This window comes from Colletotrichum lupini, chromosome 1, assembly GCF_023278565.1.
Source record: "Colletotrichum lupini chromosome 1, complete sequence".
Taxonomy (NCBI): Eukaryota; Fungi; Ascomycota; class Sordariomycetes; order Glomerellales; family Glomerellaceae; genus Colletotrichum; species Colletotrichum lupini.
In genome coordinates, this window is record NC_064672.1 from 6,174,235 (window position 1) to 6,315,764 (window position 141,530).

The 141,530-nt window shown below is 41.1% G+C and overlaps 32 protein-coding genes across 32 annotated transcripts, besides 1 other annotated feature; 19 read left to right on the forward strand and 13 right to left on the reverse strand.

Annotated features, from left to right (window-relative positions):
• Positions 1–13,756: 13,756 nt before the first annotated feature.
• CLUP02_01829 (uncharacterized protein) lies at positions 13,757–13,990 on the forward strand (the record flags this gene model as incomplete). The annotated part of the gene is made up of 1 exon (XM_049280866.1): positions 13,757–13,990. The coding sequence occupies one exon, from the start codon at positions 13,757–13,759 to the stop codon at positions 13,988–13,990; it is 234 nt and encodes a 77-aa protein (XP_049136823.1).
• Positions 13,991–18,674: 4,684 nt separating this feature from the next.
• Positions 18,675–19,578, forward strand: CLUP02_01830 (uncharacterized protein; the record flags this gene model as incomplete). The annotated part of the gene is made up of 5 exons (XM_049280867.1): positions 18,675–18,926; positions 18,981–19,078; positions 19,133–19,230; positions 19,293–19,456; positions 19,525–19,578. 5 exons carry the CDS (start codon positions 18,675–18,677, stop codon positions 19,576–19,578), a joined length of 666 nt encoding a protein of 221 aa, XP_049136824.1.
• A 52-nt stretch (positions 19,579–19,630) lies between these two features.
• Positions 19,631–21,446, reverse strand: CLUP02_01831 (uncharacterized protein; the record flags this gene model as incomplete). The annotated part of the gene is made up of 9 exons (XM_049280868.1): positions 19,631–19,814; positions 20,009–20,044; positions 20,117–20,166; positions 20,226–20,355; positions 20,410–20,711; positions 20,764–21,097; positions 21,175–21,242; positions 21,273–21,306; positions 21,391–21,446. 9 exons carry the CDS (start codon positions 21,444–21,446, stop codon positions 19,631–19,633), a joined length of 1,194 nt encoding a protein of 397 aa, XP_049136825.1.
• Positions 21,447–21,625: 179 nt separating this feature from the next.
• CLUP02_01832 (uncharacterized protein) lies at positions 21,626–21,955 on the reverse strand (the record flags this gene model as incomplete). Its single annotated transcript, XM_049280869.1, has 1 exon — positions 21,626–21,955. The coding sequence occupies one exon, from the start codon at positions 21,953–21,955 to the stop codon at positions 21,626–21,628; it is 330 nt and encodes a 109-aa protein (XP_049136826.1).
• Positions 21,956–23,346: 1,391 nt separating this feature from the next.
• Positions 23,347–23,472, forward strand: CLUP02_01833 (uncharacterized protein; the record flags this gene model as incomplete). Its single annotated transcript, XM_049280870.1, has 1 exon — positions 23,347–23,472. A coding segment is annotated over one exon (126 nt), but the record flags the coding sequence as incomplete, so codon positions are not given.
• A 2,459-nt stretch (positions 23,473–25,931) lies between these two features.
• Positions 25,932–26,718, forward strand: CLUP02_01834 (uncharacterized protein; the record flags this gene model as incomplete). Its single annotated transcript, XM_049280871.1, has 4 exons — positions 25,932–25,999; positions 26,138–26,377; positions 26,454–26,522; positions 26,589–26,718. 4 exons carry the CDS (start codon positions 25,932–25,934, stop codon positions 26,716–26,718), a joined length of 507 nt encoding a protein of 168 aa, XP_049136828.1.
• On the reverse strand, positions 26,368–27,181 carry CLUP02_01835 (uncharacterized protein; the record flags this gene model as incomplete). Its single annotated transcript, XM_049280872.1, has 3 exons — positions 26,368–26,694; positions 26,860–26,882; positions 27,016–27,181. The coding sequence occupies 3 exons, from the start codon at positions 27,179–27,181 to the stop codon at positions 26,368–26,370; spliced, it is 516 nt and encodes a 171-aa protein (XP_049136829.1).
• Positions 27,182–27,221: 40 nt separating this feature from the next.
• CLUP02_01836 (uncharacterized protein) lies at positions 27,222–28,032 on the forward strand (the record flags this gene model as incomplete). Its single annotated transcript, XM_049280873.1, has 4 exons — positions 27,222–27,317; positions 27,392–27,504; positions 27,745–27,888; positions 27,945–28,032. The coding sequence occupies 4 exons, from the start codon at positions 27,222–27,224 to the stop codon at positions 28,030–28,032; spliced, it is 441 nt and encodes a 146-aa protein (XP_049136830.1).
• Positions 28,033–30,904: 2,872 nt separating this feature from the next.
• On the reverse strand, positions 30,905–31,441 carry CLUP02_01837 (PHO85 cyclin-1; the record flags this gene model as incomplete). Its single annotated transcript, XM_049280874.1, has 1 exon — positions 30,905–31,441. One exon carries the CDS (start codon positions 31,439–31,441, stop codon positions 30,905–30,907), a length of 537 nt encoding a protein of 178 aa, XP_049136831.1.
• Positions 31,442–31,621: 180 nt separating this feature from the next.
• CLUP02_01838 (uncharacterized protein) lies at positions 31,622–31,990 on the forward strand (the record flags this gene model as incomplete). The annotated part of the gene is made up of 1 exon (XM_049280875.1): positions 31,622–31,990. The coding sequence occupies one exon, from the start codon at positions 31,622–31,624 to the stop codon at positions 31,988–31,990; it is 369 nt and encodes a 122-aa protein (XP_049136832.1).
• Positions 31,991–32,257: 267 nt separating this feature from the next.
• On the forward strand, positions 32,258–32,668 carry CLUP02_01839 (uncharacterized protein; the record flags this gene model as incomplete). Its single annotated transcript, XM_049280876.1, has 1 exon — positions 32,258–32,668. One exon carries the CDS (start codon positions 32,258–32,260, stop codon positions 32,666–32,668), a length of 411 nt encoding a protein of 136 aa, XP_049136833.1.
• Positions 32,669–32,779: 111 nt separating this feature from the next.
• Positions 32,780–32,857: a sequence feature (Short protein (CLUP02_01840, UQC75187.1) was converted to a misc_feature.).
• Positions 32,858–33,470: 613 nt separating this feature from the next.
• On the reverse strand, positions 33,471–34,304 carry CLUP02_01841 (uncharacterized protein; the record flags this gene model as incomplete). Its single annotated transcript, XM_049280877.1, has 2 exons — positions 33,471–33,875; positions 34,167–34,304. 2 exons carry the CDS (start codon positions 34,302–34,304, stop codon positions 33,471–33,473), a joined length of 543 nt encoding a protein of 180 aa, XP_049136834.1.
• A 367-nt stretch (positions 34,305–34,671) lies between these two features.
• Positions 34,672–37,311, forward strand: CLUP02_01842 (uncharacterized protein; the record flags this gene model as incomplete). The annotated part of the gene is made up of 3 exons (XM_049280878.1): positions 34,672–35,092; positions 35,142–35,449; positions 35,533–37,311. The coding sequence occupies 3 exons, from the start codon at positions 34,672–34,674 to the stop codon at positions 37,309–37,311; spliced, it is 2,508 nt and encodes an 835-aa protein (XP_049136835.1).
• Positions 37,312–37,740: 429 nt separating this feature from the next.
• On the reverse strand, positions 37,741–39,481 carry CLUP02_01843 (FAD-binding domain-containing protein; the record flags this gene model as incomplete). The annotated part of the gene is made up of 5 exons (XM_049280879.1): positions 37,741–37,844; positions 37,891–38,068; positions 38,116–38,183; positions 38,231–38,936; positions 38,999–39,481. 5 exons carry the CDS (start codon positions 39,479–39,481, stop codon positions 37,741–37,743), a joined length of 1,539 nt encoding a protein of 512 aa, XP_049136836.1.
• Positions 39,482–40,115: 634 nt separating this feature from the next.
• On the forward strand, positions 40,116–41,712 carry CLUP02_01844 (uncharacterized protein; the record flags this gene model as incomplete). The annotated part of the gene is made up of 4 exons (XM_049280880.1): positions 40,116–40,236; positions 40,321–40,548; positions 40,611–41,251; positions 41,320–41,712. The coding sequence occupies 4 exons, from the start codon at positions 40,116–40,118 to the stop codon at positions 41,710–41,712; spliced, it is 1,383 nt and encodes a 460-aa protein (XP_049136837.1).
• Positions 41,713–49,678: 7,966 nt separating this feature from the next.
• On the reverse strand, positions 49,679–50,429 carry CLUP02_01845 (uncharacterized protein; the record flags this gene model as incomplete). The annotated part of the gene is made up of 2 exons (XM_049280881.1): positions 49,679–50,266; positions 50,313–50,429. The coding sequence occupies 2 exons, from the start codon at positions 50,427–50,429 to the stop codon at positions 49,679–49,681; spliced, it is 705 nt and encodes a 234-aa protein (XP_049136838.1).
• A 6,396-nt stretch (positions 50,430–56,825) lies between these two features.
• CLUP02_01846 (ent-kaurene oxidase) lies at positions 56,826–59,964 on the reverse strand (the record flags this gene model as incomplete). The annotated part of the gene is made up of 10 exons (XM_049280882.1): positions 56,826–56,946; positions 57,151–57,577; positions 57,646–58,242; positions 58,299–58,367; positions 58,478–59,011; positions 59,077–59,176; positions 59,241–59,294; positions 59,575–59,633; positions 59,688–59,841; positions 59,905–59,964. The coding sequence occupies 10 exons, from the start codon at positions 59,962–59,964 to the stop codon at positions 56,826–56,828; spliced, it is 2,175 nt and encodes a 724-aa protein (XP_049136839.1).
• A 355-nt stretch (positions 59,965–60,319) lies between these two features.
• Positions 60,320–63,020, forward strand: CLUP02_01847 (uncharacterized protein; the record flags this gene model as incomplete). Its single annotated transcript, XM_049280883.1, has 10 exons — positions 60,320–60,497; positions 60,569–60,769; positions 60,850–60,880; positions 60,951–61,215; positions 61,297–61,423; positions 61,508–61,752; positions 61,808–62,021; positions 62,076–62,162; positions 62,240–62,919; positions 62,985–63,020. 10 exons carry the CDS (start codon positions 60,320–60,322, stop codon positions 63,018–63,020), a joined length of 2,064 nt encoding a protein of 687 aa, XP_049136840.1.
• A 664-nt stretch (positions 63,021–63,684) lies between these two features.
• On the reverse strand, positions 63,685–76,442 carry CLUP02_01848 (beta-ketoacyl synthase domain-containing protein; the record flags this gene model as incomplete). The annotated part of the gene is made up of 6 exons (XM_049280884.1): positions 63,685–68,768; positions 68,872–69,572; positions 69,649–71,959; positions 72,023–72,243; positions 72,335–75,242; positions 75,329–76,442. 6 exons carry the CDS (start codon positions 76,440–76,442, stop codon positions 63,685–63,687), a joined length of 12,339 nt encoding a protein of 4,112 aa, XP_049136841.1.
• Positions 76,443–85,997: 9,555 nt separating this feature from the next.
• On the forward strand, positions 85,998–86,706 carry CLUP02_01849 (zinc knuckle; the record flags this gene model as incomplete). The annotated part of the gene is made up of 2 exons (XM_049280885.1): positions 85,998–86,130; positions 86,189–86,706. 2 exons carry the CDS (start codon positions 85,998–86,000, stop codon positions 86,704–86,706), a joined length of 651 nt encoding a protein of 216 aa, XP_049136842.1.
• Positions 86,707–88,710: 2,004 nt separating this feature from the next.
• CLUP02_01850 (uncharacterized protein) lies at positions 88,711–90,129 on the forward strand (the record flags this gene model as incomplete). The annotated part of the gene is made up of 1 exon (XM_049280886.1): positions 88,711–90,129. One exon carries the CDS (start codon positions 88,711–88,713, stop codon positions 90,127–90,129), a length of 1,419 nt encoding a protein of 472 aa, XP_049136843.1.
• A 1,392-nt stretch (positions 90,130–91,521) lies between these two features.
• CLUP02_01851 (short-chain dehydrogenase/reductase) lies at positions 91,522–92,502 on the reverse strand (the record flags this gene model as incomplete). Its single annotated transcript, XM_049280887.1, has 1 exon — positions 91,522–92,502. One exon carries the CDS (start codon positions 92,500–92,502, stop codon positions 91,522–91,524), a length of 981 nt encoding a protein of 326 aa, XP_049136844.1.
• A 283-nt stretch (positions 92,503–92,785) lies between these two features.
• Positions 92,786–93,068, forward strand: CLUP02_01852 (uncharacterized protein; the record flags this gene model as incomplete). The annotated part of the gene is made up of 3 exons (XM_049280888.1): positions 92,786–92,892; positions 92,959–93,004; positions 93,039–93,068. 3 exons carry the CDS (start codon positions 92,786–92,788, stop codon positions 93,066–93,068), a joined length of 183 nt encoding a protein of 60 aa, XP_049136845.1.
• An 80-nt stretch (positions 93,069–93,148) lies between these two features.
• On the forward strand, positions 93,149–93,904 carry CLUP02_01853 (uncharacterized protein; the record flags this gene model as incomplete). Its single annotated transcript, XM_049280889.1, has 3 exons — positions 93,149–93,607; positions 93,681–93,783; positions 93,846–93,904. 3 exons carry the CDS (start codon positions 93,149–93,151, stop codon positions 93,902–93,904), a joined length of 621 nt encoding a protein of 206 aa, XP_049136846.1.
• A 416-nt stretch (positions 93,905–94,320) lies between these two features.
• Positions 94,321–95,046, reverse strand: CLUP02_01854 (uncharacterized protein; the record flags this gene model as incomplete). The annotated part of the gene is made up of 2 exons (XM_049280890.1): positions 94,321–94,799; positions 94,866–95,046. The coding sequence occupies 2 exons, from the start codon at positions 95,044–95,046 to the stop codon at positions 94,321–94,323; spliced, it is 660 nt and encodes a 219-aa protein (XP_049136847.1).
• A 784-nt stretch (positions 95,047–95,830) lies between these two features.
• On the forward strand, positions 95,831–97,225 carry CLUP02_01855 (uncharacterized protein; the record flags this gene model as incomplete). Its single annotated transcript, XM_049280891.1, has 4 exons — positions 95,831–95,922; positions 95,975–96,267; positions 96,322–96,542; positions 96,614–97,225. 4 exons carry the CDS (start codon positions 95,831–95,833, stop codon positions 97,223–97,225), a joined length of 1,218 nt encoding a protein of 405 aa, XP_049136848.1.
• A 7,425-nt stretch (positions 97,226–104,650) lies between these two features.
• On the reverse strand, positions 104,651–106,628 carry CLUP02_01856 (WSC domain-containing protein; the record flags this gene model as incomplete). The annotated part of the gene is made up of 3 exons (XM_049280892.1): positions 104,651–106,182; positions 106,243–106,371; positions 106,439–106,628. The coding sequence occupies 3 exons, from the start codon at positions 106,626–106,628 to the stop codon at positions 104,651–104,653; spliced, it is 1,851 nt and encodes a 616-aa protein (XP_049136849.1).
• Positions 106,629–107,260: 632 nt separating this feature from the next.
• On the forward strand, positions 107,261–109,212 carry CLUP02_01857 (cytochrome P450; the record flags this gene model as incomplete). Its single annotated transcript, XM_049280893.1, has 7 exons — positions 107,261–107,373; positions 107,447–107,496; positions 107,567–107,626; positions 107,696–107,949; positions 108,055–108,127; positions 108,189–108,739; positions 108,844–109,212. Coding segments are annotated over 7 exons (1,470 nt in total), but the record flags the coding sequence as incomplete, so codon positions are not given.
• Positions 109,213–110,508: 1,296 nt separating this feature from the next.
• Positions 110,509–112,172, forward strand: CLUP02_01858 (uncharacterized protein; the record flags this gene model as incomplete). Its single annotated transcript, XM_049280894.1, has 7 exons — positions 110,509–110,568; positions 110,631–110,904; positions 110,990–111,083; positions 111,151–111,300; positions 111,399–111,703; positions 111,785–112,052; positions 112,082–112,172. 7 exons carry the CDS (start codon positions 110,509–110,511, stop codon positions 112,170–112,172), a joined length of 1,242 nt encoding a protein of 413 aa, XP_049136851.1.
• Positions 112,173–116,082: 3,910 nt separating this feature from the next.
• CLUP02_01859 (uncharacterized protein) lies at positions 116,083–118,897 on the forward strand (the record flags this gene model as incomplete). The annotated part of the gene is made up of 4 exons (XM_049280895.1): positions 116,083–116,369; positions 116,451–117,497; positions 117,558–118,601; positions 118,849–118,897. 4 exons carry the CDS (start codon positions 116,083–116,085, stop codon positions 118,895–118,897), a joined length of 2,427 nt encoding a protein of 808 aa, XP_049136852.1.
• Positions 118,898–119,108: 211 nt separating this feature from the next.
• Positions 119,109–119,606, reverse strand: CLUP02_01860 (uncharacterized protein; the record flags this gene model as incomplete). Its single annotated transcript, XM_049280896.1, has 1 exon — positions 119,109–119,606. The coding sequence occupies one exon, from the start codon at positions 119,604–119,606 to the stop codon at positions 119,109–119,111; it is 498 nt and encodes a 165-aa protein (XP_049136853.1).
• Positions 119,607–120,459: 853 nt separating this feature from the next.
• CLUP02_01861 (uncharacterized protein) lies at positions 120,460–120,913 on the forward strand (the record flags this gene model as incomplete). Its single annotated transcript, XM_049280897.1, has 3 exons — positions 120,460–120,494; positions 120,603–120,711; positions 120,779–120,913. The coding sequence occupies 3 exons, from the start codon at positions 120,460–120,462 to the stop codon at positions 120,911–120,913; spliced, it is 279 nt and encodes a 92-aa protein (XP_049136854.1).
• Between the last annotated feature and the right edge of the window lie 20,617 nt (positions 120,914–141,530).

Below are 141,530 nucleotides of genomic sequence, written 5' to 3' on the forward strand. Positions count from 1 at the left end.
GCGTAATTAAAAGCTATTCTAAAGTATTTATAACCGGCTTTAATAGTAGTTATTCTCGTATATTTAATCGTAGTCGTATATATATAGTAAGAACGACTATAAGCATAGCCTATATAAGTTAAGTCTAAAAAAATAAAGTATATTACTAAGAGGAAGTAATATATAATTAAAACTATATATATATTATATAAAGAAGAGCTAGAAGTATAGAGGTTTAATAGGAAGTTACTTATAAATTATATTTTTATAATAGCTAACAATTCTTATATTATAAACTAAGTATTTAAAAAGAGCAATGCCTTTTTTAAAATACTACGGCATAAGAAAAATTATTAAACCCGTTAGGTCTATCGTTTAGAAAACCTCTTATCTCCTAATTAGAAAAGGGGCGTAAGGTAGATCGCCGAGTACCCGCAATTCCGTTATATATTTAAAAAATTAGCGGGTATCCTAAGCATTCGATCGGGTATATTAACGGGCACTTTTTATAAATTTACTAGTATTCGCTATAATAAGGTTTATATTCTTAGTATCTTCTTAACTAGACCGGATTAATAATACGTATAAGAAATTATTAATTATTTAGAACTGATTTATAATATTTAGTTATACGTTGTTAGGGGAATCGAGTCTAACTTAGTTAATATTGATAAGGATATAGTATAGCTCTTAGAGCTTAAGTACCTTAGCTTTTTTATTAGAGATAAACGAGATCTTTATAATATTATATCTAGTGGCTGGGCGTTTAGAAACTTTAATTAAACTAAATAAAATTTGTTTTAATAAAACCTTTGTAGCTTAGATATTATAATACTTTTGTTATTAACGTTTTTTAAATACTTTAAGTACTTTAAGGAATATGCGAACTATATAAAGTCCTTTATATCGCTTCTTCGATACGGTAGCTTATATAATATTCTCTTAGCTAGTTTTAGATTATATACGATATTAAATAACTGCTATCCTATTTAAACTTCCGATTTAACGCTCGAATTCCGTATCATCGAGCCAGGGGCTTAATTTAATACTAGCTAGTATTAGATATAGCTTTTCGCAATGCGACATTTCTAAAGTATAATAACGGATCCTATAATGCTCCCTAAATTTACAGTTTTAGTATCTTATTTATACTTCGAGACCAATAAAATCCGATCCTTTAAATTACTCTACCTAGGATAGAACGTAGTCTTATATACGAATTTAATTTTTAATATATAATGTTAGATATCTTAGTCTATTTAGGATATAGAGTACCTTACGAAACTTAGTGCGCTAGAACCGTTCGTTATTAATAATAGAGTACCTAAACTAAACGTACGTCCGTAGTTTACTCGAGAGGCTTATAAGAGAAATAAGGAGTTCCTCTTTTTTAATAATATAAATTAGTAACTAATTTTTAGGGGAGAGTTAATTACTAGCGTGTTTCCACTTAGAACTATTTATATAGCTTTTTTTTATAAGCGGCCTTTTAATTAGGCCTAGGACTCGATACTATTTACGATATTTTTATATCGTAGCTATAATAAACTAAACTTAGGTATAAATACGCTACTAAATAGCCCTAAAAATAATATAAAAGTTTAGTAACTAAATATAAGGGTGTCTCGAACTTAGGTAATAGTAGTAGAAAGTATAGATTTAGTAATGGATTAAAGAGGGAATCGACGCAGTATAACTTTTAAGGTCCTTAAAAGTAAATATTATAATAAGAAGAATATTTAATTTTCGATATAACTATTTATGGAAATAATTAAGTCTTAAGTTTTATTTTGTGCGAGGTATAGTATAATAATATTATATTATTAAACTTTTTAAATCTTATTTAAGAAATAAACGAATTTATTTAGCGAATAGTTTAATAAGGAGACTGTTAAAAAAAGGGAACGATTATATTTTTTAATAGATTTCAACTAGGTAGATAGGACGAATATATAATAATAGTAAGTTCTTAGCGTAACTTTTCTTATAACCCTCTGTTTAATAGTTTAATAAAGTACTTATTATATTGAGCACTATTTTACGGTTTTAATAGTTCGTTCGTATTTATAATAAAACCCGCGAAGTTATATATACTTAGAGTATTTATTTTAAAGAATATTCTCGTATTTTAGATATATACTTAGAAACGAGCTCGGAGGGTATATTATACCGTAGGTCGGTATCCTTAAGATCTCGTAGATTTTACTAGTACTTTTATTTTTAAGCTTAGTATAGTACTAGGCCGGCGGATATTAAAAATAAATAAGCCGAGAGAACTATAGAAACGACTATATATAGTAACTAAATGAATTTTATTAATCTAGCATTCTATAACTTGCTTATTAATTAGTTCTATTAAAGAGTTAACGAGAATTATAAGGTAAAAGGGTATTAAAACGAAAGACGTGGATATTAATTTAAGTAATAGACCTACGGCAAAAACGATGAAATTATTACCTAAATAGGATATCTTCCGCATAGTTATATTATATAGTCTACTAATAATTAATAAAGACTAGTTCTAAACTTTACTTTAAAATCTACTCTCTTCGTAATCCGTTAATAAGTCTCCTCTTTATTTTAAGTATAGTACTATACCCTGCTTTTTTAAACCCTATTAGAAGTTATAATCGGTAGGTGCTTTTTAATCTAAGTAAGGTCGTAGTAGATCTCTAAGCCTCGGTACTACGTCGTCTTAATAAGTATAGGTATAATCGTATTACTAAATATATCTTTCCCCTATTTCTAATTTAATAATAAAGTTAGCTTATAAAAGACCTAGATCTAGATCTTATAGATAGGGTATTAGCTTAGGTAGTAATATTATTATTACGTAGCTAGGAAGTAGGTTAGTTAGAACCTAGAACTAATACCCCTATTACTAAGAAGGACTAAAAGTAGATACGGAGGCTATTTAAGTAACGATTCGTAAAAATTAAATTTAATCTAGTCCGTAGGCCGGATCGTTAGTTAAGTAGGCGGTATATAGTTAAAAAGTCTAGTTAAAACTAACGTTTTATAAGGATTATAATAAATATAAAAAACGGGAGCCTAGTTATTAAGTAAGATCTTACCGGGATAGGGGTATTAGTTTACTATTTATTAAAAACGACTTATAAAAATAAAGAGGTAGTAGCTTCCTAGCTTAACTCCTAGATTTCGAACTCTAAGTAGGGGGGTTAGAGTTAGAAACGGACTTTACGAGAGGAAGGTATTTTGGAATAAAACTAGTCTTAATTTATATTATTAAAATATATACCTCCGGCTCTTAAGCGTTAATACGGGCTATTTAAAAGAGCCCGGCGCGAATCTTGCGTAAATAATATAATAATATATATAATTATATAATAGCTTACTAAAGGTACGGGTAATAAAAAGCTAGGTAAGTCCCTAAGTCTATATATAATAATTTCCGGGTATTAATACTATATAAGGTATAGTAAAAACTTCTTTAAGCTCCGTCGGTTTTATAGGGACTAAGCGTTTAAAGCTAACGTAAATACTACTTATATGCTTAATATCCTCGTCTACCTAAATTAAAATAATAAAATCTTATTAAATAGTTTAATATCCTAAAGCTATTTTTAGCTTATGTTTAGAAAACTAGAGACCGCTCGCGAAGAATACTACTACTTACTTAGAAAATAAATAAGATACCTTTTTTATAATTAAAAAACGTACCTTAGCGCCTATATAATAGAACTTAAGACGTTTCTTAAGTAAGATGGTTAACTCTAGCTTTATAATATATATATAAGATATTTTTAATATAAAGCGCTATTACTTAGGACGAAGTTTAATATCTTATATTAAATATAAAACTAGCAAGCTTATAATAACTACGTAACTACCTCGTATTCTTATTATATAGTATTTTTATTATAACTTACGTTATTTTACGAAATATAATAAACGCTACTTATTATAAAGTCTACTTATCTAGAGCCGATCTCCTTAAATATAGCGTAGTATATTTTTAATTATAACGAACCCTATATCTAATCCGTATTTATATAATACTCGCGCACTTAGTATTCGTTTTTTAACCCTAAAATTTATAAAAATAATATAAAAATAGGAAAATACTCCGCCGTTTTTAATACTATTACTAACTATAGAAATATACGGGTAGCCCTTATTACGGTTTAGTATACTTTCTAAGTTAGTACTAATTATAATAAAATAGCTATTATATATATAACTAAGAACTATTAATATAGCCTTTTCCTTATTACGGCCCTATATCTAGTAGCTTCTAAGGGCTATTTTAATATTATATCGTTTCTTTTTAATTATAATACCGATATTAATAGGGTCTTAGACTACTAACTACGTACTCCCGTCTTTCTATTTCTTTTTAATAAAAACGTTAAGACGTTTATAATTCTCTTTTAGCACGGCGCACGGCTTAAGTTTTTTAAGTTTAGTATTAATACTCTTTATTAAGCTACCGCTACTAAGGTTATTAAAATAATTACGTACCTTATTAATAAAAAAGGGATAAAAATAAACGAGGCTAATAATAACGGGAATATACTACTAATTTACTCCCTATTATTTTTATTATTAAAAATAGTTATAAACTAACTAGTATAGTTCGGTATTAACGTAAACTAGCTTATAATAATTAATATATAATATATAACGGCCCTTAACATAATATATAAGGATAGTATATTCTTTACTACCCTAGTATTATTAAAGGCTAGAGTAAACGCTATGGGCGAGCTAAATAGATTAGTTAAAGGGGCTAACCTAGTGCTCCGTATTTTTAATTAAAAGCCGCTCGAGCTAGCGCTCTTAGCTCGGGTTAAAAAAACGAATAGTAGGACGGTATTAGTAAAGTAACGGCTTATTAAACTCTTCCTTATATTAAGTACTAACTTAAACTAAGTAGTTTATATATCGGCACGCTATAACTAAATAGGACCTTTATTACTAAAGCTATTTTAAAAAAAGCGCTATTAAGAGGCTAAAATATTACTTTTTTTAAGTCTTATAAATATTAATAAGCGTAACTCGTATAGCGTAACGAGTCTTAATTAAGTACTTTTTATATATTATAGTAACCCCGTAATAGCGTCGATTTTATTATAACGTAATATTAAAATAAATAATACCGTATTATATAATATTATTAATGGGCTAGCGCGACTTACGGATATATAAAACTATTAAAATATAATTAGCTTATTAACGCAAGAGCCTAAGCTATTAAAAGTATTCTATATACTATATTTATATTATTTTTAAGTAGCGTCCCGAGGTAGCGACGCTACTATATTATAGTTTTTATAAGAATCGCTGAGCGTAATTATATATTTTATTACGGAAATATTAAAAAATAATATAAGTTTAACGAAAACGGGTATTTTAAATATATTATAAAATACGAAAAAGAGTAGGCTAGGGCCGGTTATTATAGGGGTTTTTTAATTAGAAAAAAAGAGCGCTATATAAAAGTAATATTAGTATAATAAAGTAAGATAATAAGAGGAGAGGTAGGATGCTAATATAAGAGAAACAGTATTAAGGAGGGAAGTAATTAATAAGCAAAGCTAGTAAAAAAGTAAATAATTATTAATAATAAACGTAATATTATACCCTTAATAAAAAGAGAAGTTATATTACTTAGTAAGGAGCTTATTATCTCGGGTAGTATTTAATATAATTAAGAATTAAGTGTTTGCTAGCTACGTAGAGGTATAAATTATAAAGCCCGCTATTTTTATTAAGTTATATATATATATTATTTTTATTATTTTTAAGAGTACGCTTATGGTCTAACTAACTTTTTTTATATAATATAAATTCCGCGCTTAATATAAGTATTTCGCTTTTAGACTATTTAATAATATAGCTCTTTAAGTAGTTTTTCTATAATAAAAATAAGCTTAAGAAACGATAAAAGGTTATTAAAGTCGTAAAATAGAAACGTAATAAGAAAAGGGCTCGTATTAATACTTATAGGTTCTTTTATAATATAGTAACGTACGTATTATTAATAGTATTTATTAATATAAAAAAGATAATATATACCCCGCTACGCCTAACGACTTATCTAAGGATAACTAAATAGTACTAAATATATTAAATATAAAAAGAGAGCTTAGTAACTTTAAGTAAAAAGCTAGCGATAAATATAATATAACCGTACCCGTTTTTATTATAGCTGCGCTAATACAAGAGATTACTAAAAATAAATAGATTATTATTATTTTAATAAAATTTAATAGTAGTAAAAAGGCGGTATTAAAAGTAAGTATTCTATTTTAAAATAAGTAAGTACGGAGAGAACTCCTAGAGCTTCTCGAGAGCGCTAGCTAAGATATTAATAGGGGATACTAATAATAAAGGGGATATATTAGCTTATATAAGGGTCGAGCTATTAAAAAGATATATCGGGATAATAAAGCTAGTTAAGGTGGCTTTTTTATTATATATTAAACTATTTATTTAATTATATTATTTAATATAACTTTATATATAAAAATATAAAATAGTATAATTATACTTTTACTAGGTTTATATAGTTATAATATTATAATATTATAAATAGATATTATTATTATAAACGCGAGCTTATTAGTAGTTTAGATTAGAGGCCTATATTAGAGCCTTTATTAGTAAAAAGAGTAGATATTTTTAACTACGAAAACTTATTATATATAGATACGGCTACGTATTATAATACTAGCGAGCGTATATTTACCTATATAGCTATATAAGTTTAAACTATTTAATAATAGCTAATACTTATAATATAGCCTTCTTATTATTAATCTCTAAGAAATTCGCTTTTTTAAAAAAAAACGCTATACGTATATAGCCCTAGCTTATTTAAATATATATTTATATTAAAATAATAATATAATAAAGTTTAATAGTCTATATAGCCTAGTCCTTATGCCTTAAAATAGTCGAAGTTATTTATACTACTATAAGTAGCGCTTATATATTTTATAATATAGTTATAGGGATCCGTAACTTCTTTAAGCAAAATTAGCTAGCTAATTATTAACTTTTATAAGTTTTTAAAAATAGAGATAATGTTAAGGTATAATAAGAATATGTCGAGCGGCCCCGATTATATAATACGACTTAAGCGCCCCGTTTTTAGTATATTATAAGCTATTATAAGATTAATAATAGCGTTAATTTATATGCCGTTAAGTAAAATAACTACGCTTATTTAACGTAAAAAGTAAAAGAGGACCTTTTTAATTATAGCTAATTAATAACCGAGTATAATAAGACTTATTAATACGCGCTAAGTCTTAGGAATAGTTATTAATATAATAAATAAACTAAATAAGGTTAGTAAAAAGCGGGTTTAATTACGCCGCTTATTAGTTTATAGCTAATAAATATAAACTTAACGGTATTAAACTAGGTTAGATAAGGGAGTAAACCTTTTAATATTCTAAGTTATTAATTAACTTATATCGTTATATAAAGTAACTAAATATAATATACTTTTTAAAGTAATTCTAAGGCCGCTAATCTAGCCTTAATACGACTAGGGGTGCGCTATTAAATCTTAAACGAGCTCCCTTTTAATTATAATATATATACTCTAAATCAAAGAGCGGCTTTTAAAGTATATAAAGATCTACTAATTTAGTAATAGCTTTACTACGAGGTTTTAAAAAAATATTTATAACTATATATATATATATAAACTAAAATATAATATTATAACGTCCTATCAAAATACTATTTAAAAAGAGCATTTTTATTTCCGAGGTATTACTAACTAACTAAAATATCCCTAAAGTCTTTATATTTATTTAATATTATAAATAAATAGGTTTCTTTTATATTACCCTATATAGAGCGACCGGCGCCTCTTAAGACTAGCCCTTAAATAACGTTCCGCCCCCTACTTATTTCGAAGGGATAAATAAAATAAATCTAACCCCGTACTACTAATAATAACTAACCGTTATTTCGTTAATTTATAATAGGGGCTTATTAAGTTTTAAACGCCGTATTTTATAATAAAAAACGTTAAATAAGGCGTCTTAAGAAACCTATTAAAATAAAGATTAAGTAGCACGGTTCTAGTTATAATATTAATATATATATTATAGTTAAAGCGGACGAAATAATAGAATAAGAAGGCTTTACTAAAACTAGTACGCTAGCTATAGAACCTCTTTAATTTATTTATTATATAGACTTAAATAGTATAGTAGCTAGTCGTTTTTTAATTAGAAGTATATTAAAAAAGTTCTAATTTATTAAAGGAGATAAGAGTACGGCTATAAGCATAAATAGAAAAAAGAACATTAATATAAATTATAATATTATATTATTATATTATTACAAGTTATAATAAGTATTAATAAATATAGGATATAAAATAAGAGGCTTATATTAAATTAAAAAAAATATAAAAAAGAACGAAAATTCTATAACTAGAACGAAAATAAGAACTACTTAATAATATATTTTATAAGCTAATTATAAAAAAGTAACCCTGTTCCCGATTCGTAATATATTTTAAATCTAAATACTATATATAAATAAAGAACGCTATGACTTACGGGCTTATAGCCTAGAGATTACGTTAATATAATTTAGTTAATAGCTCTAATATAGAATAAATAGGCTTTTTATATCCCCGCTTATATATAACTTAAGTCTTTTTTTATATTTATTTTATATTATATTTAAAATATTACTAATTATAATATAATACTACGTAAGACCGGATATAAAAAGAAATTAAATAAGAAAAATAAGGCCGTTTAATTTTTTTACGTAGTTACTTATTTAAGAAAGACTAATACTAAAAAAAGAGTAGGACTAACGTTCTCCTTAAAAATACCTCTATTATTAACGTTACTAAGAGTAAAGCCCTATTACAAAATAAGCTAGTTATTAAGATTATAAAACAATAAAAAGAGTAGCTTATTATAAATAGTAAGAGAAGAGTTAGCTATATTTAATAAGTATTTATTAACGAGCCCGGTTTAAAAATATAAGCTATTTATATAAAAGCCGCTTAGTATTTAATACTCTATTAACTTAAATATATAAGTTCCTTATTTAGTATACTATTTAAAATAATAATTATAAGACGTATAAAAAAAGGCTAAATCGTAAACTATTACGCTAAGAACCTCGAAATATTATTAACTATATATAAACTATAAAAAATAAATACTTAAGTTAATTAGTAACTATTTACTACTTTATAATATTTAAAAAGACTTACTTTATAAATATAATATATAAATAAATAGGATATATCTAGGCTAAAAAGCTAGTAGAGCCCGTATTATAATAACTACTAAATATCTATTTTTAAAGGTCTATACTTAAGGACGTTACGTTTAAAAACTACCATATATATATCGAAACTATATCGTCGAGGGTCGGTTCCCTAGAAGACGTTAGCTTTATAAGTAATAATAATAAATACGCTAACGTAGTATAGATTTTAGTATTAAAATACTAATCTATATTTACTTATTAGTATTAGAAATTTATTAATAGTAATATAGTATTTGCGGGCGGGGTATGCGGTCTAACTATATCTTCTTAAATAGCCTCTATCTCGTTATAAAGTATTAGTATAACCGCAGTAAGTATTAAAAAATATTATATTAAAATTCGAGAAAGTATTATTACTAGAGGGTTTACTAAGTATATTACTAAGTATTTAGTTATATTAGAGTAGAATATAAAATACGAGAATATAAAGTACGTAACTAAGGAGATTACTGCACTATATATTAATAGTTTAAACTTTATACTTATTAATCTTTACTAAATTAAGTATACTAAACTTATATATATAGTACTAAGTACTAGTCGTTAATAGCGTTATAACTATAAAAATAGTTATTAATTTTCGTACTAAATTATATAAGTCCGCGTATTATAAAAGGGCTCGGGTTAGTAAAGTAGAAGTGCCGTAAGTAATAAGAAGAATAATAATACTTAACTAATAATTAAAAAGGTATAAAGCTTTATTAATACGAAGACGAGCGTCGGAGTTAGGAAAGTAGTTAATGCGTACGTAAAAAACGATACTTACCTATATCTAGAGCGCGATTTAGGTTATAACTAGCTACGGGGCTTTTTAATAGTAATACTATATTATAGTTATTTTTAAATAAGCCGGCTATTTAGGATAATCCCGTATTATTAGCCCCTATTATAATAAGTAATTAATATATAATATTAAATAAATAGGCTTCGTTACTTAAATATTGCTTTTTATCTTAAGAAAAACGTAATTAATATACTATAACTTTATTTAAAATAATACGACTAATTAGGTACGTAATTAGGAAATAGTTTTAAGTCTCTGCGCGGGCTAGGCAGCCCTAAAGACCTTTTTAATAGTATTTATATTTACTAACTTAGAAATATAAGGGTATTTAATTTTTAATAATTACTATCGGGTCCTTACCGTTTACTACGTTAATAAATAACGCTAATAAGGACGTCCGAACGGTTTAGGGTGAATACGTAGCTAGTTAGTATTCTACTCTTAACTTTAGTCTTAATAAGCTTATATATATTATTAAGTTATTAGTTTATCTCGCTCGGTAGTAAATATAAAGTATAGTTATATAAGTTAAAATTAAATTTCTATAATTAAATTCTCTAGGATATATATTTTTATTAATTTATAGACCTTTTTACTCGTTTATATTTAATAACTCCGTATAAAGACTTAGTATAAGAACCTAATTAAATATTATAGGGCTAGTAGGAAATACCGTCCGTTACTAGTTCTAGTAAAAACTCGTATATTAGCTAGTATAGCGATAATATATCTTAATACTATTTTATATTTACGTTTTAAATATCACCTATTTAAGGGGCCTCGAGTTATACCCTAATAACGAGTATTATAAAAGTATTATATATTATTTTTTTTAAAGTAGCTAGTAGCGCAGAATATAAAAATACTCTAGAAACCCCTAGCCCTTATTATAATATAATACGTCAGTTATTAACTTATTACCTTTTTAGTAAAGTAGGCTACTATAAGCTCGAACTATAGTATAGTAGTCTATATTATTACTATCCTCTTGAATATTTAACGTAAATCGCTAGCTCGGGCCTTAGTAATATAAAAGGTCCCTAATACTTATAAACCGAGGCCGTTTTAGTAACTTAGCTACCTTAGCTTCGTATTAAAGATCTCTAACCTAATTTATAAATATAGTTCCGAAATAAAGCTCGTAATAGTCTTTACTAAGCATAAGTCGCTCGAAGTTAAATTTAAAAAAAATAAGATTAGCCTTAAGATTAGCGGCTATTTTATACTATATATTATTTTTAAAAACGATATTTATAATATAGTCGAGTACTTCCTTCGCTAACCTAGGTATTTAAGAAAATATAAAAAGCGTTAAGTCGAAACTAAGCTCTTACTAAACCGTAATTAGAGGTTGCCCTTATATATAATATATTAAAAAGGTATATACCGTATAATAGCGTATCTATCTCGTTATTATATCGCTATAAAGCCTATTTTAGCTAGTAATTAGTAATAATAGTATTAATCGCGCGCACTAGTTAAGAAGGGCATTTTTAGCTTATTAATAACGTATCTCTTTTAGTAAGTTAGTAACGATTTAAGATTAAAGAGGCTTAATTTCTAATATTAACGAGATATATTTATATAGCTTATTAAAAATAGAAGCGAGTTACGGAAAAGAAGTTTAAAATACTATTTAAGTATTAAAAACTAAATATTATTAAAAATAAATCGCTTATAATACCTCTAAATAGCGACGTTAAAAGGCTTAAGCTATACTTAATAATAACGTAGCACTTTTATAACTCTTAATAATAAAAGTAATTTACGTAAATAATAATAATAATATATATAATTATATATATAGGTATAAATTCTCTATTCCTTTTTATAATATTATAGGATAAAAATAGACCTAGCGAATCTTAATATAAGTTATATATACTTATTATTAGAGCTAACCTCTAGGATTATATAATAACTACTTCCGCTTTAACTCTAGCTTAACGGCCTTAAAGTTATAAGCTTTTTAAACTCGTTTAATAAGGGCTAAGAGTACGTTAAGGTTATTTTTTATTAATAGCAAGTCTAATCTATTATAAGTCTATACTTCTACGTCTTCCCTCTATTAAAATTCGGATAAATAGCTAGAACCTTATCTCTCCTCCGTTAATATAGTATTTATTTTATTTCTAATGCTCTTAAAATAGGTAAAAGTATTTCGAAGCTATACTATAACTTATTTAATATTAAAAATAAAAGCGGTTTTTATAAGAGCTAAGTATTTTTAATAGTTAAGTTCTTACTTAAGGCAGCCGGAGTCTTTTATAAGTTCTTTAAGACGTTATTCCTTATTAATTAGTACTTTTTAAGATTATATAGTATTATTTATAAAGTTAGTTACGTAGGTTCTCTTACCCTGGGCCGCAACTACGTTATTTATATTACTTAATAAGCGTAGTAAACTATTTAATTAGTAAAGGCGCTTTAAAAGTCTAGTTACTATATTAGATTATTATTAAAATAAAGTAAAGTATTAATAAGTTACTAAGCGAGGTACGTAATATAAATTATTATATTTAAGGGTAGACGCTGCGTTTACTAAACGCGAAATTAAAACTAAATATAAATAAAATATAATTTTTATAAGTCTTAGTAAGGTTAACCGACCTATATTAGGCTACTTCTATTATTAACTTAATATATAAAGAACTAGAGCTTTTACAAGTAGGTAAGTTAATAAACTATCTCGTTTCGATATAATATACTTATAAATAAATACCGTATATATATATTATATAGTATAATTATAAATTTAAAAACCCCTCTACGGCCCTATTATTATTATAAATACTATATAAAAACGGCTATTTATATAAAACGCTAATAGTTAAGCCGTTAATAGCTTTTATAAAATCCGGTTGTGTAGAACCTTATTTCTTAGAAAATAGTATTAGATATTAATACGAGCTTATATATACGGAGAGCATAATATACCTTATTTAAAAAGAAATTTAGTCTAGAGCCCTAGTACTAATAATATAAATCTCGTTATTAGTAATAATATAAGCTAGTCTACTGAATTACTATAAACGTATTAAAAAAGATTATAGATTTTATATAATAAGAGGCATATTATTATATTACTATAAGAGTTTCTTATTAATAAATATTAAGACTAACTTACTTAAATAAAATAAGTAATACTACCTCGCTATTTACTTAGTAATTAATTACCCTTATAACGGACTAATTAATAATATATAGTACTTACTACTAAATAGAGTTAAAAAAAATATAAATAGTACCGTAGGAGATTAGTTTATTACTTATATTATAAGCTATTTATATAAGCTACTATAAGGTAAAGAGTTTCTTATTAAAATCGCTGCGCTCTTAGTATATTTAAAAGTTTACGAAGTACCCGAGGAATATAATAATAGCTTATTAAGTAATAGGACTAACTTATTATTTAAGTTTAATAAGGTACTAAACTTTAAATTTAGAAATATACTTATTATTATTAAAGTATTTAAATAAGTTTTAATATTCTCTGCGCGGATTTAGGAAATCTATATATTAAAAAATACTATTTACCCTGGGATTTTATTAATAACTTTCGATCTTTATAATAATTTAGTATTAAAAAAGATACTATATATATATTACTACGTACGAATCTTATTCCTTAATACTTATAAGGTAACTATATACTAAATACGGGCCGTTTTCTAAATAAGTTCTATAAATACGGCCGAGCTACTTCTTAATATGCTTAGTAACGACGAGCTAGAAATAAGAAGGTACTTAATATATAACGTAAATAAGAACTTATTTAATAGCGAGGGTAATAAGTCTTATCGTTTTAATATATCTAACGTTAAATTTAGTAAAAACTTAGATTTATTGAAAAGAGGGAATGTAGATAACGATTATAGTAATTTAGACGTCTTAGATAAAAGTTACGGGCCTAGTATAGAAAAAGACGATAGTAATATAGAGTAATTACTAAGTTTATTACGCATAGAGGTATATTATTTAATAATTCTCTTATAACTATCTTTAAAAGTTTATATATTCCTTTATATTCCTTCTATATTATTTATTTATAAGGAGATAACTTGCCCCGGTATTTTCTAAACGTCTAGAGAGTATTTTATATCCTATGCTTTATATTTTATATTACGTAACGAAGATCCTACTCTTAAGGCCGTAATATGTATAATATATTAGTATTATTAATAATAACTCGCATAGAGTCCTAAATTACTTAGTTATTTTTAAGCTAGGTTATAAAGTACGAAATATTAAGAAACAAAGCCTAATAGTATTACGAAACTCGTAATAAAAGAACGGAGGTATAAAATAAGAAATAAGTCTATAAACTACTTATTAATAACGTAATTAGCTTTTTATTATTAGCGCCTTAGTATAGGAAATAAGTTACGTTAACTATATTATAATTAGAACTAAAAGTACTTTTTTAAACTATATATACCCCGTCTATTTTATTAAATTTCTCTTATAGCGGAGCGACCTCTAGTTATAAAATACTACTTTAGCTAGTATCGAAATATTAATAATACCGTTACTAACGTTTACGTAAGTATCTCCGAGCTTCTTATTAACGTTTTATATATAATATCTTATTAATTTTAAACTCTTAGAGTACTAATCCTTTAGTTTATTATTATTATTATAAATATAGCGTTAGCTATTAAGATTCTTTTATAAGTCCCGTTATATATTATAAGTAATTATAATATTAGCTAGGCTTTCGTTGCGCTAAAGTATTTACTATTTAATCCGAGTATATTAATAATATATTTATTACGTTAGCTTATAATTTAAAAAACGTAACTGCGTATATTTATTTCGATATTACTATTTAATTAGAGCTTTTAATATATATATAAACGAACTACTCGTTTAGTAATTAACTAAGTCTACCCTACCGTTTCCTTTTTAAAAGCCTATCTAACTTTTTAAAGCTATAGCGATAGTAAAGGGGGCCCTATATAAAAGGTACTCTAAAGTATTATAAAGGATAGAAGTCTAACGGATGCTTATTATTAACTATAGCCTTATATTATTTATTATAACGCTTTATTTATTTATAAATAAGTAATATACGGGTAGTTCATAAAAGGACGATTATATAACTATTTTTATAATAGTACTTAACCCTAACTTTCTAAAAAACCCTTTTTAATATTATTTATTAAATACTCCTTATTACCTTAGCCGCGGTCTATTTATATATTATAAGTATCGGTTTTGGTATATATTACTAAACGATACTAGTTAATAATAGGGTCGTTATTTAAAAAGTTTAGTAATATAAGCCCGCTAGGTATTTATAAATTTTAATATCCCGTCCTAATGCCGAGTTAAATACTATACGTTAGAACTTTAGTTTATACCGTTTTTTAAACTACCGTAAAGCTATTAATCGTACTCTTCCTCGGCCGTATTTTCTTATTTAAGACTTTTTAGAGGATTACTTAGGGCCTCTAAGTTATTCTATTACTATATAGCACGCTCTTTATCGTTCCGTTCGTAATATAATACGTACTTATATAGTTAATATAAAACCGTACTATTATTAACTACTAATATTTAAATTTATAAGCTATAAGCTATAGTAATAGCGGACTTACTATAATAAAAGATATTACTATTTTACTCTTACCGATCCCTTATATATAATAGCTTAAGATCTCTTTATAGCAACGTTTAGCTATTATTGCGCTATTTAATATTAATTTATTATAAATTAAGTCTTATATTTTAATAAAAAAGTAAAAAAAGAGGGCTTATATAGTAAATAGCGCGTACGTAACGTTAGTAGTCCGGGTTAAATACTTAGTAAAAAATAATACTACGTTTAATAAGATATAGGACTATATTAATATTATAGCGTAGTTATTTATTAAGTAATTAATAGTAATATTATATACGAGCTTACTTAGTCTACGTTTACTACTCGTTAGCGTCTAGCCCTAACGTTAGTTTATAACGTTAGAGAGCTTTTTTAATAAAAATAGTTTAAAAAAATAAACCCGGTTTATTAATAAATTAAGGTAATATAAAACGTAAATACGTAGAAATAGCAGCCCCGGACCGTAATATATAAGTAACGGCATACTTATAATAACTATAGTTAAGGTTAATTAGTAATCTTATATAGCTCTTAACGTACTACCCTTTTTACTACTTACCTATTCTAAATATAATAATAATATATAATAATAAGTTATAAAAAAAGAGAGAGTAGGATAGTATTTTTTAAAAATCTATAATAAGCTATAATAAGCTATAATAAGCTATAATAAAAGGTTATTACTAAGGTATATTACTATAAGTTTTCTATAAAAAGAAAGTAACGTAAAAGTAAAATATATAGTAATATTACTATTATTAAAGGGTTAGAGTTTAATAAGTATTTAGCTACTTAAAAAGTAGCGTAACGAGTTATAAAGTAATTTATATAGTAATAAGTTTAGTATATAAATCGAATATAATATTTTTTTATAAAAGTAGAAGCTATAATATATATCTTAAAAAATATATTAAAAAGTTTATTAATACTCTAATTATAGTTTTTTAAGCCGTATTACTACCGAGGCCTTATATCGTAATAATATTTTCTTTATATAAACCTCTAGGCCTTTTAGTAAGTAGTACTTTTAATAAGCCTTTTTAATATAATAAATACCTAAATTTCGCCCATCTCTCTTTTAATTACGTAGAGCTATAGCCCTACTTCCCTATTTATAAGTAGTTCGCTAAGTAGTCTCTTTATTATAATTTAATTCTAATACTAAACTAGTAATAAATAGCAAATTAACGGAATAAGGAGTTAAAAACGACCTAATACTAGCGACTATTAGTGCTCCTTAGGCACTATAAGAACGTACTTTATATATTATATAATAGGATAAATAGTAATTAACGAACTCTAAAGCCCGCTTTGTTCCGTAGTAATACGGGTAGAGCCCGTCCTGTATTATACCTAGCCGGTTTAAATACTTAGAGCTATAGCCGATTTTAGCTTTTTAGTTCGTTTATTAGTATAACAGAGGCCGTTTTTTTTAAGTACTATTAATAAGGGAAGTCGAATAGGCCCCTATAGCTTTATAAGAAATAAGCCTACCGAGGCCCGGTCTCGGTCCTAAGAAGGGGGTAGGTTTTTTTAGTATATATCTAATAATAGTATAAAAGTAATAATTAACTACTAGCTACGGCGTAGCCCGCGAGCCCCCTATATAATAATAATTAAAATCGGCTTTCCGCCCTAAATAGCCCCGACTCTCTTATTTAACGTAAGAATAAGTCTTTAGTAACGAGATATATACTTAGATCCTATTACTAACAGAATAGGACGTAGCGCTATATAGCGGTATAAATCCGTAATAACTCGTAATTTCTTATTAATAAATCTCTAATAATAACCGATTTATAATAAGCATATAGCAAAGAAAGTACGTCTATTTTTAGGGGGGATTTTATTTTTAGTATTAAATACTATATTACTAACGACTAGGAAATTATAAATAAGAAAAGTAATAAGCTATAGCTTATAAATAAGAGCGCGAAATAAGAGCGTTTATTAAATAAATAGATTCGTTAGATTTACTAACGCTTATAAGTATAGCTAAACGCCTCGACTATTTAATTTAAATATAGGGCTTATTTATTGTTAAGTGGTAAATAACTTAATTTAATAGACCCTATTCGTACGTCCCCCCTTTTTTCTAAGTATATATTTCCTCGACCCCCTTTATTATTATATAACTATATATTTTATAAGGACGAGAGCGTAGGTTAGAGTAGCGAGTAGTCCTAGTTATAACTAATATTAATATAATATAGCACGCTATATTATAGCTTTAGCTTAGACCCGGCCTTTTTATACCTAATTAAAATAGCTATTAAATTATTACCGTTCGTTAATAAGTAGTTAAATAAAAGCGAGTAGAAAATAATATACGCGTAACTTATTTATATCGTACTTTATAATATAAAAAAAAAAGTAATAGGACTAAGTAAACTTTATTATTAATTTAAATAAAATATTAAGAGGGCTAATAAAAGAGGTAAAAGATAGAAAAATAGCGTTCGTTCGAACTTAAGTATAAATAAAGTATGCTAACGAGTTACGCTAATATTATAATAGTTTAATTTTTCTTACTAAGTAATAATTTATATTATATAGGCTTTTAAATAAATAGAATAATAAGGCTCCTTTTAGTAGCTCGCGGAAGTAGGATTAATAAAATTCTAATTAATATATAAACCCCGAACGGATCGCTAGGTAAGTCATAAGATAAAAGTAAAGGGGTTATATAAATAGAAAATTAGCGTCGTATTACTTCCTCTATCTTACGCGCCCACTTTATAAGATCACTTAAAAAAAAATATTTAAAAGTAATTATAGTAACGATAGGTTTTAGTTATTTAACGGCGGCTTTACGTTACCTAAGAGTAGCTAGCTTAAAAACGGAACCTTTACTAATTATCTAACGCTAGTATTAATAACTTTAATATAAAATAGCTTAGAGTATATATATAATTTACTATAGGCTTAGAACCTAAATAGTAGGTACTATGTTTACTAGCCTTACTATAGCTACCTCTATAGCCGATAACAATTTTATTAAATAGACGTAAATAATATGTTATTATTATGCGCCCCGATAGCGTTTGCTCCTATATAGACGAGCATAGGTATGGGCTCCAGTCCGTCGTCGGAACCGTCTGTGCAATAGGAGGCCTGACAGCTGAGCCATGGACGTCCTGGCATCTCCAAGCACAGAACGATTCTAGCAAAAGTCAATCCGATTACTCCACGAGGGATGAAGCCACCTGTAGGATACCATTGTGTTACGGCCAGCACATTGATATAGTCGAGTTGGCTCCAGTCATATACAGTACACTAGTGTCCCACCTCTCCAAATTCAGAGGCATGTGATCTGTTGCATGTTTGACCTAGGTGTTCTACGACTTGTCATTCAGGGGCCATTTCCACCTAGACTTCCAATTTGAACGCCCAGCATCCTTCATCATGGTCAAATTTGGCCTTCTCTTCTCGTGACTTCTCGACAAAGCTAACAAAGCTGATGTATTCATCCAGACTACTGCAAGGCTCCGGAGAACCACACCTTTCTTCTTACACGTCCACCAGCCTGCAGTGAGCATGCGGTCTCCCAGTTTGACGCGAAATGATTCCGATCATTCTCAAGGTACCAAGCCTCAGCGGCTTTTCCCCTCCATAGTCATGCATAGACAGCTATCAATCAAACAGTGTTCAGGTGCGATGCCAGAGTTCACAAGACGGCTTACATCTGTTCCGGTTACCGAGGACTAGCTGCGCTGAGTGCGACAATGTACACAGCTACTCAGCCGCAGCGACGAATCATCGTAACATCGCAGATGCAATGGCGATCTTATCATCAGCAGGATGCTGAGGTATTCAAATGCTAGCTTCTGATCACGGTGTCTTCTATATGTCCGCGGCAAACGGAATCGGCAGATAGCTCCAGAAAGCTGCTGAACATGATAATAGTGACGACGCTTTCGCGATCCACTAACGTCGGTCCTCGCGGACTCTGCTGCCTGCCGCTGAGACGGATCTTGAGGAATCTACGGCCCAGGCACAGCGAACCCGATGCGCGGTTCCATCACAAGAAACCAAATTCTCCAGGGCTCATGATCGAAGTGGCTTGTTTGCAGAGTGGCAACACTTCTGGGAAGCTGGCCTGAGAATAAACACATGACCGAAACGGCGACCTTAAAGTTGTGATCGGGCCTGACTTGAAACATGATGCTCGACCATCGACAGGATCCGTGAAGGAAGGTTGCGATTTGGAAGATTTGTTAGATGAGCGATGTCAATTCAGTGCAATGCACCTAGGGTACGTTGATAAAAGAGTGATTGTTATGCTTGATTGAGGAATTCCTCCCTTCCCGGTAGAAGCGGGGTTATGCCTCATCTCACTACCCGTTCTCACCCGTTCTTACAATTTGGATTCATGCAGATAAGCAAAATTCAGATGCCTTTCATCCGAGTAGTGGTGTGCCAGGTATATAGTAATAAGTGACAAAACAGAGGCAGCTTACACTATTCACGCTTTTTCGAAGGCCGGACTTTGGTCTATGTGAACGGCTAAAAGCATGTCCTATTCCTCTACTCAAGTACTTCGTAACAAAACGTTTGTGTTATGTTTGATGTATCTACGGCGACGCTGAACCTGGGGTTTGGCAGAACGGCGGACCTTCTCGGCCAAGCAGAAGGATCACAGCTGGTCAGGGAAAAAGCGTTTGGGTGGTGACTTTGGACCTCAGCTGGTGACGAAAACAATAACGGTCTTTCATTGTCGCCAGCCTTTTTCTAAATCCTGCTACGTAGGAAATGAAGGAACTTTCCTAGTTGAGAGTGTCTTCCTAGGCCTATGTCGCAAGCATCGCTTTCTGCGTGCTGAAGAACGCCACTCATCCAAGTAAAGGGAACTTGACACTGAGGACAACAGTAGTCGAAATCAGCATCGGTCGAAATATAGTGTTGAGACTGTGTGCATTCCTTTGCGATGTCGTCGACGTCTTCGGAGTTAACTCCCGACGGGCATGACCCTGCTTCGAGGTGGAGCACCATAGCCGAATGTCGGTCGAACTTGCTTCGACACCCTGGGCACGGAATGTTCTTAGGCGCATGAATCCGTTCGTGCTGCTCGGACAGTAATTTAGCGAATGAAACCTAATGAATTGGTATCTCGTACGTTTCTCAGATTATCAGGCCAATCGAAACTCCTGCCGCAATCACGGCATACATTGTGTACAGAGTTCTCATGCTGTTCCAAGCTGATTCGAGCAGCGAATAACCTATTGCAGGGCGCGCAGTAATGGTGGCACTGCTTTCGATGGTCTAGCAATTGCTCTGCGGACGGAAAGTCAGGTTTCGAGAGGCACTCCTCGCATCTGTGATGACTAGATGAATTGGAAAGATGTTGTTCGAGACCCTTGGATTTGCTGAATACACGTTCGCACCGCCCGCAGTAGGCATTTCGGTGCTTAGCCTGATAATGTTTGATAAGACCGGTCGATTGTGCAAAGCTACGATCACAGATTGAGCAATCCATGACTAGTCAGATGGAGCTCGTCAATCGGGTAAAGGTGGGCAAATGGACCACAACTTTGGTAGGAAAAGTGCAGGGAAGGAACGGAAGAAGAATAGCTTGAAGTCGGCATGACGGAGAAACTAGGTCCCGGTCACATGTTCGAGGGGCACGGGGATGGAGAACACCGATTTTTCCTCATGATGCCTTGTATATCATTTGGGCATCGAGATAGGTAAAAGATGTCAGCTGTCGATTTGAAGTATTACTGTACATGAGAGCGGGACTCACTCGGAAGCGGAGAGTGCGAGCGCGTGTGGGTGTTTGTGGCATGCAACCAAGTTCATGTAGCGTACGGTGAGGCCACAGATGGGTGAGGCAATAGGTTAACTTGGAATGGGAAGAAAAATAAGCCGTGTCTCAGCAGCTCATGTGAAATTAACATTAACATGAGCCCTCAAGATGTGTGTCTTCCTATCGACTGGATGCTGTTCACTTCAGAGAACTGCTGCTGCTTGCATTCATGCTATTCGATATTCTTTGCTTTCTTGCGGTTGAGACTCGACTGTGGCCATGGATCCCACCCCTTTCTACCTCGAACAATAGAATGCCACTGCTTGCGCCGAGGACGGAACAAATACCTATCGTGCACGACACGGCGAAAAGCTGTACAGTTCATGCCGTACGAAAATGACGGGGTCTCCGCCGAAAGGCTCGGAGGAGTTTTCTCGCCATTGGAGTGTTTCGAGAAAGCTGTGTCAGCGTAATCCAGGAGCAGGCGTGGGACACAGAGTAAGGAGCCGCTGCCCGAGCGGACACTGTTGGCCCGCCTACTAAACCGGCTCCTGCACTCCATGTACACAACTCGCTCCCTCTATATAAGCTAGCTAGACCTAAGTTTGACTTTGAACGAATAATAGGACGAAAATGGCTTTAGAGCATTAAGAAGGGATCGCAGACGAGCATAGATTTATTCATGGTATCGCGCCTAGAGTCTACTTACCCCGCCCATTTTGGCTTTCAGGTTGCTCTCTGCCACTGCCTATAAGACAGACACGTACTTCGTCTACCCAGTATAGCTAACGACCCTTATTTAGTGCGTAATATAACCCGTTATAAACATACTAACTAGCTGCGCGTGGCTACTAAAGACTAGGCGTACTTTATTAAAAGCTCGGATTATACTTAGAGATTACTAAATAGTCTATTATACCTAGATAATTAATACCCAAGTATCCTCATAATAATTAAAAACGCGGCTAAGTAGGTTATTTTATAAAAACTTAATATAAATATTACTAAGCTTAATATAACCTGGGGCTATAGTAAGATCTATTTTAATAAGGCTTTTATTAGCGCGTCCGGTATAAGGCCGACGCTAATTATTAATACTAATGTTCCGCCCTATAGATGGCTCGGGAGGCTAAGAAAATCTACGTTCTATTATAAAGTTATAATAAGGCTATTATTAATTTCTTATAGTAAAAGTACTACGTTTATTATACCGTCCGCAATACTATCCGCAATACTATCCGCAATACTACTTATAATAATAAAAGCTAATAATTAAATTTATAATTATATACTTCTCCCGTTTACTAATACTATATATTTTTTTATTAATAATATCGGTAGCGTAGAGGTTATTACTTAGCGTTTTATATTATAACTAAACCTAAATACGCTATTTATATTATTAATACGGCCTTAGTTAATAATCGTTATAAACGGTAATAAAGAGGATTCTATACGTAGTTATTTATTATAATTAATCTATAAGAGGATAAACGCTTACGTATTCGAACGATTTTATAATATTTACGTTATTAGCCTAGTTAATAAAATACCTAAGTCTCTTTAACGCTACCTTAATTCCCTACGTTAAAATATACTTAATAATAAGCTATTTTATATAATAAAAATAAAACGGGTCGAGCGTATACTTATTAGCTACTTCTTTTTAATTACTTACCTTATTAGCCTTTTTTATTATACTATAGAATACGTTAATAATACTAACGCGCTACCCCTTAACTTCTTTACTATTTTTTAGCTTAATATTTTAGTAACGGCCGATTTATTAGCGTACCTCGCAGGGTTCTTTACGTACTATAACTCCGTTAATAACTTAAAAAAATTTATTATACTAATTATTATTTCTAACTTTATATTAAATTAATACTCTTTAAGTATATACCGTACGTTTATAAGTATACGTAACTTTTAGTCCTTATTAACAGCCCGTAGTTTTTAATCCGCGCGACGTTTTTTAAATATTTTATAAGGATATATATTATAATATATATAATATTACTATCCTCGCGCACGAAGGGTCTATTAACTTCCTCTTACTATCTTAGTTTATTAAAATAATCGAGGCCTAAATAGCTCGTATATTTTAATAACTAATAGCGGGCTAAGCTTTAGTATTATTATATTAATAACTTATTACCGCTTTTATAAAAGACTAGGTATAGCTTCGGTTTAATAATATATACTACTTTTATTTACGGCGCGCTCCGTAGGTCTTTTTTACGTATAGCTATAGTTATTATTAAAATTATATTAAAGTATTTAGCGTTATAAGCGCGGCTAACCCGTAGCTTATTAAAATAGCTAAGTATATTTTTATAAATAAAATATTAATATATAAACATATATAAAACTAAATACTATGTTAATACGGGTTTTATATATTAATAGCGGCGGGACGCAGGGTAAGTACCCTTTTAAAATATTAAAATAGCTTAAAAACGATATCGGGCTACTTAGCTATTTAGTATAATAAAACTTTAATATTGTTTTTAGGACGAGCTTAGGTACGTTGCGGAATACTATCGTTATTATAATATAAATAAAGGTAACTCCCCTAGCTAACCGATTACGTTAAGTATTATTAGTGCCGGCGCCCTTTATATTAATAAGTAAATAGTAAATAAGTATATTACCTACTTCGAGTCCTTTTTAAATAATACGTTTATACCTCGCTAGGTTCTATTTATTTTTATTATAAGCCCTCTTATATAACTAATAATACGGATCCCCTTTTTTATTATAATTATACGTACCGTAGCCTTAATTCTTTTTAATAATAAGTACCTATCGAAGTATATTAAAAAGGCTTTACGAGATATATTTAGCTTTAATAAAAGTATTACTAACTACTTAGTAGCTAATATAATAAGTACTATAGTTAATATAACGGTTATTATTATATAAAATATAAGCGCTTATATTTTTATTAATTATAACGGAATAAGCTAGCGGACTAGTAATTATAATAGCCTTCCCGTTTCCCTATTTTCGTCCCCGTCTCCGTTGAGGCTATTTAAAGCCTACGAGCTAATACTAACGGACTATATAAATTATAAACTCTTAAAAACGATTACTAATAAGGACTATATAGCTTTATAAAAAATATTTATAGTTTTTAATATAGTTTTATATAAGGCCTATAGCTTTTAATAACTAAATAACTAATCCGGTTTATAATATTTAATATATAACCGCTACTCCGTAATCCGTACTAATCTTTTTTATTTTCTTTTTATTATTGTTTCTCTTTTCTCTCTTTTATTTCTTTTTATTTTATTTTTTTCTTTTTTTTTATTTCTTTTTTTTCTTTTTTTTTTTTTTTTTTTTTTTTTTTTTTTTTTTTTTTTTTTTTTTTTTTTTTTTTTTTTTTTTTTTTTTTTTTTTTTTTTTTTTTTTTTTTTTTTTTTTTTTTTTTTTTTTTTTTTTTTTTTTTTCTTTTTTTTTTATATCTCGCTCTTTTTTTATTATATTATAATTAAATAGTATAAAAAGTAACTATAGCTAAGTATTACGAGATATTATTAATAATATTATAACTATTTTATACTTTAGTTTATTAACGGCCTCGGTACTTTTTAAAATAATAGCTTAGTAACTAATAACCCGTCCTTAATTATGTTATAAAAAGTAGCTTTTTTTTTTTAAAGCGCTATACTTAAGCTTTTTAACCTTATTAAATATTAGCTCCTCTTTAAGCTTATTTAGTAATAAGTAATAAGATTATTTCTTTTTTTACTTAGCGCGAGTATTTTAGAACTATAATAAGAACGATTAGTAGCGGGTCGTTATATAAAAAAAAATAGGTCGATTTAGTAAGTTTTTTTATTTTAATATCGAGTTTAACGGCTCTAAGCTGCTATTAAATAGCCTATTTAGCTTCGATAATAAAAAAAATAATAAGTATATTTTTAAAAGCCTCTTTACCCTAAGATATTTAGTATTATATACGAGGGTAGAGCTATTTATTTTTAAACTACGTATTTTATAACCGTACTTATTTTTTAATAAGGGGTACGATTATTATAAATAGATTTATTACTAGCTACGCGCTCGCTCCGAGAGCCTAACGGCGTTAATATAATAACTTGCGAGTAATAAGGCGTATTTTTATATTAGTAGTTATAAAATAGCTTATAATTTTATATTATACCTAGCGGCCTTCTTAGATAGTTATTTCTATTTAGATATAAAGTTTTATATAGCTAGTTTATAAAAGTCGCTCGCTATTTATTTATAAAAAACTACTAACGAGGGTTATAATATTAGTAACTCGCTGTTTATTATATAGTAGCTAGTGCGGAGCTAAAAGCTCGAGTAGTGCTTCGGTACCTCCGATTATCGTTAGAAACGGCAGCGGGACGACGGCAATGAAGAGGACGCAAGCCGTAAGCAACCGAGAGTGAAGCGGTAGGGGGTGTGTTCGGTAGGAGGGGCAAAGACGTACGACGGTGCCACTATAATCGCACTCGTAGTGTAACTGAGAAGAACGATTTCCTGGGCTGGGCTTCGTCTGTGTAATGCAAATACGGTCCCCTGAGTCACTGAACATGCTCTTTCCTAATGGTGGCCGGTACCCTGATTCTCCGTGAGACGATCCAACTAGCTAAGCCATCGAACTTTAACCAATTATTAGATGATTTGGGTGCCTTACGAGGAATCATCCATCTAGTAATAGCATGGGCTGGAATGTTTGACATACTGGCCTGGATTGCCACAAGAACAGACAGCGTGAGTACCTACTCCGTAGGGACAGTTTGATCCCACCCACCGTGATTGGTGCCAGACGGGACGGTCACGGTCCGAGCTTCTCTGACCGTCCCCACGTAAGGAATACCAGCACTCACTCGACTCGGGTGACACGCCCGTCGCGCCGCCATATCAGCGTGCATTACAGACCACAAACACCTAGTCGATGGATATGGTATCGACCACGAAAACTATGGCTTTGGATCATCACGATGATGTGATTTGTCTGGGCTCGAGACCTACTGCGTAGAGCACATCAGCATCTGCCACAAACACATTGCCAATATCTGTAGCATCGACAAGGACATCGCCACCGACCCAAGACTCCGACTCCGACGTGATCTTCCTATGCTCAAGGCCAGGTGCGTGTCGTGTACGCATAGGGAACGGGCGCTGACCAATTCGTACTCCCGACAGCAGCATCTCAGCTCGAGCAGCACCAACGTCCCCGGCGACACGCGAACGACAACAAGCAAGCCCCGCAATAATCGCCCAGAGGGAAGAAAGCGAAACGAAAACCGTCGCAAAGAGGACCTGTCAAAACCGCTCTGCGTTTAGAGTACGCACATGTCGGCTGGCTGGCATGTTCACACGACCAGCGGCAAGCTGTGTACGGATGCCGCAATGAAAGCGGGCTTGTGTGCTACTGGTCCGACTCGGCTCAGGTCGGCCATGGCTCCATTAAATACAAAGACATACGCTTTTGTCGGACTTTCGAAGGGCTGAGTTCGGACGAAATCCGCACGAAGTTGCCGAGGAAAATCCAGAGGGCGGCGAGAAGAAGCGGCCGAGATGAAAGATGAGATGCAGTCGTTCGAGAATCAGCTAGTCCTGCAACGCTTCCGGATCTCTCACCAGTCAAGAGCTCGGCGTTCAGGATAAAGTCCGCACAAGGATTGAGCACTATCACTGTCGTCTTGGTAACAGCAGCGAGGAATACGTCTACCTCGCCATACCACCAGGCTTCTATGTTCTCCTCGGACTCTATGTCCTCCTCGGATGGCAAGCTGGGCGATAGCATTCACAAATGCTCTTCTAGCCTGGTTGCGTCTCGGCGTCGGATGCGGCCTTGGCTTGCCGAACCCTCATCGGCAGTCTTGCCAGTCGTTAACATCGGCAAACCCCCGGCAGCTGCGCGTACGACATACTTTGGAATGGTATGCAGGATTTCGACTTTTTCACGACAACTCATTTTATACCTGCTGAGGATAAACTCGCCGACCTCAACTAGCTCGTACCGCGTGCCACGTATGTGATCCCTGATCGTGCTATTTCTGCCGTCGTGAGACATTTCCAGCGGCATTCAAAAGACAATCTCACTTCCATCAAGTCACAAGACTTGACGTAAACGACCGATTCCCGCTAGCATCACGGTGGGAAGGAACGGGGTAATCTACTATAGGCTGCCTTACCCATTCACTAAGTAGTCAACTGGGGTTAAAAGGCATGCGACCTTATTACATCGCTGGAGTAACTCGTAGACTGCTACGAGGAACAGGCTATTGTGAACACTACTGTAGCATGGAAAGCAGGTCCTTTCCCGGTACGAAAGGATAGATGGCGACCCAGACTTTGACCTCTGAGTATCTCTAATCAGTGGCTTCGGACCCAAAATACACATCACAGAGGCCTGTCTCTGACATCCACTGTAACAACAGTTCACATCCGTGATCTCTTCAGCGACTTATACTTCCCCACTGCGAAAGCCCGCAGAAGATGGGAGACCCAGTGAGTGACCAGTACGAGCGCTTTTTCGAGCCAAATAGCGTGTGATCTCATCTCAGCCTCCGCATCGACGACTACGGCGCCCATAAACCTCAATGCCTCCAAGCCGTTCCCGCTTCTCGAGCTGCCGCCGGAAATCATAGATAGTATATTCGGCTTCTTGAAGGACGACGATTATCGGAGCTTGTTGAATATTTCCTTGCCTAGCAAAAGTTTACGATCCTTGTCCATGCCGTGCCTCTTCAGATCAGTCAACGTCTGCATCAATAAACGTCAGATGAGTCCCTTTTTGAACACTATCAGGGAAAACAAACAAACCTTTTCGGCAGTCAGGTAATAACCATAGGCTTTTGTATTCGTGTAAGAAGGATTCTAAAGAACTAGTGCTAAGAATGTGCTCCAAGATTATTAGCTATCCGCATCCGACCGCTTCCGAAGGTAGTTAATAAACCGTTTAACGATACAGTACTAGTACTCTTTACTAAAGTTCTTTACTATATAAGCGGCTTAAGAGAGCTAGCGCTCGACTTCACTTATGGTAGAGAGTTTCTAAACTAGGTATTTAATACCGTTCTCTGTTAAAGTACTTTACCTTCGTTAGATATAGTTTTTTATTATATTAAAATAACGCACGACTTCCGTTTAGTAGTATTTCCTAACGCATAATCGTTTAGTTTTAATCTCCGAAATATAACTTAATTAGTATCTATTTTTCAAGACCTTTCTTCGTACCCTCGGATAGAGACCCTAGAAATCTATAAATACCATTAGTTTTTGAAAGATGTGTAAGAGGTAGTAGCCCGTGTTCTTAATATTCGGTTCCTCTTACTAAAGGGTAATCTAGATAGGGTAAGGATATCGGTATGGATTTTACTTTTAATTTTAGTAAAACACAGCCTCTAATATAGGGGTTAGCGAAAAAGGATTTATTTTATATATAATACACTTCTCTCTTTCCGCACGGACGTTTAATATCTTAATACTAATATAGTCTAGCTTAGTATGGGAGTACTTAGCTTAGAAAAACCTTAAGTTAATAAGGGTGCTCTATTTATAGTTTAGAGTAAATATTAGCTTTAGTATTATTACTAGTAGGGATTCTAAGTAGATTAAAAAGCTAGTTTTAGATTACTTAACCTCTATTATTAAAAATAGAGAGCGTGCCTAAGTATATAGGTCGGTCGTTAAATAATATATATTATATTTAGTATATATATTTATAAGTTAGGGTTTAATATATATTATATAAGTATTAAAAACGGCTTATATATTTATGCGGAAAAAGATTAGAGAGTTAAAGAAGGTAAAGGCCTTATCGCGAACTCCTGTACGTAGATACTAATTAAACACAGGAGCTTGTCCCAGCTATTCGCTAGCTTTCTAAACTTCGAAAGCTTACCCTTGCCACGGAGCAGAAAGTAGAGTACCCGCTAGGTCGCCTGAACATGTCTCAAATTGACGACATGATATCAAAGATCGATTATTATATACTTAACGAGCAATCTTATATTAACGCCTCAGACCTTTTTTAGAAGTGCCGGAGCCTACAAAGAGTATTTTTGCTACCCTACTAGTATTGTCCGGCCGGGGATTCTAGGGAGACAATTAGTATAGAGCAAATGGCTCCTTGTCCCCCAGATATAAAGAGTGAGGTCCGACGATGGCCAGCGGTTTCTGAAGTTACTAGGCGTCTGACTTGGGTACGATAGCTGCGAGCATGGCTGTTCCGATGTATACGATGATACAGCTACGTAGCGAATGCCGTATCGTGCGACCCTAGCATCGCCTCCGCTTTCTCATCAGTAACGCCACGCTCTACGTTGCGTAGTGTGAGATACTTCCACCCCACAGTTGGTCTACTACAATTCTCTCGCTGTGAACGAAGTGACTTTGTGATTAGATAAGATCAAAAGCGGTAGTCTTGACAAGTTCAGCTACCATGCTGCAAGATGGACAGGGGGCCATTACACTTCTTGTGAGCAATGTGGCGTTTCCAAAGCCGTTTGCCGTGGTTCCCCGCGCAACATTGCAGCATGAGTAAATGCCGAGTGGTACTGAGACACCACAGCTCAAAGCAGCTCCAGTTGCTTTTTGGGTTTCTGTAATGGATCTCATACTCAAAGTCGTCAGCCTCGAACTTTACTTGTCTGTCTGCTTTAGCTTGCTTCTGTCTCCTTGCCGATGCTTCTGCAAGTTTGCAATATGGAAAGAAGCAGGTTCGCTGATTGTGCAGTGACATCAAAGCCCCATTGTGAGCCGTTGGGAAAACAAACATACTTGCATCTTCGACAATCGCTGGGTGAGCGCTGTGGCGGGGGATTGGTGGAAAACGTCAAACTTACGGGTTCTAGACGAGCAAATGGCCGGCGATTGGCTTTTGACGGGCGGAATCTAGATCAGGACCAGATTGGGCGACGAGTTGTGGGACGACCGGGGTGCTGGATCTGGACTGCCAGATGGGGAGTATTAAAGGCCAGAAGTTGACGAAGGATGTACGTACACTAGGAGACGGAAGAGGCTCAGAAGGCGGCTTCCGGCCGGGGACGCATGGCGCGTGCGAGGGGTCTGTGCTTTTCCTGCCGCTCGATCTGGCGCCAACATCTGGCAGGACCACCCGGCAGAAGCACCTTTCGGATGTGACTACCCGCCTCACCTTTCCAAGTAGGTCCACCTTCGTCGTCTGAGACTTTTCTCGGCTACGACCAGATCTGGCGCTGGAGTACCCCAGAATTACTAATGTACCATTCCTATCCACTTCCTTCTTGGACGACCAGCTGCAGCATCGATCGGGCGTTTTGATGGCGTGTTTTCATTGTACATAGTTACTCACCTCGACCATCTTCATTTTCGCCTATTGGTCTTGAATCAGATAACCAACATTCAATCGCCACCATGTACCAAACCCAGGATGGGATAGCTAAATGCCAGTATGAATCACAGATGGAGCGAAAGGCCGCGGTGAAATTCGATTTATACGTTCCGACTTGATCTGTCAAGTCGCAGGGCGTTGCTCCTGCTTCTAGGATTGGGCAGAGATAGGCCCGTGATCTAGATGCGCCGGCACGGTCTTGGAACCACAGACCAACTTCACCATTCTGTGCATCTGCTGTCCGTCTATGCTCAAGTCCCAAGCCACATCTCCCAATAGTCTGCCCTCCGCGATGTTGATATCATGGTCTGTGAAGTAAAATGAACATACTTCAGCCGTGAGGCCGGTCCAGAACGGCGTTCTGTAAGTGTCATCTTCTAGGTATTTTCGAGCCAGAATAATCGCCGCCAAGACGCGCAAATGCCGATCCGCCTCCGTCATTAGAGAATGTTGTGGCCGCTGAAGACCCTGCTCCAGGTAAATCAGACCGCCACAAAGGACCGCTCCACTAATGTCGGCCCATAGCAGCAGATGGCGTAGGAAGACGGCCAAGTCTGAGGGGAAGCTCCATATGTCGCTGTTGATGGGCAGGATTCTTGCAAGGATGCGCTCAGCCACGCCGGTGACAAGTCGTAAAGAAGGAGGGTGTCGACAGAACAGTTCGAATCGGTGGGCGTCTGACGACATGTCCGTCGATGGGCGAAGACGGGTAACAGCCGATGGTAGCCGGAGTTGACGAGTATTTCTCGAAGAGCGATGTATTTGCATCCTGCCAACACAGTGGCCATCGAGTGTTTGCGATCGAATCACGAAGGGCTCCTCGACATCCACAAGCATGGCGGCTGACCCTACTTAATGCTGGTGGCAATGAAGCTGGAAGTAGACGCTCCTGAAGTACTTAAACAGGTCGTGGCCGGATCAGAAGAACGTTGCAGCAAGATGGAACCTCGCCGCACATCAAGCGTCTACTCCGACACCTTCGAGCTGGATGACCTGCTTCTGAGGCTTACGAAGCAAGCTGAAGAGGAGCAGGATATGGTCATCGACATCTTATGGCAGGAGGCTATGGCACTCTATTGCGAGCTCAGGACGACGCGGCAGCTTCGGGGAGTCATTGTCGGCTTCGTACATGAGCTCGTGGACCTGGTCGATCAGCTGGAAGATCTGCTCAGAAAGTCTCAGTCGCACATGGAGCAGAGAAGGGCGAAGTACTTGGCCAATTGCACCACATTCTAGGCCGCCGAAGCAAGCCGTTTCAACAGTCTGATCCGTGCCTCCCCCGCTACAGTAGAACCCATTAGCCACTTTGAGGTCTGATAATGCACGACTCTGTGGGCTCTGAGCATGCGAGCCTCCAACAGGCCATTCTAAACGTGAGCTCCAGCGCATTTCCTACGTCTCGGTCGGTTTTGGCTCTTGCTTTGGTCTTCTATCATTCGTCTCGACAGCGATGTGTTTTCTTCCTCCAATCTCCTAGGTAGACGCGCGGTGCGATCGGTGACCATGAAGGACGAAGACCCCCTCCCTTCCAAGTACGACGACACCGAGCAGGCCAAGACCTATGCCGTGTCTAGATATGACCAGATGGTGTTGGAAAACGACAAGGAGATAGACTGGTGGTGGTCTCTCCTGGCGAAGATCTTCTCGTGGCTCTTGTTGGCTGGCTACATCGTGTTTCCATCTACGTTCGCGTCGCTGCGGCGGTCACAAGTCCTTGAAAGCATGGGAAAGGTCGGGCACGCCGTCTCGGACTGGGTCAACGACTGCCTCATTGCTCTCGCCTCTATGCTTTCGGGCGTGGCATCCATCGGCCTGGCCTGGCTATGGTGTAAGCGGCGTGCCAACTACGTCTGGGTGTACCAGCATATTGTCATGTACCGGGCCTTGTTTGACTGGATTCTGCTCCTTCACTGACGAAGCTTCAGTTCTACGCTGGCAAACTCGTTGATTGGATTTCTGTCCACCATTCTGAACATCTACACGGTCCACGGAGGCCAGTGGTCGGCGACGTCGATAGCTACGACGTCAGTAACAGGCTGGTGGCTTCTCGTCTCGTGCGTTTTGTGTGGGGTGTACCAGTATTTGTTGGATGGTCTGCGCCATATGGCGGGGTGATTTGACCTCTTGTGCCATCTCCCTTGGAATAATGTATCGGGGCATCCGGATGGGGGATCCAGGAGCTGAGCCATAAAGGACTTGCATTAGGACGTAGTTAATGATCACCCCGTACGCGATAGCATAAGGCAGCTAGCAGCTAAAGTCAACTGTGCACCACATCACCCCGAATCATGGGCACGGACTAGTCAAGATCGGCCTTTGTTGTGAGATATTCGCCTTATAATGATGGGTTCTGAGGAGCTTGCGCTGGGGGCTGCTTCGGCATGTCTGCCCACGCACGAATGCCGCTCAAGCAAAGCCGCTTGCGCAGGAATCTGCACAAGCAAGGCCGCACACGCAGGAGTCTGCTTGAGCAGGTTCATATCGCACATCCGAAGAGATACGATGTAGTGGTCTGGACAGCTTGACCGGTTCTAGATGACTTCTGTCCGCGATCGGCCAGTCAGGAAGTGGGCCAAGCAGGAGATATCAAATGTATTACTTTGTGCTAGCTGCTTTCCTGCCACCCGAGATATTCATAGTCCTGCCGAGTCCATGTGATAACCAGAGATATCAACCCTTTTAACTTTTCCTTTTGCCACGAACGTAGGAAAGGATGCTATATGCCCATCAGCGGTTGGCTTGACAAGTTGATACGATGTTGGGGAAGGCCAACCTCGCTCAACTCGGCCGCAGATGATGCAGTTGTTGTCGCTGAAAGGAAGCCGACGACGTCCGAGTCCCACTGCTCCGGATCGTCCAGCCCTAGATTAGCACCCTCCTTCACGTATCCTTGCATCAGCTCCATCATTGTGTAGCCTAGGTCAACTAAGTCTTTCTTACGGCCCAGCGGGCGACAATCTTCCTGGCCACCTAGCATTCTGATCAGCGCCGCATTCGCCAGTGGGTGAGACCAAGCGTTACTCAGCTTCACCCTACCGCTGGGGTGGAGTAGAACACAGGAGCAGCTCAGGCGGCCGTGCTGCAGTCCCATCTTCTCGAGATGGGCCAGCGCCTCTACAACCTGTCTACTTGTGAGACCAAGTGTTCTGCCATGGGGGCGGATTACACAGACCTGCCCTATGATTACTGCCAGCCGTTGGTAATTGAGGTATAGGTTTCTAACCACCTCTTGCAGCGATCGTGGCATATATTCGTAGATAACGTGATGATTCGCCTTCTCGCTATAGATTTTATGCACTGTAATGATATTTAGGTACTAGATCGATTAGAGTATCTTTGTCTGCTGCGCGGATAAGTCCGGGAAGTGGTAAATGTCTACGACGTCGCTAGATATCCCTCTCTTCTCGGAAACAAGAACGAGATCGCCGTTACCTAGCACTTGGTAGTATATTCTCTCGTAGGCAGCCCAAGGTGATGTCGCTTTGACAAAAACAGTGGCTGCCCCAGAGCTTCCGTCTTGTCTTGCTTTGACGATCCTCAGGAGCTCCATTTGGCGAACGGTGTCGATATTGACGTTGAGGAGAGATGGGGGAAATATGCCTTTCTGGTCGCTTCCTGCCTTCTGCTCGGGAGGATAAATGCGAAGATAGATATACTCGTGGAAAAAAAGAGCAACAAAGAGGAACTCAGAAGAAATGTGGCGTTGTGGATGCGAAAGAGTCGAGAAGCGTCGTTTCCAACCCCTTCAAGAACATCATGCCAGGAGCCGAGTTTGGAGTTTGGTTCGCAACATGAATGATCTAATCATCTAATCATTTGAGAGCATCGGAGTCATCTCGTTCTGATCCCCATCAGTTCCCGGTCCATTCAATCACTTGCCCTCCCGAACCCTCGTCGTGTACACAAAAGATCCTGCAATGGTAGAAAGCAGTTTCACAACAACGAATCGGCGACTTGAAGACGAGCGTCGCGCCAAGTTCTGCGGTACTGCCAGTATCTGTATATCATCACTGAAGCCGGCGTTGAGGACGGCGAACCGCGTTCGTCGTCCCGTCCCCGAACCGCTCAAGAGCTTATACCGAGAAGAGCATGGCTGCCGACAAGAAGATCATCGACACCATGCCAAGGCTATAATCAGTCAGTCCGACCTGGAAGCCGCCCTGACGAAGGCAGGGATCACGGCTTCTCGGCTCCAGGGCGATGCGTTGCCCTATCCGGTCTTAGGGCTCCCGCCCGGCGTACAGCTCGAATGCCTTCAGGGCTCAGATCGTATCATGGCAGCCGACGAGGTGTTTGACGGGTCGAACAAACATTGGACAGTCGACCTGTATCTGGACGGTGCGTTCGCGAGGGAGGCGCCGGGGCGGGGTCCACTGACGTCACGCAGACCTGAGCGATGACCTGCGGGCGCTTTTCGTCGAAGAATACGAGTACCAGAAGGAACCTGACGATGGCGAGTTCTACTGCAAGATTCGGGGGTATCAGGGACATCATGGCGACGAAAACCCTTTCTTTGAAAGAATCTGGCTGGGACGGCTGGCTGCTCTCTCCAAGAACCGTCGACATCTTCTGGATCAACTATTCCGCCATAAGAAATACGCCGACGCCTTCGATGCGCTCTTGGCTGTCCCGGCCCTCTTTTGCGGGTTTCGACTCAGCGTAGTGCACCAGGTCATGTGCATGAGGTGCGAAGAGGTACGGCGACGTTCCATAACGATGGCAGTTCAACGTCTGACCAGAAGCAGCCTAACCTGCATTACTTGCAACACATCCTCAAGGTATGGAGCGAGATATGCGGCGGCGACGCCCAGGCTATGCGGCTCGTTGATCGACCGACGATAGAGCGTTTGCAGGGAAAAGCGCCCGGGGCGTTCAGCGCGGACCACGACGAGCTCCTGAGCGACCTCAGAAGTGGGCGCATTTTCGGAAACTTTTCCCAGCAACAACGGGAAGAAATCAGAGCACGGGTCTGTAACGTCTCGCAACAATGTCTGATACCGTCGCTCTTCACTTTCTTCGAGGACCGAAAGTTCCTTCACGCTGCCGCCGGCTGCATGAGACGGCTGACAGGTGTCAACTCCAAAGTCACAGTTTCGAGCCGCCTGGATGAGATGTTCCTGGACTCACATCAGCAGCCTGATCTGTGCATAGTGCAGCTATCTCCAACGGGCTATGTGACCGTGCCGGGAGATGCGGCAACCCGTTTCGACCTTGGCTGCCGGCAATTGTGGCTTGCCGCCTTCCGAGAGTTCCGGGAACTGCCGACGGACGTGAAGAAGAAGAAGGACATACTTGCGAAGGCTCGCGGGAGAGCTGACGAGACCACCCTTTTCCAGTTCGCTTCCCTTGCGAACAGACTGGGCTTCGAATCGAATGAGATAAGCAACATCGTGAGGGCGTCCTCGGATGTCGAAGTCGCCAAACGTGTTTTGCTCTCCGCGAGAAAGCCAGGGCAGTATCGATTTCCCGATCTGGAAAAATGCATACACCAGGTGACGGAGATATTGGCAACGGCGCAGCCCATGTCTGCTGCAGAGACGGCGCCCGACTCTGGCTTGAGCGAACTGTGCGCGGAGCTGCCGATCCGTTGTGGAGTTCCTCGCGACAACGATCACGACCGCGACCAAACGAAGCTGTATCTTCCCAGTGTACTGTCAGAGTTCAAGGGCGGGCAGATACGCGTCACCTCATTCTTTATACGAAGGTCAGTTTACTTGTCGTACTTCGGTGGCCCTCCATTCCTGGCTCACTTGGCTTTCGACCAACAGCCAACACATCATCTTGATCTGGGGATCCACGCAGTTAATCCCGCAGACGGGGCGACTCACGGCTCCGAAGCACACACGAATACGGCGGCACAGGCGGAAGCGCAGTCGAGGCTGGACCATCTCAATGAGCTTTCTCAAGCCGAGCAAGCCAAGCTTGACCACCTGCGAAAGCTGGTGCAGGAGCAACAAGGCCGCTTGAACGAGCTTAATGATAGTCTCGACCAAGCTGCTAGTGAACAAAACCCGCAGCGAGACGCATTGGCGGTCAGAGTGCAAGAGGTAGGCGACCAGCACTCAGCCGAAACGAGGATTGTATCGATCGAGACCGGAAACTTGATGCCAGAGACACCACCGCTTGCGGACTTGACAGGCCGTCGTCCTGAAGAAAGGAGCCCTAGACCCACAAAACGACCCCGCAGAGTTACTCGTTTCGACTTCGACAGAGTTCAAGAGGGAATTTCCTTAGATACGGACAACGGTCCTGGCGGAGACGCGTCATTGAGGCAGCAGACAATCACCATCAAGTTCTTCTGGGTAGATGACTCTGGTCAGTGGATCAGTTGCGGCGAGGTCTCCGCCAGCGCGTCCGATTCATTAGAAGTCCAACGGACGGCGGAAAAGTACGTGTGGAAGCAGTATTGTCTGGTCGATACCAGTTACAACTACTTGACTCCCAAAACATGCTTCAAGAGGGTGACGGCAAACGCAACAAATACGATTCTCGTTGTTCGGCCTTACCAAGTGGGTTCGATTATTCAAGGCAGGATAGTGTTGAAACAGAATAAATAAGCATTCAGATAGTTCATTTGTTTACGGTGCGAAAGATCATCAGTATCTGAGGAAAATGACAATGTCTCGACACAGTGCCAGTCATCGTACACGTCCGTTTCCTGCCATGTCGGTCTGTGTTCGCTGTCACGTTCGGGCCAGCGTCCTTATTTCATTGTCATGACTCGACGGTGCAGAGCTAATATGCCCTCAATACCCTGTGACAAGCATATGTTGGGCTTCGTTCACCGTTCAGTGTAGTAGGTGTCTACCATGTACAGTGATGCAAGCCAACGGAATGAGTAATGCTGCGTCAATTGGACAAAACCCCTCAAGCGCCACCACTGCAATACATTCGAATAGGTACAGATGAGAGGAAAGACCATGGCGTTCCAGAGACATAACCTGAATCTTGCTGTGCTGAGATGCACGGAAGAGAAACAGATCACTCTATCGCCTAGGTTGGTAGTCCAACTCTGTCATGTCGACTTTGCTTCCCAAATAACCCCTCACAAGCTTTCGCAAGGTACGTCTTACCTTAGGCGAGGCCGATGCTATGCGAATGAGAACAAGCCCGGGTAGGTTGGGGGGCTGGCTTACCCAAGACCATCATGCCTTCCCTTCCCTTCTCGTTGTCCTGGACTCTTCGAATGTACTTCCCTTCGACTTCCCCCCGAATGATCGCATCGAAATCAGGAGCGCCCTTGGCGATCGTAGCCCGAGGACTTATGTCACGACCTTGAGATATGTGCTGGACGAATATCGAAATCTTCAAGATCTAGCATCGGTCAGCCGCCGAACCATGTTTTCCGACGCCCAACTCACATATCCGTCATCTAGAGTGTCCTCCTTCAGTGCACCATCCAGCAAGTCCTTGATGGCAACGGCCAGTTCTAGTCATGTTAGTCAGGCGGACAACCCGCGCCGGAGAACGTCGTACCGATGGTGTCCAGTGTCCACACGAGGTGAATGCGGCGAGTGCGGGCCTTGCGACTGTTGAATTCGTAAATGAGCTTTTTCAGGTAAGGTAATTGCGCTGCGATCCCGTAACCGCTGGCAACCATGGGCACAACGTCGTAGTCGGTGACCGGGATGCTCATGCCGTGTGGGCCACCAAAAAGGGCGGGACAAGCCTTCTGCGACTTTTGCGATTTGCTGAAGTGGAGGAGTTTTTGGGTCAACCCCGAGCGGGGCTCGACCAACAAATGAAGCGTGTCGACGGGCGAGGCCGACCACGACGCGACCACAAATGGGTGGGTTTGCCACATGGACCGAAGCCTCGCTGAGGGAGTGAGCATCCACAGAGATATAGACTGTCCGGCGTCGATGAAGACAGGGCGTGACAGTCTCAATTCAATAATGACGACGTCGCCGGAGCTGCTGATTGATGCCCGAGGGAAGCCGTGAAAGGGGAAGTCGTTGCGATAGACGACCAAGCCCGAAAGCAGTAGCAGAGATAGACCGGATGCGCCAATCGAAACGTAGAGCAACAGGCGCGCAAAGACCGGTTGCGGAGCCAGATGCTCCCAAATCCCGTATATAGACAATACCGCCATGCCTTGGTGGAGGCGGATGAATATTTCGAAGAGGTTGTCTTTGAAGACTGGGATAGAGAGGAGGACAAGACCTCCGATGGCTGACGCCGCCTGTCAATCATGATCAATACTAGGCCCCTCGGAACGTAGGCCACCAGTCCCGGACAGCTTACCCTGACCGCCCCTCTATTGTCAGCCGCATCCAACGAGAACGATGTAGAAGACATCTGAGCAGTGATGGCGTGGAACAAGAGCAGCAACGAAGCCATCACGCCCGTCAAGCCGTGCAAACGACGGACCGAGCGCCATCGAAGACCAAGTAAGCTGGTGAGCGAGTCAAGATGCCACGCCGACAATGGGAAGACCATAGTGATGAGAGACAGATAACCCGCGCGTCGCCCAGCATCGGAGAGTGAGGGGCACTGGAACCAGAGACAGAGGATGTTCGACGCGAGGTAGGCTGCCGAGCCCAAGACATCCGCCCAGCTCCACTCGGCGTAGATGGTCGGGTAGACGAGGTATCTGAGAAGCGGAGCTCGGACGACGGATGCTAGTCGTGATAGCCAGGACCGGAATCGAAGACATAGGAAGAGGAAGCAAAGCCCGAGGGCGGAAACAGAGTAGATGATGACAAGACGAGAATCCGAGTCTTTCATGGTTCGGAGGAAAGCGTTGATCAAGGCAAGCTACCGCGTAGCCAGGTGAGTCGATTGAAATGTGTTTGCGCATCTCTTTTGGTTGGCCCCTGGCAGTCACTCGATCCTAAAGCAGCTGGATTCCATTCTTCCTCTTCAAGTCGGAAAGGTGGACAAGCGGAGCGCGGTACTGTTTCGGGACAATACTGACTGGACCGCGTCTCGACGGTTGGATATCGATGTCATTGCCTAGACAGTCGAGCACGAAAGCTGTATCTTGCTCTAGCCGTTTGAAGCTGCGGTTTCATGGGCCATGGTGAGTGGCTTCGGCTCGGCATTTGAAGCAGAGGTTATGGGTTCTAGCGTAGTATCTCGACAGAAGTGGACTCAAGTTCTGCCGTCCTGTCTGCTGTCGCCATCTCCATCTGAGGTCATTTTCGGCTCAATACAGTGTACAGCTCTACATGCTCCCTGAGCATCTCGTTGCACGGCAAATCCCAGAATGGCTGTCAACAGATGCGCCGTCTCGTGTTCAACGGAATCTCCAATACTTGCTGTGGTGCTAGACGCTCCCGAGGCATATATGACCACGAAGACATCGTCTCTTACAGCAATCCTCTTTTCCCGAAACCACATCGTACGCCGGCAGTCAATCATGTCCACAGAGAATCAAAACATTCCACCAAATACCGAGACTCCTGGAGCCACCAAAGGCGCCGCCGCCGCACCGACCTCGTCTCTGCTGACGCCAAACGCGACTCCGGAGGTCGAAGATGGTAGGGTCTAGGCCGAAAGAAGGAGAGCCGCTGCCGCAGCGCAGCAGGTCCCCGAGCCTACTGTAGATGGTTCTGGCAATGTAGATGTAGACAAAGCCACGACTCCCCAAAGCGACGCCGCCGCCACACATCGTAGAGAAGTTTCGGCCGAGATCCAGCGTATCCTTGGATGCGCCGATGATTCCTATGCAGAAATCATGGGGGTCAAGACGGACGCCACCGCCAAGGAGAAAGAGGCCGCCTGGAGACGCTTGGGGTGCCTGTTGCACGAAAAGTCTACTAACGAGAAGGATGCTGAGAAGGCTTTCAACAGTAGGCCTGGATCGGCTCACCCTATTGGTTGCGTGCTGACATGACTGTAAAAGAACTCCTAGTGGCTGCAAAGAGTCCGGAGATAGACGAGTTCGATATTGAGGAGATGCTCGACTGGGACGGCAAGGAGCCGCTTCCAGATCTTGAAGAGGATTCGATGGACGTTGATCCCATTCCCGTTCCACCGCAAACTGTGAGGGATATTTTCGACAAGGCAACACCTTCACTTGATCGTCTGAAAGAGAATTCTGATGATCCGGCCGCGCTGAAGGAGATAGCAACATTCAACATGCTGATCTCTGAATTCGCCTTAGCCCAGAAGGAAGTTTTAGGCGATGATGCTTCTGATGTGTCCTCGGACACCTGGAGCATCTCCGTACCGTTCTTTGGCCCTCATTACAGACTGGTCCGGGACAATTACCAGATTCTTGTCAACGAAAGAACGAACAAATCCGCCAGACGTGCCATTGCCAAGACAAAGAGGCTGATTGACGAATATATTGAATGGCATCACTTTCCGCAGAACTGGACAGTCGAGACGGCAGATACATATTTAGAAAGACAGGACAAGGGAGGTAAGGAGGCCGAAGGCGCCAGGCTTCCTGGAAGCCTGGCGGCTATACGCTACCCGTGGACCACAGCCCCGGCGGCCGACGGCTCCCTCATCATAGGGGTGCGGAAACAAGGGCGATTCGGGAACCAGGTATGCGTCGAGAAAAGAAAGACCCCACCGCAGACTGCTGCGTCAGGTTCCACCAAAGAGGCATTGAGATCCTTACCGTCAGCAGCTTCAGCAAGGTCCTCGGTCGTTCGAGTGCGAGGGCCGAGATCGAGAAGGTCTGTCGGAGAGACGACATCGCCCCGCCTTGGGACGCCGGTTACATCAGCGAGTACCATGACCCCTCGAGGCTGGAAAAGAACCCCGTTCATCGCAGAGCCCTGCAGAAGGCTCAGGCAGAGTCGTCCGCCAAAAAGCGTTTGGACGAGCGAAAGCAAGACCTGGATGAGGCGGCAGGCAAGACTGACCGTACGCCGAAGGAGCTGGACGACAGAGTCGGACTTCTCGAAGTCAGCATGACAGAGATGAAAACCTTGCTGTTGGTCTTACAAGAGAACATGAATATACTGGTGGCATCGATCCAAGCGCCTGTGCAGCCAAAGTAGAATTTACTATGGTTCAGGAAGGTCATGGCTGGGTTTGCTCCGTGTATTACTTATTCATTGAGGCGCATTTGTAGTCTTTGCTCTTTTATTTTCACGTCATGTTGCAAGGATACTAAGCTAGAATGATTAGAATATCTCGAGGTCCGAAATTGATTATCTGAAGAAGAGCGTTGAGAGAATCGTGAGCATTTCAAAAGCTACTTGCTGACGTGCGCTAGGAGTCTGGCTCCGAACACACCCAGGGAAGAACTTGACGATAGGATCGCACTTATCGTTAACCCCGTTAACCCCGTTAACCCAGTTAACCCAGAAGAGCGTTTACCACAGCGCCGGCTGAGTGCCGACATGATTCAGATCACTTGCTCGATATTTCGTTGCTATATAGCTTATCGTATGTGTTAGTATCCCTATTATAGGGTAGTTAGTTCGAACCGTAGTTGACGAAGAGATCAATTGAACTATATAAATATCTGCGTAGGTATAAAAAGGAGGTTCTAACCATAGGTTAGGCTGGCTATGATAATTATAAATAGGGCCCCTAATTAGCCCCTGCGTAGTCGGCTATATACCGCGGTCGAATTAGATTTTTAATCCGATACTAACTTTCTCTTTTTTTTATCGATTTAACCGCTACGGTTAGAGGTATAATTCGACCTCGGGCCCGTTTACTAGGTCGTCTCCTTTTTCCCCTTTTCTCTATTCTTTTTATATAACCTATCCCTCTATTCGTATAGTGACTTTTCTACTACTTACGAATTACTCTAATCCTTTATTTAGTACTACTTTTATAAAAGCGTTTACGAGGTTATCTTTATTATTAATCTAACGGATTTCGAGTATCTCGCGCCTTTTATACGATTACCTAAGGGCTATAATATCGATTATAAGCCTCTTTTCCTTCGTCGTTCCTAATTTAATAAGGTATTCGTATAGCGAGTAGGAATTAGTATAAATAACCGTTAGAATAGGTAGAAGGCTAATTCGATCGGTAATCTTTCTTAGCGTCGTTAAAATTGTATAAGAGAGGTTAACGCTATTAACTATACTATAAACCTCCGATACTAACACACTTCTCGTTACCCACTTACTTTTAGTTAACGAGTAATAGATTATATTACCGTATATAGTGAATTCGCTCTCGCCCATACTCTCGTTAGCTAGGATAATAATATACCCTAATTACGAAGTAAGGTCGTTATTATTTATAAATAACCTATCGACGAAAACGTAGAGCTTACTAGTCGTAAAGTCGATCGGGTAATAAACGAGACCTCGATCGAGATTCGTCTATTACTACTTAAGCCGCTTATTAAGTACCTCGACGTCTCGTTTAGTTAGATCTATAGCCTACGCTACTCTAACGTAATTAAAAGTTACCTCGGGCTAATAAATACTTATAATATATACCCCTCGCATAAGCTTAGCCTTATACCGCTTTTTAATATCGGTTACGTTCGGGTTAACGAAGTTAATCTTCTCGCCCTACCCCTTTTACTAAAAAATAACGGTTTCTCCTTTAATTATAAGAATCCCGCCGTTAAATACTAGGGGGGTATTTATTATAAGGACCTCTTTTAGCTTCGCTACGAAGCCCGCTTTCTAAAGCTCTTTATTTTCCTTTTTTATAAAGTTAATATCGGATAGGCCTAATATATCGTCGGTTTATATTCTAACGATCCTAAATTAGTCGCCTTCGTGCTCCGTAACTAATAAGCACGGGTCGTACGTAGAGGTAACTATTAATAGTTAATTAATATAAAAATCGTAGTAAGTGGCCTATTAATAGGTACCCGATTCTGCGAGCCTATATAGTGGCTTAAGCACTTTAATAATCGTGCTTTTTAGGTACTTACTAGCTATTTCCTTTGGTAGATAGGCTAGGATTTTCCTTATGAGCCCTGTGGCCGATTAGGTATATACCTAGGTAATATTACGGCTCTAAATTTCGTATCCCTTTTTCCGTAGCAATGCTATTAGTGCTATTATTAATCGTTAGCTATAGCGCTATATAGTAGGCGATTATATAAGTAGCGTCGCCTTTTCGACGTCGCCGTACCCCTAAATTATATATCTAGACTTCTCGTATAGTTAGGGTATTCCTTTTTTTTTAATTTTACGAACTATTTATAATTTGAATATGCGGAGGTTTATATGCTTTTCTAAATCGTAGAGGATAAATTAATAAACCCCTCGATCGCGTAGAGTATCTATTTTAATAAGATCTAATCCCTTATACGGCTTTTTAGTAGTTATAATTACGCCTTCCTTGCGTAGTTTAACTACTAGCTCGAAATTAGCTTTTTTTTTTACTATATAAAAGGTATTAATTACCTCGTCGCTAGTAATAAATTGCCGCGTTAGTACTTACCGTCGTAGTCTCCTACGACGTATTAGTACCCTTTTAGCAATTTCCTCTTCCTCGTCGTCTATTAGTATTATTACGACGATTTCGTCGAGGATAATTTCCTATACCTCTACCGCAGGTTATATAGCTTCCCTTAGCTTTTCTTCTTCTTATAAGTTAGAAATTACCTCGATAGGATCTATATAATATAATTTAACTACCGTAATTAATACTTCGAGTAACTAGTTACGATCTTTTACAACTACGTAAGAACGCTCGTTAACGGAAATTAATTTATATAGCCTAGCCTATTATTAAGTAATTTCGCGCTATACTCGTATATCCGAATTTAGGGGCATATCTAAATTAACCCCTATATTAGGCCTATTGTGCGTAGTAATTACCTTATTAACTTACCTTCTTACGCTTACCTCGCGTAGTACCCGCATTACTTTTTTAACTACTTAAGCTCGCTAGCTTATATTTAGCGACGGTAGCGAGGCTAAGGTCGTTTTTAAATATATTCTAAATACTAAAAGCGTCGGTATAAGCCCGTTAGGCCCTATAGTATCGTTATAGTATTTAAGTACTATCTAGAGGCATTCGTCGTCGTTAGAATCGGGATTTTCCTCTTTAATAATTTTAAACGCTCTTTTTAATTACTAGTGCGCCCTTTCTACCTTTTTAATACTATAGTACGCTTCGACGGGCACGACTTTTAACTATATACCGTAGGCCGTTATATTTTTTTTAAATTTTACTAACTTAAAACTAGTACTAGCGTCGGTTTTAATACCGTCTAGCGGTCCCTAGTATATGTCAATCTAGCTTTTTCGTAGAGCTACTTATATTATTTTTGCTTATAGATCCCGTAGGAATTGCCCTGCTTAGAATAATATAGCCTCGTCGATTATATATAGGACCGGTTGACTATTTAAGTAGAAGATATCGACGACGATCTCTTAATTAAAGTTAAGCTTATTACGTAATTTGAATTTGAATTTGCGTAGGCTCTGCGCATTTATTTAGCATTAGTAGCATACTTTCGTTAACTACTCTAGCGCCCCTATTTCGATATTATTATTACCCAAATGCTTTAGGAGGTTATATAGCCTCGCGACCGATGGGTAGCTAAATCTCTAGTATAGTTGTCTAAGCTTACTTTCCGTTAGGTAATTAATCGACTTTATATTATTAATAAGCCTTATAAACGCGTGCCCTTATTATCGTTTAACTATTTCGAAGTGCTTGCGGTTAGAGATTCTGTTTTTTATATTATCGAATATAATGCTTAGTCGATCTATGTCTTTTAGATATAGGAGAAATGGGGTATTAATGGGTAGGATATAGAAAGTTATCGTTCCGAAGTACGTCTCTACTTTTACCGTACTTAGGGTAACGATTTCCTTACCTAGGCCGAAGCTAATCCTCGCAATACCCGCTATTAACGTATTAAGCGTTACTAGCGCGATTTTTTATAACGCTTAGAATTGCCCTTTTCCTCTTATTAACTATTACGATGCCCTAGTATCTAGGATAATCCTATGGAAATTGTCTAGGCCGTACCTTTCGTTCGCATAGAATGCCTATACGAGCTTAATATTTAAGTAATCTAAGTAGTATAAAAAGGACCCCTCTAGCTGCCCCTAGAATTGCTTAGCACCTTATCTCTTTTTTTTAAATATTAAGAGAGTAGAATTCTGTGCTATTAGATTCGTCCTTTTGCCTACCTCTGTATTCGTCGTCTAAGGGACCTTCCCTTACTATCCGTAGATAAAAGCCTGCTTATTAAGGGCTTTTATTACTTTTTATTCGTTTAGCCTCGTATATCCTCCCGAGGCTAACGGGGCAAAGAAAGAGTAGTTAATATCGTCGACTTCGTCATAATTTAATTCGTCGGTATAGGGGGTAAGATCTTCTTTATTTTCCGAATCTCCTATAAGGTGCGGGTGCTTTAGGCTACTAAATTAGCTACTTTTACTAGGTTCCGTACCCCCGGATCTACCCTTATATATAACAAGGAATTAGTTAAATCGATAAGGGCTAGTTTTGCTATTTGCTACTCTCGATTTTCTATATTATTTATATAATTTAGTACGCTCTTCCTTAGAGTAGTTACTTAACTAATATCTATCCTTTTTATAAATAAAATACTACTTCTTCTATTACCCTGCTCGCGAGTTAAATCTCTACCTATTTAACGAATCTGGGATTCCCTACTAGCGATTGCCGTACCTAGCTTCCTTTCCTTTTTTATTATACGTTCGGTCGACCTAATACTATTAGTAAGGGCCGTTATACGCCTAGAAGTAGGTTTAGCACGGCATTCTCGCTTTAATATTAAAGCTAGATCTTAGCCTCGAGTAGAGCGTCTCGTAGTTTTTAAGTACTTAGTATAAAGTTATTTTCGCTTTTAAAACGCGCTAAACTGCGGTATAAAGATATCCGACTTTCCGCTCGTTAGTCCCCTTATTTAGCTAGGTTTTCGCTAGCTTATTAATTCGATTAATAAGCTTTTTAAGGATTTTTACTTACGATTTACCCTCTATTATCCTGGCTATAGATACGAAAGAAATCGCTCGTAGCTTAGATAGGAGCTCTAGGTTCTTATTATAGGTCTCGAAGCGGCTTCGGATTGCGTTAATTATGCTAAGAAAGTCGTTTTAATTAAGATTACGTACCGCTTTATAATAGTAATTAGAGGCTTTGCTTACGAGTATAATATTAACTACCGAATAATACTAGTATTCCCTAATTCCGACTTTTTCGTAGTAATTATAAAATATTATTAGGGTTTCTTATAAGACCTTATACTTCCCCCCAAAGTATAATTTCTTTTTTAGGAAGATCTTTTTAAGGTCTATAAACTGCCTCGTATTTACCGCTAGATTTTTAATATTTATATACGATCCCTGCGTCGCTACGTATTATTAGTAACTTCGGGTGGTCTGCCTCCTTTCTTACTAGCCGATTAGTACCGAATTTTATATTAGTAGCGGCGACGAGCTATAGATCGAAATAGGCGGAATTGTCGATTATCGTACTTTTAATACTATATTTTGCCTCTATATATCCTTTTGCGACGATAGATTGCTATTAGTAATTATAAGAAGGAAATTTGGGTCGTTTACCCTTTTTTTAAATTCGTTAAAGCGATTATACGCCCTATTGACTTATGCCTAGGTCTATATTACGAATTCTTCCTCCGTAATCGTTATTACTAAGATTTCGTAAGGTTCTTATAATTATAATTGCGCTAGTAGTACCCCTCGCCCATAAAGGAATTTATTAACTACTTTCGCAATTCTTAGGCTTGCGCTTGCGAACTATTCGTCTAGCTAATAGCTAAGGTCGTTTACGATCTCGTAAAATAGGGGTTACCCCTACAGCCCCTTTTTCTCGTAAACCTTAGTTAAATAGATTAATACTACGTTAATTTGCTCGCCGTTAGGCTAATCTGCAATTCTATATATCTACGTCCCCTAATAGTCCGGGTTAATATTTACTTACTTATAAGGGATGGGGATTCTATTTAGGATCGGGTTTCGCCCTCTCCTTTCTTACCCTAACTTACTAAGGGTCGTACCTTAGCTTATGCCCGTATTAGCGGTTACTAGCGTATTTAATCTTAACGGGGATATATTTAATCCGCGCGCCGGTCGTAATAAATTTATACTTTCGCTACTTAACGAATTTATTAAGGTCTAGGAGATTCCCGCTTCCTCTCGCCGTCTCGCTATTACTCTCGTTTCTACCCTCTTTAGTAATTATTACTACTCTTTTAAATCGCTAACTATCGTACCTATTAAGATCCTCCTTTTTATTTAGTATAAAAAGGTAAGTTTTAGTAGTTCCTTTTTCTAATAGTAGCGGTAGACGTTTATATTACCGTAGGACGATATAATAATTAGTCTCGGGATCTTTACTAGTTACCGATTTCCGCTTTTTTATATACTTCTAGCCTCCTAAGCCTCGTGCTCTCCGTAATCTCTAAATCCCCTCCTCTTTCGTTAGACCGTTCCCTATACTATATTCCTAAGTAATACTCGGGGGGTAGTTAAGGGAGCTACGGGGAGGTCGTTTAGATCGCGGGCTTAAAGTCGTACTCATAAGATCTTAGTAATAATAGACTTTTTTTATATATTATAAATCTCTTAGCTTAATAACTCCTATACGCTTCTTACTACGCTAACTAAGAATATTTATATTTAGAGATCCCTTTTTTTAATCGCGCGGTGCTTTTTTATACCGTATTATTAAGCTTACCTATTGCGCTAATTAACTAGGCGGGTAGTTACTACGTAAGTATTTCTTTCTACCGATTTAATTAGTTAATTTTTAATCGCGGGCCGGCTATGGAAAAGTTATTTAGTAAAAAGGCTACTTAAAGCGACGGCAAAAAACTAGTCGCTTAAGTAGTTCCGTTAATTAACGTAGTTTAACGTAATAAACGTCGACCTCTCGTAAGTAGTAAAGGGCTACGATTACTTAATTCCGTACGGTATTTAAGAATCGCCCCCTTTTTTATTTACTTCCGTAAGGTTAATTAGTACGAATCTTCTATCCCGTGCGGTATTAGGAGGTCGTCTCTTCTACGTAGCGAGATACCTTACTAATTTATAATAATAGAATTTAACTACTAATTAGTATTAGTATCCCTATTATAAGGTAGTTAGTTCGAACCGTAGTTAACGAAGAGATTAATTAAACTATATAAATATCTGCGTAGGTATAAAAAGGAGGTTCTAACCGTAGGTTAGGCTGGCTATGATAATCGTAAATAGGGCCCCTAATTGGCCCCTGCGCAGTCGGCTGTATGCCGCGGTCGAATTGGACTTCTAATCCGATAGTATGACGCCCCTGTGCAAACGCGTAACGATATAAAACCCGAGGCGGCTACGAATACTCCGCTGTGAATTTGGCACCGGGCGGGAGCATTGAGACTTTACCTGCGTACGGGTATTTCGTCCTAGGACTAGGTTGAGGCCGCCGTTTTTCTAGCAGAGAGTGTTTCGGCTCCGGTCTCAGAAGGCATCGTCTTCCTATGTCTGTGCAGTAGCGGCCGAAATCGGCTTCTTAATCAACGCCGTCGAAGGCCTGATACGACTGGACTACTTTCGACCTTTCTTGCCGACATGGCGTCAGGACCTTCGTGTTAATTACCCTCTCGAGACCGACCTTGTTTTCTTGTCATAGCATATGCCGATCCCAAAACATTCTGTATATCACAGGCCGTTTATACTTCATAGCTCTTGCACGGAACGCTATATCCCGTTTTTCTCCCTAAATCTTTCGAGTGTAAAATTAAAATTAAAGAAGCTAAGATTAGTAGCAAAGTCTCATTCAATATCCGATAAAGATCTTGTACGTATCAAGCTAGTAGTCGTTTTTAAATATAGTATATATAAGTCGATAATACGTATATTAATTCCCTCTCGTAAAGATAAGTAAGGAATTTATCAATCCTATACCAAGATCTTAAATTATCTCTATAGTTATAAGACTTCGATTTTTAAATCCTACTCTTTTGAAATATGACAAAGGTAAAGTACTTCGGCTGTACTTCTAGGGTTATGGCTACTATCCTACTTAGAGGAAAACCATAGCCTATTGAGCCCCTTCCTACAAAATGATCTCCGCGAGTGCTAGACTGGCCATAACCAAGCTTATCACGAAGTCTACAATGGACGTCTTAAAAACGTCTCCTCTACTCGCTTCGACACCCAGGAGGTCTGCCACAGCCTCAGATGTTTTGTACAGCGAGACCGCGAACACTGCCACCACAGCGAACAGAATGACAGCGACAAAACCAAGTCCAAGCGATACGAAGCGGAGCAACCGGAACTTGAGGCCGGCAAGCAGTAGTACAGTCGAAACCAATGCGCATCCCAGCCCGGCGGACAGAACGGTCTCCAGGTTCGGACACTTGTCTACCAGCTCCTGTAAGTTGTCGATCTCCTTGGGCGAAGGAAGGAACGAGGCCAGGTCTTGGAGCAGGCGAAACGCAGAACCAGGAATAGCGGAGCATTCGGAGTCCACGCATGCGTACCTCGTGCCCACCGACACGCGCGACGGCAGACTGGCGGCGACTAGAGACTCGCCCGACGCGACCGCGGCAGTGACGACGCTGGAGGCCGCGCTTTTCACCGCTGTGGCGATAGACCCAATCACGTCAGGGACTTGAACAAAGCGCCGCGCTTCTTCACGTAGCTTTTCCGTCGTTAGTCCCGCATCGTCCTCGTGATGGGTCACGTACCAGAATCTGCACTATGCCCCTCGTCTCGTTCTGCTCATTCTGCAAAATCCTGACGGTCAACGCGAGTATGACCAGCGTCAAAATGACGTGAAGCGACATGACGATCTTGGACATCATGCTGCTATATGGAGGGCGGTGTGAACGTGATTGCTGAGTGATCAGGGCTCGGCGGGAGGCCTGAAAGAGCATGTCCGCCTACATATCGTGGCAACATATCCGCCCCGCCATGCAACTGCAGCTGGAATCGTTTCTGGCCCCAAGGTCTCGAGAATTGACCGCTCCAGCCACTGCAGCCACTACAGCCGCTTCGAGATCTTTGCCAATGTTTTAAGACATCGAAGCGCAAGGAGCGTACTGTGTGGAGTCCGGCAAGCACTCTAGAAAGAGCCGTTGGGCGCAACGCTTTGAAAGCCGGTTTCTGCTTGCGTGGCGTAAGGGGCACTACTTACTTTTGTAGTCGCGGCGAAAAATGGCTCGGATGAGCAGGCACTACCATGCGATCTGGAGCTACAGTACGCGCTTCGAAGTGCAGCCCACTCCAGGCACAGAACTGCAAGCTTACGACCCCATTGAATCTCGGCACTGGGTCGGAAATGCGTGGCAGGATACTCCGTATATCGAAATGTGATCAACAAGAACAGAGCATGTCTTTCATCCGCATGGCCTTGTTCTTAACTAGGCCAGATATAAAGTGTTGCTAACTCATCGGTCTAGGCGAGAATCTTCCTCTTAGAATCAGGAACGCCTTTGTATACATATGCAAGTAGGGCAAGTAGGACAACTTCAATCTGAGAAGGATTTTTAATATTTGTATATTTAAAGAACCATTCGACGTTATTAAGTTAATCGCTATCGAGAAGCTCCGAAACGCGCTACGGGGCACTAGCACGATCCATCGCGTAGCGACTCTACGCACATCCCGACGCAATAGATTATAAGCTAGATTCGACGTCTATTACTATTACGAGGGAGGTTATAGTAACGAGTAACGAGGATCTACTATTACAAAGGGTATAAAAACTATTTACAAAAGTCCGACTAAACTAGACTCCCTAAGAGATAATTAATAATACGACTAATAAAATAACGGAGACTCTTAGTATTAGCTAGCGAATAGTAACTACGCGAGCCGTAACTTTAACTAAAGAACGCGCAAAACCTATAATAAATAATAATAAAAGACTACTCTTAACGGTAAGTAAATAAATTAAAAAGCTAAACATAGTAATTAAGATTATATTTAATATATAAAAAAAGTTAGAAATATAAAATAAGAACGTTAAGGTAAAGCTTTGCGTAGTTATTTTAGAGCTATAAATTATTAAAAACGAGCTATAAGCTATTAAAAAAGAGCTATAAATAATAAAAAAACGTATAGAGGATAAAAGTACTAAGACGAATAAAAGCCTCGAAATAATTATAATAATAACTACGACGCGGAATAGTTTAAATACGTCCTATACGGACGTTATATAAAGCGGCTTAGGTAAGTAAGGTTATAATTTATAAATAGCTATACTAAGTAACGCGACGCTACCGAGCCGTAGTAACCCTCTATTTTATATAATTAATATATTAAAAATTAAAAAAAATAGTAATAAGCCTAACGTAGGTTAGGTCCGGGCTATAGTAAAAAAAGAAATCCGTACTATAAATAAATAGAGTAGCTAGTACTATTAGGCCGTTATAATAAACCTAAAGAACGTAAATAAAATCCGGGTTATTTATTATAACGATACTAAGTATAAGCTTATTAAATAGATTATAAAAAAGAGCTTTGGTCCTAGTATACGAGTTTTATAAAACGAACTCTACTTTATAAAAATTAATAATATAAAGAGAACTGAGGTACTAAACGAGAATAGTAATATTAGGGCGGAAGCGGTAGAGGTACTTAGTTAAGAAAACGAGACTACTATTACTAAGATATTTTAGCTTAATAAAAAAGATATACTTAAGGTATATAGGTCTATAGTCGTATTTATAACTAAGGCTAGTAATATATATAAACTAATCTCTAAGAGCTTCTTTTATATTAAAAAAGAGTCCGGTACGACGATAGTGTTTAAATAGCGGCTACGTTTTTAATAATACTATAATTATTAATAAATTACTAAGCATAAGGCGTATCAGTACGCAAACCCCTAGGTATATAAATAATATACTAAGGTAGGCTATTATTATAGTAAATATAATAAAACGATCGTAATATATATACTTTATAATAAACCGTACGAGTTATTTAATAAAAACTATCCGAAGCTATATCCGCGCTTTTATAAATAAAAAGGTCTAGATTTTTTAGCTAAATATAAAAAAATAGGCTAAGGTCTATAAGAGTTTAATAAATAACGAGACGTTATGCGACTTTATAGTTATAGTAATATAAGAGCTATAGGTATAGAGGATAAAAAATAAGGTTATTATTATTTTAATAAGATATAGTAAGTAAATAAGAATAATATTAATAAAATAAAAAAAAGAAGGGAAATAAGGGATTAGGAGTCTACTTTAAGTAAATAGAGAAGTAGAGGCGGAATAAGTACTAATAGCGTCCTCGGATATTATTATAGCCGTTATTTAGCTTCTAAATTAAAGGTTATTAGTAGTATCGGTATACGTACTAATATAAAAGCCGGAGATACTATAGTAGGTATATAACTTATTATAATAAGCTATTATAAATATTTAAAAAGGAATAAGTAAGAGGGTAAATATAGTTCTAATAAGAGACTTTAATTACTACGACTACTTATAAAAAAGCGATAATGTATTAGAGGGCTAATAGGGCGAGGTAGACCTAATTATTAAGCTAATAAGCGAGTACTCGCTCCGTAGCCTCCTTCTGCGCAGTATAAAAATATAAAAAAAGAACGATATAATAATAACTATTAACCTATCCCTTGTATTTAAAAAACTAATAAAAACGGTAATACGATACGCCCTATATAAAATAAATTACGGGTCGGATTACTAAGTAATCGAAACGACCTTCGATATTATTATACTTAAAATAAAAAGCCGTCCGTAACTCCTCTTTAAAAACGCTTTATAAAAATAAATTAATAAGAAAGTAGAAGTAAACCTAGGACGAATTTTAATAGGGGGTATAATATAATAATAAATAGATTAACTAATATTTATAATATATAAAGTAGTAAAAGTACTAACCCCTAAGGCTAAGCTATCTCTATATATAAAATAATAGTAAATAATTAACCTTACTTAGCTTTAATAAATCTATACTTATTAAAAGAACTTAGTATAAATAAAAAAAAGGGTAAGTAATACTTAGCCCGAGCTAGAAAAACGCGCCCGCTTAGTAGCTAAGTAATATTACGACGCTATTTAATAATAAAAGAAATACTATTAGGATAATTTTTTAATAAACGATATTAATATTTAAAAGGCTACGAAGTACTTTAATACTAATAAAGGAGTATTTTTTAATAAAATACCTTAACTTAAAAGAGCGGATAGTTTTTAAATAGAAGATATTGTAAAATAAGTTAATAAGTTACTCTCTATATTCTTCTCTCCTCTTTTTAGTACGATTAAAGAAGAGGGCGAGCGGTTATAAAGAGCGCCCGTACTTTTCTTTAACTTAACGTTAAGAAAAGTAAAGAGACAGCTCTTTATAACGAAATTATAAAAAGCCCCCGGAAAGAACGGTTTATTAGTAGTAATATAGAAGTATATATAGTTAGTAATAAAAAAGAGGGTGCTTATAATTTTTTGAACCTTATTAAATAAAGGCTTATTATTAAAATAATAGTAATATACTAAGATTATCTTATTAAAAAAGCTAAATAAAAATAACTACGGCATAGTAAAGGCCTAGTAACCGATCTCGCTACTCTTAATACTTAAAAAAGTACTAAAGTCGGTCTTAATAAAACGTATCTCGTACGTACTTAAGTCGTTTAGCCTCCTCTTTACGAGCTACTTTAATACTTATAAATAAAAGTTAGTAAAATAGGCGCTAATATTATTATAAGAGTATATTTATAAAATATAAAAAAAAAGAAAAGTGGTTAGTCTAGTTAGCTTTAATATTAAAAAAGCTTATAATAGGGTATATAAAAAGAGACTAGTTTAACGACTTAGGGTACGGGGTATCCTTAAGAAGCTAGTAAAATAGGTTAATACCTTCTACTCTTATAGAACGGTAAGTATCCTAGTTAACGGTTATAATTCCGGGGCTCGTCTATTATTATAAATAAAATTACCTTAGGGCTTGCTATTATTACCCGTACTATTCTTTTTTTTTAATACTAACCTTATATAATACTAAATTAACGAGAATAGGGGTGCGCTAGCCTTTATTAATAACTATATAATATAAGTTACTAATTAATTATATAAAGTAAATTATAAAAATATTTAGAATATTATTAATAGAGTACTTAAATAGGAACGACGAAGCGGGGCAACTTTTAAAATAAATAAAACGGCTATTATTTATTTTATATATAACTAGAAACTACTACTAGACTTAATTAGCTTTGTTATTAAAAAGGATAGTATTTAACTAAAGGACTACGTTAAGGTACTAGGGGTAATAATAAATATAAAACTTCGCTTTAAGAAATATATTATAGACGTAACGATAAAAGGGCTAGAGGCCGTACTAAGGCTTAAGTAACTTAAAGGCCTATTTTTAGTAACGGCTAAATAGCTTTTTATTATAGCCGTAGTACTAACTATAAACTATATATTAAATATTTAAAAATATAAATATCGAGTAGCGTAAATAAGAGTAATTAACTAAGTATAAAAGATCGGTGCCTAAGTAATCGTAAGAACCTTTAATATAATAGTTACGGTAATTACTAAAGCGGAGGTAAATATATAATCGGTATAAAAAAAATATAATAAAAAATTAACGATATTCTAAGTATAAATACGAAGCCTTTTTAAGACCTATCCGCTTCGACGCTTACGGGCGGTAGCTTTTAAACGATTCTTATTACTTTTTTAATTAATAGTAGAGGCCTATCGTAACTAACCGCTTAATAAGCTAGAGACTATTAAAGGGTATTCGATTACCCCCTAAAAAGCCCGTATTAATATAATAGTTAATAATAACGCGATTAAAGCGGTTATTAAAATAATTTAGTCCGGGTAAGTAATAAGGATAGTAATAGGGAGCTTAGTAAAAAACGGAGTTATAAGCTATAAAATAACTATAATACTACTTACGTTACTTAGAGGGAGTAGTAACGTAATAACGGCCTTGCGCATACTTAGCTTAAGAATAGAATAAAACCCGTATATAATAAAACTAGTAGTACTAGTAAAAGCAATTAAGTCTCTCTTATAGAGGCTCGATTACCGGGCTATTTACGTATTTACTTATAATAAAGTAGCTATATTAACTATCTAGAACCCGTAGTAGTAATTAGGCTAATAAGAGGTCCGATAATTATACTTTAGTATATAAGCTCTATAAAAACGAGGTAATAAGTTTACGCTTTTCTAGCTCTTATTAATTATAGAGTTAGACCTAGCGCAAGCGGCTAAAGCTATAATAAAAAAAAGTACGAGACTAAATAAAATACTATAAAAACGACTAGCTAGAGCCTATTTAATAGTACTTAAGATCGCTTTATAAAGTATACGATAAAAATACGGAGCTTTACTTAATAACATAAGAGTATTTTTAAAAAAGATCGATATAGCTTTATTAAAAAGATATACGTACGAGCTATATAATAAGCTTTTTTTAAAAAAAAGCTAATATACTAGCATAACTACGTACCGGTATAATAAGATTAAATTAATACTTATATTAAATTAATATAACTACCTTAGCGCATTGCGCCTATAAGTATATAATAAAATTAGTAGAGTATTTTCTTTTTTATTATATATAATAAACGGCATAACAAACTCGGATATTTTAATAAATAGAAATATAAAAAGGAAACTTATCGTACTTTTTTAGAAAAAAGAGCGCGTCCGATCTTAATAACTAGTTACTAAATATAAATATTATTAAAAAGACGATTAAGTTTACTATAAGTACGGAGAGGCTAGATATATAAGTTAATTAGTAGCGAGACTATATACTACTTATATTAATATACTAACTGACGGTAACCCCTATATACCCTCGTATTATTAATAATAAAAGTAGCTTCGGCCGCCGACGATAGGATGCCGAATACTTTAAGAAATAACTTTAAAATAGCCTATTACTAATACTATAAATAACCGTAGTATTAGTATATAAAACTAAAAATAATATACATGGAGGTAGATAAAACTTATATAGGCTTCTAGGAGGTAAGGATATAAATGAAGGTGGAGATTACGTAGATAATTATCTAAGCCCTAATAGCTTAGCTGGGGCATAATAAACTATGTATATATGTATGTCGTGCTAGAACCTGGAACTGTACCACTGAGCCATGTGTATAAAAGACAGGACGCTTTATTCCTATAAAGCTATTCTAAGTACGTATATAGTTCCGTCAGCTAGCCTATAATTAAACAAGAGCGCACCACGAGTTACAAGCAACCGGATAGAACCTGCGAGTCATCATTAACCATGATTTCATACTGCCTCAATACTACAATAAGCTTAGGCCAGCATCGGTCCAGGCCACTCACTATGCCCAGAACGATGCAACTAAAAAGGCATGCCATGTGGCCACGTAGGCCTTTTCATTCACTTTTGAATTAAGATATCTTGAGGCATCCCAATACACTCACACTCACGTGTGCCTATATGACGTTCCCACTGTTTAGACTAACTAACCGTCAGTTGATTACCGCGTTCATCTTGTTTGAGGCTAACTCAGATTTTGCCAATGATAATTTATAAAGGTATTACAAAGAATCTATGTCAATGTAGGGTGTATGCTTGCGTAGAAGGATTCGTGACTCGGGGTCAGACGACACGTTGATGCCATAGCATCTTTTCTGTGGCGTGTATTCTTCTGGAAGCTTCAAGTCATATTTCATCAAAATATGAATCAATAGCAGCTTAACCTCGTTGGCAACAAAAAAACGACCTGGACATGCGTGCTTGCCGAGGCCCCAACTCAAATCAGTCGGGCTCGTGCTAGTTAACTGGAACTGTGATTCATTTCCAGGCTGTTGGCGCAGCCTTAGATATCTGTAACCATCAAATTCACTTGGATTTTGGTACAATTTGTCGTTGCGCATGACGTCCCCGGACACGGAGAGGCGCTGGCCTTTCAGAACGGTTGAACCATCTGGCAGCTTCACCCTTCCTGTGGCAATGCGGTTCATGAAGACTACACCAACCCCATTGTGTTAGCGAGTCGACTTTTTAAGAAGAAAAATGAAAATTTGATCATCCTACCTGGATCAACCTTGAGTCTTTGACTCTCCTTGATGACGCTATCCAGAAGCTTGAGGTTGTACAGGCCAACCTTGCTGAACCCATGGTGAGGAACAACTTTTGCAATCTCTTCCCGAACATCATCCACCAACTGAGGGTCACGCGCTAGGCATAAGAGCGCCTCATTGATTAAATCAGAGGTGGCGTGTATAGAGGCAAGTGATATGAGGACTTGGAAAACAGCTAGATCGTATGGTCTTCCATCCGCTTCTTCTTCAAACCAATCAACCAAGTTGGGAAGCTCAGAGGGCGGCAATTTGCCTCCATGTTTTTGATGCAGAGCTCGTCTCTTCTCTATGATTGGATGAATGATGCGACGCGCCTCGGCAATATGATTTCGCAGCTTTTTGCAAGAGCCCAGGTACTTTTGTGCCGTTCCGCGGAGAACTTTGGGCCATAGACGCAAAGCTTCGGACGCTCTGAGGCAGTCCAGTGTGTACATTTTCGTGATCTTCAGCCAAGCCTCGTCGCGACAATGATCAGGACCAATGAACATGCATGCTGAACACTGAGCAATAATGTCAACAAGAAGAGGTTTCAGTGCGAACTCGCACCACTCTGCCGACCGTTAGCTACAGCCTGTCAACTTTATGATCGAGTATGGCATGACTGACCATGTGGAGCACCAAAAGTCTTATCGATGATGAAGCTTGCCTCCGCAGAGAGGGGCTGGTTAAGAACGTCTGTCAGAAATCATGTTTCAGCACCAATCTCGCAGACAGCTTAAATGACCTTCTGACAAAAAGTGAGGCTTCTACAATGCGCACAGGAAGTCTTGCATCACTAAACTCACCTGCGTGCTTGGTTAGGTGCTTACGGGTGACGGCAAGGAGAAGCCCATCATCAGCGAACCCAACCTCAAATGGTTCAAAACCAGGGTACCCCACGTGGAAATCGGCTTTCAATACCTCGTTCAGGCTCAGATTGGGGTCGTTGCGTATTTCGTGAGCCCATGTGGCAGGTAAAATGAGGATCTCGCCCATGTCCGTAGCCATTCGGTACGGGCGACCCTGGAATAACTTGAGGCCAAGCTCAATGTACTTTGCACAGTTCGGAATGTACTCGATCTTGCGTTTCTTGCCAGAGATATCAAACCAGCGGCGAGGATTGATAAGGGGCCGTTTGCCGCGAGAAGCAGTGGTAATAGAAATCCACAAGAAAATGCTGAAAGTCAGAATAGCGAACATGTATTCTGGCTTACTTGCGCCAGGTTGGCGGGAGACATTTGAAAAGTATGCCAAGGCCCAACTGAGTGGGTTGCTTTGGTTACTGTGGTTCATGGTTGAACGCAGGTTGAAGGAGAATATGCAGGCTACTGTCCACCGTGCTGGCCCAGACCCGAATTCAAACACGTCAGCGATGAAGATTCATAGTCAATAAATATGCACAAACAAGCAAAATAAGCATCAAGTGTTTCGCGATGAGGTGGATCGGATTTGGCAATCAGTCGCCACCCAGACTTCAACCCGATTTTGGTGATTGGCTGGATCCCCTATGTTGCGGGCAATTTGGGATACCGATTCTACGGAGTCGCCGAACCTGTATATTGATGCTACGGAGTCGCCGAACCTGCATGCCGACCCTCCAGGAGCCTGCAGGTCTATGTCGGACTGTGTGAAGCCACTGGAGGGCCTGAACGCAGTTTAAAAGCTTGATTGTCGGGCCATTTCACAACCCGAGAGGTATCCGATTGAATGCTGTTTAACGCCTGACTTATGCCGCTTGGTCAATGGTCCTTGCCAATTCTGACAAAGTTTTTGTTACAAATTTTTTTTTTTGGGCATACGATTCTTCTGTGCGATCATTCCAACGCTAATTCTCAGTTGTAGCTAGAGAGATATAATAATTATGAAATGACTCCAGGTTTTGGCGTGTTTCCTATTGTCGTACCAACGGTTCGTGTATTACAGCATCGGGGGGACGGCGTGAGCCCCACTCCGATGTAACAACTGCCGCCGGTCAATCCTGGTATATTGAACGAAATCATCCGCAATCAACCGAACCTATGGTGCCCACCGCCCCTACGAATACTTCGCCAACTGCATGGTAGTAGGAAACCGTCTGAAATGGGCTGGGCAGGTGAGAGGGAGCGCTCAGTTCCTCCCCCGTGACACAAAACAAAACATGCTTCGTGTGAGGGTTTAAGCTCCCGTGGCTCTTCAATAGGTCAATTGGATGCTCGTAGGATCAGGTCTAGAAACAAGACGTAGCGCGCAGAACAGGAGGGAAAGATCGAGCTGCTTGCAGCAGCGCGTCACTACCAGAAAAGGGGCTCGCCATGACTCGCGATACCCTCGCACCCACCCTGGCACGAAGTCCCGTGCCTGGTCCCGTGACACACAGGAATAATTCGGTCTCAACCACAGGAGCATGTAGTCTTCGACCTAAAATCCCTAGAACAATTTTTGTATACAACGTTGTTTAACTTGGGCAGTATGGGGCTTCTGCGCCGCCAGACAGCAAGCGTTCTTTCATACCGCTGCGCATGGAAAGTGTCTTGTACAGGAAAATATATCTTCACCCTAACTGATAGAAATGTTTACTGCTGCTCGGCGCGTCTTACATCCAGGCCAGAAAGTCCTGAAATAAAGTTTCAATAGGTTGTCGGGCTTTCGGCCAGTAATCTCGGCTCGCTATGTCGACATGGGTCTATGGGGGTTTAATTACTACGTCCACGGCCTCGGAAGTCGGCCTCGACTGCGTTCCACATGATCGAGTTTCTCCTCCCATTGACATTTGGGTTATATTTGCGAAGCCTATTACCACCAGGCCTTTCTCGTCATACAATTTCTCTGATTCGAGCCGTATCTGGAGTGGCTTGCCCTTCAGCCAAGTATACTCCGATAATTACTTGTCTTTTACAGCTCGTGCGAAGTGTTCTCAGGGCAAATAGGCGCTATCACTCTTGATATCATGGGATTCCCCTATGTTCTCAAGGCTGTAGCGATACTCGCCTTCGTACGTACTGTTGCTTCAAGGACAACAAGCTCCGCATCAGATTTGAGAAATGACTACGACTTTGTTATCGTCGGCGGAGGAACTGCGGGGTTGACTATTGCAAACAGACTGACCGAGGATGAGACAAGTACGTCAAGAAGAAGCGCGCATTTTTTTTGTTGCGGTATCGTGTTTTACTGGGAGCTATGGTACTAAGACGTGTTGCAGCCACTGTTTTGGTGATCGAAGCCGGACCGATGTAAGGTCTCAAACTAGAGATTTTGGAGCACGTTGGCCGTTGACTGACTGAGGCTTAACCTCCACCTCAGCTATCCATACGAAAAGGAAGTCGTTGTTCCATACTTTTCAGCAGCTGGCTACATGAGGCCCCTGTACGAATGGAACATATCAACTGTCCCGCAGCCTGGCTTGAACTACCAGGAAATTTTGTGCAACCAAGCAAAAGTCTTGGGCGGTGCTTCAGCTAAGCACGCTTTGGTTTTCGACCGACCTTTACCTGGAGATCTTAACGCGTTTACTTCTCTTGGTATCGATGGTTGGGAATGGAAAGATGTTATTCCCTTTTTCAAGAAGGTAGGTGGTCCCATGTTCAAAACCGAACTCATCGTTAGTTCATGTTGTGGTTAATAGGAACCGAGGCCTGACATCTATCAGTTTGAAACCTTTGCAGAGCCTCCTCCGGAGAAGATAGAAAAGTTTGGTATCACGTTTGATCATCAGTGTCACGGATATTCCGGGCCACTTGGCGAAGGCTGGAATGAATATATCTTCCCTGACGATGGTGAGATCGATTCTTGTTTACCTTGCGCCGTATTAAAAACCTGTCCACATCGTATCCATGGATTCTAGGCTGACGATTCATCAGACAAATTTCTGTACGCACTTGACGCCATGGAGATACCTCGTGCTCACGATCCATCGTGTAACAAAATGGGCTCGTTCATCTGTCCGTCGTCACTGGACCAAGCCAATCAATCCCGCACAGATTCGAGAACTGCTTACTATGACCCGATTCGATTTCGGGCTAACCTTGATGTGTTGTACTTGAATCAGGCAACCAGGATCTTGACAGAGAATCATGGAGACCAGATCAGAGCCACAGGTGTTGAGGTATGAATTTCTCCGAGATTACACTTTTTCGACGTCCTGAGCTGATTAAGTATAGTTCGCCACAAGCCGCAACGCTACCCGTCACGTCGCTATAGCCACTAAAGAGGTTGTTGTATCGGCGGGAGCTTTGCGCTCACCCCATCTACTTCTCCTATCTGGGATTGGCGAGGCGAACAGACTTGCCCAACACAACATTACTCAGATCGTGGAGGTTCCAGGAGTAGGCTATAACCTTCAAGACCAGTTTACTGTTCCCCTTTTTTATGATGGTAAGTGGGCATAGCCTGTAGTCCTATCCGCGTACATGCTGACAACGTACGCAGCGAAAAAGGGGACGGAGACTTCGGACGACGAGAAAAACTCCACGTTCATGGCTGAACAAGAAAGTTTATACTATTACAACAGAACAGGTAGGTTCCTAGCGATGCATAGTCATTCGCTTTGACACATCAGGGGTGGATCAAATGCTGACATACAGGCCGAGTAGGACGTTGGACAAGAGGCTACGCCTCCGTGTTTTCTTATCTAACCGTCTCTAACCTCACAAACATCACTGGAGAACAGCCGTTTACCTCGCAGTATAATAGTACTTTCGATGAAGCTACTATCACGAGCGACACCCCAAGAACGGTTGCTGCGGGCTACCGTAAACAGTGGGATGTTCTTCGCGACACGCTTGAGAGAGGAGATATGGCGGCTTGGGAGATCACCTTTGTAGGAGGTGGCAAGATCCTTACCGCCACACACCTTCACCCTTTCAGTCGCGGCAACGTCTCGCTCGCGTCTTCGGATCCCTTTGATAATCCAGTGGTGGACCCTCGCTTTTTGGATCACCCCGGTGATTACGAGGCGCTTTTCGAAGGCGTCCGCCTTCTGCGCCGCATCGCCGCCACCGATAGTGTGCTGAACGTCTTACAGCTTGTTGAAAGCAAACCTGGTCTCCACGTTACCACTAATGACGACTTAAGACCCTGGATTGCGCAAGGAAGCGCAACTGGCAACCATTATACTGGGTCCTGCGCAATGTTGCGTCTGGAAGAGGGCGGCGTGGTCGATTCTTCTCTGAGGGTGTACGGAGTTTCCAACCTTCGCGTAGTCGATGCTAGCACAGTTACTGTTGTACCCTCCGGGCATAACCAGGGGATTGTCTACGCTTTTGCAGAGAAGGTATTTCCTGAGTCCCAATGCGTCGTCGAGTTTGGCTGTGTACATACTAATTGGGGATCTTGTAGGCCGCCGACATGATCAAACAGGATCATGAGAACTAGTCAGCGATGAGTCAGTGACATATCATTATTGTTAGATAAACGATGTTGATTTAATGCAATACCACTGAGGTCATCGATCAAAAGGGTGATTGTTGTGCTTGATTGAGGGATTCCGTCCCATCCCGCATCATCACCGGTTCGTACATATTATTCAACGCATTTCTAGCATCCCTTTATCCAGACACAGTCGTCAATCCAACAAAGTGTGGTTGTATTTCTTAGAGTAGTCTGCTGAGCCTGCAGCGGATCTATTTAACGATTGATACGTATCTTCTGTCTGATTTAATCTGACACTAAGTATCTTACAAGGGTAATGACTGTATGTGGTCAGTTTCACCTAAGCGAGGGTATCCCTGGTTCTGTCACTCCCTTACGCTGTACTTGGTTTTGTAAGAGTAGGTAGCAACTGTTCAAGTTGGCTACCTAGAACAGCTTGTTGTGTCGGTGAGATAAACGTAGTTCTTTGTGTTCAGGATTGCATTTCGTAATGCATTGTTGATGACCTTAACCTGAAGATCAGTGTTTCATGTCGAGTCGCGAGGCTGAAGGGCAATGATAACAACTAGAAGAGAGAGTGGCGAACTACAGTATACATTGCAGAAGAAATCTCATTCTTTGAACCATCTCTTGGGCATCTATTCATACTACATCTGCTGTTCGCAGTTCATCTAGACAAGATCTTGGGAAACACCAAGCCGCCCATCGACTCAACATGCGCGAAGAACTGCGCCAAAACCGGGTTCAAACCGGCCTCTTTGGCCCTAGCCGCCCACTCCCCCAACGAAATAGCCTCAACCTCGGCGCCAATCTGTTCTTCTAACCGTTTTTGCCACTCTTCAGTAGGCATCTCAACGCAGCCACCCAAGTTCACATAACGCGGTCGCTGCAGCGACTTGGTGTCATCCCCATCAAGACTGCGACCCATCACGCCGTCAAGTATGCCGCTGACAACGTTCTCGGCACCGACAAAATTGATCACGCCGCGGATCACGGAGCTCGTCGGCACGGCGCGGAGCCGGGCGGAGAAGTAGAAGAGCTCCTGCCACAGATCACGCGCCGGACTATCCCCGTCGTTGCCGTCACTACAGGCAGCGCCGAGAACGGCGTCGATATCGACGGCGGTGGCTCCCCGTACGATGCTGGTCGGGCGGTATATCGATACGCACAATTCGGGAACCACGCGGCATGACTTCTCGAGAAAGCGCTCGCTCGCCCACTTGCATGCGGTGTACCCATCCGCAGAACGGATGCCATCGCCGGAGTGCGGGGGAAAGGGGGCGGCAGACCTGGGAGGGAAATCGGCTTCGCCGCTGTAGATGGCGACTTCGGCGCTGGAGACGTAGTGGACGGGGATGCGGTGGGGGATGGCCAGGCGGACTATCTCCCGCGTAGAGTCATAATTAATCGGCTTCAGGCTGGTATAGGAGCGCATGTGCGAGACATCGCAGCCGTTGTGCAGGACGGCGTTCGCGGCGCCAAAGATGGTCTCAACGTCGGCGACGGAGAGGCCCAGTCGTCCTTGTGTCAGGTCGCCAGGGAAGATAGAGACCTTGGGGCTCTGGGCGGCCGCCGTCGCCGCGATGAGTTTCGCCGGGTTCCTGACGGCGACGCAGTAGACAGTCTCAACGTTCTGGTCGGCCACGAGTTTTTCGAGCAGTTTCGCCCCTAGGAATCCGGAGGCTCCGGTCATGACAACTCGCCGGACGACGGTCGCTTCATGCATTTTGCTCTTGCTCCTTTTTGCCTCTTTTGATGCCCATTCGACGGGCACTTCCGTCTCGGCCTCCCAGTCAACAAATGACGACGTCGTGTCGATGCTCTTCCCCCCCTGAGTTCGGAGGGCCATCTTCCTTAACGAACTGTGCTCAAAGAGCTCTACGAGAGGAATCTTGACGCCGTAGGTCTTGCGGATGGACGCTTGCAGCTTGATGAGGAGCAGCGAGTTGCCTCCCACGTGGAAGAAGTCGGTGCCAGGGAGAATGCTGACACGTCCGCTGCGGATGAGGTCGGAGGGAATAACCGTAGTCCAGAGGTCAAGCATCGTGGCCTCATCAGGGCTCAAAGCCGTCGGGATAACGTTGTCTCTCGACGGGTTCACAGCGTCATTCGGAAGGAAATCCGCCACGCCGCCGCTGTTGCCGGTTTTGTCGGCGGCCAGAGTCGTCATGTCCAGTTCCGCGATAGCACGACGATCGAGCTTACCTGAGACGGTGATCGGGAGGCGACCAACGCGGAAAATAGCGGCGGGCACCATGCGGAGAGGGAGCCTGGGTGCAATTTGGGCAGTGCGGAAGCGCTCCAGGTCTAAGGTCGCGTGCGGCTGCAACACGACATAGGCAACGAGGAAGCCACTCTGCTCGTCGGCGGCACTGCCAGACATACCGTTGCCGAGGCCCGAGGGGCAATGCAGCGTGACGGCGGTCTCTGCGATGAGTCCCTCGCCGGCGTGGGCGATGACGGCCTCAATGTCACCGAGATCGATACGTATACCGCCGAGCTTGACCCGGGTATCGTGGCCGGTGGTCCTGCCCTCAATCAAGAGGGTGCCGTCCGCCAGCCACCGGCCGCGGTCCCCGGTGCGATGGTGCATCATGCTCCATCCCTTGGCACGGCACACGTCTGAAAAGTACGTGCCTGGGACAAATCTGGCCTCTGTGAGGTCTCTACGGTTGAGATACCCCTGGACAACGCCGGCGCCGGCAACGACAATCTCTCCCGAGACCCCGGCGGGGACGGCCTGGAGACTTGCGGTCTTCTCGTCGACAAGATACACGAAGCTATTGGGTGCCGGTCTGCCGGCGGAGACCACCATGTCTGCGTAAAGCGAGCTTTTGGGGTTGAGGTAGTCAAGCTCCATCCTGGTAGCAGAGCAGGTAACCTCAGTTGGGCCGTACGCGTTGAACAAACGGAGGTGCTTATTATCTAGAGCCCGGAACCGCTCGAGCAGCGAGACCTTGATCGGCTCGCCACCGGCCACTGCAATGCGCCAGGGGCAGCGCGAGAGATGGAGATGGCCGTATGCCAGCCACATGGTGTACTCGGACGGGGTGGCGCCCGTGAAGGTGACGTTCTCGCGGACCATGACAGCCGTGATGCCGACGGCGTCGCCGCGCAGCGCCCGCGAGACCATGCACAGCGTGCCGCCGAACGCGACGGCGGAGAAAATCTGGGTTACCGACATGTCGAAGCTCAGAGCGCTCTGCTGGAGGATCACGTCGTCCGGGCCGAAGCCGTAGGTGCGGGCGGACTGCTCGACCTCATTGGCGATGTTGCCGTGCGTGAGGACGATACCCTTCGGGACCCCGGTCGAGCCGCTCGTATAGAGGATGGCGCAGGGCAAAGCGTAACCCTCCTCGATTTTGTTTTTTTGCGCGGCAATGGTGTTCATGTTTCTTCCTCCGCTCCATGACACCTTTGACGGAATGTCCTCCACGTTCAGTATGGCTGCCGTCTCTGGGCTGGATGGCATCAGCTCCGCCTTGGCGCTCTCGACTGTCTGGCTGCCTACCAGCAGAACTTCAGGCTTGCAATCCTCTACAATCTGGCTAAGTCGAGAGACAGGCGTGCCCATGTCGAGCGGCACGTATATGGCGCCAATTCTCATGATGGAGATCATGGAACAGACCCAGTCGGCGGACGGTTCTTGATACACCACTATCGTCGGCCGCGGCGACTTTACGAGGGGTTCAAGAGCCTCGGAGATGGCAATGACTCTCTCTGTCAGAGCCTTGTAGGACAGAACGCTTCCATTCCCGTCCTTGATGGCAATCTTGTGCGGGTACTTCCTGGCAATGCACATGATCCTCTCCGGGAGCGTTGTGTTCCACTCTGAGTCGCATAACTCGCCACTGCCGAACTCCAACGCCTTGCACAAGCTCGAGGGCGGGAAGTATTGAATATTCTCCAACGGGCGCGATGACTCTGTTGACAGCCCTTGGACCAGATGATAATAGCAAGAAGCCAGAAGATCTGTGGCCGCCTCGTCGTACAAAGACTTCTGGGCCATAACGGATACCAAACAGTCCCCCGCACCGCTGTTGCCGTTGTCGATGATGTCGAGGCTGATGTCGTAGGCCGACCTACCCGGCTCGAGGCGCAGCATCTCAAGCTCACAGTCATCGAAGGCGAGCTTCTCCTGAGTGCCCATCCGATAATCGACAAAGGCCTGGAAAAGCGGGCTGTGGTCGCGAGATCGGGGCACTTGTAATTCCTGCAGTAACAGCTCGAACGGGACGCCACCATTGAACAGTGCTTCGAGGGTTGTCTCCTTCGTATCACGGACGAGTTGAGCAAAGTTTGTCACGCCAGAGGAAGAATTGAACAGGAGAGGGAGGAGGCCCATCACGGGTCCCAGGCAGTCTGCGGTCTCGGAGCCGTTGCGGTTAGCCTCTGCAATGCCGACACACATGATGTCGTCATCATTGCCGCAGAGTCGTGTCAAGAGGAAGCGGAAGGCTGCAAGGTAGAAGTGGAAAGGGGTGCATCTCAGCCGGCGACACGAAGCCTTGACTATGGAGCAGGTCCGGGCATCAAGGCGTATGTCTCGACGGTGGTGATCGTACCTTTCAAGAGTACCGCGCGAAGCAACCCGAGCCATGGGAAGAAGGGGCAGGGCCGGAGGAAGACGGCTGAACTTCTGTTTCCAGAAAGACAACTTATCTTTCCATTTCCCCTCCTTCAAGTCCCTGACCTGCTGGCGGCCGAGGTCAGGGTACTGCAGGATGTCCCATGGCAAGGGCATTCCGGCGTACGCGAGCTGGTAGTGTCTCAAGAGAATAGTGGAGCTGAAGCCATCAAAGTTGATGTGGTGACTGCCGACGAGCAGGAAACTAGTCATCGGATCATCGGTGAGTTTCAATAGCTTGACATTCATAAGGTTTCCTCGCTCAAGGTCGTAGACGTGTGCCATCATTTGATTCAGAGCTGCCCAAGCTTCAGCCTGAGTCCCAATTTCCTCAACATGGAGTTCCATCAACGATTCTTCCATGATGCCCTGCAGCGGTTCCCCGTCTACGTCTTGGATGAAGCAGGTTCTGAGAGACTCGTGGCGGTTGGCCACGGCCCGGACGGCGCGGCTGAGGTCGTCAATGCGTAGAGGGCCGGTGATGCGACACAGCGCAGCGTGATTCAAGGTCGTGGGATCATCTAGAAACGTCTTAGTGAACCAAAACATGGCCTGGCCGTAGCAGAGAGGCTCGGACCTGATGACGTTGCTCAAGCTGGACTTTTGGGCTTCTCGGGCACCATCATGGTGAAACTGTTTCGAAGAGAGGTCTGGCTGGTCGGGCTCTCCGGATGTCGTTAGGGCCGGGGAGAAGGAAAGGTTGGACTTGGTGATGTCGTCTGTGGAGGACACGCCGGGAGAGTTCGAGCTCGATGTTTTGTCGGACGAGGTCTCGTCGTCGCTGCTGTCGCGATCTAGGCCCGAAGCAACATTGCAAATTCGCGTCGAGAATGCAGGAGACTGATGAACGGCATAGTCTCCGTCCTTGTCGGTATTGCTGCCCGTGAGCTTGGGTGTCAGGCCAGGGGGCCTTTCGGTCATTGCGAACCTGACCAGGTCCACCACGGTAACGCCCGACAGAATCTTGAGCACAGGGACATTGATGCCGAGGGTCTGTGAGAACCAAGCTCGGATCTCGACGGCGATGAGAGAGTCGACACCGGCCGAGTCCAGGTCCTGAGTACCGACCGCGTCACCCTCGATCACGAGCTGCAAGGACCCCTTGAGCTTTTGGACAAAGGCATCTATAAATATCGAGCTGCGTTAGTTCGTCTCCTATCTTGATCAAAATATGAGAGCAGAAGGACACCGTAAACATGTGCATATTGAATGAATAAAATGACTAACCTTGAATCACCCGATGCGCACTCGCGTTGGAAGTACATTCGAGAAGCTGCGACTTCACCGAAGCGTCCGACTTCGCATCCGTAGCTTGAGATGCAGTTGCTCTCTGGACGCCCAGATGGCTCATACGGGGGTTATCACACCATACGGGCTTCTCGACATCATCTTTGGAGAACGAGCGCACACACGTTGTAACCTCGATGTCGTTATCAGAGCCTGCCGGACTGGCTAAGACTGCCTCGGAAAAGGCAACGTGGAAGTCGGACTCGGACATGAAGTTGTACCCCGTCTTGATCAGTCCGTCTCGGACGGCCTGCCGGTCGATGCGCTCGACATAACCGACGCCCACGACGGGACCGAGGTGCAGCACCGAGCCCGCGAGACCCTTTCTGCGTCGTCGCCTCGCCACGCTGACCATGAAGGCATTAGCGGCCGTGTAGTTCGCCTGGCCCATACGGCCGGTGACGAAGGCGCCAGACGAGAAGAAGATGAAGAAGTCGAGAGGAGTATCGAGAAGCACCTCCTCGAGATGAATGCTGCCATCCACCTTGGGGCGTAGGGTACCCATGACGTTGTCGTACGTCATGTTTTGGATCACACCGTCATCCAACACCATGGCTCCTTGGGTCACGCCGGCGATGGGTGGCATGTCGGAGCGGATTTGGTTGTAGACATCTTTGACTGAAGCTTTCGAAGTGATATCGCTGTTTACTGGGTTAGCATCTAAATGCAAGGGAAGGGACCAAAGAGGCTGCGAGAGCAGAAGGATAATGAACTAACCATGAGAAGACAACAACAACTGCCCCGAGCCTCTTCATTCTCTGGAGCCATTTCTCGTCGATTTTGGGGTTTCTGCTGGACAGTACAATGTGCTTTGCGCCCTTCGTGATCATCCAATGGCAAAGGGAGAGTCCCAAGGATCCTGACAGACCTTGGAGCCAGTATGTTTTGTCACCGCGGAACTGCAGACGACTATCTGCCGGTAGCACAGGTACCTGCAGATAGCAGTCTTCTCCTGGCCTCCAGTCCAAGACGCTCAGTGGCTGGTCGAGGGGCGACCCTCCGTGCGTTTGCAACGATCTCAACGAAACTACAGGCTTCTCCGCAGATCGCGAGGTCTTTGATGCTGCAGACGAGTGCACCAGACCGGCGCGCAATAACGTGCCTAGATGATTGGATTGCTGAGTAGTCATCTTCAAGGAGACTGCTGGCTGTTCGCCGCCGGAAACGAAGCGAAAAGGCGATGGAATAATGGTTGCGCGCTTCCCAAGCAAGCGGAGGAGTTGCTCGAGAAGGGCATCGGACTCGAACTTGTGCGATAGATCGACAAAAAAATGGACACTCTCGGGAAGTAGTCGACGTACTGCTCTCGAGGTGGCATGTTGAGGGATTTCTATGCAGTCAACGGGAAGTGCTGCGAGACCTTGGGGTGCTGCAAAGGTAACCGTGACTGACTTCTGTTTGGCGTAGAAAGACAGGATATCGGCCTGCGTTGCGTCTGCGTGGTAAACCAAGAGCGACTGTCCACTCTTCAAGGGACCAAGGACGGTTGTCGCGACCAGACCACAGGCCACAGCCCTAAGGTCATCAGCCGAATTGGATAAGGGGCTGAAGGGAATCACCAGCGAGCGAGGTTGTCGCAGGTTTGACGCCAGTACCGGCGACAGAGTCGTTATTGTGGATGTCGGCTGATCTTGAATGTGACCAGACGCGACAAACAGAGATGCAAAATCTGGTGCAAGCTTGAGAGGCGTCGCAATCGAGAAGTCGACGCACAGCTCAACGTATTCTTCCTCATCCTCCGAGGCGTTGGCGGTCAACTCGACGGGTTGTACAGGGTCAGTTGCCGCCTCAGAAAACCCAATTGAACACCCGTCTTGGGTCCCCAAAGTAACCTTGGATGCAGGCACGTCTATTGATATTGGGCGTCGGCTGGAGTTGTAACGGTTATTGAGCCGAGGGCTGCGCTTGAGACGTGGCAACAGGATTGCACCATCTTTGAAGATAACTTCTTGCTCCATCGTCCACAGCAAGTTGCTATCATTTGCGATACCGTCTGCAGTCCATTGCGCGAAATAAGCCAACCGGCACAGCAACTCGCTCAGTAGGGTCGCATTTGACGACTGGACGCTGTCCAAATCGACGAACTGACAGGTCAAACCGATCGCTTCGAGCAGCTGAGTACGACCGAAGCCAAGGGAGATGTTGGCATGAGGATTCTCGGCCAGACGACCCTGCGTGACCCAGAGGACCTTTTTGCACTCCTCAAATATCCGTTTGAGAAAGTTCCAGCGTCCCTCGGTGAGGTCACTGAATACTGGGTTCTCAAGGTCAACGAGACTCAGAACAACTGTCTGGGGGCCGAGACTGTCGGGAGAGACGGTCTCCAGCGACTTCGCAATGGTTGTCCGACGACAGCGGCCTTTCATGGCGTCGGAGATGGACCTCGCGAGTCTAACGACAGCCAGGCTCTTGCCTCCGACGATCAATAGATCACAGCTGCACAAGGGGTCGCGAAGGGTTGAAGGAGCTGTGAGAGGCTCGCGGAGACACTGGACGCGGTCATCGACGGCCTGAGACACGATGAGAGAGACCGGGTGGGCAAGTGGGTCGAGCTCAGGGGTGACGGCGTCAACACCTCCGAAACCCGTCTTCCGCAGCAGCTGATCCCACTCAACGACGTTGATACAGGGCGAGTAGACACGCCCGTCATCGCGACCGAGCCACCAGCCGGGCAGGCAGCCAAAGACAGAACCCTCGCGGATGGGCTCGTTGTCAGTGACCTCGAGCATCATGATGTAACCGCCCGGTTTCAACAGACGACGGGCGTTGCGCATCGTCTGCTCGAGCTTCTCGGTGGCGTGAAGGACGAAAGAAGCCACGATGAGATCGTATGACTGTTCGGTGAAGCCTTGATCCTTTCCAGATTGTCCGATGTCGAGGGTTTTGAAGATTAACTTGTCGAGTTCGTCGGTGAAAACTTCTACGGCCGTGGGGAAAAAGCCCGAAGAGATGTCGGTGAAGGTGTAAGAACTGTACGCCCCCTTGAGATCCTTCAGGATAGTCTTCGTAGCACTACCAGTACCAGCACCTGCTCTAGTCAGTTGCAACTTTCTTTGATCAGCAGCTTCATGTCAACTCATTCAACACTCACCAACTTCAAGTATGTTCATGTTCGGAAACCGATGACTCAACTGCGCAACAGCACGGCCAGCGTACTTGTTGTACTGGGGAAAGGCAAGAGCCTTTTCGTAGTACCGATCAAGGAGACCGTCCTTGCGCATGTGCTCTAGCATTGTCGTCTTGCCCCAAACAACGTTGCGGAAGTTTTGACCTGCAGCATGTACCATACGGATGTCTACTGTGTCCTTGTACCTATGTTGCCATCGGCGTGATTAGTTCGATTCATTCAGATGTTGACTCTGGAGCATAATGCATTGTGTATAGCGAAGGTCTCAAAACTTACGGCTTACATATTCTCTCAATATCTTCCCAGGAGTCGGAGTCCCATTCCTTCTTGACATATAGATGGTCATCGGCGGCGACCCTGTCGAGAATATACCGGGTGTATTCGAACATCCCAACATAAGGCCCTTCAGTTCGCGCCGGATGGTCTCGTGGAATCTCGTGGTCCAGAAGCCGCAGGTAATAGTAACAGGCGCGTTCAGCCACAACAGCCAGTTCGTGTTCGTATTCCGTCGGTTGGCCGTCGTACACAACCTTGGCGACATCCGGCTTCTCGACATCCCAGACTGTCTCGGAGAAAAGCAAGGTGTCTTCCACCTCGGTAGCCCGGGCAAATGGTACACAGCGAATTCTCTCAACCTGAACAATGGCTTCGCCGGTTGAGCAAAGGTCGAGATCACCACAAATTGGAGCTTTGTCTTCCTTATCGAGCTCGGCCGTGACATCGATTCTTGAGGCTTCCTTCGCCAACTGCGCGTCAACAACAACCCTCTTGATCGAGGTTGGTACATGAAGAGACCATAATCCACCGTCATAGGGGGCGCTGAATGCCAGGATTGCGGTCTGGAACGCGCAGTCAAGCACGGCGGGATGGACGATATACGTCTTGTCGGAATCGTCGGCCACCAGCGTGCTTCGGGCAGAGTCCAAGCACCTCTCAATGTCTGAGAGAATACGGAACGGGCCAGAGTATCCATAACCCAATGAATCAAGGTACTCGTAGAACTCTGACGCGTCAAGACGTGTCAGTAACTTGCCATCATGATCCACACTAGGACAGAGGAGCCGGATGCTGCCATCTTCTTCATCCTCCTCCTTGAGCGTGGCTTTGACCCGTCCATCCGCCACTAGAGCCATTGAATCACTCTGATTGCCAGAACTAGTAAAGAGAGAAAAGACGGCGCTCATACTCCGGTCATCCACCTCCAACTCCGTCAAGGAGAGCAGCGTCTCGACATCACCGTTTTCGCCCACAGTCACGGCTTGGCGGATGGTTATATCTTCCACTTCGACGAGACGAAGCTGCTTTCCTCGTCGTTGAGCGATGGTGCGAGACGCTTCAATGGCCATGACAACGTAGCCAGCGGCAGGCAAGACACTCTGACCTTGAAGCTGGTGTCCGTCTAGCCAATGAATTTCCTTGGGATCTAGGAAGTTGCGCCAGCTGATCTGTCTTGCCGTTACTTCCGGGCACAGTCGGCCCAAAAGCTCGTGGTGAGATCCCCCCGAAAGACGAAGCAAGCGTGAGCGCCTAGACTCATGCCAATAAGATGCCTCGTGATCCCAAGCGTACGTCGGAAGTCCCGTAGACACCGTGGGTTTCTTATCGCCGGTCATCGTAGATTCAATGTAGTCGGCGAGGTTCACCAGAGGGCCCAAGTGCGACCACGCGCTCCCTAAACTGCAGGAAAGCGCAGCGATAGCATCATTTCCTCTGCTAAGGGTTCCTAAGTATGCGCCTGCACTTTTCCCCAGAATCTGGAGCGCCGGGGCCTTCAGAGCCGGATGAGGACCGACCTCCATAACGAGGTCAAAGGGACCGCTTTCGTGAGCAGCTGCCCGCACAGCCTGAGAGAAGAGGACAGTCTGCACCATGTTATCGACCCAGTATTGCCCCGTGCCTCTCTTTGAAATTGCGTCAGGCCCCAGCTCGCCGGCATGAACGCTAGAATACCAGGGACACTTGGCCTTACCGACAGTTGTAGATGTGTTCTTAGCCAAAGCAGACCCATAGGGTTCAGCACAGGGCTCCATGTGATACGAGTGATAGGCCTTGTCGACTTTGAGAAGGCGAGCGAAACACTTCTCGCCTTCTAGTCGACTTTTGATATCATTGATAGCCTCCTCGTCACCTGAAAGCGTGACACTGGAGTCCGAGTTAGACGCAGCAATTGAGATTCGCCCGTCGTAGCCGGCGATGAGCTCTTGTGCCTCTCGCAACGAGTTCGAAACAGCAAGCATCGAGCCCCTTGCGGCATTTCGGCCCTGGGCATGCTTGCTGTGGAGGCCGCGGTAGTACGCAATCGTGATGGCATCTTGTGCAGAGACAACACCACTTGCGTACGCGGCTCCAATTTCGCCGGATGAATGGCCGACGACGGCGGAAAACTCCAATCCGGCGGTTTTGAGGACTTCGACGAGCATGATTTGGATAGCAGCGCACAGCGGCTGCGATAAAGCAGCTTGCGAAATGCGTGATGCTTGCTCATCCACCAGAAGCTCCTGCCGAAGGGTCCAGGAGGGGCGATCGAAAGCAGGGAGTCGCGTGAGATGTCGGTCCAAAGAGTCAACGATCTGGCTGCAGAGGGGCGACCTAGTTACCAGTTCACGACCCATTCCAGCCCATTGCGCCCCTTGGCCGGTAAATACACCAAGCACTCTGAGAGGGGCACCATCGGAGTCTCTTATGCGCGCCTCCACGCCGAACTTCTCTGCCTCGAGCGACTTGCTGATTTCCTTGGCCAACTCGTCTGCATTGGCGGCCGCGTAAGTGATTCTGAATGCGTGGGTTGTCCGGCGGGAGGCAAGAGTCCAAGCAAGGTTAGGGATGTCGGTTGAAGGCTTGTCGGCCAAGTATTGAAGATATGAAGATGCTAACGATCGAAGTGACGATTGGGACGCAGCTGAAAGCACAATAGGTTGCGCGATGTTGTCCACATCGACCGCAACCTTCTTCCGTTCCAACACTGATGATTCATTGGGCTCATAGACCTCGAGAATGGCATGGGCGTTGGCACCGCCGAACCCAAAACTGTTGACACTAGCTCTCCTGGGCTCCCCAGGACGCAAAGCGGGCCATTCTGACAAAGCTGTTGGGATTTCGAGGTGACCATAGTAAGGCTGGACGCTGGGTGCCAAGTTGTTGAACAGTAAATTCGGGGCAATTTTCCCGGCCTGAAGACACAACGCTGAACCAATCCACGTCAACATACAATCAATAGAGTGGTGACTCTAACAAATCTTGAAACTTAATGTGAGAAGAGGGACAACTTACAAGCTTTTAAAAGAGCAGCAAGACCAGCAGTACCTTCGGTGTGACCAATAACTGTCTTGATAGATCCAACAAACAGCTTCTCGCTATCGTGAGAAAGAGTCTCGCCACCAAAGAAAGCATCATGAATAGCTTTGGCCTCAACTGGGTCACCAGCTGGGGTTCCGGTTCCATGGGCCTCGAAATATTGGGGCCGTGAAGTCAAAGGGTCCAGATCAATCTCACGGTAGGTGCTCCGGATGAGTTCGGTCTGCGATGTCGGACTAGGCATCGTAATGCCAGACGTCCTGCCATCCTGGTTGATCCCAGTGTTCCGCACGATACATTCGATAGGGTCGCCGTCGGCAAGAGCCTGGCTAAGCGTCTTCAAGACGACGGCCGCCACGCCTTCTCCACGGGCGTAACCATTGGCATCCACATCCCACATACGGCTTCGGCCATCGGGAGAAAGCATGTTGAGGTTACTCTCGGCGATGTAGTTCTCGGGTCCTAAGAGCAAGTTCGACCCCGCCGCAACAGCAACGTTGGACCGCCCACTTCTCAGGACTTGAACAGCCTCGTGCACAGCAACAAGACTAGAGGAACAGGCTGTATCGAGAGTGATGGACGGACCCTTCCAGTCGAAGAAGTAGGAAATTCGATTGGACATCAAACTTCGACCAATGCCGGTTGCGTGGTATCGTGCGAGGTTGTCTATGTCCCTAAGGAGTTGGTTCTCGTAATCACCGCACATGACGCCACAGTAAACCGCCGTATTCGTCCCCTTAAGTCTGGCGATATCGAGACCAGCAGCCTCGACTGCCTCGTAGACAGTCTCGAGGAGGAGGCGGTGTTGCGGATCCATGGTCTTGGCTTCCATTGGTTTCACATTGAAGAAAGGGGCGTCGAACTTGGTCACATCCTGATCAAGGAAGTAAGAGACCTTGACGTTGCTCGTGCCATGATGAGCCGCGTCGGAATGGTAGAAGCTGTTGACGTTGAATCTCTCGGGGGGGATCTGACGCGCAACGTCTCTTGGCTGGCTGAGCAGCTGCCATAGCTTGGAAGGCGTAGAACTTGATCCCGGAAAGCGACAGCCAGATCCTATGATGGCTATAGGCTCCAAGTTGTTCGCCATCCTAGCTCACGGTGTTCAAGTTGCCGTCGAAAAAGTGGCACGGAGAAGTCGTAACGTTGGGTTCTATTGCAATAATAGTTCCAAGAATGCTTGGAGACTGAAAATGTCTTAAGACAGTGCACAACATCTTTGTGCTCTCTTACAAACATTCGCTTTTATTTAATTTATTCTTTCCTTCATAGGTCAGTCCTCTGTCCGTTATTGTGTGCAAACACACATGCCGGGGTTGCAACTGTATCCGCGAGTGCTTTGTGGATCTAGCAGACAGCGATCAAAACTATCATTTCTTTAGGAAAGTAACGGTATTGCTTTTCGGCCCAACTCCAAGTTATCGGCAGTTCGGAAGCAAAAATTAAATCTTGTTCTCTTGAAATCTACTGTTCAACAGACAGTATGCGTCGGAGGGTGACGCATTAACATGGACTTCCACTGCCCAACGGATGTCACCAAATAGCTAAATGACACTCTGATCGGCCGGTTGGCTTTACTATAGTTTGCGAGGGGGAAAAGCAACCGACCGATTTCGGCTGACCGATGCGGGGCCGGCCGGTTGCGTGCGATTCTGCGATCATTACAGCGAACCCTCTGGCTCCGCCCCATCTGAGTCCGGTCCGTTATCGTATAATTCCGTATGCCAACACGGCAATACATATATATGCGCCGACATGTATGGCAGGCCGTAGAGGTCACTGTTGCAAAACCCTAAATTCCTTGCAGAATTCCTCAATTAGATTAGCGTCTTGTTGTGCAAGCCCCGCAACACATCGATCTTATGCTCAGTTTCCTTTGCTTGTGGGATAGTGAAACCTTGCTGGACAACAGCGAGTCTGCTGCAAATCAGAGATATTAATTCTAGTTCAATACGCAATCAGGTAATACAGCATCGAACGGCAGATGACGCATCGGGAAGCAATATGACTCCGTCATTCTAGTTCTCTGGGTCCACCTCTCTCTTGTCAGCTTCCTCCGCCTAGTTTAGCTACTGCTATTACAGCATCGTGCATATGTCGCTCCTTCTTTTGTAAGCATTGAGAATGTTTGAGCGGTCCAAAACTGTTGTGATGGGCCCCTGCAAATATCTGGTAATGGCTGCGGCGGCTGGTTTGCGAACAAAATGTGGAACCAGGTCAAGGAGAATTGTCCGAGCCGGAGCCCCCACAGCAACCCAGGAATCGTGTCACAAGAGTTTGTATGAGGCAGTCAACATAGAGGATATCTGAAAGAGTGTATGTATGTATTGATCAATCCATAATGATGATGATAATGATGATGATAGAAAGAAAAGTCGGTGTGTTCTTGCTGGAATCCGACATCGGAATATTCGGAGATACAGGTGTTATATGCATACCCTGGAAATGCAATCCTTGTGCCTGACATCTCCATATTCAGATAGGCTTATCTGACAAATCGGAAGAGACGATTAATGTAGCTGCAGAAAATACGCGTCCGAGACGCACACTCATCCGACCGCGGAGAGCGCCCGAAGCGCTCGACCCAAACACAGATAACAAACGACAGTACGGCGATGGAGATGATAGTTGACGACAGCGAGTGAACGAGCAACATGCGCTCAAAATACATACAGTACATACTAAAGTATAACGAAAGAAAATTCAAAGACACTATGGCAACGCTCCTCCGCGACCTGAGTATGACACGTACAACATCATCGCCATCTAGAAACCATGGAGGACCCCGTTCAACGCAACGACGCACCACCCAACTAAGGACCGCTTTCACCTCTGTTACCCATCCAGTGAGGAGAGAGGACCAGCCAGGGGGTGCTTCATCATCCATCAGAAGCTCGATCACTCTCCATGGCATTTTAGCAAGAGCAGTACAGAACTCTGCACCCCGATCATCGAGACAGGCGAGGGCACCGAACCACCCACAGTATTAAACAAAATTTACAATCCCTTACCTTGGGAGGACGATCGACCGCTGGTTCTTGTCAGGCCTCGCCGGTCAGGCCTCGTCGGTTAAGGGATAGCTCAGGGGGTATAAAGAGGGGGACTAAGTAATAAAGGAGTAGCTTAGGTATATATAGAGCGCTAATAATATACTTTAAAAAAAGGGTAAATTTTAGTAATTCTTTTTTTAAACCCTAATAATAATTAGTTTTTATAAGCTTTTTTTTTATATTATATATTTATTAATAATTTAAAACCTTTATTTATAAAAGGGACTAGGCTAGAAGCTTAAAATATTAATAAGAACGAGACATAGCGAGAGAGCGTAGTTAGTATTATAATAATAATAAAAATAACTCTTTTTTATTAAACCCCCTAAAATTACCTCTTTTTTAATAAATAATATAAAAACGAAGTATAATAAGACGAATAACGTAATAATAACGTAAAAGGACCGTATTATTAAAAATATTAACGAATTTTAAATAAAATAATAAACCTCTTACCCTTATTTATTAATACCTAAACCGAACGGTAAGTAATAAGCTAATAAAACTATAAAAATAAGAACGATAATTAGAAAAAGAAATCCTTATTATAACGTATAAAGAGCGCCTATATAAAAAATAAGTAGATTTAGAACGTTTATAGAGCTTTTTAAATAACCCGGCCCTTATACTAAGGGTTATAGTCTTAATTATAATAGCCTTAAATATTAGCTTTAATATGAATAAGAATATAAACCCCCGGACTAAGGATAGTTTAATAAATAAAACTATATTTAAAGCGCTACTTAAGTAATAATAAAATAATAAGTTCGTATTACTTAAACCCCTATTTACTAACTCCTTTTTAACTTAAATAAGCGCCGTAAGTAGAACGTTTATATTTAAACTACTATCCCTCTCTAACTTATTATATATTAATAAATCGGTACGAGATCTATAGAGCTTCCTTTTTAATTATTACTATTACTTTAATTTATAAGCTTAATAAATAAAAATAGACTATAATAAAATAGTATATACGGTTAGTTACTTAAGCGGTAATATAAAAACTTTTTAAATATATTATATTTTTAATTATTAAAAGACCCCCGGGTTTATAATAAACTAGGTTATATAAAAGGAACTAAAGACCTTTTTATAAAATAACCTATCTAACCCCGCTAGCTAAGGAATAGTAATGAGTATATAACTAAATAATACTTCGTAAAACTAAAAAAAGAAAGTTAACGAGTTCGTTAGCTATATTAATAAGCTCGAGATAAAACTAGAATATATTTTAATAAAGAAATAGAGGATTTTTATATTAATAAGTAAGCTACGGCCCGAACTATACTTCGTAATAATATTATAAATAGAACTTCTATAGACTTATTTATAATTAGTATTACTAATAAAACGTATTAAATAATCTTTGTTATTAGTAAGGAGCTTATAAACGTCCCCTAGGTAATATTTTAATTTAAATTTAAACGAGCTAGTAAGAAGATACCGGGGCGCTAATAAGTTAAATATATAAAGAATATGCCGTAACTTACTTAGTAAGGATACTACGTATTATAATTATAAAGAGACTAGCTATATTATAAAAAATTACTTATAACTATAGGAGTAGTATTAATAGTACTATAACTATAGTAAAACCGGGTACCTTATTAATAACTACCTAAGCGTTATATATTATAAATATAATTAAAAAGGGTATAAAGTTATTAGTTATTAATTAGACCTCGCCCTAGTTAAGTAGCGCGGACTAATAACGAGCTCGAATACTATTTTAATAAGGAGAGTAGTTAGTAATTAATAAGGGTAGCGCTTAGACGTCCTAACTTATATATATTTAAATTGCGTATAGGAGAAGCTAAGTACCCTTATTGATTTAGGAGTAAAAAGAAACGTAATTAGTATCGGTTTATTTAATAGTTTTAACGCTAATTTATAAATTTACTTATTATTATAACTAGTAAATATAGAGGGTAAATAAATAGAGATACTAAGAAGCTACTACTTACGGCTTCGAATTATTAATAATAATTATATAATAAAGATATAGCTATATCGCTTTATAATAGCTAATATTACGGCGCTTATACTTATCCTTAGTTTTCCTTAGCTAGAGGATATTAACTTACTAATTAGTTAGAAATAAAAAAAGTAGTAATATCTAATTTATAAACGATATATCTACTTAAATACCCTAAAAAAGGGGCTATTAGATAACTTAGTTTTAATAATACTCGCGTATATTATAATTAACTTAGCTATGAATAACGATATAATACTAGCGAGTATAGCCGAGGACTAAAAACTATATTACTAGGACTTTAATAACTTATTTTTAAAAAAGAAGGCTATTTTATTATTAAATAAAGCACTATACGACTACTATATCGAGCTAAATAACGTAGCGCCTATTCCCTAGGGACCTATTTACTTATTATTAAACTATAAGCTCGAGATCCTACGTAATTATTTAATAAAAGTAGAGGCTAGGGGCTAGATATACCCCTCTATAAGCTTAGTAAGAGTACTTATCTTTTTTATATTTAAAAAAAAAAAAGAGCTACGACTTTACGTTAATTATAGAGCGATTAATAAGATTATATAAAAAGATAGAACGCCGCTATTACTAATTAAAGAAGTACTAAATAGACTATTTAATACCTCTATTTTTATAAAGCTAAACTTTAAAAACGTATACTACTATATATATATAGCTAAGGATAATAAGTAAAAAACGGCTTTTTATATTAAATACGGGTAGTTTAAGTACCTAATTATACTTTTTAGATTAACTAACGTACCCGCAACTTTCTAAGCATATATTAATAACGTTCTAAGCGGCCTAGTTAATACCGTCTATATTATATACCTAAATAATATCTTAATATATAGTAATAACTACGTAGTATATAAAGAGCACGTACGTAGCGTACTATAAAAACTACGGTAATAAAACCTATATCTAAATAGTAATAAATACGAGTTTTATATATTACGTATAAGATTCCTAGGGTATATCGTATTTAATAAAAATATAAAAATAAAACCCGCGCATACCGAAGCTATAATAAATTAGCTACTTCTAAGGAGCGTTAAAAATATATAAACGTTCTTTAGATTTATAAAGTTCTATTATAAATTTATTAATAACTACGCTAAAATAATAGTATTTTTAATAAACTTATTAAAAAAGGTAAAACTAGGATAATTAGAGCTATTAATACTTACTATAGAGTTATTTAAAAAGCTATTAGTAATATTTACTAATACGCTAATATTATAATATTTTAACCCTACTCTATTTATATAGTTATAAATAGACGCTTTAGCTCGAGCTATTAACTTAGTAATTACGTAATTATTTAAAAGTAATTAGTACTTAATTATTTATAGGTTAAGGAAATTAACGGATATAGAGAGCCGCTATAGTATAGGAAATACAGAGCTACTAACTGTTATAAATATACTAAGGAACTAGCGATACTACCTCGCCTATAGCTAAAATTAGGTTATAATATTTATAAATTATTTTAACTTATAATTTTTAAATATAAAAAAGAGACTAAACGGAAAATAGCTATACTAACTAAATGAACTCGTAGTGTTTAATATTGAAATTAAGTTTAAGTTAGGTATAAAGAACTTAATAAATAGACTATTATAAAGACCTAATTATAATAAAAATAATAATAATAATAAAATAGAAAAGCTATTATTAAAAATAAAAAAAGACTTTTATAATATTAGAAATATATAAGAGCTTTTTAAAATCGTAGTAATTAAGTATATAAGGACGAGCTATAGGAGCGGCTCTTAAGTAAAAAGGATAATAAGTATTTTAAAAGCGGAACTAATAATAATATAAAGAAATAAGTAAAGGAAGTTAAGAGCTCTAGCTTAAGAGAACTCCGAGGAGTACTTCGAGAGGTATAATAAAGTTATAAGCTTAGGGTATTAAAGTTATAATATAATACTTAAAGAACTACTTAAGCTTATTATTAAAACTATAAATTATAAGCTACTCGTTTTATAAAATTTTAATATAATAAGAGTATTTAAAATAGTAATTAGTAAAAAGGGGTTATTAATAATAAGTTAATTATAGGCTACTTAATAAAAGGACGCTTTTATAAAAAATAAGTAATAAACTAAAAAAAACCGATAGCCTCGCTTAGTTAAAAAGAAGTAATAATAGAGCTAGGTATACGATTTAAGAGGGCTATTATATTATAATAGCCGTACTTACGTATTATTATATAAGGGGCTAAAAAGGGAGGTTATTAAAATATATTATAATATACTTACGACGGGATATTATAATATAAAGCGAATAATAGCGCTATTAAAACGCTACTATTATTAAAATAAAATAAGTAGGGATATAAAAAGTTATATTAATACTTATATAGTATATTAATGGACGAAGCCTTATTATTATAAGCTATATAACTTATTACGCCCCTTACTTACCCTAATTAGGCTATAGTAAGAAATATTATTAAACTTTATTACGGGCTTATTTATATTAACTATATTAATCGGGAGGCGCCCCTACGACGTAATACTCATTATAATAAACCGATTTACGAAATATAACGTTTATATTATTATAAGGACGACCTTTATAGCTTAAGGATTCGTAAACCTCCTATTTATAAAGATCTTTATTAAATTTAAAATATTTAAAAGGATCGTTTTTAATAGGGGGTTGTTATTTATAAGTAAGTTTTAGACTTATTTTTATTATTTTTTAATAATAAAGAGGCGTCTTAGTACTGCGTTCTATTTATAAACGAATAGTTAAATAAAATAATAAAACTAATACTTAGAGTAGTACCTTCGCTATTTTTATACTTAGGACTAATTAGATTAGGTATAGCGTCTTTACTTAGCTAAGTTTATATATAATAATACTTAGTACTTAGTAATTTATAAAGCGCTTACTAAGGCCTTATTTAGGTTTTTATTTACGTACCCTATATTAATCTTAACGGGGGCTCGAGACGGTATATAGAATATTTTAACTAAGGAGCGTACGGCCTAATTACGAGCTAACTAAGAAGCTTTATAACCCTTTATATAAAAAGTACGTAAAATATATAAATAATAAGTTAATAAAGCTAAGATAAATATATTATACAAAGTAAGTAACTAAGTATTATTATTAAGGAAGAATATTAATAAGTAGCGTCCTAATTAGAAATTAGTTAATAAGTATTTAGGCTTATTTAAAATTAAATTAATAATTAGAACGGTAGGGGTTACTTACTAACTAAATATATTAACGTAATATAAAATATACGATATATTTTATATATCTTTATTTGAGCTATATTAATACTATAAAAAAGCCCTTTAAAAGCCCTTACTTATTAGGGATATAAATAGGGAGCTACTTTACGAAATAAAAAATATTATATAATATAGAGGGCTAAAAAAGAGGTAATAATACCTAATTTAGTAAAAGGGATATAGTAGCGACGAAAATACGTAAGAGCTAGCTAAGTATATTAAGAACGTAGTAATAATTAATATATATAAAAAACGAGTTTTAATGAAGTAGCGCGCCCTAGCTCTTAATAAGCCTAATAACGTAGCGAACTAGTTATTAATAATAAAAAAAAGGGGGTTATATAGTTATAACTAAGTAGCGTAAACGCGCTAATTATAAACCGTTTTTTTAATCTTTATAATACGTAAAAAGACCGCCCTTATTTATAAAAAAACTACCCTTATATATAAAAGGGCTGCCCTAGCTATTATCCTAAGGGTCGTTATAAAAAAAATAATCCCCTTATTATTAATAAATTTATAAATAATTAATTATAAACACGGAGCGTAAGCGAAGTAATTATATACTAATTAGAATATTATTTAAATAGCGCACCTTATTATAAATAATATAAAATAGTATAATTATAGTATTATTATAAAACGAAGATATAGCGTAAGAAGAGCTTATAGCCGCCTTATTATTATTATTATTAATAATAAGAGTTAAGTAGGCCTCCTTACCGGCGCGCTTAAGCGCCCTCTACGTATTATTAATAATAATTTAGTAGGTCTATTAGAGCTATAAAGTAATATTAGCGACCCGAGTAATAATAATAATAAAATAATAATAGAGCGATAAACTTCCGAATTATAAATATTATCGTTCGAAATAAGAGCGGTATCCTATAGGGTTCGGACCGTAAATTTTATAAACTTAGGGACTTAAAATACTATTAATATAATATATAAAAGAAGTAACGGAGTAGTAACTATACTAAGCGCTTATTATATCCTTATAAAAATAGTTCTACGTAATATACTTAATATAACGTACGCTAAATCCTAAAAAAATATTAAATAAAAGAGCGAACTAGGGGCTATAAATTACCGACCTAGCTAATTATAATACTTAGTTTTTAGATTAAGCGCCTTATATATAACGTAAGTAAAGTAAAAGAATAGGTATACTTAGCTAACCCCGATCTTTTTAATATTCGCTTTTTTCTTTTTTTAATAAAAGTTTATAATAGTTAATATAAGTAGTATATAAGTAGTAATATATATACGAGGTTAGGGCGAATAAAGGGGATATTAGGCTTTTTAAATAGACTACTATTACTACTATTACTAAGTATACTTATAGTACTAATAACCGTTTTATTATTAATAATAATAACTCTATAATTAAGAGCTATATTTATATTAAAACGAGTTAGTAGCGAATATAAAATAACTCTATAAAAGACTTACTTAGGTACGGGAAGTATATAAAAATAAGGATTTAAAAAATATTCGTTAGTTATAATATCTACGTAACGAGGGAGTAATATAGACGTTAATAAAAATAAAAAACTATATATAAAAAAAATAACTATAAATAAAAAGGAAAAAAGGAATTCGGAATCGTAATAGCTTAGAAGGGGGTTAATATTAGTAAATAAAAATAAGGTAACGACTACTTAAGTACTAGTAGTTATAAAAATAGCTTATAAATAAGAGCGACTTAGGTATAAAATTATAAGGCTATTATTTAAAATAAGGGGTTTATACTCGGGCTAATAGGTACTATTTATACTTACTTTCGTACTATATATTTAAAAACTTCTTAAATAAAGGATTAATATAATATATATAAATTATAAATAAGCTTTAGGATAAAACCTAGGGGAGGGAGTACTTTATTAAGCCTTATTAATTAGGCCTTGTTAGTTAAAAAATAGCTTAGGGGGTATAAAGAGGGGGACTAAGTAATAAAGGAATAGCTTAGGTATATATAAAGCGCTAGTAGTATACCTCGAGGGAAGGGCAGATTTTAGTAATTCCTCTTTTAGACCCTAATAGCAGTTGGCCTCTGTGAGCTTCTTCCCTGTGTCACACACCTATTGACAGTTCTATAATAACTGTGGAAATCGCTGTAGACACATTGACATAGCGAGCAAATCGTTGTCGGCGACTTCAACCAACCACGGGCCATGGGGAGGCAGTGACATCCGGGCACTAGACTGCGAAGCAACGGAACTCTTAGACCTCATTGACGACATAAACCTTACAAGTTAACTGCAGCCGGGACCCATCACATACGAACAAGGAGCCCGCCGGACGACCATCGACCTTTGCCTCGTCACCGTGTGCCTCGTAAACAGATGATCCGATGCGAAGTAGACCACGACATCCATCACGACTCCGATCACCTGCCAATAGTGACGTCCCTGCACCTTGCGACTGCCGAGCTGCAGCGGGAGAAGAAGCGGAACTGCAAAGCCATTGATGACAGTGGTTATTGACACGCTCCGAGCCTCACTAGCACACCTTGGAAGACCTGGAATAAAGACAGCGCTCGATCGGTACGTGGAGGCAATTTTCGAAGCGGTCTCAACAGCCATCGAGGCATCAGTTCCGGCCGAGATCCCATCCCTGAGGTCCAGAACAGGCTGGTCCGAAGCATGCAAGAACGTTCTAGCGAAAACGAGACGACTTCGCAGGACATACAGCGACCAATATACCGAAGAAAGCTGGGAAGCGTACAGAGCGGCGAAAAACAGCAAGAGCCGTATCGTAAGGAAAGCGCTTCAACAAGCACACCGCGAGGCGGTGGAAATAGCAGTCGAATCCATCGCGTCGCCATGGCGGATCGCGAAATGGGCCCGGAACACACAGAACCAGTCACCGATTGCCACGCCAGAAATTCAAAACCACCACACGCCGCAGACTGCTACCGCCCCTGAAGAGAAAAGGGCACTGTTCAACGCGGTACACATCTACGTAGATGGCAGCGGCATCGACTGTCAAATCGGGGCCGCCGCATGCTGCACCGCCACAAAGGAAACTAGTAAATCGCACATAGGCGACTAAACGACATCCAGTCTACGCAGGCGAGCTGCAGCGCATTATTCTGGTCCTCGAGATGGCGCAGGCAGACAAGCAAAAGGGAAACTACCGAAGCAAAGTCTTTATATATACCGATAACCAGGCCGCCATCAGATCGTTAGCTAACCTAAGAGGAAATTAGGCGTGTGTATATTCTTAAGATTATTATAGATAAGACATAAGCTCGTTAAGAAAAAGGACTTAATGTTAAGCTTTAATACGGACCCGCCCACGTCGGTATCTAGGGTAATAAAGTAATAAATATTACCGCTAAGGAGGCCACGGGATGTAGGCTAAGTAGATAGCTAGGCGCTAGGGTAGACAAGCCGAGACCCTTATTTAAAGCTTAGGTCGATAGCTAAAACATAGTCCTATAAATAATCCTATTAAAAGTAGTAACCTAATTACGAAACCGAGACGAGAGGGAGAACATCGTTCTATTTTATATTAAAACTAATAAAAAAAGTCCTCGAACTCTACGAAGGCCTTAGTAAACGCTAGAGCGCACTCTTAATCTAAATATATATAAAAAAAATCGGGCTTTAGGACTTCCTTTTTAACTAAAGAGTACTAAGTATTACTAACGCTAATTACTTATACTAAGAGGGATAATAAATAGTATTATATATCCTATTATAATACTATAAGTTTTAATAACTCCGGCGCTAAGAATTTAGAACCCTCTTAGGACGATATAATTTTTAAATTATACTAAATAAGCACAAAGTAGCCGCTAAGGTAATCTAATATATAAAATAGACCGAGATCCTTAGGTAATATGGGATCGAGTCGTATATTAAACTAAGCTAAATATTAAGGGGAGACTATAAGTATGCTAAACCGTTATACGAGGAAAGAGACCCTAATAGAGCCTAGATATATATATATATTAGTAAAGAACTACGGTTTATATAAGGGGTTTAGCTAAATATAAATAGAAGTTAGAGAATAAAGTAAGAAATTTAGAGATAGCTAGTCAGTATTTTCCACTAGCAAAGTAGGGCGTTGCGGATTAACACCCGGAGCGCGTCGGCTATTAGCCATACTCCACTATCTGGGCATAGCTGCTGATTAAAGCGGCCAAAACCAAGTAAGAATCCATCACATATGGCGCGCTGTTGTCGCTGGGGGCAGGCCCTGGTCTTGACCATGCATGTTGGGTCGTAACATTAGTTGCCTTGACCTACTCGTAACATTAACCTTTCATATATCTTAAGCTTCCACAATGCAGTACGCTGATGTGGACAATTACAACGCGGTATAATCATCTGCTATTGTATTTAATAGATGTCGGGTTTTCCAAATTTCGCTAGGGGTGGCTTAATTACTCTTTCGGTGCCCAAGGGATCAGGGCTCCGCCCGTGTTTCTCATTTTGCTGAGTTCTCAAGGTCATTATCACTGGTCAGAGCACATGCGGCTTCTTTCGTAGGATCCAGAATACCGAAGGGCGGTGAGTTTCGTCCAGATAAAGTTTCTTTCATTCCAGAACGCTGTAAGTAGGCCTTTGTCTGCATTGGCGTCGCTCGACGCACCGTCTCTTCATATATAACTGTCCACGTAGTTATGCAGTACGCAAGTGCTTTCTCGGCAAGATTCAGAAGTCAAGCTCCCCATATCTCAATCATGAACCCCATCAAACTCTGTTGCAGTTAGATCAGTCCGCACGCTATTGACGACTCGATCTTCAAGTTACAATTAGACGTGCGTTTCCAAAATTTCAATTCAAAACAACACCGACAATAATGACAACACAAAACTATATGATTGAGAACGATGAGTCTGTCTTTCAACAATGGCAAGAACCCGGGAAACGACCAGCCTGTAGCCGATGCAGACAGCAGAAGCTTCGTTGTCTTCGGACCGGACCATCCTCGGATCCGTGCTTGAGGTGCCAAAGAGCCAACGTCCCATGCGTAATTGGTCCCATGGGTCGCGTAGGGCGGCCACCGCGCGACTCCGGGAGATTGGAACAGCACAGACATGAAAATATGCAGTCGGTTGTGCCTATGAACCTTGCAAATCTCGTAGGCATCGCCGAACAGCAACAGGACCAAACCGGGGTATGGAAGCGGATTCTCGGCGGTCATGAGACCGGCCCCTTGCCGCCTGAATGGGCAGGAACCTCGTCCTGTCAGTCCGATGTCCCATCTTCGGTAGTTCGCCGGCCGGGAGGAGATGTCAGTTACGACACATCCGCCGTTCCCCAAACCAATGGTGGCATCGCCAGCGAGGACAGCCGTGGAAACAAAGATATCACTTCGCACCATTATTCTATCAGCTCAATCGGAAATTCAGCATGTCACCAAACCTCTTTCATGTTGGGAGACGCCCCGAATGGGAGAATCGCTCCATCGGCAACGGGAACCAACGACGATCCTGTCCAGGCCAGCCTCCGGAGTTCCGGTGAAGGTCTGCCGGCAACTCGAATGCACCGTCTCTTGGTCCTACAAAGCAGGATCTTGCTGCAGGGGGAAAACTTGGAGCTTCCATCATTTTCTCAACCAGACTTGGGATACAGTACAAAAGGGAAGCTCAACCATCTGCTGCAGGACTGTTCGGATCTCACGGCCATTCTCACCGAAGTCGACAATCCAAAGGAAACACGGACGACGCCACCCAGCGATAGCGCTCTGTCGACGTGGCTCGGACTCACGCCGACAGACTCGGACGGAGTCTGGTCCGATTCTCATCTGAGCGACTCCTTTTTCTGCAGTGGTTCCAACCATAGGAACAGTACAAGGACAGACACAATCTTCAATCCACCGGCCAGTGCCACGAGGGGTGGCCGGTCTCGAGAGCATCTAGAGCCAAACCAGACGCGCGTGGAAGCCAGAGGCGAGCAGCATACATCGTCCACTCTTCAGTCTCCGACCGACAGTCAGGACTCGTCGGCACACGAAGACCTCGTAGTCGTCTTGATAGCGACTGCATGCTACATCCAGCTTATGCGGAGGCTTCACTGTGTGTTGAGTGGGATGTATGACGCCCTAGTTGCAGGTGATGACTTTGCTCTGAGCTCCTTGTGGTCTGCGGCAACATACAATGTCATGCTTCCCAAGGGACGGGTTAAAGATACGCTCCAAGCAAAAATAGCAATCGAAATCGTATTGCACGTTCTGGACTGTCTTGAGGAGCGGATGGGGTTACCTGTACCGAACGACGGAACAAGCAACGCAAAAACACAGGCAGAAGCCCGCGGACTTCCAAGGAACGAACCATTCTTGTCTGTAGTCAGCGCTGCCGTTGACGCGGAAGATGCCTGCCGCATCAGTCATAGATCTACCGCTGAAATGACTACGCAAGACATTGAGCCATTCAAAGGAGGCAGCAGACGGGCAGCGCAAAGCGTCGTCAGGGCACGAATTCAAAAAATCTCGGACTACATCAGCCGGAAACCGCTCTTCTAGCTTGTTCTAGCTACAAAGAATCAGGCAAAATGTGCAAACTTGTCAGTAGTGTGACGAAACGATAGTGCTTGGTTTTGTCGGGATCACAGGGTGAACCCGTACGGGAGGACACAGGCTCTAGTCAGAGTTGTTCACAGCTATACTATGCTTTGTTTGTTAAGTTGCAAAGCTGAAAAAACTAGACTACGGCAACTGGCTTAGCATATGTCCATCGTTTTCTAGACGATGGATAGATATTCTAGAATATTCTGTTGAATAGGAGGAGGTGTGGCACTGCGAATGGCACAGAGCCTACCTACTCGAACGATGTAGAAGCTTCCATGAACTAGAGGTATGACCTTAGTGTGGGGCGTAGCCCGTGACACGGGGGTGGTAAATCAAGCGTAAGCAACAAAAAGTCAAAACTGGTATTGTGTTCTACTGTCTGTATTTCTAGAAGAGAAAGTAGGTGGGTTGGCCGCAATAGTTGCTGTTGGTAGCCCGGAGGTTGGACATCCGGATTCCGCTGCCGGCTGTAGATGCTGGCCGGCTCACTGTATTCTGGCTGAATAATCCAACAGTTTTACTACCATAGAGCCAGAGGGCCAAAAGTGTGAAGGGTCTAGGACAAGGTCGATGCCTTTGGTCTAACCTACTACTACGAATGCAATGATTTTTCTTGAAGGAAGAGAGCTATGTCCTCCCTGTCTCCTGGGCTCGCATATAACCTTACAATTGACCTTGTCGATGTTTTTTGGAACCTTCTAGCAAATACGCGGTTGGGTGGCTGAGGGTCTTGCCGAAGGCCGAACATCGGTCCTTAGACCGTGACAAAAAGGCACAATGTTCAGTCATAAGACCGAACCACAAGCTACTATATGAACGGCCCGTGACATTCGGTCTTCCCATCAGGAAGTAGAACAAACGTACATCATTGTTCCATAATTGGGGGAGTTGTGTTGCCTGCTTCTTATAACTAAGTGGAAAAGTTTTTGGGCTTGAAGGGGAACCTGTTACAGGCCGACCCCTTCACATGTGGTGCTCTCGGCTATGCTCGGCACTGGAGTGAGACATCAAGGCAAAGACATCAAGGTCAAAGATACAGTAGATAAAAGCACACGTAGATGCAGCTGAGATGAACAAGAAACCTTCCTTTCTCATCTGAGGATTCTCATTTGAGAAAGGAAGTACGAGTTGCAACATTGCTCCTACCAAGCCTTTGCAGAACCCAACTTTGGATTGACTATAGCCTAGTTAACTCGTGTAGTCTTGTTTGATGATACCGGCGGGCTATAGGACGTAGCGATTCGGATGCGACTCCTTAGCGTTTGAATGGACGACGCGCTCTGCTGGATACATGATCGCAACTTCATGAACGAGACCCAACGTCCCTGAGGGTGGCTATTAATATTTTCAGAATCCATGTGCCTCAAGCTCGCTCTCCGTCCAGTCCCACATCTTCAGCGCCAACCTGTCGTCCATTGCGTATTTGCTGGCAAGACCTGGTTTACCAACAGGCTCGAAATACTCCCCACTGGGGTATTGGTCGTCTATTGATGCCCAGACCTGAGTCTTGACGCCATCTTCAAGACTGATCGTGATCCAGTGGCGTATGAACGATATGAGACATCGCAACACGAACGGGATGCCGGTCGCGGAGGCTTGTATGTCTGTTCCTCGCACGACACCCGGATGCACAGCCGCAACACGGAGCCAAGGACGTCGCTTGGCCAACTCCCGGGCGTACAGCGCGTTGGCTAGCTTGCTTTGCCCATAGCGCTTAAGGATGAAGACATCTGTACCTGAAGTCTTGAGTGAATCCCACTTGATACCACCCGGTGGCACATCTCGGTGGGATCTCGAGGAGAGAACGACAACTCGCGGGTTATCTTGTTTCGCCGCCAGTAGAGCAGGCTCAAGGAGCTTGGTCAGAAGGGCGTGGCCCACGTGATTTGTTCCGAATTGGATTTCATAGCCGTCCTGGGTCATACCTGCCGGGAGAGACATGACTCCGGCATTGAGCATGAGGACATCGAGACGTTGGCACTGGGATAGAAAGGTCTCGGCTGCGCTCCGTATGGACTTGAACGAGGCCAGATCGAGGGTCAATACATTAATTGGTGGTGCATCGTCGACTTGTTTGCGTATATCGGCAGCGGCGTCTCGAAGTCGAATTGCGTCGCGGCCTGTCAGCCATAACTGAGCTGGCTTGAGACGGGCAAGTTCAATAGCTGCTTGCTTTCCGAGACCAGTGTTACCGCCGGTGATTAGAATCACTTTTCCCGGCAAGTGTTTGACGTTGAGTGAACGTGACTGCTTGGCATTTTCGCGCAAGGACGCCATGAATAACCTGGCACCCAGCACGCCTGCGAAAGCCGCATAAGTCCAATCCATTTGAGATCAGGGTTTCTTCCAGTCTGCTAGCAGCTCGGACAACCTCAACCCAAAGAAAAAAGTAAAAGAAAACTGACCAGGGCGCCTTGAATGATGCAGCATAGTGATCCCTGGAACAGAACCAAGAAAGGTGCAAGAAGGTTTTTGTTATTGCCACATAAGCAGATGGCTTGCCTCCTCTCCTGCATAATGCCTAGTTGCCGAGCCCAATATCTTATCCCTAAAACAAGATTACCAGAATGCCACGTAATGCGTTATACGACAGCAGCAGGTAGGTAACACTATGTCTCCCCGGGACATTGGCATGCCCGCTCACATAGAGTTTGGACGGTTCGGTCGGGATCTACCACGCATCGGGGTGGGGCCTCTGCTGTTGAACTCGCCGAATTAGTGCACATTACGAAGCCGAAACGTATGTATCCGAGTCCTCAGGGATGCTGCATGAAATCGTTCCAGCCTTGATGCGATAGAAGGAATATGCTCACGCTTGTCGGATGCTCAGGTTCAACACTGATGTGTGATGCCCACTTGGACAGTCGCTGTCTAAATCATCCTGGGACTGTTAAGTCGTGTCACCCAGCCTTTTCAGCGTATTAGGCCCAGTATCACTGCCCATCTTGCCCATCTTCATGGATAATCCCGCAAAATGAAGCCCGTCCTTTTCTTTTCTTCATTGGTTGCCGTAACTGTACAGACTCTTGCCAAGCAAGAAGTGGTTAGGCAGATTCCCAAAACCAGAGATGACTTGCTCGACGATGTTGGAGCTATGAAGGCCCCCACAGACGACTTTGAATTCAGCCCTCTACAAGCAAGCAATGACGCCTCCAGCCCTCGCTCGAAATTTACAGAAGATGCTTCGGATTACAGATTCGAATTATTCCCCCTCGAAGGAGCAACCTGCTCCACAGCTACGGGAGGGGAGTCTACGTGGCCGATGGAGCTCTTGAGAGACGGCGGGCTCCAATACGTTCAGAAGTTCAAGCTCGGCGAGGTGCCATCTACGATGGTAGAGGCCTACGACCCCAGCTCCTCTAATATCGAGTCGTTCAACGCAGCGTTCGGGCTTCGCTGTACAAAGACGAAGAACATTCAGAGATTTTACATGGTAAGTGCCTTCAACGGGATTCTCGCGCATCCCAGCGCATAGAGAGGGAAACACGAAACTTACGTACTTTGAGTTCCATGATGATAACATTGGCCATCTGGGATACGGGGAGGACGAGATAAACAAAATCCTGTACATGTGTTTTATGATCGGTCAAGATAAGGATGGAGTCCCAGGTTCAGGCGGAGAGTGTGCCTACTTTTAACACATAGCGCAGGCACAGATGTTGTCAGATCAGGGAAGCCTCTGGGATTGGGGTTATCACATCAATTTTTATGCAGTGTCTACGAGACGTAAAATGATGATGGCAGGATATTTGCGACTGTAGAAAAGATGCGTGGGAAGGTCCCCCCCCCCCCCCAGTCTCTTCTTACTCCCAATAGTTAATGGTTCGAAACTGCCTAAAACGTGACGAGTTAAATTCTTTTGGCGGAGATCTTATGTGTACAAAAGACCACGATTGGATAGTAGCGTGCGTACGCGAGGATCAGGCCAAAATACTGCGTATAATCCCTCACTATTTTCATATTCCTTTAATGATAGATCAGGGGGATCTAAACGTCCACTCCTCTGGGACTTGGAAGTCATTATACAAATACTACATGCACTTAACACCGCGATTCTAAGATGGTTCAATTTCCCTATTCATCTATCTGAACCACCAAACCTCTTCTTAGTTGTTCTTGCGAAAAACCGCGGACTGCACAATATATTTACATCATCTTCGAGAAGCATGCATACTGTTGATCATACACCTGTGAGAACATCTCCAGTCGAGACAAAATCTGCTTATCCTTCGACGCGATAGCCTCGGCATCCTTCACATTCGCAGATGCATAAAAGGTCAAGAACCCATCCGTTTCTCCGATCAGAGGGTGCATGGAATCCGGCACCGACCACGCACTCACCGCGGAGGTGCCAAAGTTCTCAAGATCGACATCGTCGCCCAGTACTTCCATCCGATGTGCTTGGAAGGCTGTCTTGTCTGCGGCAGCAGGAAGCCAGATGCACGAAAGGAGCGTGACGTCACTAGCAAGGGCCCGAAATAGGTGGTCGCAAGATTCCGGAATAAACGACACACTGTTGGGCTGCCGCGATGGATCGGAAGCATCGATAATTTCCTTGGCTATTTCATATTCATAATCGTTGGGTGACTCGAAATAGGCGCGTTGAGCGTCTGCTGAAGACCAAACTATAGGGATGTGTCGGTTTATGTACGAATAATGCTGGGAGATATTGCCTTTGGATTGCTGCTTACTCTTCACAATGTTCATTCCCACGAAGCCTTGTGGTATCGTGGTACCAATGCCATAATACAGGGCCTCGAGCCCAAGTGTCGACAGCAATTTGCCTCTGATGCACTCGAGAACCTGACCGATCTTCTTCTCAGACTCATCCGGTTTCATATGAAACCAAACAAGTTCGACGACTTGTGGCATGGCGAGCTTTTTGCACTGAGGTCTGGACTGAAATCTACAGCGTAGCCTGAAGTTGAGATGAAAGCTATTGTTCGTCTTGAAGTAGGGGGGATTATTAAGGCTTTGGGGGACCAGCGGTTCACCTCACCTTACAGAGGCCAGCATACATACGGAAGCCAGCTGGAACGACTTTGCAAAACATTGTTGTCCATGCATCCGAAGCCGACCGTTCGAACTTTCTGGTCCAGCGGTAAGCTAACTAACGTGCAAGCCTATTGATACCTCCATTCATATTCTCTACACGCTCTTCCGATACGACTATGTGCCGAGGTGTCTATGTTGTGACGCTGAAAGGTTAATTAATCAACCGCAAGCGAAGAACAAACCTGGAAAACCCGCCGTACGGGGTTTACACCTGCCAACCTTAATCAAGTAATAGTATTGCGATGTCGACAAGTTATGATTTGCAGATCCACCGTCCGTCCAACCCAAGTGGAGTTGCGGAGTGTGGCGTAGTCTACATGTGTACTGCCTATAAGGATGAATTGACCGAAATGCCCCGAGTTGACAAGCCTGACCGATTATCATGTAGTGAGAAGTCGTGGCACTTGTTGCATCGATCGACGCTGCAATTATTCTACCGATGTAAAGAGCGCGACAAAAGAGAGGGACAAGTTACAAGACGACGTGATTGATTCTAAATGCGAGCCAGGATAAGATATAAGAACTTCGGCAGGTGCATTACGCTGATTAGGAAAGGCTTTCATTTTCGTCTACAACAATTAACATTGTATCGATAACCATTATGTATTCTCGCTCCATATATGTGGGCGCTGCCGCAGCCTCGCTGGTATCAGGCGTGAATGCCGGAATGAGATACATGTTCTATTTTGATAAGTCTGTCAATCCCCCATAGAATCCCACTGTGCATCATGTGCTGACAATACAGAAATCATTTAACGGCTCTCCCTGACCACAAGGCCACTCACTTATCGACCCATGCGATTCTTGGCCACGAGGATCCTAGTCTCTATTCCCGGGAGATATTCAAGCCACAACAGCCTTTCATCTCTCACGGGAAGGTTCGCGATCTATTCGAGGAACCCGTGAAAGTATGCCTCTCCATCGGCGGCCGGGACAGCGCCCAAATCTTCTGGGAATCTTCCAGTAGTGAACATAATCGCACGATCTTCGCGCAAAATGTTCAGACGGCAGTGGATACTTATGGATATGACTGCGTTGGTGAGTTCTGACTATGGAAGTTTGAATACATCAATACTGATTCATCTTCACTAGAAATTTCTTGGTCGCACCCAGGCGGCAATGGCGACGACTTCAACTTGCTGCCTATCGCTGGTAAAGAGTCTGCCCGTGATAATCTGCCCAACTTTCTGAAGGAAATCAAAAAGGCAACCAAGAAAGAGTTGTCTATCGTGGTGCCGGGAAAGGAAGGCGACATGGCCGCGTTTGACCACAAGACCATGAGCAAGATTGCAAAAATCGTTGACCACGTAACGGTAGGTTGACCAGGACTTGGCCATTGGAGTCCCTGAGGCTTGGTTGCCTCTACTGACCTTTCTCGTCTCAGGTCAAATCTTTCGACCTCGCCGACCTGCGCGACACGGCGACCAACCATAGTGCCGGTTTCAAAGCTGTCGGCGAGTCTCTCGGTCGTTACTTGGATTTGGGGGTTCCCTCAGTCAAGCTCAACATGGCATTCTCTTACTATGCCACATGGAGGCGGGTGGACCCAGGACCGTTATGTCTGACTCCTACTATCTGTCCCATCACCCAGAAGGGTAACTACGCAGATAACATGGGTTTCGTGACTTTCGAGAAACAGAATTTCGAACCGAACCCCACCGACATCGACCCCGTCATTGCCAGGTCATTCCAGAGGGCGATGAAAGAAGGCCACATCGACTTGGACCTTGGCGGCTGGTGGTGGTGGGATCAGGAGAACAGCCTGTTTTGGTCGTGGGACACGGCGGACATCATCTACAACAAGTGCTTGGAATACGTTCCGAAGCTGGGACTGGGAGGCTTGGCGTCGTACACGGCGCCCATGGACAGCAAAGACTGGCGAAGGATGATCAAAACGGCATCGGGCGTCGCGTGGATTCCTGGTGAGTTTTTCGACGACTTAGAGCAACAGCTGGCGGAAGCTGAAAAGTCCGAACGAGCTCGCGACGAGCTGTAATCGGCTCCGGATTATGAACATTGTTAGTATCCCTATTACAGGGTAGTTAGTTCGAACCGTAGTTGACAAAGAGATTAATTAAACTATATAAATATCTACGTAAGTATAAAAAGGAGGTTCTAACCGTAGGTTAGGCTAGCTATAATAATCGTAAATAAGGCCCCTAATTAGCCCCTACGTAGTTAGCTATATGCCGCGGTTAAATTAGATTTCTAATTTAATATTAACTTTCTCTTTTTTTTTATTAATTTAACTGCTATAGTTAGAGGTATAATTCGACCTCAGGCCTGTTTATTAAGTCGTCTCTTTTTCCCCCTTTTCTTTACTCTTTTTATATAACTTATCCCTCTATTTATATAATAACTTTTCTACTATTTACGAATTACTCTAATCCCTTATTTAGTATTATTTTTATAAAAGCGTTTACGAGGTTATTTTTATTATTAACTTAACAGATCTCGAGTATTTTATACCTTTCGTACGATTACTTAAGGGCTATAATATTAATTATAAGCCTCTTTTCCTTTATCGTTCTTAATTTAACAAAGTATTCATATAGTAAATAAGAATCGGTATAAATAACCGTTAGAATAAGTAAAAGGCTAATTTAATTAATAATCTTCTTTAGCGTTATTAAAATCGCGTAGGAGAGGTTAACGCCGTTAATTATACTATATATTTCTAACGCTAATATACTTCTTATTACCTACTTATTTTTAGTTAATAAGTAGTAGATTATATTACCGTATATAGTAAATTCGCTCTTGCCTATACTCTTATTAGCTAGGATAATAATATACCCTAATTACAAAGTAAGGTTATTATTATTTATAAATAACTTATTAACGAAGACGTAGAGCTTATTAGTTATAAGGTCGATTAGGTAGTAAACGAGACCTCGATCGAGATTCGTCTACTACTACTTAAGCCGCTTATTAAGTATTTTAATATCTTATTTAATTAGATTTATAGCCTGCGCTACCTTAGTATAGTTAAAAGTTACCTCGGGTTAATAAATACTTATAATATATACTCCTCGCGCGAGCTTAGCTTTATACTACTTTTTAATATTAGTTACGTTCGGATTAATAAGGTTAATTTTCTTATCCTACCCCTTTTACTAAAAGACGACGGTTTCCCTTTTAATTATAAAAATCCCGCCGTTAAATACTAAGGGGGTATTTATTATAAGGACCTCTTTTAGCTTCGCTATAAAGCCCGCTTTTTAAAGCTCCTTATTCTCTTTCTTTATAAAGTTAATATTAAATAGGCTTAATATATCGTTAGTTTATATTTTAACGATCCTAAATTAGTCGCTTTTATACTCCGCGATTAATAAGTACGGGTCGTACGTAAAGGTAACTATTAATAGTTAATTAATATAAAAATCGTGGTAGGTGGCTTATTAATAAGTACCCGATTTTACGAGCCCATATAGTAGCTTAAGCACTTTAATAATCGTACCTTCTAGGTACTTACTAGCTATTTCTTTTAGTAAATAGGCTAGGATTTTTTTTATAAGCCCTGTGGCCGATTAGGTATAGGCCTAGGTAATATTACGGCTTTAAATCTCGTATCCCTTTTTCCGTAGCGATGCTATTAGTACTATTATTAATCGTTAGCTATAGTACTATATAGTGGGCGATTATATAAGTAGCGTTGCTTTTTTAACGTCGCTATACCCCTAAATTACGTATTTAAACTTCTCGTATAGCTAGGGTGTTCCTTTCCCTTTAATTTTATAAACTATTCGTAATTTAAATATATAGAGGTTTATATATTTTTCGGGGTCGTATAAGATAAATCGATAGACCCCTCGAGTATAAAGAGTGTTTACTTCGATAAGATTTAATCCCTTATACGGTTTTTTAATAGTTATAATTACGCCTTCTTTGCGTAGTTTAACTACTAGCTTAAAATCGGCTTTCTCTTTTACTATATAAAAAGTATTAATTACCTCGTTACGAGTAATAAATTACTACGTTAGGGCTTACTATCGTAGTCTTTTGCGACGTCTCGCTAGTAGTATTAGTGCCCTTTTAATAATTTCCTCTTCCTCGTCGTCTATTAATACTATTACGACGATTTCGTTAAGGATAATTTCCTATGCCTCTACTACGGGTTATATAGTTTCCCCTAGCTCTTTTTCTTTTTATAAGTTAGAAATTACCTCGTTAGGATCTATATAGTACGGTCTAACTACCGTAATTAATATTTTAAGTAGCTAGTTATAATCTCTCGCAACTATATAAGAGCGCTCGTTAATAAAAATTAACTTATATAGCTTAGCTTACTATTAAGTAATTTCGTACTATACTCGTATATCCGAATTTAGTAATATATTTAGATTATCCCTTATATCGGGCTTATTATGCGTAGTAATTACCTCGTTAACTTACTTTTTTATACTTACCTCGCGCAGTGCTTATATTACTTTTTTAATTACTTAGGCTCGTTAGCTTATACTTAGTAATAGTAGCGAGGCTAAGGTCGTTCTTAAATATACTCTAAATATTAATAGCGTTAGTATAAGTCCGTTAGGCCCTATAATATCGTTATAGTATTTAAGTGCTATTTAGAGGTATTCGTTATCGGTAGAATCCGGATTTTCCTCTTTAATAATTCTAAACGCCCTTTTTAACTATTAGTATGCCCTCTCTACTTTTCTAATACTATAGTGCGCTTTAATAAGTACGACTTTTAGCTATATACTATAGGCCGTCGTATTATCCCTAAATTTTATTAACTTAAAGCTAGTACTAGCGTCGGTTCTAATACTATCTAGCGGTCCCTAGTATATATCGATCTAGCTTTTTTATAAAGCTACTTATACTATCTTTACTTATAAATTCTAAAGGAATTGCCCTACTTAAAAGGATATAGCTACGTCGATTATATATAGTACTAGCTAACTATTTAAGTAGAAAATATCAACGACGATTTCTTAGTTAAAGTTAAGCTTATTATATAATTTAAACTTAAATCTGCGTGGGCTTTGTGTATTTATTTAGTATTAGTAGTATACTTTTGTTAACTACTTTAGCGCCCCTATTTCGATATTATTATTACTTAATTATTTTAGGAGGTTATATAGCCTCGTAACTAACGGGTACCCGAATCTCTAGTATAGTTTTCTAAGCTTACTTTTCGTTAAGTAATTAATCGACTTCGTGTCGTTAGTAAGCTTTATAAACGCATGCCCCTATTATCGTTCGACTATCTCGAAGTGCTTATTACTAGAGATTTTATTCCTCGTGTTATCGAATATAATACCTAGTCGATTTATGTTTTTTAGATATAGGAGAAATGGGGTATTAATAAGTAAAATGTAAAAAGTTATTATTCCGAAGTACGTCTCTACTTTTATTATACCTAGGGCGACGATTTCCTTATCTAGGCCGAAACTAATCTTTATAATACTTATTATTAACGTATTAAGTATTATTAATACGATTTTCTATAGCGTTTAGAATTACCCTTTTCCTCTAGTTAATTATTACGATACTTTAGTATTTAAAATAATCCTATAGAAATCGTCTAGGCCGTACCTTTCGCTCGCGTAGAATACTTATATAAGCTTAGTATTTAAGGGATCTAAGTAATATAAAAAGGACCCCTCTAGTTACCCCTAGATATGCTTAGTACTATATTCCTTTTTTTTAAATATCGATAGAGAGAGCGTCTTTTTCTTAATTATTAAGAGAATAAGCTTCGGCCTTATTAAATTCGCCCTTTTAGCTACCTCTATATCTATTATTTAAGGGACCTTCTTTTATTATCCGTAGATAAAAGCCTACTTATTAAGAGCTTCTACTACTTTCTATTTATTTAGCCTCGTATATCCTCTAGAGGCTAACGGGGCGAAAAAAGAGTAATTAATATCGTCGATTTCGTTATAATCTAATTCGTTAGTATAGGGGGTGAGATTTTCCTTATTTTCCGAATCTCTTATAGGGGGTATATATTTTAGGCCGCTACTTTAGCTACCTTTATTAAGTTCCGTGCCCCCGGATTTACCTTTATATATAATAAGGAATTAGTTAAACTAACGAGGGCTAGTTTTACTATTTATTACCCTCGACTTTTTATATTGTTTATACTATTTAGTACGCTCTTTCTCGGAGTAGTTACTTAACTAATATCTATTTTTTTTATAAATATAGTATTGCTTTTTTTATTACCCTGCCCGTAAGTTAAATCTCTACTCGTTCGACGAATCTGGGCCTCTTTACTAGCGATTGCTATATCTAGCCTCTTTTCTTTTTTTATTATACGTTCGATCGACTTAATATTATTAATAAGGGCCGTCGTATATTTAGAAATAGGTTTAGCACGGTATTCTTATTTTAATATTAAAACTAGATTTTAGCCTCGAGTAGAGCGTCTCGTAGTCTTTAGGTACTTAGTATAGGGTTATTTTTATTTTTAGTATATACTAAATTATAATATAAAGATATCCGACTTTCCGCTCGTTTATCCCCTTATTTAGCTAGGTTTTTACTAGCTTATCGATTCGATCGATAAGCTTTTTAAGGATCTTTATTTACGATTTACCTTCTATTATCCTAGCTATAAATATAAAAAAAATCGCTCGTAGCTTAGATAGGAGCTCTAAGTTCTTATTATAAGTCTCGAAGTAGCTTCGGATTGCGTTAATTATACTAAGAAAGTCGTTTCGATCGAGATCACGTACCGCTTCGTAATAATAATTAAAGGCTTTGCTTATAAGTACGATATTAATTACTAAATAATATTAGTATTTCCTAATTCTAACTTTTTCGTAATAATTATAAAATATCGTTAGGGTTTTTTATTAAACCCTTATTTTTCCCCCTAGAGTATAATTTCTCTTTTAGGAAGATCTTTTTGAGGTCTGTAAATTACCTCGTATTTGCTACTAGATTTTTAATATTTATATACGATCCTTGCGTCGCTACGTATTATTAATAACTTCGGGTCGTTTACCTCTTTTTTTATTAGCTAATCGGCGCCGAATTTCGTATTAATAGTAGTAACGAGTTATAGATCGAAATAGGTAGAATTATTAATTATTATACTTCTAGTACTATATTTTGCCCCAGTATATCCTTTTGCGACGATAGATTTTTATTAGTAATTATAGGGAGGAAATCTGGGTCGTTTACTCTTTTTTTAAATTTATTAAAGCGATTATACGCTCTATCGACCTGTGCCTAGTTCTATAGTACGAATTCCTCTTTTATAATTATTACTATTAGTATTTTATATAGCTCTTGCGATTATAATTGCGCTAGTAATACCCCTCGCTCGTAAAAGAATTTATTAATTACTTTTACAATTTTTAAGCTTGCGCTCGCGAACTATTTATCTAGTTAATAACTAAGATTATTTACGATTTCGTAGAATAGGGGTTACTCCTATAGCCCCTTTTTCTCGTAGACTTTAGTTAAATAGATTAATGCCGCGTTAATTTACTTACCGTTAGGCTAATCCGCAATTTTATATATCTACGTCCCCTAATAATCCGGGTTAATATTTACTTACTTATAAGGGATTAGGATTCTATTTAGGATCGGGTTTCGTCCTCTTCTTCTTTACTCTAACTTACTAAGGGTCGTGCTCTAGCTTATACTTATATTAGCAGTTACTAGCGTATTTAATTTTAATAGGGATATATTTAATCCGCGCGCTAGTTATAGCAAATCCGTACTTTTACTACTTAACGAATTTATCGGGGTTTAAGAAATTCCCGCTTCCTCTTGCTATCTTGCTATTACTCTCGTTTTTATTATTTTTAGCGATTACTATTACCTTTTTAAATCGCTAGTTATTATACCTATTATAATTCTCTTTTTTATTTAGTATAAAAAGAAGCCCTTAAGCGGCCCTCTAGAGGATTCTTTTCTTTTCTTCTTAAATCCTCGTTTTTTTAGCCTTTTTTTAGGCTGATAGTAATTTTAGCAGGAGGTCGTAGGACTACTTTAGGGTAGCCGCCTTCTTCTTAAGTTAATTTCCGAGATCCGTAATACTCTTAGCTTAATACTATTAAGACCTCTAAATCCCCTCCTCTTTCGTTAAACCGTCCTTTATACTATATTCCTAAGTAATACCTAGGGGGTAATTAAGGGAGCTACGAAGAGGTCGTTTAGATTGTGGGCTTAAGGTCGTACTTATAAGATCTTCGTAATAATAGACTTTTTTATATACTATAAATCTTTTAGCTTAATAACTCTTATAGGGTTACCTTCGTTACTAAGTAAAAATATCTGCGTTTAGAGATCCCTTTTTTTAATCGCGCAGTGCTCTTTTATACCGTACTTTTACTAATTTAATTAGTTAATTTCTAATCGCGGGCCGGCTATAGAAAAGTCGTTTAATAAAAAAGCTATTCGGGGCGATAGTAAAAGGCTAGTTATTTAAGTAGTTCTATTAATTAACGTAGTTTAATATAGTAAACGTCGACTTTTCGTAAGTAATAAAGGGCTACGATTACTTAATTCCGTGCGGCATTCGAGAATCGCCTCTTTTTTTATTTATTTCCGTAAGGTTAATTAGTACGAATCTCTTATTTTATATAGTATTAAGAAGTCGTCTTTTTTACGTAGCGAGATACCTTACCGATTTATAATAATAGAATTTAATTACTAATTAGTATTAGTATCCCTATTATAGGGTAGTTAGTTCGAACTATAATTAACGAAGAGATTAATTAAACTATATAAATATTTGCGTAAGTATAAAAAGGAGGTTCTAACTATAGGTTAGGCTAGCTATAATAATCGTAAATAGGGCCCCTAATTGGCCCCTGCGCAGTCGGCTATATCCCGCGGTTAAATTAGACTTCTAATCCGATAAACATATCGTATTCGTCTTTAGTTAAGAAAAACGGTATAGGCAATACGTTAAACCAAAACCTTACTAAAAGGTAGCCATTTTTGATACTATAAGGATATAAAGCAAAGTAGAAGTTAATAGCCAGAATCAGCAAAGAACTATGGGGCCGACACATCAATGACTCTTTTCACAATTTTTGAGAGCGTTTCATTCTGTGATCCTTGGGAAAAGAAAAGTCTCATTTCGATCCCCACTTTCCAGGAGAACAATACGATCTCAAACTCTCTTGACTGTGCATTATAGAGGTCAAGAAAGTTACGTCGGCGTCATCGCAAAATGAGCCCTCCAAATCCAAGAGGAAAGCCGCTGGTCTCCATTGGACCAGTCTTCAACCTCTGTTCCTCCTCAGCAACACCGTCAAGGCGCATCAGCATGAAATATGATCAGCATGAAAAGTCTTCACTTGTCGGAACTGTGTAAACAAATTAATTACCCTAGCGATAACTGAGGCCACCCACCAGTCTTGGGTGATGAGCCAGACAGAGGAGCAAGCCCTAGGCTTTCGATACTCCAAATGAGAACATGATAGCGAGAACTTAACAGAGGTCATCCTCATAGAGGTTTGCAATTGCTAGCTGATCTCAAGACATTGGTTGGTAGAAATTCGACTTTGATCTCCGAATTGAGAACGACGTCAAATCGCGTATTCCACGATGCCAAGTCAAGAGCTGTGTCTGCTTGAAATATTCTGTAGGCCCCATACGTCACAGCCGTCAATTTAAATGAGATGATTGTAGCCTCGAAAGCCGGAACAACAACGTCTTCCCTCGGAACTTTACGGAAAAGTTTCAACGTGGGAGCCCCCGCTGGGCCAGTCTCATGAATCGCAGCCACGACTCTAAGGTTTATTTTCCCATCTTTTACAACTGAGTCCAAGCATGATTGCCGTGGCTGATACAGCAGTACGTCAGACACCGGAAATCCGCGTCCCAAGTTGTCATGCACTTCAACGTCGCCCGTCGACGGCTGGATCAGGAAAACGTTGAAGGACTTGATACCGACGCTGCTCGGCACGGTAGTGCTGAACTCGAACCACGCGAAGGCATCTCCAAAGTGGCCTGAGGATACTCCACCCGACCTTCTGCCGCGAACAGCCCTGATGAGGATAGTCCCAGTAGCATTTCGGTTCACTATCGACAGCTCGACTTCAAGGTCGTCGGCGTTCCTCGCCGTCGCGGGACCGACTCGCACGCGGATACGGCCCGAGAAGCGGATCGATCCCCTTGAGTCTATCGACTGCTCTCGGATGTACGGCTTGACGTCGATCGGCTTGACTGGTGCAGTGAGTTCGATGCCTTTATCACGTGGTACAAGATTCAGCATACGGCCGAAGACGTCTTTGCATTTCTCCAGGAAATTCGACTGGTTTGAGAGGGTTCTGATTGTCTCGTTCTGGTCGGAGCTGAAGATTCTCTTATCTGAACGGAAAGTCTCGTTGTGGCTGTGGACTAACGGATTCGACCCGGTCCCAGATAAATACTCCAGAACGATGGTGTTGTCGAAACTCGCGGAGGATCCTGGACCTTCCTCAAAATGCACGACATCGAGCTTAGTTGACGGTTCTTTAGCTCCGTCTATGGGGAACTCGTCGATGCCCAAAATGTGTGGGAAGTAAGCTGTGTGGACTCCGCCCAGAGTGTGTCCACACGCAACCAAAGAGATCATGTCTGTATCCGAAAACCCTGCCCTGGAGAAGATAGACTTGTGGCTCTCTAGGTCTTGGTGTGGTTGCGGGGTGAGAACACCGCTGGCATCAGCTTCGGTTGCGTCTAACCGGCCTGCGCGAAAGGGAAGCTGCGGGCCACCGCAATTGGCAAGACTGGTATAGACTCCAAGTGCAAGTAAGTCGGCTATCGATGACCTCGGGGTGTGGAAGAGACTCATGAAGTGAAGTGTCGTTTCGAAGACAGGCCGGGTGTCGACGTTGTCCTCCCGATTGAGTTCAAACATGATGGAGGCATCTAGCCCCCCTTCCCCCGAAAAAGTATTATGAGTAATAAGGTCATGGAAAGCTGTGCGGATCCATTCTGCTGCATTCTGACGACCTAGGGAACTTTCGCCGAAAGAACATGGATGCGTTTCTACTTTACGTGTTGGTATGTGCATACACAAATAGACCACCTGGCGATCAGGAAACAACTTACCGTCTGAGAAAACGTTCGCAAAATAGCCGCTCTTGAGAACCATTAAATCTTCAATGTAGTCATATTTCCATGGCCAAATATACCCATTTTCTTTTGTTCGCAGAGCTTCATTGAAAGAGAAAAATTGGCCTATGAGGGTCCAGCCAGGACGTAATGAAATAGCCTGCCTGATCACCCATGATGCGATGATGGTGACCAAAACATACTTCGAACGAAGCCTCAGAGTGTTGAGCAAACACATTGCCACGAGAATTTTGAGAAGTTAACGCCAGCATAAAGTCATCTAGTACATTTTCGACCATTAAACTGTTGGTTCGCGTCCGACGAGCTACGGCGAACCGGGAGAATCGAAGGACTGCTCTATCCTTGATTTGGTCCGTGGACATCCATCTGACTCATGAAAGCATCGACCTTGAAAGACAATTTTTTCAATATCTCGCATGTCACGTAGGCCACGGGTAGAAAATTAAGGTACCGAAAGCATTCGTAGGATTTCGGCAATTTCGGCCGATTCGGTTTGACCCACCCTATTGCCGAGCGGCGGCTTTGAAGATATCACCCGACTCTCGGTTCCAAACCTTACGAAACTCAACTGTGCATGATTGTTGCCACGCATCGGGCGATGAGACCAGTCGTAGTAAGCCCTCGTGCATCTGGCCGTGATCGTCGTATCGTAGCACGAGGCTGTATTTACATGTCTTTCCTAAACGTATATGAAGGAATCTCGGTTCTCAAACTGATATCTGCCCCCCTGATGGTTCTTCAAACATCTGAGCGTTATTGTGCAAAAGCCTAGCCTGTTACTAGTTCCTGTCAATAAAATGAGTCTAGCACTGAAGTTTACAGACTGGACGGGCTCTCCTGAACGTCTGACAGCCACCTGGTCTCAACTTGCAAGCAACCGAGTCCAGGTGGGGAAATGGATCTTGGCATTGGTACGTTGTGACATTGTCGACATCCTCAAACTAGAAATCGACACAAGCTTCCGAGTGAGCTGATCCAGGATTTTTACAACTAGCTCATTATCTATGCATTTTTCACGATCATATACAGACTCTACTTTCACCCTCTGGCAAACTTCCCCGGCCCGCGTCTGGCAGCTGTGTCTAATCTTTGGTACGCACGTGCCTGGTAAGTTGCCATTGATAACTTCCGAGGAGTATTTGATGCTTGAAATCGAAGGCATAGCTAATCTTGTTGAAAGGTTCACTGGAAGATACCCGGAAAGGGTCGAACAAGCGTTTCAAAAGTATGGTTAGTATTTGCTGCCTCGTTGTCTCGCGGGAAAAAAATTCCTTCAAATTTCTAATACCCCTTGGTACAGGAGATGTTGTACGCATCGCACCTAATGAACTCGCATTCGTAACTCCCGAGGCTATCAAAAGTAATGAAAGCCTAGCAAATATCTTGAGTCTTTGAGAATCGAGACTGATCATGGTTATAATGGACAAAGCTATCTACGGCACAGCTAAGCAGAATCGCGAAGTCTTCGTCAAGACGCCTTTTCAAGACTTTGGCCTCAAGTCCCCGGGCATCACAGCGGAGAGAGACCCCAATGTTCACCGTCAAATGGCGAAGATGCTGGCGCCGGCCCTGAGCATTCAAGCGATCCGGAACCAGGAGCCTGTGGTGCACGAGCATGTTGATCTGTTGGTTCGTCGTATCAGGCAAGAGACAAAAGAACGCCCCGCTGTTGAGATGAAGCAGGTGCGTCTCTTCTGGTTTTTTATTTTATTTTATTTTGATTTTCTTCTTGCCAGCTTTTATTGTTAGGGAGACTTGGTGAAGGGACGCTGATGACCTTCTGAATAGTGGATTGATTGGCATGTTTGGGATGTCGCTAGCGACATGGCATACAACCTCAAGTGCAACCAAGTCAAGGATAGTGAGTCGATTTCTTGGAGTCATCCGTGCTGCGAGGTTGGTTCTGACCCCATTCCCATTAGAAAAAGATGAGCTCTTCTTCCATATGTTCGTCAGGGTCGGCCTCTGGGCAACGATCCAGCAGGTTTCCAAGCGCTTTCCCTGGCTCAGTCCTCTCATCTGGTTCTGCGTGCCGCCCAAGGTCGCCCTCACGTTCCCCACCGGCATCAAGGTTCAGAGACAGAACATCAAACACCGCCTCCAAAATGCCGAAAAGCTGGGACACGCGGACTACATGGAACAGTTCATCTCGCAGGACAAGATGGATCCCAACGAGGAGTGGCTCCTGGCGCAGGCCAACGTCATGATCGTGGCCAACTTTGATCCCATGACGAACGTTGTATCGACGGCGCTCTACTACCTTCTCACGGTCCCGAGAGCATACCATCGGTTGCGCGAGGAGCTCAACGGCACGTTCAATAGCTACGATGCAATCGTCCACGACAATCTGCAAGGGCTCAAATACCTGCACGCTGTCATTTTCGAATCCCTCCGCATCCATTCCAACGCCGCCTTCGGCATGCCGAGATTCAGCCCTGGTGCGGTTGTCGACCGGTGGTATGTCCCGAAAGGTGTAAGTTTAACATTGTTCACTCCTCTCCAGCGTAACCTTGCCTTGATTTTATACGCACCTTAAAGCCAATAACAGCTTGCAACAAAGTTCACTAAGGAAATTAGACGACTGTCCAAACTTGCCACTTCGCAATGACACGATCGGAGAGATGGTGGAAGGAAGCCCGATCTTTCTACCCGGAGCGCTTCTTGCCGAACGACCACCAGTATCACGATGCACGCTTCGACAAGGATGCCACGAGCTCCTTCGCCCCCTTTTCTCTGGGCCCCCGTGGTTGCCCCGGCGTGAACCCCGCTATGCAACGTCTGAGGATCGTCATCGCGAAGCTCGTGTGGAGCTTCGACATGGAGCTGACCAACAAGAACCGAATAGATTGGCAGAGGGACTCCTATCTGTACGGCATTTGGGAAAGACCACAGCTCTGGGTGAAGGCGACCCCGAGGCCCGACGAGCAAAAAACGTTGCCCACTTGAAGAGCCCCGGGAGGGAACCTCAGAAGATTGTCGCTGCTTTGTGGAATTATCTGTGGCTGCTGTTGTTGTATTCAACGTCGTGGCGGAAGGACCGGAGCCCTTACCGCAGACCTCCCGAAGGGTATGTGGCGTGGAGGGCCGTGAGTCAAGGCTACTGTCGGATTGGAAGTCCAATTCGACCGCGACATACAGCCGACTGCGCAGGGGCCAATTGGGGGCCCTATTTACGATTATCGTAGCCAGCCCAACCTACGGTTGGAACCTCCTTTTTACACCTACTACGCAGATATTCATATAGTTCAATTGATCTCTTCGTCAACTACGGTTCGAACCAACTACCCTGTAATAGGGATACCAACAGCTACCCACTCTACAGTATGTCGTCTCTTCACATCGTCCTCCAAATCATGCCTTGTGGCCACTACGCGTTCTATCTGTCCCCAGTTCCCGCTTATGGCCCCAGTTCCATTCTTATCTAACCCGTCCCTTGATATCGGAAGGTGTTTTATGGTTCGCTGAGTTGTTGTAGGCTGTAACTAAGTGCGAGGAGAAATCTTGCAGGCGGTGATGAGAATCGTTAGGTGCGATGGATGATTGGCATAATCTGAGATGGTGCAAAGAAGATTCATGACTATCAAGACGAAGTCGATCTGGTTTCTTGTGTTTATGTTTGGTGCTGGTCAGAGTAAGGTGACAAGACCCCAAGGGCTTCTCTGTAGCGATTCTACTGAGCAAAACAAAGAGACTGTTGTAATGTCGCAAGCGATCTGAGTCGTTTCTTGGGCCGCCCAGTTGGTCTTGTCAGTCTTGCCAAACCACGCGTCAAGTTCTTGCAACCGATATACTCTACCGCCGAAGGACAATCGCGGACATGGACCCTAATGGCCGTGCAGGGTTTCACTGGCTGAGTGGAAGAGGACAAATCATGTTGCTTGGTAATGCTTTCGTTAGCGAGATGCCCGGGGGCATTCACACAGACGTTCTGCTGTACTGTTAGAGTCCAGTGGCAACAGTTCGAACCGAAGTCGCCGCAGTGTTGGACAGGTCCTTCGAAGGTGTCAGACTGCCCTAGCACATTCGTTACGGGAATTGTTTCACCTCGAGCGACCTGACTTGTGCTGAACCAGAGGTATAAGTAAGGCTAGCAAGGGTATCCTTATATAAGGGGAGCGTATACTTATTATATAGATATAGGATTTCTTCCCATAGCCATTCTTTCTTTATACTTATTAATATATACATAATAGCCCCTGCCTGTCTAACTGCCGCTCGATACATTCCATCTGAATATTCATCATGAGGGTTAGAATTTGTCGTTGGCTCTACTTCCGGGACACTGGCCATCATAACCTGAGAGTAAAACTCTGAAAGGAAGACTTAGTGCTGCCCTATTGGGCCAGTGAGTAGGTCGATGATAGCATCCTGCAGACTTAAGGGGAAACTCGGGAGTAGCAAACGCTGTTCGTGTCTTTAATCTAATCATCTGCATAGCAACTGCTTCACAAACATGGATCGGGCTCCATTTGGCGTCACTTGATGACGACATCACCTTTCATCTCGTACTGTCTAGCTTCTTCTATCAGGGCTGTCAAGACGGACCCTGTGTCGGACCCAGTCGGAGCAGCTGCTGTAGAGATCGCAGGCCCCTCGGCCGAGGGAGAGGCGTCATTGGTGGCATCAAGCTGGCTTCCCGTTAGGCTAGGCCGAGTTAGCTGAGCCTTAGTGTCGCGGCGTCGCTTAGCTCTTGTAGTAGGGTTCGGCTCTGGAGATGTCCTAGAGCCTAGTCTAGGGTCGGCTAGGTCGGCCGACGTCAGTCCGGTACCCGGCGGCGGCTATAAGGCCATTGTGGATGCGGGCTCCGGCGAGGAGAGGTGAAGAGTTTTCAGCTATTAATACTTTAGTAACAGGCTCAAGCACGCACTAACAGCAGATGCCAAGAAAAATTAGGCGAGAGGGCAGTTGTAGAACTTGGTGTCCATGTTATCCGATGACCCGACTGATTGAGACGAGCGGGTTGGTTCGTGTCAAGGGCCAGCGTGAGAAGTCATCCTTTCGAGATCGTCAGGCGTGGATAAGCCAATGCGGCAGGTCAACTTGGGAAGAAAGAGGGAGATTTGAGCGACATTGAAAAAAGGAAACCATGGACGATCACACCTCTAGGGTATAAGATCATTGGATTATCCCAGGGCGAATAGGACAATCGCGCCTCTACAACAAGCCTCTAACTTCCCAAGTTTCCTGGTCGCTTTGGGAAACAAGATGGCTTCTTGCTTAATCACCGTCTGCCTCGTCGCGATCGTCGCCGCTTCTCCAGCTTTTGTACCTCGAACCACCAATGCCACCAAGTTCGACCCCGAGCGTGGTATCTCCCCCGGAGAAGTTCTCCTTGTAGGCCACGACCGTAGTAAGTGGAGGGATCAACCGTCATCTACCTTTCCTCCGATATTTCTCGTCTCCATGAGATGCAAATCCTTGGCACAGAACGCGTCCTGTCGCTTTCAAGGAGCTACTCAGAGCAAAAGACAGATTTCTCACTGATCCTGTACATGATAGGCTAATTCCATGGTTGCAGTGGAGGTTTTGAACCAATATGACTACTCGGCTATGGTTACAGCCAGCGGCATTTTATCCTCGCCCCCTGATATTGACCACTCCCTTCTGGACTTTGATGAGCCCACAGGAGAAACGAAGCATTTCGATTCCCGCCAAGCAAGCTGCGATATGACCACTGCCGTCGTTATCACCAGAACCGATAGATTCTACGATTGGGACCTCCAGATGAGCCCTGTATCGATTGCTGGCGGCAACCCCGTTGATATCAGTCTGACATCGACCTTACAGTCACTGATACTCTTACTACCACTGGCAGCTTCAGCCCGACTATTATCAAGGGATTCTTGGCGGCTAACTTCGGCTTTCGGGCTCCAAGTCTTGGGCTACGGCCCAAGCCATCATGGTGAAAGGGACTGTTTCTGCTCATCACACCGGCGTCATGGTCAACAATCCCTTCAAAACGAGAGGATACGGCCGCGTCCTGCGTGGCTGTCTCGGAGGGCAAACACAGATCGGGACATTCATGAGTGACGCCTATGTTAGTATCTACCTCATTGGACTTTTGCCTCTGTAAACTAACTTGGGAACTAGGAGGAGGGAAGCTACGGTGGCGTCAAGTGGATCGGAGGGGCCATTACCCTTTGCGAGAAGCGCGGTGTACATCGCCCTCTTTCTCGCTGTCATGGACGCGGAAACTTTGTTTAAGCCAGAAGTCTCCATGCAGAGGAACGGTGCTATGATCTCTTGATAGCAATCACTGGGGGTTTCATCACGGAAAGAACGGGTGCAAGAAAATGTTTCTGTCGCTCGAATGTTGAGCGTTGTCACTTCAAACGCACACGAGGGGGTGCCAAGGCAGGTCTTTTGGATTACACTTCAGTCTGACTGTCCTGTACCTCACCCTACTATACAAATGACATGCTGAATCACGACATTATTTCCATGGCACGCACCTCCGAGCCGCGGGTGTCACCCTGGCTGTGCTGTGATGTCTGGACGTCCGTGAATCTGGTCGTGATTGGCTTTTGTACTTGCCCATGGAAGACCAGTTCATTTCGCTACATCAGGTCTCGATTCAGCTTTCCGGGATTCTTGGCCTAAGTAACACGTCGTCTGGTACGCGACAAGCCAGGCTTTAATGCCCTGCGTATACGATTCTCGGGATCTTGACCAGTTCCGGTCGCTGCGTGGTTTTCCATTAATCGTACGCCCGGCTCGCACGGATCTTTGAGGCAAGAAAAAGGTACAACATCCAAAAATTGGTCGTCCCATACAAAAAGTGGCCGACACTCCTCATATTTTGGTCTTGAGGTACTTCCCTCCTTCAAAATGGTCGACTGTACTTCGACAACTTTTCGGCAGTAGGGATGCCGTTTCGTGACTTCGACACCGCCGAGCTCTAAAAGTGTCGTAGATTTCGAGTCACCATTCTGCGTGATCCTCAGTCACATCTGCTTCCCAAGCGAACTCAATCATTTCAGGCCCGGACGACATGCACTCTTTTTCTCCTGCCTTAAGCTCCACTTTGCAGTATATCTGTGTCTCTGTATTTCCCAGTTTGTTGCTGATTGTAAATGCATCCTACTGCTCTCTAGTAGCTCCTTAATAAGTATCGAGCAACAGTTAGACAGGCAGGGGTTATTTTATGTATATTAATAAGTATAACAAATGAATGGCTATGGGAAGAAACCCTATATCTATATAATAAGTATATAACCCCCTTATATAAGGATACCCTTACTAGCCTTCCTCATACTTCTGGTTAAGCATGAGTCAGGTCGCTTGAGGCGAAACAAGTACCGTAACGAATGTCCTGGGGCAGTCTGACATATACATAGTTTATTACGCCCCGGTTAAGCTATTCAGGGCTCGTGTGATTATCTACATGATCTCCACTTTCGTTCATATCCTTGCCTCCCAGAAGCCCATACAAGTCTTGTCCGCCTCCGTATGTGTCATCTTCAGTTTACCTGCCAATGCTGCGGTTGCTCGTGGTGTTAGTAACAGGCCGTCTTGAGGTCGCTCCCAAAGTGTTCGGCGTCCTATTGTCGGCGGCCGAAGCCAGAGATTTGGTAAGACATCTAGCACGTCTACTGGCAGCAGTAGGGGGAGTGAACATGACCTCCGCAAGTTTCCCAAGTTTTGTCCGCGGAGACCGTGCGCCGTCTCCGACATGCCACGTATGCGCAGAAAGGCATCGATCGACACGATTCAGACCCTAATCCACTTAGAAAAGGTTACACAAGTTCGGATACATAATAATGAGTTTCTCGGAGTTTCCGAAGGAGAAACTTCCCTAGACTGAGCCCAGAATGGGACGTGCTATCCGGATATAGATCATTCCACCGTACTAGAGCCGCGTCGGAGCACGCCTTTGAGAGGTAGGGTTTCCAGGACGGTGGATCCGAGACTGTAAACCTTCGGCGCCAAGCTACGTGTTTGTGGCCCCGTCCAATCCGTACAACGTCGTCTGCATACCCTTGCAACATACCTCTGGGCATCCCCTTCATCCTAATTACGCGCGCCTCGAATTGGGGAAATCTTCACGGATGTGCTTAATGAATTAGCATTTAGGTCCCCCTAAAATTATCACTCGAGAAATGACGGATAGGTCAGCGGGAGGCATAAAGACTGAACCTTTAGAGATCGATACTCGTCTTTTTACCCGGCGAAAAGAGAACAAAGTTTCGTAACTTTCCTATTGCGGACAGGCTCGTGCAGTCACTGATCTGCCACAGAACTTGCCGCACGTCGTTGCCAAAACAAAGCATTCCCTGGAATTGAAGTGTTCCAGCGCTCAAACTTGGGTTTTCAGCCTTTGACGCTGCGTTAATGAGACCTCACGTTGTCAAACGGAAACTTCCATAGGCTCTGAGCTGAATTGGTCGACTACCCATTGTCTGCAATACCACGATGGGTTCCGTCGGCTGCTAGAGATGCCGCGAAATCATCAATTACTTCGGAATCTAGCCAGTCCTGGATCACTCAAGCTTGGTGGCAAAGATTTATTTGATGGTCGTGCGCGTAGCGCTTAATGCACTGAGCGAGAGGCTTCGATAGATACTAGTACGGTGGATACGTTGGGCTGATAGCTAAACTTGTGTGTGCAGCAAGGTCAAATGCATGCCCGACTACTTTCCCAAATCCACGAATTCAAGTCTCTCCAGCGGGCGTCGCAGGGCACGCTCGAAGAAGGCAGGGGTGACTGATGGAATTCAGTGAGCTCAACGCGATTAAGCTTTCTTTGCAGACAAAAGTGCTATGAATCTAAGTAAGGAGCCTCATTGCCCATACTACCTTGCCCGTACATTAGAGTAGTTAAAGCTTGCTTCAAAAGTGTCCGCAGGCCCTTTTACAAGGCTGCATGGCTATGAAGACATATCCGGTCTAAAATCCAAGACACAGCCAAGCCAAAGGATGTCACTGGATCGGCAACCCTACCCACATCCTTGCCTGCGACAAAACTAACGTCTGATTAGGCCAATTCGTTATCCTGCAAACGGCCTGAGGCTAAATCGGCAAGGTTGTGCGCGCGAGGCTTTCCTTCATGACTTTAAAAGTATGTTAACTTATCCGTAGTTGTTATTCTACATCAGACACTAAGCTAAGCTGGCAGATCAAGATGCCCTAACCAGTAAGGCAAGGTGGTTAACCTCCCGCGCAAACGCAGCAATCGGATGGTCAGTTTGCCGTCTCTAGTCTGGTACGTTATTGCGTCGCAGCCAGCAAATGAGCAACTTCCCAATATAGACACCCTGTCATCTTCACCTGGTCCTGGCTTTACTATGTCCTTTTAGTATTGTCACTCCTTGTCGCCCAATAATCGTTAATCTTTGTCTCATACACACTTTGATTTCTTCTCCTTGGCCTCCAGCATACACCCTAACGCTCATACAGATGCAGCAAGATCTCCAACTCCAAGTCGGTAGAAATCACTCATACCAGACGACTGGGTGTGCCAAATCACGTTCTATTCGAGTAGCCTCGACGCGTCAGGAACCGACAACTGCTTGGCGTAAGTTGGACAAGAGCAGTGTTAGCTGAGCAAAGCTACAACTCTAGTCGCGGTGCTTTCAGTTCAATCCTTACATAAGCCTCAATAGGCAGTATCTCATCCGCCTGCATGGCACAGTCGTCAACAGATACACCCCCTAACACACTGCTTTTGATAGGAAAACCTGGTCAACGAGGCTTGCAGCGTGGGTCATTGTTTCTCATCCGAGTTTTTTTTTTTTAATTTTCCTCCTTTCCAGGTTCTCTGCACACTTGCTAGCCAACTTAGTCGTTCATTTTATGGCATCACACCCGCTCCTCACTATGGCGAGTGAAACCTCACGTCGTCCAAACGTGCCGCGAGCCCAGTCGAGCCTGGATCGAAACCGCAAACGCTGGTTCATTGAATTTGAGCAATTGCAAACCCACTCCCGAAGAGAAAAAGAGCAAATTGCCGCCAGATTCTCTCAGGAGCACCGCGATGTGTGCCACGACCTCGATGAGGAGGCTCATTTTGCCGTCAACCAAAGCCTTCCTCTCAAGGCTCGCGAGCTTCTCGAAAACTATCAGCTGGAATTACGGCGCCACCGCTGGGCGTACTGTAAACAGAGGTATGAAGCAGCTGAGAAAGCTCGGGCGAAACGAGAGGAAGACGCCCTTCGAAATCACCACATGACTTTCCCCATCCCTAGTTTTTCGTCCGTTGCTATGCACGATTCTTGTAATGGCATGCTCGGATGGTCCTCAGCACGTTTGCCAGGCCAGGATTCCAGCGACCGTACCAGCCCTGGCGCAGATGCTCTCGGACGCGCGACACCCTCGCTATCAGCAGGAGCTACTCCAGATCAGTCCCAGAAGAATTTGCTGCCTCGAATCAGCGCGGGCGACCTGTTCAGTGTACCGAACACATTGCTGGCACACACCAGCCCAGCCACAATGCCGTCGCAGCTTGAGTGGCGAACTCGTCAAGCGCAGCAGCTGGCTGATCAGATTCCGCACAACCAAGGGCGAACTTCCTTTCAGCATGATCATGTTGGTGACTTGCAGCTGGACTCGCTTCGTATGCCGATCATGTATAAGCCAAGCGGGCCAGCGTGCAATCCTGCTGCGAACGCCATGCAGATGCTTCCATCGCATTCTCATGGGCTCATTTCGGGTCCCCATCATCGGTCTATGCGACCTGTAGATTCGGACATCGACGGCCCTCATCACCGCGCGCTCGGTTGCGGCGATTGTGTGCCATTGCCAGCTCTCCATCCAAAGTCAATGAGCTCTCGTGAAGAGCAGCCACGCCCGAACTCAGCTAGACCTCCGCCACAAGGATCAATGTCGCGGGTATATCAGTTCGTAACAGATGCTACGCATGGTCTCCCCGGATGTCAAAGTATGGCTAAACGGAAGCCTGACGCTGGCGACGTGCCAAATCAGCGCACGGCCACGAAACGAATGAGGAACAGAGCACTCAAGTCCATAGCGCCGCGAAGCATCACTTTCGGAGAAGTTTTCCAGAGCGGGAAAGCGGAGTACAAGCACAACATTGTCAAGTTTGAGGGCGTCTTCTACATCCTCCGCTGCGATGAGCACGGCGTGCATTTCAAGCAGAACGCCCTTGCTGCCGGCGCGAAACACTTGCACGGCGCATCACATGGCTACCTAAGGAAGGAGCACAAGTTGGCCGTCGAAACGATAGGTTTCCATGTAGTGGACTGCACCGAGGAGCTCGCTGCTATGAACAATGAGTGCGTTCGTCAGGCATTTTTGAATGGCCATAAACCCCTAAACCGACTTCACGGACTTAGATCCGTAGACAAGCGAGAATTGAGCGTCCGTACTGAAACTCCTGTTCGAGACCTGTCAGCATCTGACTTGACGTTCCAGACGCCATCCTCTGGCGACAGATCGTATGAGGCTCAGTCGACGACCAAAAATACGGAGAGCAAGCAGCACGATGTGTCGTCAATGATTACCAACCCCAAGGCGGGAGAGCTTTACTATGCAAGGTGGCAGGGAAGCAATAAGGCGTACATTGTCTTGATTCTTGGCTGGACATCATTGGACATGTGCGGGTGGAAGAGAATGCTGGGCGATACGCAGCTTTGCAATTTGAGGAACAGACCCAGCTGCTACACGTACAACGATGAAGGCATTAGTGGTTGGGCGTCAGGATATGGCGACAACGAGCCGCGCACCATGGATAGGGATGTGCCCGTTCTGTGGTTTGAGAACAAGAGTAAAACGTTCCTCGGATGGCTTGGCGTCAAGTACATATTGGAACCTGTAGATCTCGAGGATCTAAACCGCTCGCATGATCCTTTGGATGCCTGTAATCAGGCAAGAAAGAAGTACGCGGAGGTCAGGGGATACAACTCATTTGAAGCCCTGCTTACCGACAGGAAGTCGCAACGTGTCGCATCCGGCGATGCTAAGGCGAAGGAGACGATTGCTGTCGCGTCAATAAAGCTACCTCCATCATCCGCTTCCGTGTCCGAATCGGATATTGCCTCGGATGTTGACATGCATGAGCCAGGCGACATCCCACCCCTCGTCGAAGTCTCGAACCACGAAGATTATATCGATCTGAAGTCTAGTAGGGACGGAAACGTGAGGGAATCAGATGACGAAATGAACGGGAACGATGATCATCCTGCTGGGCCACCTCAAAGCGACAGGCGGAGCATTCAGGTGATGCGGCCCCCGTATCCAGATGGCGAGAGTAGCAGAAGTTCGGGCGGATCAGCAACGGCAGCCGGAAGGAGCCAATCGACCATTGAAGAGAAGCGCACTGCTGACCTGGTAGATACAATGATGCATGACGCCGTCCAGATCTCGTCATTAAGCGGTCAGTAAGGACGCTGCTGGCTGTCTCGATACCAGCGCCGATGGAAGCCGAAGTAGCACCTTGAACAGTGCCGGCGGATCTGATGCAATATGTCGCCATGGTGTTCTGCATATCGCATGCAAGGCACTTGCGTCTATCTCTGATACGACTCCTCAGACAGAGGAGAGTGCTTCTATGCGGAGGAGAGTTCTGCATTCGGCAAACGAGGAAGTTGACAAGCGCACCGCCCATGCTGTGACTATGTCTTGCAGTACGCCCCAGAAAGACGTGCCCGAAAGGGACAGGCTGCTGGCAGAATAGGACTGGGAAGCTTCCGAGGAAATCCACCTGTCAACCCGTATACATGACGACTCATCGGCGAGCGTAGCGCAGAGCGCTGTGATGATGACTTCACGGTCGCTTGATCCGAGTCACGAGATACAGCGGAGCGATCTTGTTATGGGCTCGAGCCAAACAGGAAAAGCAACTCGTCGGCCGCTGCCCTCTAAGCCCTTTATAATAACGTATCCACTCAGTGCTGCACTGGCGCAACCAAATCCACCGACAGCCTACGCGTCTTCTCTACTAAGAAACTGCCAATTCCCTCAATAATGCATCGTTTCTCCTCGAATCGACTCGAATCGAGCCGACTGTGGTTCAACTTAATGAGTCGCCTTTCTGTCGAGGTCGCGCTCTGCAGGCCAGATGCAGTCTTCCTAACGATGAAACGAAGTAGAGGTTCTGTATGGTCTTGAAACACCAACAAAAGCGAGAACGATACTCTTGAAACCAGCACCAAATTGATCGAACCACGCCCGCTCGCGTCTGCAGAGGTCACCTTGGGCACAATGTCATCCTCGGCATTGAATCTGCATCCAAAGGGCCTGCTCGTGGCCGCGAGTGGGCTCTGACCACGAAAAACTAGAGAGCAAGCCACAAAGCACGACGTGTCATTAGACAATATCATCGCCACCTCTGCTGGCCGGTCACGGGTCATCACGAGGAGCACAACGACCGCGCCCAAACACATCAGCACTATGAACACCGATAGGTCATGGGTCGCCTATCACGCCCGACAAAGTTTGCAACGTCCCGCGACAGCAACGACGACGAGCCCGACAGAAAGGTATCACCTACTGCACAGAGCAAGCACCAGACATCAGGCATGCTACGATCGGTGCCGCACAATACTACAGGTTACAGACAGATTGGTCACCTGTCCCCCCCTCCCCCCCTCTCCTCCTGCGAAGAAGGAGTGTCGTCCCTTCGACGCACGACAATGTCTGCGGAATCTGTGCACGAGCTCTCATACTCAGTAATCGGACGAATCGATGCGACTAGAGCATTGTGCCTCGCGGGTCGAGCCGGACCCCAGGCGGCGGGCGGCAGTGGTGGTCGAAAGATGGAAAACATAGAGCCACATAAGAACCCGGCAGGAAGCAGCAAAAACATTTAGAGTTCGACTGAGAGACGGTATATGCGAGTCTGAGAGGATGCGGACAAGAGAAACAAGCGAAGCCGAGCGCTGGGGGGAGACTGTAGGTACGCTGAACTAGACATGGTGGTAAGCACCAACAGAGCCGAAGCAGAAAGACGCGAAAGAGGGAATCCAGAGACGAGGAAAACAATCGTGATGAGAGAAAAGCAATGCAGCAGGAAGAGAGTCTTCAACAGAGGGAATCAACATATTAATCAAGCAAACCCTCCGTCTGACACAATCTAGATTGTAATCCCGCTCGTCTGCATTCCCAAGAGCCACTGTTACCACTGTCAAGTATATATACCTGACATCTCATTCGTTACAACACAAGCATCTGTCAGTAATATTTCAAACGTCCCAACTTACACTCAATCTTCCAGTAGCACAGTTGCCCTCAACGAAAATGAAGGTTTCCGCTCTTTCCTCAGCTCTATTCTGGTAAGCATCAGGTCAATCCCGGAATCGAAAGTTGCTTATTCCGTCAAGTACTTGGATCGCTGCAGTCAATGCAGACTTCTTTCACTGCGTCTGCAAGTCTGGCAGTAGCTTCCAGGCCAAGGAAGCTTGCGATGGAGTCAAGGCACGAGCCCCTAGCAGTGAGGGCGTCAGCTACAGCCTTGTGTCCGATTCAGGCCCATACGCAGGCATGATAACGGTATGAGATACTGCCAATGATTCTTGTGATCACACCTCAAGGAGCACCTGCTAAAAACGTGTCACAGTGTCGGATGCAGCACCCTCTGGGATTCTGGTCTAGGGCTATCTGTGAGGGACAATACGGAAGCGACTGGCATGCAGAATGCAAGCTGGAGTGCAAGAACAATGGGAAGGATGTGGTGGACTGCGTGAGAGGTTGATATTGTAGTTCGTGTAATACTGAGCATCATCCACAGGGCATTTGGCTGTAGTTATGCGACAACGATTTCGTTTCTACGAAGCTCACCGACAATGGTCATTATTCTTATTACAAACCTTTGCGAGGTTCCTACCATACGTGGCACTGAGAACCTTGCCACCCTATGCAGCAACACCAAACCGTTGAGAGTTCAGAGTTGGACGAGCTGACGCACAACCATTTTGCTTTCGGGATCCCGGGATAGTGGGGAGCCCCTATGTCGGCCGGACTTGAAGGCAATCTGCAGTTAGGGAACGTGGACTCCACCCCGGCCCGGATGCGTGAAAGTCAAATGGCTTGGTGATCAACGGATGGTCGCGCCCGGGTTGCAACATCCTGGTATGAGAAACCCAAGAAAAGATGTCCATTACTGCACAAATTGCATCATCAGCCGCAAGACATTCGTTCAGTCAGTCGACGTATCTATACTCTCTATTCCACCTCTGTAAACTGAACCCATCCTTCAGTTTGCGTGCCTCCACCTTCGCTGCTGCCCTCCTCGTTGAGGGAGCTCAGGATGCCCCCGCCCTTGGGACCCGCCGGGACTTCGTCTACGGATGGCATGGACACTAGCAGACCCAAAGGCCTTCTCTTTGAGGTCCTTCGTTCATTCATTAAGCCCAACTGCCGAGATCAGAGACGTTGGTCGGCATCTTTAGAGTTTACGGGTCACGTTACTACCGGTGCATCCACTTCCCACTTAGTGGATATGAGTAATCACTCCCGTCCTAGCGGCCTCGATACGCCGTCCGACACGGCAGACGACCTCGACCAACCTCCTCCTTCCCGACAGACCCACCACGCAAGCGGGTCTCGTGAGCAAGAAAGACACGGACACGGCTCATCAACTTTCCCTCGCCCGCTTCTCTAACGACTTTTGGCAAGTCGCCGGCCACAAATTAATGATGTGCAGCAAGAGAAAGGCTGCTTCGCTGGTGTCAGTGCATACAACTATCCGGGCCAGTCAATAGCTGTATCCCTTGAAAAACGTGACGTAGCCGGCGCTGAGTCGACTGTTCTATATATATATATATAGTATGTCGGAGCCGCCGTAGGTTTACGGGGCGGGCCCTTATCCCAGCTATATATATTGAGTTTTAACGAATGATTGCTTTCTTGAGGTAATATTCAAGAGGTATATTACGAGAGTAAAATATTAATCAAAAGTTGTTTTAATAAAGGTAGTTAAGGTAATTGAAGTTGAGTTAAGTAAGTCGATTTGAGTGCGGCGCTGGTTTGAGTTTGGACACATGATTCAAGGAAGCCCAGATGCAGGCTCAATGGCACAATTATGGTGCAAAATCTTGTAATGGACGTCTCGGTCAATTATCGGATACAATAGCAGAGCATAGGTGGAGAACGATACAATTCTCAAAGTTGAACATAAATGTCTTAGCAGAGCGAATGTCGGCCAGACGCACGGATTTCGCAGCGAGCATACAAGAACGAGGCCTAGGGCTAGAACTTTCGGGTAATTTAGGGAATTTGTAATGGGGAGTCGTCCGTTGTGGTGATCACCGCATCAAAAAACCACATTGATCCCGGCAGTAATATGAAAAGATCGGCGGTCATTATGTCCACGTTTTGACTGCCCGATGTGACTACCAACGCAGCAGGACAACGTTGCTGTCTCTGCTGAGGGTTAGCTTTTTGCCTTTCACAATCTCACTTCCATTTGTATTATTGTATGATAAGATGTTAGTCGATATTAGGTTTGACCGAAAGTCACTATTAGCTACTTTCATACGGCCGCATAGGCATATCGAGGTAATTTAGTATTTAGAAACGGCCGGGTCTCTTAGGCGGTTATACTTAAGGCTATACGTTATAAACATCTGCGTATTATCTAAAATCCCAGTTTAAACTTCTTTATAATCTATTTTACTACTATAGTACAATAGATCGCAATCCGACTATTATAACAAGTCCTATCCGTAATAAGTAGTAACGGGCGCTTTCCTAGATACTTTTATGCCCAGTTATAGAGGTTCTTAATATAATAAGCTCTTATTACGGAACGATGAGCGGTGGTAAGTAATATACGAGACTAGTTACTTACGGCCCTTAGCCTGTTCAAGCTCTAACTCGAGAGCTTGTCCTTAGCTAAGACCTCGAAAAGATCTTATGCCTTTATAAAATTCTATATTAACTTTAGTATAACCTTTTTAAGCGCTACGACTTAATAAACGAGTCGGGCTATTAAAGTAGGATCGGAACTCGGGCCGAAGAGCTCGAAAAGGAGAAGGCCGACGTTACGTATTAGACTTTATAAGAGAACCCTCGCGGATAGGCTAAATAGCGACAGCAAATAGTTTTTTTAGTACTTCTTCGGATCGTCCTTGCTTTCGGAACTAATTAACGTTAGCGAGTGCCTTAGAAAAACTATAGGGGCTGTCCTATACTACTTTATTCTTATTTAATTTTATTTTTTATACTATTCTTATTACTTTAAAAAAGATCGAGTACTAAGTCGCGGTAACGAGAATATAAACGAGAATTAACGTCGTTATTTTCGGGATAACTAAAAGTAACGTAATACTAACCGACAGAAGTTTAACTACGAATACTCTAATAACTATAATTAATATATCGGCTTTTATAACTAGCTTTATAAAATCGATTTCGTCGTCGGATACGATATCGAAGATAAATTATTATAATACTAGCTTAAGTTTATAAACGAGCTATTTTTAAGAGTCGTTAATATATTATAATAGTATCGCTTTAAGCACGATCGAGCTCTATACCTACCTAGATATAAAAAACGGTAGCCTATTTAGACTAATAAAAAGTAGAAAAGCGAGTTTATAAAAAAAAGATATTTAGGCTAACTGCCGCGTGCTACCTCTTAGCTAGTTTACTTATTAATAATATCGTATTTAATTTTTAGCGGCCGAGTAATTACTCCCTATACTTATAAAACGACTCGTAAAGTATTAACCGCGTAGCTTTATTAATGTTTTACTAAGTAAAAGGTAGTGGGGCTAATATACTAAAAAATCGCTCGGGCTAGGCCTTTTATCTTAGGTAGGATATGCATAGTAAATAGAAGGGTAGAATGCTATGCTCATATAAGGGCCTTTATCATAAGTCGCCGCGCAGGTAAGTAATAGGGTAATATAACGGCCCTTAAACGACCGTGGGGCCGTTTAAAGAGGCCCCGGTATAGTTAGGCGATCTACTCCTGGGCCCGTTACGGGGCTCGGCGGGTTGGGCCCAAAAGCCCCCTATTAAAAAGTATATAGGACTTTTTATTATAAAACGGGGATTTGTTTTATATTTAAATCTTAAAAAACCGCCGTAGTCCTTAACGCGAGTAGTATAATTAATAGAACTTATACTATGAACGTGGGAATATAAAGGTATAATTAAATTATACGGCTTTGCTATTTAATCGTATATCGGTACGGAATCGTACTACTTCTAGGATTAATTCTAGCACGTATAGCTTTAACGAGGTAATGCGGGATATTCTTATAAAGAATATAAAAAGTAAATATTCATATAGAAGCAAGAATATATGAATATAGGGGATATAAGCGTATATAAAAGAGGTTTTTGTAGTAAAGAGAGTAATATAGTTAAATTACTATATGAGAAGTTGCTTGCTTAACGAAAGGTCTAGGTAGGCAAATATACGCCTATATATAGGCATAAAAACCTCCTACTAGAATATTCCATTGCTTATTAATTATGATATAATTAATAAGCGTATACGTAAGTGAATGCGTAATCGTAGTACGTAATTCCGCCTCGAGTAAATTCCAGATTATTTAGTTACCTTCCAGTACTTTCCATTGCTCACGTAAGCTTATATAAGCAGTATTGCTTACATAATCAATACCTATAATAATCTATAGAAATCGTAGATTAATATGGTATATAGTTTGCTTACGTAATATTGATAATAAGGCGAATAATAAGGTAAACAAAGTTACCTTCGTAACATTAATTGTATTCTGGGCGAGAGCGTTTCTTGCGCGAAATCTTAATTCGTTCTTATATAGCTTTACTTTATTAACTCTATTAATTAGATAGAAGAATAGCGCGGTATAGTAACGTATACTAATATAAAAATAACTAAGGAGGGAGGTTTCTCTTCCTAGCAGATCCTTACTAACGATAGGACTAAGGGTCCGAAACGTTAATAAACGATATACCGTAAGAGGTTAAAAAAAGGTATTAAGAAGGATTAGGATACGCTAGCTACCTACTGCGAATAGTAATATATAAGTAAGCACGGTCTACTACCCCGGATCTCGATAGTAGCGCCTCCGTCCTTACTAGTTAGGGGTGTGCGTAGAATGCGTTACGGAGTTCTCTAATATATACATAGTATAGAGCACGTTTATAAGCGTAGACGTAGAAATAGGGTGTTACTAATACCGCCCCGAACCGGTAGTCCGACCTATCCCTAGGGGTAAATATTATAGAGTAAGGCGTGAGTATAGGAGGAGGAGTAAGCATATTTATAATATATAAATATATACTCCGTACCCTAAGATCCCTTTTATAAGAGTGGGGGTGCGTTAGAGCTAATATTAATCCCTACTATTAAGCAATATAACGGCGCTTATTCTAAGTACACGCCTACCGCGGTATGCGCCCTAAATTAGCTAGTAAACTTTTAGGTACTAGTTAGCGACCTGCTACTACTATCCCTAATCCTAGAAAAATTAGACTGGGCTATAGCTAGGGCGTAGCTAAATATTATAGAGCTTCTTATTCGAGGTTAATTAACCGTAAATACGATAGATAGTAGTAGACGGACTATAGTTTTATAAGTTAATAACTACTACTACGTAGCTCTTTACGTAGTCTTAGAAGCCGGCGCGAATCTTAACCCTAATATCCTAAAGGGCTTATATTGCTATAGCCCGCTTACGTCGGCTAGCTTTAGTAGTTTAACGGAAATAGCCCATTTACTTATAAAATATAGCGCCATAATTAATATACGTAATTCGTAAGGTCGGCGGCACTATATACGACGATTAGCTATAACGAGTACCAGGTTCTGCGCAAATTTATAAATAAGTACCAGGGTAACTATTTAAGGTAACTTAAGTCTTAAGCTACTACTTATTATTACCCAATACGCGGACGAATAAGTTTTATTAATCCCCGCTACGTCTAGCCAGTTTCTATAAATCTTTAATTACGACTATAGCGATTCTAATTCGAGATATCTTGGAGTAACGGAGAGAATATAGTCCGTACTACTTTTTAGGGCGCGCTAGATAAATAAATAAACGGCCGAATATGTGCTTATCTATATAGGGGGATAACTAACTAAAGTATATCGGAAGGGGTTATGGGTATCTTAAATACTAATATATTAGCACGGACCTCCCGAGCGGGGTACTATTAGCTTACGATTTAGAGAAAGTAAGTATACGTCCGCGCCTCTGCCCCTTTAAAGTAATAAGGAAAAAAAGGGGAAAATAAACCGTACAATTACATATTAAATAATTATACTATCGTAGTATCTACTTATTACTATTAAACTTTGTTTTTTAAAATAAGAATTAAAGAGTATATATAAAGCGGAGCCGTGGGGAGATAGGATAACGTGATCGACTTAAGGACGAGGGCTACTAAGATAGTCTTATAGTTAAGCTTGCCCTCCTAAATAGAGAGTTAGCTATTATGTTATTTAATATTAGGTGAACCTAACGGCCGAAAATTCGGGGTTAGGGGGGCGTAGTATATATAAGTAATATAATACGGCCGGCTTTTTTTAGGATTATCCTGGGACGCGAGATAATACTTTTACTAATTAGCTAATCTCTTCTCCTTAAGGACGCTATACTTAATCTAGCTCTCTAACTCTCGAAGAGAATTTAAAGTCTAAATCCGGGAATATATAGATCGTACTAAGTTTACTTCTCCGCCGCAGTTCTATAGTAATTAGTTACGTAATAGAATATAATAGTGCTCCTCGTAGCTTAACTAAGTAATTACTCTCCCTAAATATATCGAATACTCCGAGCGTGCTATTTTATAACATGTCCTACCTCTGTACGAGACTCTAATCTAAAGACTACGATTCGGTTACCGTAAATAAGGTTCGAGCTACCCTAATTATAATTTTTTGTAGAAATTAACCGCTATCTTTTTAGAGATCGATTCTTTTTCGTACTTATTAGGAAGCTCGTTATTTTTTTGAGTAGACGACGTTAGAGGTAACCCCTTAACCTAAGAGGAAGCCTTCTTATAAAGCCCTGCTTCTTACGAAAAGAGGCTGTCTTCGATTCGTATAAATAATATCCGAGCCTACCCTCCCGATTAAAAAGGGGCCTTCTTATAAAGCGATAAGACGATATTATTTATTGCGCGGACCTAGCTCTACGGCGTCTCTTATCGTAATAGACGCGTATCTATTAAGTCCGTTAGTAAATATACTTATATTAAACCTTACGTATTATAATTCGACCTCTCTAAGTAGTTTAGTTTCTAAAGGGCCGCTCCTTCTTAATAACGCGCCCAATTTAACTACGGAGGGGACGAGTACCCTTATCGATTAACTAGAGAATACAATTCTTAACAAAGCCCTACTCATTATATTCTTGTAAAACGAAGTCTTTGCCGTTCCCGCTAGACTATATCTTACTTATAACACCGGTACGTTATAGGGACGCCTAGCTAGCTACGAACTTGCCCGACGTTATTACTAAGGGACATCCCTTAACGACCTTATTAAAATAATTTAGGAATACTAGCTATAGCCCGAAGATACCCTACGAAAGTAAGTTTCGAAGCGCCTCTATCGTAGTTAGGCATAGATAGAAGTATTTAATATACTCGCCGAATAAGGTAATAAACTTGCGGAGGATTATATCGGGCTTCTCGTATATATTTTAAGCCCTATAGTATTAGTTATACCGTGTCCGGCCTATGCCCTCGTGCTTATTGATCCCTAGCTAGGAAAGGGCGGAAATAGCGGCTCTTTACTAAGTACTATTATTTTTATAAAAGAAACGAGATATTTAGTAAATAGCGCACTGTGCTATACTAGCTGCGAAAGAGTTTATAGACTCTCTTATTCTTATACGTAAGTTATTCGTTCTGGGTATACCTCTCGCTAGCTAATGTTAACGGTAAGTACTTTTATCGATAATACGCCTTAATACTTACAAAGTTTTTAAGCTACTATACCGGCGCTAAAGGTATCTATTTATAATAAGACTAACCCGGCTATTTTACTGCGACCCTCGTTTTTTAGCTAGTCTAGTTACGACTTCCTTTGTAATAATACCGATAAGCTCTTATAACTATCCTATTTCTTCGCATCCTCGTACTACGTACTAGTAAATATGCTTAGGAATAGGACCGCGCCTTACTATTAATAGAATAAAGAAAGCGATGTTATTTATTACTAAAGTAGCGTTTACCTATACCTAGTATCCTTTATTAACGACTAAACGAGACTCGAAGATACTATTAATAAGCTTATTAAAAAACGTTATATTAAGTACATAACGACCGATAGGCTTAAGATATATAAATTACTCCTAAATAGTAATAGTAAAGCTTTAGACGGATTTAACTAAGAGTCGGCTTTATATTAAAAGCGGTAAGCGTTACTAGTTTTATACTACGCAATACCCTAAAAATACCTCGAGCTAAGGTATATTATAGAAGCTACTTTTACTCGCGTTCTTCTTAATAGCTCTTAGTATACTAATTTCCGTAATAGCTACTCTATATCTTTAATACGTTCTCGGAAACGACGAATCCCTACATTGCTTTGACCTATCCACTAAGGTTAGAGAAGATCTAATCCTTACTTTTATAAAAGCTATACGCTTGCCTAAGATACTGTAAAAAGTTTTTATAGTCGAGAAGGCCGTGGCTTTGTGTCGCAATAGCTGGAGTACTTATACTATAGCTCGTATAAATAAGGTTACTAGTCTCGTTAGCAAGTTAGCAAAGAAAACGATACTACTACCTAACGTAGCTCCACGCCCTATAGATCTATATAACCTCCGAGTTAACGTAGTAGCTAGCCTAGTAGCTATTTAGAAGTGCTTAGATAAAATATAAAGAGAGAAACTACGAGACGCTAAAGAAACGCTTATTTAGTAGGAGCCTTAGGCTATATAGCTAATAACGTAGGTCGTATTATTCTAGAAGTTCTTATTCTTTAGCTAAATCGAGCGGTAAAAAGGCGACTTTAAAGTCGCTAAGCGATTATTAAGATTAGTTTTTAAAACTGCGGATAAAGTATTTATAGGAAAGATACTTTACTTCGACGAGGATCGACCCGCCCTAGCTTATTTACTTAGTGATGTGCGTCGTGAGTAGCTATTTAAGGACGCAGAGACGTATGTTCGATAACTACTTGAAGGTCTTGAGGGAATAATAGTCATAGCTCGATCGCGGGCATAATTACAGGCATCTCTAGCTGAATGCCTTTATGCTAAAGGCTACGAAAAAATCGGAAGGTAAGATACCTTGGACAAGGCATCGTCCGTCCTCTATGAGGTAGATAAGTTATGTCGGAGCCTTCTTAATCTAGATCCTAGAGATATCTTGCGATTCGACTAGCTAAGGTTACGGTTAACATAAGCTAAAATCTTCTCTATTAAAAGCAACTACGTAGAGGCGGAAAGTGGTTTTAAGGAAGCGCTAAACCTCATTACTAGGTTCGGTATAACGAATGGGTATGTTATAATAGTTATCGTACGGTCTATAGCGGTTATATTAAAACGATTACTAAACGTAAGCTCCTTTAACCCCCTGTCGCGTTTAAAGCGCGAAGAGCTCCTTTAGTAATCCGAGTAGTAGTAGAGTATAATAAAAGGCTTAGTGCGTCCGGGTAGTACGAGATTCTAGATACCTAGTTTATAGAAGTAGGAAGAGTAGTTATATTTAACGGAAGTCTTACGAGGCCGTTTTTAAAACGTCCTTTTTTTAAAAAGAAGATAAATAATATACCGATTGTATTATATACCTATATCGCACTAGCTCATAAAACGGTTCGTACTTTGCGTTAAGTAACCTTTTTTTACTATCTTACTCGTAGTCTCTACCTATTTTTAATAGTAGAGTTAATTATAAGCGATTAAGCGGCTAAATGACTAGGCGATTAAGAAGCGTAATAATTAGTAACCTATGCGCATAGGATACGCTAGAGGAGTATAATTTACTAATACTCTTTCCGGTCGAAAGTTAATTCTTAGCGTTATAGTGAGCGAGGTAGTATATCCGGGCTAGCTATATTTAACTTAGCGTAAGATTATATAAAATGTTACCTAGGTCTAGTAGTATTTGTAAATCTTTTGGGATATTTACGTTAAAAGAAATACGGCTAGCGATTAGTAGAGGAGGCGAGATAACTCGCTAATAAATATTTACTTTGTGGGAAGAACGGGGATAGATAAGCTAAGTTTTTATGGGAAGGTGGCATGGTCTGGGTCTGTAGTCGATGTCTATAACGTCCCTAGCTTGTAGAGGAGTATTGAGAAGCTTAGGAAGCTGTAGGATTGTATTAGTTCGAAGTACTAATAATAAAGACGTATGCTTGATAGCTTTATATAGAGAGACGGATCGGTTTTAGAAACGATGATTAGTAACGAAAGCGATGTTTTGGGAAACCTATATTTTTAATAGCCTGTCTGACGCCCGCCTCTAAGATACTGTGTAAAAGTAATCTCGCCCGTTAAGCTAATAAGAATAGGACGCATAGCCTGCTGCTTATGCTACTGTAGCTGGGTATGGATACCTTACTAAGAACCAATGCCCCTAAGGCTCGCTCCCTTCTTTTTGCTAAGCACCTAGATTATTTATAGTCCACTATGGCCCTCTAAAAACCTGTTTTTATAACATACCCCCTCGTTATGTTCGTAATATCGTAGCTCGTGTAGTATTCCGTATAGAAATTTCGAGACGACTAATATTTACTACACTTATCCTAATGAAGTTATAATTAGTATCTTAATAAACCGTTAACGACGATAGTACCGGTATATAAGAGGCCTAGCATAAGTAATAGCGAACTAGATAGGGAGCTCTAGTATAAACTATGTAGTAAAGGATACTAAATTAGGAAGAATAAAGTTTATTAGATTAGTTGCGCGTTTAGTCGTAGCTATAACGAGCTAGATAGTCTCTTTTACGCTAAGTTTCGCAAAATTAGCTAAAGCAAAGTTAGATACCCTAAGCTAAACGAGCTAGCACTACTATGCCCTATAAGTAATTACAAATTATCTTTTAGGATCTTAATTTAATAGCGGTCGGTCTCCCCGCTTTAGCTAAGCCTTAACGAGTTAAGGAAATTGTTACTAATGATTTATATAGAGCGAGCGCTAAGGACGTCCGTAGACTAATCGGGTTTTCTAACTATTTCGAGACCTAGATATAGCCGAAAGCCGCAAACGAAATCCTAAGTAAAGGCCTAAGAAGCCTTAGCTAGACTAGTACTAGTATATGGGTAAACCTCTACTAGTTACTAAATCTTGGACGTATTATCTTTACCAAAATAGGAGCTTAGAAAGGACTTAGCAAGACCGAGACTAACGCAACAGTAGAATAAGTCCGCATGCAACTACAAACCTAAACGGCCTCTTTTATCCCTCGAGTCGTAATAAAGACGCGCATAGAAATTAATAGAGAGCTCTAGGTAGTTAAGTAGGCGTATATAGCTAGTATCCTAGCTTCTAGATACGATAATCTAGTCCTTTAGCTATTAACCTCCGTAGAGGCCCTTATAACGTGCGAAATACTATAAATAATTATCGCTACGGAAATAACTTAGAGTACGTTTATAAATTCAGTTAGCTACCAAAAAGGACATAGTTCGATATCTTACTAAAAGCTTAATAAAGAGGGGAAGAAAGGGGAAATAATTAACGTCGCACCGCGCCCGTTTTAATACTTATATTAGGTTAATAAGATATGCTCTAAAGTGATATAATATACCTCCTTTCTTATCTATAATCCCACTACTATGCGCTACGACTTATAAAGATTAGAACTTTTGCGGTCGTAGATTATTAGGTTCGCTTAGCTAAATATAGTATGTATACTATAGGTAGTATATAAGCGAATTATGCCTTTTATAGTAGAGAGCTTTCGAAGAGGAAATGGTCCTCGGATTTGAGCTAATTTGTTTAAAACCTAATTATCATTTAGCTCTATATGTACTTTACTCGTGTTTAATTTCTACTATCGAGACAATACTTCGTCTATTTATAATTAGATCCGCGCCTAAATAAGAGTCGACGAGCGTATAACTATATAAATAGCTTCGCTACTTTAACTTAGCGACTCGTACTACTTTAAGCCGAGGGCTATAGCTATAAGTAAATATTTTCTTAATTTTCTAAATATCCCGGTTATTATCCTAATAGAACCTAGGACGCTTTTAATAAGATGCTCCGATTCTTTATACTATCTTTTTAAAGACCTTAGAAAGTAGCTTTTTAATAATAAGCAGAACCCCCGGATTATGAGATCTAAGATTGCGACGGAGTCTATATATAAGCTAACCTCGAGTAAAGAGCGGACGAACCTAATTACCCGGCCCTCGAGGTATCCCCTATCGAAAAGCCGTATTAATTAGGAAAAGCGTTATAATTTATATTATATAACGGTAAATATATGTGGGAACGCCTATAAGGGTTTAAAGAGTTCGATAGCTTATACTTTTATTTCTATTAATTAAGGAGGATCACCTGGCTTACCGGGTTTATAATATAAATAAAGCTTTACTTACGACGACTAGGGGTAAGACGCCTTATCCTTTATTCTTACTCCCTTTATTTTAAAAATAGTTCGGCGGTAGACTTTGTAATAGCTATCCTATTTACTATACGGCAATACTTAAAAAATATGCGGCCCATTCGGTACCCCTAGTCCCTCCGCTCTAATTTTATAGTAGGATACTCTTATAAAGGTATAGGACTTACTAAGCTAGAGTTTGGAAATCGCGCGTGGAGACTAAGTTTATTATCTATTCTTAGATATTAAATTTGTTATAGACTTCTCGACGAATAGCGCTATTTAGCTAGCTCGAGCCGCTAAAATAAGAGACTCTAACGGACTTGTGATCGCATATTTTGTAAAATATAGGGACCCTCAGCTCCATCCTCAACTATATATTATTAAGGTCCGCTACGAGGAAAAAACTAATACTATTTTAGCAAATTACTTAGGGATAACGTCTACCTTAAAGTCGACTAAGATACGATATAGAATAAGCGGACCTATAATCTTATATATTTATAAGTAATCGGGAGAACTAGCTAGGATTTCTCGTTAATATATAAGTTTATCTCGTACCGGGCAGAGAGCTAAATATCGAAGTAGTCGATATGATTCCTTCTACTAACGATAATAGCCTACCCGAAACATCCCCTCTCCTAAAATTATCTCGAATCTTATACAAACTATTAAAAACACCAGAAGAACAGCTTAGTTACGTTTTCTCTAATATCGGACGAGATATTAACAAGATCGGTATATAACTAAAGATTATATATCACAAGCTCCCCGTCAAACATCATAGGTTTGAGGAATAACCTCTACTAAGAGATCGGCTTATATCGATAATAATTAACTTTATAAAAGTAAATATAACTATCGCGCGCGAAGGATCTATACCGCCTAGTTTATATAACTAGCTTATAGAAGTAGCGATTTTAGAGATCTTAGATCCTGCTTTTTACGCGTATTATAATTAGTTAGTCTCCCCTCGTACTTTAATAAAGACCTAACACTAACCCTCTTAAAAGTTTTCTATATCGGCAAAGTAGCCGTTAGAGTTAGATGGGATATTATATTTAAATGGACTATTTATAACTAGGCTTTGTGGCTAAAGGGTTGGGGAGTTGTTTACGGGGTAGAGATAAGTAGTCCCTCGGTAGAGAATTTATAAAGTAGGGCTAACGGGGACTACGGGGGTAGGCGCCTCGCGGTAAGCCCTACTCCGCGCAATCGAATATATTTTGCGATTTTTATATAATTATTCTTATTTAAAATCAATTCGTAGAGATTATCGAGGTATGTATAGATACTAGTTTTCCCTATAAGCCAATGCTTCGTCTCTATTAAAAGCCCTCGCGAATCACGTTCCTAAAGTTAGTAATTAGTAGAGGGTAAGTAGCTTTTTTTAAAGGATAAGGATGTACTTAAACGTCCTCTATATAGGTATAGCGGCGACGCGACGCTAGGAAACATAGTAACTAGACTTTAGTCGTCTTAACTATAGATTACTAGCTATTAAAGTAGCCCTAGGTATCGAGTAAAAAATATTAGCGGCGTCGGACTAATACGGCGTCGCTGAGATAAAATAATATAGCGATATTAAAAATAATAAGAAGGCCCCGAAATATAGGGCGTTCGGTTCTCGTATCTTTTTAATTATAAGTAGCTCGCTTAAAATAATAATACTATTGCGGTTAAGAGAGGTATTAAGTAAGAAGCGTAGCGTTAGCTATTTATAGTTTACTTTAAATACGTCGTAAATCCTTTACTAAGATAGTTTAGCTCTAAAGGCCCTTAAAGTAGCTAGGATAGGTTAAGGGGCTGCCTCCCTAAGTACCTGGGCAGCTCAGACCTAGGGGTAGACGATTCGAGACCCACTACGTATTATTAACCTCTTAGGGGGCGAGATAAATATAAAGACCATACACTACTAGCAGTATCTTTTTATAATCAGGCGTCAGGGGGTCGACATTTTCCCTCCCCAAATAGCTTATAAAACCGTCGCGTTCCCGATAAGAGCTTAATATATGTAGGTCGAAATCATAATAATTTCGTTACGACGCTCTCCCTAATTAATATTATATGAGGACCGATGTTTAAGGATGAAAGATACTACTTACCCGACGAGTTCGACGCTAAGTCCTACTACTATGATACCTCTTCTTTAATTAATACCCATCTCGACTCCCCCGATTTTATTTTAGAAATATTTGGCGTGTTAAAACGCTATGTAAATTTTTTAGATATTCCGCACTCCGAACACGTACAGTTTATTATTAGCTATAATTCTAAATTTTCGGCAGCGAATTTCTCTATAAGTATAGGAGATAATAAGTGCCCGAGCGTGTCAAAGTCGCTATTAACTAAATATAAAGAAGCCGATATTATCTTTACGGAGTATAGGTAGGTCTGCCGATGCGTTATACACTTTGTTTACTAACAAGTTCAGTTATAGGAACACTCTCGGCGTCTAATATTCCTATAATTACGTTTCGATTTGCCTTACTAGAACTATAATTCTACCTCGCCTCTTTGAGGAGCTCTACAGGTACCCTTTATATCGAGTAATTTAGTAGATCATTTACTAATTTAAAATGTGATCAGCTTAATAAAAGCTGGGGCTTCTATTGATGTTCGGATTAGTAGGTAAATCATATCTTACGAGAACTTACTACACACGCTTCAGATAAGCGGGTAACCGCCCGCAAACTATGAAAATATAGAATAAGAGATCGAGAGTATAATAATTAGTGTTAGGTTCGAGGTCTAGCATATTACGAAAACTTTTATTTCTGTCGATTTAAGAGTAGTATATAAAATCGAGATAGGGAATCTCTTTATAGAGGCGGATATAAATATAGATTAATAAGGAAGAAATGATTACCGTTTTAATTGGGATAATGATTAAATGAAAATAGTTAGGCTTATTTAACTATACGTTTCTTATTACTAACCGATTAATGGAAGCTAATATATATAGGCGTATTATCGAAGTTTATAAAAAGACTAAAAAGCGGCTCGAGGAGGATCCTGAAAATAACCGAGTACCGAAACGAAATCGCTTATTAATATAATCGGATCTGTATGTAAAATTTCGAGCGGGTTAGGGGAACGAAGATTGTTTACTATAAGTTAGGTTATAAGCGAATTTATTACTTGCGGAGTTACGAAGGGATCTACTAGATATAAGAATCGTAATAAAATAATGACTTTATTTATAAGAGATATTGTGTTCTAATATCCCCATATCTATACTATTTCTTATACATTTTTTCTTATTAGCTCGGCAGGTGATAAGGACTTCGTTTTTTAGTTAGGGGTAGAGTAAGACATAGTATCCGTTATAAGCCTTTTATCTCTAAGTAATCTTCTTAGCTAGCATAGTATTATAACTTACTTAACGATAGAGAAATTAGTCAGAGGCTTTTTTTAGGCCTTTATGATAAGGTTATGGGTAGATAGTAAGTTAATTACGTTACTAAAGTACGCTCTGCGGACGTAATAATAAAAGGCTTAGCGCACTCGTAATAATACTAAAGCCCGGACTAGGACATCTCGAGCCTAGGCCTAATCGGGGTAGCCCTGCGGGGTAGGATAAGGGTAGGTATAGGTAAGCGGAGCGAGTAATATTAACTAAGTAGCGCTCGAGCCTCTTTATAGAGCGATAGATATAAGGTAGGTAGGGCTTCGATCTTAGCTAGGGGGTATGCGACTAGGAGTGCGCATACTAAAATAGTAAGGTATGGGCGACGATAAGGGTATGGGGGTAAGTTAGTTAAAAAAAGTTAGAGGGGAGTAGGAATACTAAATCTTATATCGTCCTTATAGCCTCCCCAGTACTACGGTATAAACGACGTAGGGCGCTTATTTTACGTTTTAGCGTCCTTAAGACGGCCCGCTTTTAGTATATATATAGAGACGTTAGTCTAACTAATTAGGGCTATATTTCCTAACTTTATATCTTGCGTAGTAACGGCTAGCACAGAACCTAATAATATTCATATTAGCTAACCGTTAAGAGACTCGTAGACTAGGGAAAGGGCTAATTATAGATAAGCCGTATAGTATTTATTAGTTACTACTAATATAAGAGGTCCGTTAAGTATCGGACCGTAGCTCTTTACAAATAGAGGTATTAGCCCTATAGTCGTATCTATTTAAGGTAGCTACGGTATAGTTTAGAATTTTATAAAAAGGAGATATAAAGGGCTAGTGCTAATAATAAGATTCCCAGATCCGAAGACTATTAAAACCTTACTTTTATTATAAACTATATACTTTATACTCTACTTACAAGTTAGTATAAGATCGAAAGTAAACAAAGCTAAAAGGATAGACCGCTACCCCTACGTTAATAAATATAAGTACGGCATCGACTACCCTAGCTAGGTAAACGTTTACGGTGCGCGGTATAAAGACTATATTATTATAAGTCCTACGCCCGATTATACCTAAAGTTTACTAACCCTAAATAGTATAATTAGTAAACGTAAGGGGTCTTAACTAGTAATATAATATAATCAACGGAGCATAGGGATGGGCAGAAAGCACCTATAGTAATATACTTAGATAGACCGGAGATAATTCTCTTTTAAATTAACTCTATATACCCCTATATTATATTTAATGTTCCTTTTACTAGGTCTATGCCCCTAGGGTGCTATGTATAAGTAACTATTCTTAGGTCTCTTAATGCTACTTAACTATAAGCTACTTTATAACTTACCTCGTAATTTACTTTATAACTTACTCGTTACCTACGTATTACTTATTCGTAGCGATATTAAACGTGCGAATTATTATAGACGCTTTTTATACGAAGTATAAAATCGTACTATACTTAGATAATATCTAAAGAGTTGTTATCTTTTTATTTTATATAATAAGTATAAAACTAACTATTACGGAACGTTACGAAAGTACGATAGCTAATTTCTTATGATAATTACGGGAGCTTATAGAAGCGTTAGAGTTGAGTACTATACTAAGAGTCCTAAGGTAGTAAAGCTAAGTTAGCGGAGCTAAGATAGCGGACTAACCTTAACGCCCAAGGTAGTAGAACGTCCGTAACGAGGGCCTACTTATAGAACTAAATACTTACTAAATTAATATAATTTTTTATTGTCTCGACCCCTATAATACTACCGTACTTACCTATTAGCTAAGGGAGCTACCCGTCGATAGTTTTATACTCCTTTAATACTAGCTACGTAGGTTATACTTAAATAATTAAAAAATAGAGATAGGCCCGTATATAGTAAGTCCCTAGTCTTATTTACCCTTTATACCCTTCTACATAAAACCGTTTATTTAGAATAAAAAGCGTACTATTCTTAGTTAGAAATAGCCTCCCTACGTATATATAAGATTTAAATTTTAATAAGTATTAGCATATAGTACCTTTTTTCCTAAATAGGGGTATATAAAATACTATAATTAAAAGGAGTACTAGCTATTAATTAGTACTTTAAAATAACTAACTATAGGCTTTAGGTACGGATTATCGTAGTTAATTCGACATATATAATAAATAACCTCGAGCTCTTATAAGCTATTTTAAGTTCTTCTATCTAAGTCTTTAGTTCTATAAGTCCTCTTTATAATTCTTTATACTAGCTAAACTAACGACTCTTTTATTTTAACAATTCCCTTATTTTGGGGTATAATATTCTTTTTAAATACCTTAAATATAGTCTTAACGGAATTGCTAGGATTTTATTACGAAGATATTTAGTTATTTTCTATTACTAAGTACTAAGTTTTTATTATTATTTATAGTTTACTAATACGCTTATAAACTATCCCCGAACTCTTTTATAGCGTCGACTCTCCCTCCTCCTTATTTAATTATAAGAAATACGCAATTAGTATTACTAAGTACTTTAATAAGGCCTTAGAGAAGGAATATCTTTAAGAAACTCGGTTATTTAATACTAGGTCCCTTATTATTATTATTCGCGGTTTAATATACTTATAAGATTATTAAACCTACCCTTTGTTATTACTTCGTAAATCTCTAGCTACTCTTTCTAAGTCTAGCTATTCCTTAGTTACTAAAAGTATTTAAGTAAGCGAGAAGACCTTAAGTAGCCTCGAATCTAATAAGGAGTCTTAGGGTAACGTATAGATAACTTCTTAACCTCCCGTATAAAAGCATAACGAACCCCCTATTAATAACTATAAGACTAAAGGCCCCCCTAAAAGCGACGTTACTTCGAATCGTCACTAGAATCCTATAAGCTAGTTAAAAGCCTTTTTTTACTAAAACTTAAACACCGACTACGTTAACAAATACGTAATTAATAATAATTCCGAGCGGGAAGACTTAATTAAGAAAAAGAAAAAGTCTAGCGTTAACGAAAAGACTATTTTTTAACATATCGAAATTAACAATAAGGCGATTTCGTATTACTCTCTTTTTTCTATAATAATCGTTAAGTAAAATAATTACGGAGGGGTAGGTAATATTGCCTTTCGGTCTACCTTAGTAATCCCTTGGTTTTATAATAGCTACCCGGCCCCGTTTACCTTAACCGTCTCTCTTAACGATTTTAATAACGCTCTATTAATAATAAAGCATAAAAACTGCTCGCAGTTTCTAAAGCCTATTACTAAGGCACTACGGTCCGCTCGTTAATCTATTTCTAAGACTACTAGCCGTAACTTCTAAGACGTCCTTATCCCCCGAACTATACAACGAAAATTAATAAAAATAGAGCTACCTAAGCTTATTTAACGGAATATATTTTAGGAGCGCTAATAGAAGTTAGCTATTATTAATTTAGTGCTTAAGCGCCGTTATGCTTCTTATAACGTCGCGAACCTAAAGTAGTATTCCGAGATCGCCTAGACTATTACGAAGAAGGATAGGTCTATCGATACCTTATACTTTGCTATTTATACGGCCGATCTTAACGGTTTTAATATAAAGGGATGGTAACGTGTATAGTTACGAGATAGGGACCCTGGAGTTATTATAGTAACGAAATCTGAATAGTTATTTTACTCGCGCGGTTTTGATTAGGACCGCGGGGGCCTAACTATTTCTATAAACGCGTAGTAACTTACGGATTAAGCTAAAGTAATTATAGATTTATAATGATGTAGTAGGAAATAATAGTAGTATTTATATATATAAGAGTGATAACCTTTTGATGTATTTGCGACGAGCGTACTTAGTATATTTTTAGATAGACCATAGACGACTTAGGTACGAAGTAGTACGGTAAATAGTAAATTATAGAATAAAAAAATATAAAGTAAAGCCCGCTTTTAAAGATATAGGCCGTTAGAACTGAATATTACGTAAGGTAGTGCGTACTTGGAAGGTTAAAAGTATATAAACGATACTAGTTCTAAAAGTGCTATGACTAAGTTTAAGTAGACGATAATCGGGGTATTTATAGAATTAGTGCTACTTAAGAGATAAGTTAATAAGTTAGAGAGCTTTAAGGCCTAACTAATGCGCGCTCTCTTAATGCTATTATAAATACTAGGTATAGCTTTTAAGCCTGTCTCTCGTTTCCTTAAGTATTCGAATTCCTGGCTCTTATTATGTCCCGTTTCGTTACTAAACTTAACCTCTTTATAGAATACTATATATAATATTTTCTATATTACTAATACGACGTATTATTAAAAACCCGGACGCGCCCGATTTATAGTACTTAGTAGTCCTAGTATAGCGCCTTTACGTAAAAGGATTAAGAGGGCGAAAATCTAAGTAAGCTACGTAAAAAATTAGACTAATGTCTTATAGTTAGAGTAACTTAATAGAGTGAGGTAATTTGCTTATATCGTCGTCTTTCTAAGCTCTATCGTTAGAGCGTTAGGGTACCTTTTATAATAACCCCACTCTAAACGGAGGTATTAATTTTCTTTTATAAATTAAAGCATCGGGTCACTAAAACTATATACCCGATTAAGGGGTATATAATAGGGTTCTAATAAACCGTTATAAATTAACTTACTCGAGTTAAATAGTAGGTAGACTACCTAATAGGTTATTAGAAATTCGAACTTAAATTCGGGATATAGCGCAGTATCTCCCTCCAAAGCTATAATAAGAATAGTACGATTATACTTAAAAGAATCGTATAGTAGAGCATAAAGGGCTAGAGCTAGATTAGTAACTTAAGTCTATAATTTTAAAATATATCGAGATTTGTAATCTAGCTAGCTCGGGCTGACCGCGCTCTCGAAATAATTAGCTTCTATACTAGGAGTTAAGTTCTACTCAGTACTTAGAGATCTTTCTATATATAAAACGGCTATACTACTTCTTTTTTTAGATTTCTAACGTTAACCGTATACTTAAGAAGAGTTTATTAGCTTCGTTATAGATATTAATTAACTTACTAAACCGTCATAACGCGGAAGGAAACCTAGCCTTATATAATAATAGGTACGCTTTTGAAACTCTAGCTTACTCTTTAAATATAAGATTCTTCCGCAATTAAAAACTTAATATATGGGAGATTTCGTATAAAGAAATTTATAATATTGACTATTATTATATAGCTTAACTATGTTTAGAGAACTTGGTAGCGAGAATCGCGACGAGAATATGCCCCTAGGTAATAAGATAGTTGTATATTTATATAAGGGGGCTAAGGTTGCGAACGTTAAGGTACTACCCCTAGAAACGAAGAAAAAGAGACCTAGGGTCCCTATATAAGACCCTATTATTATTAAAGCCACTTTAATTTAGCGAGGAGCGCATAATTCTTTAGAGATAGCACTTAAATAGCGAAATTAGGCCTACGAGTCCGCTAGTTATTAGTTCGTTTTTAAGTTAACTACCTTAGGCCGCGTGCTATTTTTATTATAGGCTATAGATATATAGAGCTAATTAACTAAAAAATAATGCGGTG